Genomic DNA, 131,428 nt, shown 5'->3' with positions numbered 1-131,428 from the left:
GTAGAGGAGTATACATTCTAGTGTTTCAGGTATGTCCTTTGGCAATGATAGGTGGGACAATGGGCAACAAAAGAGGCTATTTGGGCAATCACTTTAGGCCAAAAGAGATGTTAGGTGATAGCCAATGTGGTCTTGTCACGTCCAGCATGTGCAGCCAAGCCACCCGAATGAATATCATTCATTATGAACTCACGTAGAGATGTTTTAAGAATACACAATTGTTTACCTTTGAAGATATAGCCATCTAGAATGTGATAATCATCCATGTTGTGGTGTAGTTGGCATTGCTCCCATATAAAAGAAAAATCTTCATCTTTAGCATACAATTCCTTGAGGTGGCTGAAATCTTGTAGGTTGAATTTCAAAATGGTGAGGAGTAAATATCTTTGGCTCAATGCATCAGCTGCAATGTTCCGATGTCTAGCTTTGTGGTTAAAGGTGTAATGAGATTTTTGAAGGAACTCAAGCCAATAAGCATGCAGGTCATTGAGTTTTTTTTTATGAATTGAGATATTTAAGGGGATGATGATCACTATAGAGAATGAAATCCTTTTGAATGAGGTAATGTTGCCAATGATCAAAAGCATGAATGATAGCATAGAGCTCTTGTTCATAGGTGGACCATTTCTGCCGTGCTGGACAAAGTTTTTCACTAAAGAACTCAATTGGTCAGCCTTCTTGAGTGAGGACAACTCTAATTCCCACCTTGGATGCATCGATGTCAACTTCAAACACTTTGTCAAAATTGAGCAACACTAGGACTAGTGTGTTGGTGAGTTTATTCTTCAAAAGTTCAAAGCTGTCTTGTTATGGTTATCCCAATTTAAAATCATCTTTCTTAAGACTTGCTGTTAATGGTGCAGCTATTTCACTAAATTCTTAATAAATCTCCGATAGAAAGTGGCAAGGCCATGAAAACTTTTTAATTCGGTGACATTCTTGGATGGAAGCCAATCAAGTATGGCTTGTATCTTCCTGGGATCAGTATGGAATCAAGTATGGCTTGTATCTTCCTGGGATCAGTATGTAATCAAGTATGGCTTGTATCTTCCTGGGATCAATATGGATTCCTTCCTTTCTGATAATGAAGCCAAGAAAGAGAAGTCGATCAGTGGTAAACTCACACTTGTGAATGCTAAGGTACAGCTTATTCTCCCTCAGCATTTGTAAAACCTTTCTTAGGTAAGTTAAGTGGTCTTCTTTGGATTTGCTAAATTCCAAAATGTTATCAAAATACCCCACTACAAATTGGCTAATAAAAGGATTGAGAATGTGGTTCATGAGTCTCATGAATGTACTTGGAGCATTGCAAAGGCCAAACGACATTACTTGCCACTCATATAAGCCTTCCCGGGTTTTGAATGCGTTCTTCCACTCATCTCCTGGTCGAATTCTAATCTGGTGGTAACCACTTTTAGGTCCAATCTGGAGAAGATGTTAGAGCCTTCAAGTTTGTCCAGCATATCTTCTAACCGTGGGATTGGGAACCTATATTTAATGGTGATTTTATTAATGGCTCGGTTGTCCATACACATACGCCATGTTTTATCTTTCTTTGGGACCAAGAGGGCTGGAACAGCACATAGAACTAAGGCTTGGACGTACTAAGTTCTTGGACAAGAGATCATCTACTATACCTTGCAAAATTGCATGTTCTTTGGGGCTCATTTGGTAATGGGGCAGAGTTGGAAGACTTGCACCAGGAAGTAAGTAAGTCAATATTGTCAGGATCCGTCCAAAATTCCTCACCGGAATCCTAGACAAGCCCTGATCCCAGGGAAATACCACCAAACCTTCCAACGGAAAATTCGGCAGTACCTTCCCTAAGGGTAGGACTAACTAAAAATTTCCTACACTGAAAACACACTTCTATAACATCCCCTTATTCCTCCACGTTACTACAATATAATTCCACAAATTTACAGCACTCCAAATAAATAACAGTAAATCAATGCATAAATAATAACTACACGTCCAATACAGTATACAGAGCATTATATAATAAATGTGGAATTAATACAATGACAGATAAGGAAGCAATACAATATGAAAAGGAAAAAGGGAAGAAATACTTCTTAGACTTTCGGCAACGAACTGAGATGTCGGGCTCGTCCCGGACGATTAACATCTCCCAACCTGGACCTAGGGGAACGGAATTTAAAAACGTGATATGCTAATCATCTCAGTGAGTAACCTTATCTACTGAACACTTAATATTAATAATATAACAAATAAATGAATTTAATTAATACCAACAATTAGATAAATAAATAATAATAACAATTGAAGTAATATTTTCTCTCAAAACCCTCACTATTCACTCCGTTGGAAATGTTTCCCTTTTAAAACATTTTCACAAAACCCGATATTCGTACCTCCCGAAAACCAAGGGATCAATTAATTTAATAAACAATAGATAAATACCCCAAATATAAATAAAATGTAATAAAATATGATAAATAATTTTGAACACTTTGGGGTTTGAAATTTCTATCCGAAAAATTTGTACGTGACGCACCACACCATATACCAGTAATGTCCTCCGATACACAGCGTCCCGAACATCGACTGGCGGGAGATTAAAGAGAGAAACTTGCATACGGCACTTCGGCGTCCCGACAGTACCGCTGCTGAAACCGTCATCCCGACGAAGGAAGGGGGCGGCTATGTGCACTATATAAAACTTGCCTGCCCTCGGTCCAATGGCAATTCACGGGAGACATAATAACTTGCGCGCTAACCACATATACACCGGAACACCGATACTGTATGAGTGCATCTAAAATAATTATTAATTTAATTATTACCGTACCGATTTTCCAAAAATTACCGTGGGAAATATACCAGTTTTCAATTTTACCATCCCACATTTTCTTTTAACATTTTCGATACGAAACCATTGATAACAATATACAAATAATTTTTCTCGTAACACGAGGTTCAACAAATAATATTCCATGGGCATAATTATCAAATTTGAAGTCACCAATTTAAACAAATAATTTCCTTAAAAATATTTAAACCAATTATGCCCAAAAAATAATATAAAAACCACACACAATTAATTAATAAAAATACCTTGCTCATGCGTAATAAATACAATTAAATCATATTAAAATAATAATCGGGAATTTCTTAATGACCCAAAATTCCGTTTAGCATCAATGGGTAAATATATATATATATATATATATAAAATAATATTTTTTCCGATTATATATAAATTCCACCACATGAGCATAATTTCCAGATATCAATTTAACACCACATAAATATAATTAATTGCCCAAAATAGTTTTCAAGGTGGGTCACTCACCTGGAACACGCAATTAACCTAAGATCCTCGATAGGATCGATTCCACAACGTACACGTGCTCCTAGAACAACTATTCACACACAATCAAATAAATTAATATTTTATTCGGGTAATTAATACCCGGTACCTGGGGGGTCTAACACAAATGTTAACCAAAATTGACAAATTATATGTCTATAGAAAGCTTGTGAGATGAGGATCACATTACCGACCTCCATTGAGCTCAATTCAACCGGCGGTGGTCGAAATTTGGCCAAAAAGCTTCGGTCGGTCTTGATCTCCTTGTATCTTGCAAATCGATGGGAGTTAAGTTAATTGGAGCTCAGAATGGAAATCATAGGGTCCAAATTAGTAGGAAAGGACCAGTTGCACGACCGGTGGCTGCCGAAAAATCGGCAAACCAGCGACACACCGGCCGTCGGCGTTGGAGGCCGATCCGGGCGCTTCCACTGGCCATTCGGCCGGAGATTTGGCCGCCTGTGTCGCCCAGCCGCAGGCTTTCACGTCGGCCGGCGCTTGGATCCTTCCGGTGGCCAATGAGAACAAAAACAGTGAGGCCGAGAAGGAGGAAGGAAAGGAAAAGAAGAAGAAAGAAGAAGAAGGAAGAAGAAGAAGAAGAAGAAGAAGAAGGAGAAGGAGAAGGGCCCGTGCCCTTTTTTCCCACGTGGGGGAAAAGAAAAAAAAAAGAAAAAAAAAGAAAAAGAAAGAAAATGAATTAAAAATAATTAAATAATATTATTATATAAAATAACAATAATAAAATAATATGGTATTAAGCATGGTTGACATGTGGCATCTCACCATGGTGACACATGGTCACATTTATTAAGTCACATGTGGCACATCGTTACACGTTTAAAAATAATATTTAAATAATACAGTATTTGAAAAACTCTACAGGTCCATAACTTTCAAACCACATGTCCAAATCGGACGTGCCGCTAGTCTACAGACTCGTATCGACGAGTACTTCACAACCATGCATGAGTCAAAGCTCGACTTTGCATGAATAAAAAGTCAACTCCGGCATCTCTTGGACAGTTTGGACCTCAACTTGTTTTGCTCATATCTTTCAAACCGTAGCTCTGTTTTCAACGTGCTACTAGTTTACGAACTCGTGCCAACGTGTACTTCGTAACGGTACCTCAGTCAACCTAAAATTCCATCCAAGTCAAAAAGTCAACTTTTGACCCCTTCGGTCAACGGTCAATGGTCAACCTCGATCAAAGTTGGAAAACTTCCGTTGTACTTTGGGGCGGGGTGTTACAATATTATGTTGTAGATCACGGAGAGGAGGTAAGTCATTTGGAAATGCAGATGGTGAGAGGTCATTATATTCTTCAAGGAGTCGTTGGATGGCTATTGGTATAGTAATGTTACTCTCTGTCATCTCCACATCCTTGAGAATTAATGCAATAAAAGCATTGAAGTGGTTGTAATGTGAGGAATCTTGTATAGCACTTGGAGTGCCAAGTTGGCTCAACAAATTTTGGTGTAGGTGTCTCAGCTTATCTCTGGAAGTTTTATGTGGACCAGTTCTTGGTGGGGTTGGTGGGAAGAGGACAATTTTCTTATTATGCCAAATGAATGAGTATGTGTTTTGCCTCCCATTGTGCTGCACATTTCGATCAAAAAGCCATGGTCTTCCCAATAGTATGTGGCAAGCATCCGTCCGAATTATGTCACACTTAATAGTATCAATATAGTTGCTGCCAATAGAAAATGTGACATTGCTTATTTCAATTACCTGGATTTCTGAGTCTTGCTTAACCCAACCAATCTTGTAAGGTTCAAGGTGAGGCTTAGTGGGCAATTGTAAAGCATCAACTAATGCTTTTGAAATAACATTCTAGGTGTTGCCTCCATCTATGATTACTTCAGACACTTTACCATTGATGGTGCAATTGGTTTTGAAGAGTGCATGTCGTTGGGTAGATGTGAGCTTCTTGACTGAAGAGAGCATTTTCTGCAATATGCATATCATAGACTCTCCCTTAATGTCATCCCCACTAACCTCATCAATTACTTCTACAAATTTAGCACCCATTTCATCCCCTTCGTCACTAATTTCTTCCAATTCCTCATGCATATGCATCAATTTCCGTTGAGGACACTCATTGGACCTATGTCCCAATTGATTGCATTTAAAACATTTGATTGGGTATGGCCGTGCATAAGGATTGGCATTTGTGGGGTGATTGGATGGTCTTGGAGGTTGGTTGTAATCGGGTTGGAATAATGGTGCTTTCCCTACAGCTTTGGTGTTCTGTTCATGTGGTTGTTTGGAGTTGGTATGGGCAGGATATGAAGTGGAATTGGTTGATTTATGGTGCTGTTGATATGGTCTTGGTTTATCAGAGTAGAATTCTGAGAGAGGTTTCCATTTATGGGGAGGTCGGGTAGCTAAATCCAAGACTGACAGTTGCCTTTCTATTTTGTTCGCTAAATCCACTGCTGCATTAAGGTTAGCAATGGGGCTTAAATAGAGCTTCTCTCTAATTGGTTTTTGAAGCCCATGGATATATCAAGCCACTTATTGACGTTCTGTTTCTTGCAAGTTATTACGGGATCTCAAATGAAAGAATTCAGTAGTGTAGTCATTCACGGTTCGAGTGGTGGCAACTATTGTACTGTTCATATAGCAATTGGTCATAATCCTTTAGTAAGAACCATGCCTTGAGCAATTGCTTCATTCAATGCCAAGATCTAACAGGTTTCTTTCCTTCTTTCCTTCTATTGGATTGCAATTGCTCCCACCAAGCAGAAGCACCTCCCTTGAGCTCATAAGCAACCAATTTGACCGCACCTCCCTTGAGCTCATAAGCAACCAATTTGACCTGTTGTTCTTCGGTGATATTCATAGAGTCTAAGAATGACTCAACATTTTGAATCCAACCTAGGAAGCTTTCGATATCAATTTGGCCATCAAACATAGGCAGATCAATTTTTATTTTATAATATGAATTTCGATGTTGATTGTACGTAGGTGGAGCTCCTGGCTATCCAAAATGGTGGTCAGGGAAGGGATCTCCAAGTCTACGTCGTGGTTGGTCAAAAAGAGTTGCCTCAAGGTCATCATCTAATTTGGTGTTTGGCAATAGAAGCTGGTTGGGGTAAAAATTTTGTAAAGAGTGAGGTGGTGGTGGTGGATTTGTTGCCAAGGGAAACTTTGATCGTGGCTGGGTGTTTTGGGTCCCAATTGGTTCTGATGGGTGGCGAGCTAGCTCTCGCTCTCTCGATCCCGCAACCAATGGTATTAAAGGTGGTGGTGAGGTTTGTTGAAGCAAGGATTGTTGGATGACTAAGGCAAGATTCTCGATCTGCTGCTCCACACCTCGGATGGCTACCAAAATGGCCTTCGTACCCTGGTCTTCTCCATTGGTACGGTTGCTCTCTTCATTGGAATTGGCCATAATAGGATTTCTAACGATCTCCAAGCTCTGATACCAATTTGATGTAGGAGCTTTCAATTAAACAAGTAAAATGAATTTACCATACACAAACAACCAGCAAAGGAAGCTGCTAGAAACTCAGCTTGGTCACCAAGCTACTTCATATGTTGAAGAAGATAAAAATTGTCTATCCCGAAAGGTGGCAAATTGTTACATATATAAACCTAAAATAAAAATGGTACATTTTGAACAATTATTCTAGAAATATCAAAATGGTTTGTTTTTTGTTTAGGTCACATAAGCCTTGGCATATGCAAGCTAACAGCCATAAGATTTAAATTAGGTTTCATTTGTCTAGTACTGTAGCACTTTGTTCTCCCCTATTTTAACATCTGTTACTGTTCATGATAAAACTGCTACTGCTTTGAGCTTTTTGTTGGTGTTGCTGGTGCTGCTGTGTTGTTCCTGGTGCTCTGTTGCTGCTTTGAGCTTGTTGTTGCTGCTGCTGGTGCTGCCGAGCTTGCTGTTGCTGCTGCTAAGCTTGTTGTGTTGTTGCTGAGCTACTACTGCCGAGCTACTGTGTTGCTGCCGAGCTGCTGTGTTGCTGAGCTATGTTGCTGTGTTGCTGCCGAGCTACTGTGTTGCCGAGCTATGTTGTTGTGTTACTACTCCTCCGTCACATAGCCTTGAAAGAGTTGTTTTAGGCGTGTAAAACTAAATCGTAGAATATTCTAATGTCCACCACCCTAAAAGAACACTAACAGATTTTTTCTTTCTGACTTGTTGTAGATATTATTGTATGATTATAAATGTTATGCAAAATGTCTTATTTGTGAGAAAAGTTTTAGTTTCTTATCTACATGTCAATATTTGGATTCATCAATTTATCTGTTAAATTTTGGATACTTAAAATTATGTGACATAGTCCATTTCTAATAATGAGATTTTAGATAATATGAGTTGGTATCTAAAAGTTCATAAGTTGGGATTTGTACAATTGTCCAAATGTCCAAAATCCATTTCTCTTTCATTCCTTATCAATATGCTACGCCTAGGTAGGTTAGAATTATATCTATGTGAATAGGTTAGAATTATAGCTGCTTAGGTGTTTTTTTTTTTTTTAATATTGTGCTTACTATAAGGGTTGTTTTGGTCAAAGCAATTGTGGGTCTTTCGCGTTCTTCTCCAGCTTATTCAGCCCTCAACTCATTAAACATCCTTATTGATTGTAGCACCGCTAATCTAGCCACCTCCCTTGGCTAAAAAGGCTTCAAAACCCAGCCACAAGGCTTTCTCAGTTCATACAAACCTAGATGATTAGAGAGCCTTCATCCCACTTGCTGATTTTTATATTTACCAAGTTTTGGTCACCATAGCTAGATGAGAGACTGAACTTCCCACGAAGTATTCTAAAGAGATTCATTTCTATTTCAGTCTAGGTTTTTCTTGAGTTCTTTAGAATATTTTAGTATTTTTTATTTTTATTTTTCATGAAGAGTGTAGAACCTTAAGCCTCAAGGATTCCACTCCTTTGTAATTAGAGGAGATTGAGAAAAAAAAAATCATCTAGAAAGATGACGGATGTCACATATATGTGCTATCTTTTGGATGGCTTCTCTCTTGACCTCCAAGCAAGGTAATTGTGATTTACTTGTTTGTTCTGCCCTTTGAGTTATATGATTTCAACTCTTTCATTTCTGGATTTTTGGACAGATTATCGCAATTCTTTTTTTCTATAAAAAAAAGGTATTTCCCCGTACAAAATGTGTTTCTCTTGCTTTCTAAGTTGTGTGCTCCTAGATTTTGGCATAGCAATTTCTACTTTTTCATCTTTATTAGCTTCTTGAATTTTTTGGTATTTATTTCTTTGCGTTTTGTCCTGAATGTAAAATCTTTGTATTTTGATAATTTCTTTGATTTTTGTCAATAAGCATGGAGTAGGGGAAGGCAGAGAAGGATCCTGGAAGGTTTGATGTTTAACTTATTAAAAGTAAGCACAGTTTTATTAAATAGTTAATTGAGGAACAGAAAATGTTCTTACTATACAAGAAGAGTTGACAAATATTAGGTGGTTGACTATAATGCTTATGATGCAGATTTGAAAACTTTTCTTATACATGTGGTGGCATTGTAAGGGAAGCCAGAACCTTTAATCCAATTATGAGATGGAATGTTTAATTTTGATGGATTTGAAAGTTTTGTATAAAATATCGTTTGAGTGGTTTTAATATGATAAAAAATTTATAGAGAAAAACTGTGAAAAATAACTATTTACAATTGTTAAATTATAAAAATCATGTAGATCCGATGGTTGTACATATTGTCTCTTATAGTTCTTTTCCATATCATTTCTGACTATCATATGTTAATATTTATTGCTTATAAGTTTTAATTAGATTAATTTATTATTATCTTAATAATAGTCAATTGGACTTCAGTATATCTTAAATAATGGAGCATATTGCAGAGATGTCAAAAGTCAATTAGACTTCAGTTTTAATTTTATTGGACCAATATACCCCTTTTGAATGGCCTACATAAAAATAGATAGAACTGAAATAACTCAACACTTTTGTCTCCGCCGTGTTTTATTATTGGATCGCTATATTTGCATTTCTCGGTTCTGAAATATTTAAAGGAAATTGCTAAAAATTTTATATTTGAAGTGCTTATAAAATTTTCAAAATAATATGGAAAGTGATATAAATTGTGTTTTCTATATCAAATATATTGCACAGACTAATTCGAGTGTCCGATCGAATTACTAAAGCTTAAATTGGGGTGGAAAAATCAGTATCAACATAGTGGTTAAAAACAATATAAAAATATTGAAAAAAAAAAAAAAAAGGGAGAAAGAGAGACCTTGTGCCCCTTTTGACGGAATCAAGAAATGCTCAATACCTTACTTTTCATCTTTCATGATTCTTTAATATTTCAATTTTGGAAGGTTTAGCTTACAGATACACCTAGTAATGTGTCGAGTTTGTATGTGATATATTGTATCGTATTAATGTCAAAATTTATTGCAAACATAATTTGTTAAGCTTTTGTAACAAAATATAAAAACTAAACTTATTCTTAACTAATCATATAACCTGTTAAAATCCTGTGTAAACTGTTAATAATCCATTTAACTTGTTAAATTCAATTATAAAATTTTATTTTTCAAATAAGATAAAAAAATAATTATATACAATATTAAAACGAGAATAATCAATACATAATTATATTTAATTTGATGGTTAATAGAATAAAAATAATTATATTTATAACATTAAATATTAAATAGACAAATTAAAATATCACATATAAAAAATATTTAATATTGAATAATATCATCAAATATAAATATAAAAAAAAAATTTAATGTGTTAAATAGATTGTTATCATGTTTTAGTCAACAAATGAATCTTAATCTACTGGTAGTGGTTATCAAATCCAAATACTAATTATATCGGATTCATCTCATGTTTTCTTGTTGTGCAAAAATTTTAAAGGTTATGAGAAAAGTATCTGTGGTTGCACATTGCGGATGTTGGCTTTGGGCCCAAATTTGATGAAACATTTTATTGTATTTTATTTTTTTGAGACAAGAATAAAGTTTGTGGGCCTCAAGGTTCAAGCTAAGGCCAAGAGTAAGAATGGTGGGGCCTAATGTAGCCAGCTGTCGCCAATCAGATTTCTTCTTTTTAGAATGCAAGAAAACTTTTTCCTGTAGGATTCTCTCAGGCTTTTTCCATTTGCTTCGACTATCAGATTTTACCTTTGATTTTAGCGGTTGGGCAAAGAGGGTATATGTTGGGCCAATTTTGTTTCATGCTCTTGGAAATTCTTAAATAAAGGACGAAACGCAGAACCAGCTACAAATCGTTTTTATTTATTTACTTATTATTATTATTATTATTTTACGAATACAAATCGCCAATTATTTGCTTCTAATCGTTAGCTCACTGGAAGCTTTCCAAGTTAAGTCTGTAGGGGGAAATGGCTTTTGCCACTCCATCTATCCATTAGAGACATCCTTTTTGTTATTCGACAATTAGAATATGAAATCAGTAATGCATGCTTTTTTTTTTTTTTTTTTTTTGGCCTTCTTTTCTTTTCTTTGTTTGCTAAAATTAGATACCAACTATGTTGACTACAATAGGAATAATTAGGACTTCTTTAAGGTTTTTTCTCTTTTTTTCCTCTGTCTCTCTCTTTATATACAATATATTTCTTTTGCCCTAAAATAGAAATATCAAGTAAATTTACCAAGATATATATATCAATTGTCTATGTTAATATTTAATATACATTAATTTGGTGATTAATTTGATATGCCTAGAATAATCCATCATATATAGAGAATTGTCATTCTCCAAACTACCTCCAAAATTTATAATTTGTGATATGTAAGGTAGCAAGTCATATGATTGAGACTTCAAATAATGATTTAAATTAACTATATCGTTGAGGATATGACAACCTTAGTATGTGTTGCATTATATATTTCTTATTGGAGAATAATTTTCCATAAATACAAAAATAAATACATATATATATATACACACACACACACATGATTTTTAGAATTTTGATAATCATCTACATTGTGCTAAATTATTTCCACCCCCCCCCCCCCCAAAAAAAAAAAAAAAAAGGAAAGAAAAAATTGTAGAAAGAAGAGCGGTGAGCCATGAATGATGATGTGATAGGTAGACTGAGACACAACGTATCATGTGAGTATCAAAGCAAAGCACATTTGGGTAAAAATTACCTTGCTTGCTGAGAGAGGTTCCGGAAGTTCTGCAACAACACCATGGAGAAGGCAATTGATATGTACCCTAAAAATCCTTTTCCTTTTTCAGTAAACACATCATAATAATAATAATACTAATAATAATAATAATAATAATAATAATAATAAATGAAGCTGATCCATCGTTAATGGCAAATGGATATATGATATTATTTTTACTTTATTGAAGGGTGCTAAATTAAGTTTAAAGACGAGTGGGTTAAGATAAAGAAGGACTATAATTGACAACTGATAATTAATGAATAGTGATATTATTTGATTGATTCATATATAACATATATATCTTCTTTATTGTGAGTCACAAAACATATTCCTAAATGCGTGGATTTTTTTTTTTTTAAGATTTAATTTGGGACCAAATAAAATAGATTAAGTTGATAAGTAAATAAATGAATAAAAACTATAATCAAAGTTAATTAATGATCAATCAAATCCCAATGAAATAAAACCTAAGATGGTTAAAAAGCAAATAGATATCATGAAAACGTGGGTCACGAGAGGAGTTTCTTTGTTTTTTGTTTTTTTTTTAAATGGCGAATTAAGTGTATGGTCTAAGCTTTAGTAAAAGCAAATATAATATTATTATTATTTTGATTAAGAAGGGAAAGAACGAAAAAGTAAAATAATTATTACAGGACAAAGAATAAAAGCAAACTCAATATCCAAAAGATTTAAAGATTTTATTTTACTTTATGTCCAAAACCCAAATGGAAGCAAGGTATAGCCAAAGCATGCATATGCATGCATGCATTCATGCAGTTATTGTACCAATGTCAGTCCCTTTATTCCCAATCTCCATCAAACTCCACTATATAAACCACTCATAACCAAACCAAAATGCAAACCAACACACTCTCCAATCTCTCTCTCTCTCTCTCTCTCTCTCTCTCTCTCTCTCTTTCTAGTTTCCTCATTTCTCTCTATCTGTCCCCGCAAAACCCCTAATCCAAGATATGGCCATTGTACCTCAGAAGGCGGCACAGCAATTCAGAGGAGACAACGTGGCTCCTCGCAGTGGTATCGTCGGTGACAACGTCGCTTCTTATGGTCTCACTGACAACCCGATGGCTCCTCGTGTTCTCGGAGGAGACAGCCGAGTCAGCGGTCGGCCATATGGGACCACCGACGACAGTTTTGCTGCTCGTGTGCTTGGCGACACCCGCCACGGTGGCCAGCAACAGAGTCGTTTCCCCGACAACACCTTGGCTGCTCGTGTACGCGGAACAGGAGGAGACAGACGTGGACTGCAACAGGGTCGTTCATATGGAGCTTCAGATGAGAACGTGTTGACAAACCAGATTCTCGAAACTCACGACACCGACAGTCGCTTGTTCGCTGTGAAACCTGTTCTGAATATCATTGAGGTCATTTTCCACCGCGCCACTGCTGATGTCCCCGGAAGCAACACTCAGGTATTGAAAAAAAAGAAAACAAAAACAAAAACTAATTAATTATTAGATTATTCAGAATTTTATTAAATAGTTATTGTTGAGGAATTAATAATAATGAATGAATATGAATTAATTTTGATTGATGGTATGTATAACAGATATCCCTGTTAACTGTGGATCCTGCGGATGAGAAGGCACTCCATGCTGGCCTTCAAGATATGCTCGAACTTCCAACCAGAATCATCAGTGCTATTGGCTGCGAAGTAACTAATTATAATTTATTTTCCATTTTCATTTCTATTACGTCTGCTACAAATTAATTTATAGCTTTTTGAAAACAATGGTTTGTGTTTTAACATTATTAATTAACAATTTTAATTATAATTACCTACCTCGTTGATGTTTTTGAATTTATTTTATTTTATTTTAATTAATACAGGTATTTTGCAAGTCAATGGAATCTGGAGACGTTCACAACTCAACAATGGATATACTCCGACTGGTGAGGCACTACAATTGGGATGCCAAAGCAGTGCTAGCGGTTGCAGCTTTCGCCGTGAGCTACGGTGAATTCCGGCTCGTTGCTAACCTTTACCCTACCAACCCACTGGCCAAAGCAGTTGCACTCCTTAAGCAGTTGCCAGAGATTTTGGAGCTTACGTCGGGAAGTTTGCAACCAAAACTTGAGGCACTTTTCACTCTGGTCAGGGCCAAGGTGGACGTCACAAAAATTATCGTCGAGTTCTTCGAGATCCAACACGATCAGTACTTTTCCCCTGAAGCACCTGAAACTATTGGCTTCCTTACTCTTATCCCTACTGCTGTTTACTGGGTTATTAGGAGCACTGTGGTTTCAGCTTCACAAATTCTTGGTCTCACTGGCTTGGGACATGAGTATGTTTAATTGCATCCCTTCAATATTATAAATCCTTAATTCCTTGTAATTAACATCTTTCCATATTTTTGTTTTTGAATATTAATTCGGATTTTGTTGTCTGCTTGAGCAGGTACATATCGGAGGCTTGGGAACTATCATCATTGGCTCATAAGCTAAAAACCATTCATAACCACCTTTTGGAACAACTTAACAGCTGCTACAGATCCATCGGTGAGTCCTAGATAGCGACGATCAATTCATATTATATATGTTGAGTCTATGCCTAATTGCATGTAATTCATGAGATATTTTAAGCGACAATAAACAGCAGTGGATGAAAACTACTGATCATTATAAGTGTGATCGATGTGTATTCAATGCAGAGAAGAAGAGAGATGAAGACGCATTCAAGGCAATTTCAGCCATTTTGGAATCATCCCACCTGGACAACTCTAAGCCACTGAGGGTTTTATTTTATGCCAAGGATGATCAGCCAGCTCTATTTGATGGCCACATCAAGAGAAGGGTTTGCCAAATAAATATATATACATATATATATATATAAATTAATCACATTAATTTTTGGTTTTTTTTTTTTTTTTAAAAAAAAGTAATATATTAATATTAATAGTGAATAATATGCTCGATTAACGGATCTAACAGGTGGGCATTGAAGAACTAAGAAGGAAAGTTGTGGTTCTGTTCATTACTGGTCTAGACATACCCCAAGAAGACTACACTATCATGCAACAGATGTACCAAGAAAAGAGGGCGTTCCCATTGAAGAACGAATCTCAGTTCGAGATGGTTTGGGTCCCAATTGAGGAAAGCTGGACCCAACACATGTTGGACCGGTTTGAGAGGTTGAAAGAAGAAATGGACTGGTTCTCTGTGTACCACCCAAGCGTGGTGTCTCCGGTGGTTGCCAGATACATCAGGCACCCAGAGAAATGGAGGTTCAGCAAGAAACCCATCTTCGTTGTGTTGGACACCCAGGGTAAAGTGGTCCACAAGAATGCCATGCACATGATGTGTATCTGGGGAAGCGTAGCTTATCCATTCTCTGAAACTAAGGAGAAATTGCTCTGGGAAGAAGAAACCTGGAGGATGGACCTCCTCGCTGATGCCATTGACCCACGCCTGACCGGCTGGGTATGTTTAATTCCTTTTTTTTTTTTTTTTCCTTTCTCTCTATCTCTCTCTCTCTATATATATATATATATATGTTTATATTATTTATACAAATATGCCATGATGGATAAAAATTAATTGCGCACTTCTTATGTCTAATTCTAAAACACCTGCTATAACTAGAATAGACGTCCTTATACATCGTAGCAAATATATATATATATGGATTTATATGATAATTTTCTACTGCATGTGTTATGTTTCACGTATTAATTACCAATGTGTGCATGCAATATATATATATATATATAAATATTTGAAATTGAAAATCTTGGTACGTATGTACGCTTTCTTAGATCCAAGGTGGAAGATATGTATGCCTGTTCGGAGGAGAAGATATAGAGTGGATCCGCAAGTTCACAAGGTCAATAAGAGAGGCAGCAAGGGAATCCAACATTCAACTGGAGCTGCTTTACGTGGGGAAGACCAAACCAAAGGAAAGGATCATAAACGACATCAACGCCGTCATCGAAGCCGAGAAGCTGGCAACCACCATGGAATGGAGCTACATCTGGTACTTCTGGCTGAGGATCGAAAGCATGTGGTACTCAAAGGGACAACTTCTAGCAGGGAAAAACGAGGTTGCCAAGAACGACCCCATAATGCTGGGAATAATTGGTCTGCTGAGCTTTGGTTCGGGGACACAAGGATGGGCCTTGATCAGCAGAGGCTCGCTGGAAATGACAAAGGGTACTGGAGAGCACATGCACACCGCGATGGTGGAGCATGGAAAATGGAAGCCGAGAGAGAATGAGATTGGTTTCGTTCCAGCACTGGATGAGCACCTCAAAGATCTTCATATCCGAGTCCCACACCACTGCACCAGTCTCATATTGCCTGCCGTCGGAGCTATGCCGGAAACTGTTGCTTGCGCCGAATGCGGTCGCCTGATGGAGAGGTTCACCATGTTCCGCTGCTGCGCCGATTGAGATCTTTAAAGCAGTCTATAAACTACATATATGCATATGCATATGGGGAATTCTATATATGATAAGGGAATGAGATCTTTGGTGTTTTTTATGAAAAAATTCCTACTACTACGTCTTACTTTTATCATCTATGTTAAAAACAGTTGATTTTAATAAATGTTCAACAGTTGTTTTTTGGTCATATATATATATATATATATTCCTATTTCTGTCCGTAAGTATTATATACGTGTGAATTATATACATTTTTTCTTTTTTTTTCTTTTTTTTTAATGAAGGCGTGTCCAGGCCATGAATATGCACACCTCAATTAGTCTCTCCGTGGATATTTTAAAGGTGCACTCCGCATATCGAACTATGGTTGATAAAGAAAGGGAGCACCTTAATTCTGTTGCCAACTGGACTAACTCTTGTTAGTACCATATACGTATTTTTAACAAATTGGAGGTCTTTCACCTTTCTTCTTTAAGATGGCGAGAACAAATCCCCCACTCATAATCAAAGTGGTCTTGTGCAATCTCATGCGTCTGTCTCGTATTAAATTTTAACTATGGCATTTCATACATTAAAACTAAAACTGGCCAAAAAAAAAAAAAAATATTTGGTAAATATGACAAAAATCAATTGGACTTCAGTTTTGATTGTATTGGACCAAATTACCCTTTTCGAGTGCCATATGCCAAATAAAAATAGATAAGTCGAAATTACTATGCCTCTGCCGTACGTGTTATATTGTAGAGTCGTTATATTTGCATTTCTCGATTCTCCAAAGACAAGTATCACATATTTCAAGATTTTTAAATTTGAAGTTCTTATAAAATTTTCAAAATAACATACTAACTTTCCAACAATATAAGGCGTGCCACTTTAGACCTAAAAATATGCGTCAAAGCGTGCAACTTTATACCTCCACTTAAAACAAATCTGTAACAGTTCAAAAAAAAACAAAAAAAAAAATATGTAAGAAAAAATATGCTCCTGATTTCACCATAGCGGCTTGCTCGAAACCATAATAACCTATTTTTATTCAATCGTCGATATTAAAGGAAACAATTCAATGCAATATACTTTAGGAAACATTAAAATTATTAAAAACTTTTTGAAAATTTCAAAATTAAGGATTTGAACGTGTATCATTTTCAACACGAATCCTAATTGAAAAAAAATATGTTCCAATTGAAGCAAATTAATCAAACTGTATTAATTATTAGAAAACAAAATAATCAACAAGGTCCAATCAACAAAGTTTAATTACCTTAATGATTAAAGGATTTTTAAAAATAAAATTTCAACTAAAAACAATAAATTTAAAAAAGTAAATTCTAATGAGAATAAACTAATTAGTCTATATTCTTGTAATTATATGTTGAGAGATGTGCGTGTTCAATGAGCAAATAAAGTTTTAATATATAGACAATGAGCTTTTCCATAATGTGGGACTTTTCACTTTGCCTTTATTTTTGTGATTTTTCAAAGCTTTTTACTTCTAAACCATGTGGGACTATGCATTTTTCTCAAATATCTAACCATTTTTTATCCAAAAATTAAAATAATATTTGAATAAACAAATATTAAATTAAAAAATTCCAAATTAAATAATGGTCAAACACATACTAAATGATATCAATTGTTTTTCTAAAATACTGCTATTCTACCAAATTTTTTACACATACTAATTTGAGTGTCCAGTCCTATTATGAAAGCTTAAATTGAGGTGGAGAAATCAGTATCAACATAAACAATATCACAAAATATTTATTTAAAAAAATGAAAAGAGAGAAAGAGAGAAAAAGACCTTTGGCCACTTTTGACGCAATCATGAAATGTTCAATGCCTTAGTTTTCATTCGTTGGAAAATTTTAAATTTAAATTAATGAATTGTTCATTTTTGAATGGAAATTGTAAAAGTGCTTTTCCACAAGTTAGAAGTTGCATTGTTTAATAGATTGTTACCTTTAGAATATATCTATTCACAATTAGTGTTACCTTTTGGAAATGTATCATTTTATTATTTAAAAGTACTTTTATATTTAATAAGGTATCTTTGTATAAGTAAATATATCTTTTCATTGTATATCTTTTTAAACTCTATAAATAAATTTCTATTTAGTTGTAATTCAATCCAATGTATACATCCACAACATTAGAGAATATAATTGTTGCATATATTATGAGAGAGTTCAAGTCAAATTTGGTTAAAGCATTTCCAAATATAATATTCATTAGTTCTGTCTTTTTAAAAAACTTTTACCATATCAGATAGATAGATATATAGTCTTTTAAAAAAATATTCTCTAATAATGATGTGCAAAAGATTTAAGGTGACAACAAAAAACAATAAATGCTGTCTAACAGACATTCTACTTGTAGAAGATCTGTTAGATTGAATGAGTCATATATTCAACATATTCTCTCTCCTCTCTTCTCTCTCCTCATCAATTCATAATTTTTTTCTCTCTTCATATACAAATTCATTCTATTTTAAATTTTAAATAAGATGTTACTTAAGTTTTAACACCTTCCAAATCTCTTGACACATAAGTTCCAATGGAGAAAATCATTGGAGATGCTTTTAGCTGATTGATAAACTCACATCCATATCAGCTTCCGTATCAACATATAGCAGCAGTTGCACATCAGAGTGATCGTGTGTCCTATTGTGATAAGGATCCTAAACATATATCAACACACTTATCTTTAGTGGTTGTAGATAATAGGACTTCTTATGATACTCAACATATCAGCTATACTAAAGATAAAATTTGTAGTGATAACTGTTAGTTAGATAAAATTAGTAGTGATAACGGTTAGTTGCTTTTGTGCTTCTCTAATATATCAGATATAGATGTTTCCTGTGTATCAAATTCACATAAATAGTGTCTGTAAAGTGTGTAAATGTACAGAACATTGTTTTGCCAATCTTAACGTTTGCACTCTTGTTGAACCTACACTATCCATTCAATATTTTCATCAAAGAGTTATTTCTCTCAAACTAGATTCTTTTAATTATCTAATTTAAATATCGGTGAAGAAGAGGAGAAGATGAAACAAATAAAAAGTAGATCATATAGAATACCTTTCTCCTGTTCTTTTCTCTTTCTTTTTATTTTTTCTTTTCTTTTCCTTTCTTTTCTTTTCTTTTTTTCCCCTTTTCTCTGGTTTCTTCTTTTTCTTTCTCTCGGGTTTGCAAGTTCCTTTCTTTTTCTTTTTGTTTCTCTCCTTTTTTTTAATAATAAAAGAATTTTCTTTTGAAAAGGATTTTACATACTAAATAAAATTTATCTAGATTTATCCGGATACAACGATAACCGCCTCACGACTTCTCATAGCTTCAAACGTGGGGAAGGTAATTTACAACCACATCACCACCTTTTTTTTATTATTATTATTATTATTTTTTCTTTTAGCCCAACTTGAATAAAATTTAGTCATTCAGTGTTTATAAATTATTTGATATAATTTGGTTGACACAAACTAATTTTCCTGACATCATCTTTCTTGATTCTTTAAATATTTTGAGTTTGGAGGGCATGGCCTAAGGGGAAAAGTAATCGTGGTCAGATATTGAGGGTTTTTTTTTTTTTTTTTCTGTTTTTATGAAAATTGAGGATGTTGATTTTGGGCTCAATTATACTGAAACTTTTTTTTTTTTTTTTTGGTGGGGCAAGAGTAAAGTTCGTGGGCCAAAAGAAATGTGGGGCCTAACGTAGGCAGCTGTGGCGAATAAGATTTCTTCAACAGTACAAGAAAACTTTTTTCCTGTAGGATTCTCTCAGGCTTTTTCCTTTTGCTTCCTCTATCGGATTTTACCCTTTTTTTTTTTTTTCTTTGGTAATATATTAGATTTTACCTCTGTTCATTGGCTGGCCAAAGAGCGTATATGTTGGGTCATTTTGTTTTATCCTTTCGGAATTTTTTAATAAAAGCCAAAAAGCAGGACTATCTTTTAATCATTAGCTCATTCGAAGGTTGAGATTCAACAAAAATGAAAGTTTTCCTAGTTAGGTCTATAGGGGAAAATGGCTCCACTAGAGTAGAGACACTTTTTGTTATTCGACAATTAGAATATGACAGTAGCAATTTATGCTCTATTTTTTTCTTCCTTTGCTACAATTAGATACCAAGTACTTGTATGTTGACTAGAATGGAAATGATTAAGACTTCTTTTAAGTTTTATATTTACATATATACATATATATATATATATATATATTATAGAGCACTTTTTGTTATTCGACAATTAGAATATGACAGTAGCAATTTATGCTCTATTTTTTTCTTCCTTTGCTACAATTAGATACCAAGTACTTGTATGTTGACTAGAATGGAAATGATTAAGACTTCTTTTAAGTTTTATATTTACATATATACATATATATATATATATATTATAGAGTTTTTTAACGATGAGGACGCACCTAAAACCAATGCTTTTTGGATAAAAATGTCAATTCCGCACTATAGAATATTCTATATTTATATATATAATACTTCTATTCTACTAAATATTTTCATATATGATTAATATTAAAAGTACCTAATAAATCTACGAATATATGTATAAAGTATCATGTTTCAATATTTTATTGGTTAATATATTCATATAACTTACTTATGGATAAGTAAATCTTTAAAAAAATAAATGTAACTAAACATAAACCTATCGAATATTAATGCATCTTGTAAATTATATACAATTTGCTTATTTTAATATATTTAATTGTGTGTGTTAGTGGTAATTAGAATTTGTTAGAAATATCAATTAATTACAAATGTAAAAGAAAAGAAAAAAAAACAAAGCAATTTTTCTTATATTAATAGTAAATAGATATGCATATCCAATATCAACTAATATTAACAAACTATTAAAAACAAAAAAACTAATACAATTTAAAATAAAAAAACAGACATTGAATAAAAACTGAATACATTAATAAATGCCACCTTAGTATACATTTTGGTAGATTTATTTAGTACCTTTAACATTATTCTTCATATATAAAGAATTGTTATTATACAATCTATCTTCCAAATTTATAATTGGTAAGAGTGATGTGGCAAATTGTGTAACTGATATTTCAAGTAATAATTTACAACAAATAAAATGGTTCAGAAAATAATAATAACATTTGTCCTATTATATATTTCGTATTATAAGTTGGGAATAATTTTCCACAATACAAGTATGTATATACACAAATATGACTTTTAGAATTTTGATAATCATCAACATTGTGCTAAATAATTTTTCCTAGAAAAAAGTAAAGAAAAAACTTCAGAAACAAGAGGTGAGCCAGGAATAATAATGTTATAGACTGTGACATAGCGGAGTATCAAAGCAAAACACATTCAGGAAAGAAAGCATCCAAAGGGGAGACATTTTACTTTGCTTGCTGAGAGAGGTTCAGGAAGTTCTGCCAACACCATGGAGAAGGCAATGGATATATCCCATAGAATCCTTCTCCTTTACGCAGTAAACAAATAATAATAATAATAAGAATAAAGTAATTAATGGTAAATGGATATAAGTTATTATTTAGACTCTATTGGAGGGTGCTAAATTAAGTTTAAATATGAGTGGATTAAGATAAAGAAGGACTATAGTTAACAACTGATAATTAATGATATTATTTAATTATTGATGCATGCCATATCTTATTTATTGTGAATTTCCAGAACATATGCATGGATTTATTATTATTTTTTTTTCCTTAGGTTTAATTTGAGACCAAACAAAATAGATTAAGTTGAAAATAAATGAAAACAACAACCAAAATTAATTAATGATCAATCAAATCCCACTGCCATAAAACCTAAGATGGTTAAAAGCAATTAATAGAGATATATCTTTTAAACGTGGGTCACGAGAGGATCTAATTTGTTATTTTCAAATGACTAATTAAGTGTACGGAATAAGCTTTAGTAAAAGCAAAGTGAGATAATTATTACAGGACAAAGATTTTGTTTTACTTTCTGTCCAACACCCAACTGGAAGCAAGGTATAGCCAAAGCATGGATGTGCATGCATGCATGCATGCAGTTATTGTACCAGTGTCACCCTCTTTATTCCCATTCTCCACCTAACTCTCCTATATAAACCGCTCATAACCAAACCAAAATGCAAACCAACACACTCTCCAATCTCTCTTTCCTTCTAATTTCCTCATTTCTCTCTATCTGTCCCTGCAAAAACCCCTAATCCAAGATATGGCCGTTGTACCACAGAAGGTGGCACAGCAATACAGAGACAATGTGACTCCTCGCAGTGGTATCGTCGGTGACAACGTTGCTTCTTATGGTCTCACTGACAACCCGAAGGCTTCTCGTAGCCTCGCCGGAGACAACCCAGGCAGCGGTCGGCCATATGGGAGCACGGACGACAGTTTGGCGGCTCGTGTGCTTGGCGACATCCGCCACGGCGGCTCCCAACAGAGTCGTTTCCCCGACAACACCTTGGCTGCTCGTGTACTCGGAGACAGCCGTGCACTTCAACAGACTCGTTCGTATGGAGCTTCCGATGAGAACATGTTGAGGAACCAGATTCTCGAAACTCACGACACCGACAGTCGCTCGTTCGCTGTGAGACCTGTTCTTCACATCATTGAGGTCATTTTCCACCGAGCCACTGCTGATGTCCCCGGAAGCAACACTCAGGTATTAAAAAATAATAATAATAATAATTTATTAATTAGATCGTTCTGATTTCAATTGAATTGTTATTGTTGAGGAATTAATAATAATGAATGAATATGTGTTAATTTTGATTAATGGTATGTATAACAGATATCCCTATTAACTGTGGATCCTGTGGATGAGAAGGCACTCCATGCTGGCCTTCAAGATATGCTTGAACTTCCTACCAGAATCATCAGTGCAATTGCCTGCGAAGTAATTAATTAATTATAATTTGCAATCAATATTATTTATTTTCCATTTTCATTTCTAGCTAGTACATCTCTTGCAAATTAATTCCGAGCTTTTTAAAAACAATGGTTTTGTGTTTTAACATTATTAACAAATCTCATTATAATTACCTGCCTCATTTATGTTTTTTGAATTAATTTTATTTATTTTTATTAATACAGGTATTTTGCAAGTCAGTGGCTTCTGGAGACGTTCACAACACAACAATGGATATACTCCGACTGGTGAGACACTACAATTGGGATGCCAAGGCAGTGTTAGCTGTTGCAGCTTTTGCCGTGAGCTACGGTGAATTCCGGCTCGTTGCTAACCTTTACCCTACCAACCCATTGGCCAAAGCAGTTGCACTCCTTAAGCAGTTGCCAGAGATTTTGGAGCTTACGTCGGGAAGTTTGAAACCAAAGCTTGAGGCACTTTTTACTCTGGTAAGGGCCAAGGTGGATGTCACAAATGTTATCGTCGAGTTCTTCGACATCCAACGCGATCAGTACTTTTCCGCTGATTCACCTGAAACTGTTGCCTTCCTCACGCTTATCCCTACTGCTGTTTACTGGGTTATTAGAAGCACTGTGGTTTCTGCTTCACAAATTCTTGGTCTCACTGGCATGGGACATGAGTATGTGTTTGTTTACTGGCTTATAAGTTAAAAATCCTTAATTTTTTGTTTTTGGATATTAATTCTGATTTTGTTGTCTGCTTGAGCAGGTACATATCCGAGGCATGGGAACTATCATCATTGGCTCATAAGCTCAAAACCATTCATAGCCACCTTTCGGGTCAACTCGACCGCTGTTATAGATACATCGGTGAGTCCTGGTGACCCCGGCCAGCTTATGTTACATTAGGTGCCTGTGTCTAATTACGAGTAATTCATGAGATATGTTAACGATATTACAGACTGATCCTTATAAGTGTGATCGATGTGTAACTAATGCAGAGAAGAAGAAAGACGAGGAAGCATTCAAGGCGATTTCAACCATTTTGGAATCATCACACCTCGACAACTCTAAGCCACTGAGGGTTTTATTTTATGCCAAGGATGATCAGCCACCTCTCTATGATGGCCACAGCAAGAGAAGGGTTTGCCAAATATATATATATATATATATATATTAATCTCACAAATTTTGGGTTTTAAAAAAAAAATTTAATATATTAATATTAATTGTGAATAATATGCTCCATTAATGGATCTAACAGGTGGGCATTGAAGAGCTAAGAAGGAAAGTTGTGGTGCTATTCATTACTGGTCTAGAAATACCACAAGAAGACTACACTATCATCCATCAGATGTACCAAGAAAAGAGGACATATCCATTGAAGAACGAGTCTCAGTACGAGATGGTTTGGGTCCCACTTGAGGAAAGCTGGACCCAACTGATGTTGGACCGGTTTGAGAGGTCGAAAGAAGAAATGGACTGGTTATCTGTGTACCACCCAAGCGTGGTGTCTCCGGTGGTTGCCAGGTACATCAGGCACCCAGAGAAATGGAGGTTCAACAAGAAACCCATCTTTGTTGTGTTGGACACCCAGGGTAGAGTGGTCCACAAGAATGCCATGCACATGATGTGTATCTGGGGAAGCGTGGCTTATCCATTCTCTGAAACTAAGGAGAAATTGCTCTGGGAAGAAGAAACCTGGAAGATGGACCTCCTCGCTGATGCCATTGACCCACGCCTGACCAGCTGGGTATTTTTCGCTTTTTTATCTCTCTCTCTCTTCAACCCCCAGAACACCCCCCCCCCCCCCACCACAAACAAACATATATATATGCTATGATGGATGAAACACTTCTTATGTCCAATTCTAAAACACCTGCTATAACTAGAATGGACATTTAATTTTATCCTTCGTAGCAAAATTATATATGTAGATTTATATGATAATTTTCTACTGCATGTGTTATATTTCACACATTAATTAGCAATGTGTGCATGCAATATATATATATATATATATATTTGAAATTGAAAATCTTGGTACGTATATACGTTTTTTGTTAGATCCAAAGTGGAAAATATATATGCCTGTTTGGAGGAGAAGATATAGAGTGGATCCGCAAGTTTACAAGGTCAATAAGAGAGACAGCAAGGGAATCCAACATTCCACTGGAGCTGCTTTACGTTGGGAAGACCAAACCAAAGGAAAGGATCATAAACGACATCAACGCCGTCATCGAAGCAGAGAAGCTGGCAACCACCATGGAATGGAGCTACATCTGGTACTTCTGGCTGAGGATAGAAAGCATGTGGTACTCAAAGGGACAACTTCTAGCAGGGAAAAACGAGCTTGCCAAGAACGACCCCATAATGCTGGGAATAATTGCTCTGCTGAGCTTCGGTTCGGGGACACAAGGATGGGCCTTGATCAGCAGAGGTTCGCTGGAAATGACAAAGGGTACTGGAGAGCACATGCACACCGCGATGGTGGAGCATGGAAAATGGAAACTGAAAGAGAATGAGATTGGTTTCGTTCCAGCACTGGATGAGCACCTCAGAGATCTTCGTAACAAAACACCACACCACTGCACCAGTCTCATATTGCCTGCCGTCGGAGCTATGCCGGAAACTGTTGCTTGCGCCGAATGCGGTCGCCTAATGGAGAGGTTCACCATGTTCCGCTGCTGCGCCGACTAAGATTTTTAATATACTTATATGCATATGGGGAAGTCTATGATGAGAGAATGAGATCTTTTGCTGTTTTTTTATGATATAATCTCTACTACTATAAATTACTAGAGTTTGCTATTTTGATGATAATAATTGCAAGAGTCTCTTCTCTCATGTATTGGCCCCTATGAGGCTTATTGTGTGACGTTATATAATATGATGTACTATTTCATATCAATAAAAGTTCAAGTCTTTGTTTTTTTGGCAACAAGAGCTCTACTATACATGTTAGTTTGCTGATTTTAGCTATTTTCTGCTTTCTTTCTTTCTTTTTTTTTTTTCATTTTTCCCTTTATTTCTTCTAATAACAGTTCAACTAATCTATGACTTCATAGAATTTAAATTAACTAATTGATCTAGATTAAGAAAAAGTTCTCACTATATTAGTATTATTAAAAAAAATTACAAATACTCTTTTATTTTTCAGGTTGTCATCTATATGGCTATATTCACTCATGCAAACAATTTTATTTTATTTATTTGTTTTTTTTTTTAAACTTCTTTTATGGTTTCCTTAAAATCCTTTTGAGAAAGGTTTATTAATCAAACAAAGGTTCATCAAGTAATTAATTAATTCATCTCTTGTCATCAATCTTTCTCAACATTTTTTTTTTAAAATTTCCAGATATTATTTCTTTCTCTTTCAACTCCTGCAATAATGTTTGAGATGTCCATATATATTATAATAGTTCACAGAAATAAATAAATAATAATAATAATAATAATAATAAAATTAATAAAAAAATAAAAAGAATGAACTCCAGAAAAAGAAAAGGGCGCAAGTGAAAAGCAAATATAGATTGGTTGTTTATGTTTCTGTTAAAAAGTAAAAAACCTAACATGCCCCCATGCAGGATCGAACTACAGACCTTCAGTTTACAAGACTGACGCTCTACCACTGAGCTATAGGGGCAAGTTGAAAGCAGGAGGCACATATTACACAGTTATCCACAACATGGCGGCGTAAATTGTAGTCATCACATAGAGAAATTCGGATGCGGTCTGGGAAAGTCTGGATCTATAACTTGGATGATTTCACTTGCAGAGTTACAAGAAATTAATGTATATATGTTATGTCAAAAAGCAAAATTGAGCCTTATTCTTCTAAATTTTCCTTTTTCAATCAACCAATTAAGGGAAGGGAGGACCGAATATTACTTATAAGATTTATAAAAACAGCTAAATAGCAAGCAAATCGGGACCCATATTGATAACAGCATGAAAATATCATCAACAAGCTATATATTTCTTATATCTTAATTTTCTTCTGCAGCACTTTTAAATAAAAAATAAAAAATAAAAAATAAAAATAAAAATAAAAAAACCTCAATAAGTAATATATATATATATATATATATATAGTCGAGCTTTTTAGTTACATTTTGCAACCCAAATTATACATTATTTTCCATTTTGTTCCCAAACTTTTAAAACTCACATATTACACCTCAAATTATCATTTTTCCTTTTCGATTACATTGGTACAATTAATTATTAACACCATCCAAAATATATATGGATTAAATATTATATTCATGTGTGTAAGTCACATGCCTTTTAATAAAGGAACATATATATATAGAGACTGTTAATTACTTTGTTGCTTGCAGTGTTAATCCCTGAGAAAATTAGGAGTACAACAACTAGTGCTTGCCTTGAGAACATGCCTATATGAGGATGGGTATGGATATATGTACATAAAAATTTGATTTTTGAAAGCCATCTTCCAATATAGAATGATAGATGCAACATATGACAAGTGCTACACAAAAGTTATTATATTTTCAATTACAGTTTTAATTTAAAATCATTATTAAAGTCAATATCCTATGCACAATCTACCACGTTATCATATGTCCATTATAAATTGAAAAGGTCCATATAATTCTTATGAGAACATTATAGATACATAGCAGGGACACAGAGATATGGTAGAATGGACTCAGCCACTCATGACCGGCACTGAATCATATATATATATATATATACCGGAGCACTGTCCAAGCCTCGCTTCCTCTTAATTACTTTCCGCAAAATAAAAATATGACAATGAAATTATTCCATGTGCATGTATATAGTATTATTATATTGTATTATATATATATATATATATATGTATATAAAAGAACCTCGAAAGTTCCTTTCGCGGATAGATAATAGATATATGCGAGAGTGTTACAGATGAGCATGAACAAGTTGACAAGTTGAGTTTGGAAGTAGCAATTTGCAATTTTGCATGTGGAGGGGTTGGTCGGTGGTTGTGGGGACTCGGTGTATTTAGGTGTATATAAATATAAATGTTGGGTTGAGACCAACTTTTCTACAATTGACTAATTAAACAAAATTGTTCAAGGGGTTTTGAAGACTTAATCATATTAGTCTTTAAATGCTATATATATTGATCCCCCTCCCATAACAAAAATGTTAATGACAAAGGATCAATAGTCTATACATTTATTTTATTTTTCTCACACATAAAATTGAAAAGGAACAATTCATATAACGGCATATATATCTCAACATTAACATTTATTATCACATTGAAATCTTAATGCCATTGGAACGTAATTTGCAATCTTTAATTTGTTTGAAAGTTTGATATGACTATGTATATTCACTATTTTATCATGACATAATTTACTAGATATTTTATCAGAATTTTCATTATCAACTTTTAAATTTTTTCATGTTAATGGACTGAAATTTAAAGATAGATATGAAAGTTTAAATGAGTTCAGAAATAATTTATTTTACTTTTTTAATATTTCATTATATTTATATAAAAATGCAAATATCTTTAAATCTTAACTATTAAAAAAATTTACAAACTAATAAACAACATTCTAATAAAAAACTGATTATAAATGTATGTATTTTCAATTTTTTCCTTTTTTTTATTTTTTTTATTTTTACTGAAATATATGTATGTACATTTGTGCTATCATTTTTAAGAATGAATATCATTGGTAGTATTAACTTGATCGGCATGGATAGGCTTTTCCCCCAATCTTGTATATATGTCAAATCGCTTTATTAACATTGTCCTTTTAATTTTGATAAGATTGGAAATATTATATACCATCTCTTGTTTTGGCTCATGAAAATGCTTGTCTTATTTCATTTATTAAAAATTATATATGTTCAATCTCCGTCTACATTTCCCCTAGAGTAATGAGAGACTAGCGTTTAGATCGCTCTTTGGTTTATACTTTTACTAAAGACAATTGCAAGGATACCATTTCATATGTACCCCAAATATAATAAAACCATTAAGGGTTTTTTTTTTTTTTTTTTTTTTTGGGTGGCCACTATCGATTTTAACAGGATTTAAAGTCAACAACAGAAAATCAAATTATAAATTAATTTCTCTAGGTAGTATCTAATTGGCTTAATTAAAGTCAAGCAAAGTTCTACCGATCCTAAATCAGAATTAATTGAGAATTCCAAACATTAATTAAACAAATGACTAGATGGATGGCTGAAGCCAAACCTAAGCATTGCGTGTATAATGAGACTATGATTAACTTTTTAATTATATTTAAATCTTGAATCATGCAAATAATACTATATATATATATATATATATATATATATATATATCTTAATCGATTTATGTTAAGCAATTGACTATAACGAGGTTCGAGAAGATTCAGTTATGATTTAATTAGAAAAGGGTGACATTGTATCCATGCATTTGCATATGCTTTGAGATTAAACAAGCCAATTTTTTGTAACATTATCCCTAATCTAAATAGCCTATGTTTTGAGTTGTAACTGTATTATACATATTTTATTTTAAATAATAGTGTCAAATTTCATTGAGAGCGAAGATCCATCGCAATGAAACGTGCATTTAATTAATTAATTTTTTTCTACCCAATTGTTGATGAGCAAATATTCTTTTAATACAAATAAATGTATAATTATATATAACCTAAATCATATTAGCTAGCTAGCCGATCATTAAATCTCAAGCTCTTCTTTTTTTGGTTTCCTTATCCATATATAGCCATATAAAATCCAACTTGCCAACTTGCGTGCCTATCAGATCGGCCCCAGCTGCTTCTTGTATGGATGAGGAGAGGGAGAAGCCACGAAATACCTCTCTATATATTATAAGTAGATTGAATGTCAGCTATTTTTTATATATATATTTATATAACTCGTCTATAATTAGGCGAAGGCGCTCGTTGACTGATGAGCATCTTTCTTTTCCATAACAATTATATATCATATATGGATCTTTTCCTTTTCCAACCACAAAAAACTTGAGCTATGTATTTCTTTATAAATCTCTCACCAACAACGCCAGCAATCCCTTTGCACTTGTCGACACTTTATATATAAATATATTATATATTTTGTTTGGGCAGAATAATGTGAAAAAAACAAATGGAAGTAAACAAAAAATATGTGGGAATGGCCCTGGCAAGTGCCAATATTGGTGCATATTGACCTTGAAACTTTTCCGCTAGCAGCTGTCTTCAACAACGTCTAGCTAGCTTTTGTTAAATATATATATATATATATATATGTAAACAAGTAGTCTTTGTTGTTAATTTAGAAAAAAACCTGTTTCAGTGCTTCTTCAGCGATATTATTGATTAGAATTCATGGAGTGGATTTTACTACGAAACTTCTCCATTAACAGATAGTTAATTTTACAAACTGCCATTATGATTAATATATAATTAAACTAAAGGAGTGAGAGTCTATATAAGACAAAAATTTAACAATATATATTTGTTAAAGTGCTTCAAAGAATATATTATGCTTATGCAATTATATATATATATATATATATATATATGTATTGAAATATCTATATATATATATATATATATGTATGTATGTGCGCCAGCAATGGAAAAATTATACTAATATTGCTCGAACATTTTACATGAATCTACAATGGCCTTCAAATATGAAGTAATGACTAATGAGGATGAAGGTGTCTGATTAATCAAAATAACACTTGTGGTAAGATTAATCAACTAAATTCTGAAATATCACAACCATTTGATTTTAATTTTATTGGCTTGTACGTAAAAATTAAGAGGTTGCACACAAAACCATAGACGGGGGGTCCTACTGTCCTGGAATTTAATAGCTAGAAAGTTATGGAAGTGTGTATAAAATTAATATTGCAATATAGTTTATGGGGTTTGAAGAAGGTAATCATAGATGGGTGCACAAAGTTAACCATCTAGTTACTTTAATTAAATATTAATTAACTAGGTAATGGTATCTTAATAGTCTATACAAATTAATTAAAGCTATTATGATATCTAGGAAAGCACATGAGAGACCGTAAAATGGTATCTTTGTCTTCATTCTCACCAACACACTTCTTCTACACTCTTATCCAAATGGACCCAATTATCTATTCCATCGATGCATCAATTTCCGCGTTTTGATTCTTTGAAACTGAATTTGCAGTCAATATAGCTTTTATTAATCTTTGACAAAATACAATAAAGTCTTTGTCCACTATATATTTAAATATATATGTACATCTCTGGGAACTCCTATTTGTCTTCACTAACATTATTCTAAAGACACGTTGTAATTTGTATATATAGTGGTAATGGATATTGGTATGGAGGTCTCCGATCTTTATTCAGCCTCAATGAATTTTTTTTTATTTTTTTATTTTTTTATTTTTTATTTTCTGAAGAAAACTAGAAAAGCCTGTAAAAATTAATTTCTAGGAAAACGAATATAAATGAAGTGAATAATTAAATCATACCCATGTTTATTGTTATCCCAAATTAACCAATTAGAATGCAAACCTTAAAATCTTATTGTGTCATGGCCAAGAATTGGTTTATATATTACTTTAACAAGTTTTGAGCATATATATTAAAAAAGAAAAAATTAACACATGACATATGTATAACATCAAAACCAAGATTAAAATACATAAATCTTTAATTCTCACACCTAGCATCTCAAAAATCATATCAAAATATTATACATAAATATTTCCTTTTTTTCAATTAATTTGTTTTCATAAGATATTGGGACACCGGACTGTTACAATTTGAAACTGTGACCTGCCACACCTTAGCCTCCCCATCCAAGCTTCCACTAAACACCGTAACGACGCCGTTCGAAGCACCATCCATAACAGCCGCCAACGACTTCACCGGCTTCACGTGCCCTTCCAGAACAACCAAACAGCCGTACATCCCATCATGTCCACGTCGCCAGATCCTGACCGTCCGATCCGCTGACCCACTCAACAGCAATGCGGAGACGTTGAACAAAGACAGTATAGCCTTTCCGTGGCCCCTCAACGCCCCCGTCACGGCCATGTGATTCGCGCTGTCTTCTCTCTCCCAAACCAAGATCGAACGGTCACAAGCCCCTGAAAACAGCACCGATCCGTCGTCGTTTAGAGCCAGAGCATTCACCGCCGATTTGTGTTTCTCCAAGGTAGCTATCAGCGCGTGCCGTTTCTCACCAAACGGTTTGGCCCAAACCCTAATCCGACAATCCGCCGACCCGGTGTAAATAGTTCCATCATTTGAGACAGTAACGGCGTTAACTGCGTCGTCGTGAGCTTTGACGGACTCAACACAACGGAGATCGGAGGAACGCCATATCTTCAAGCTCTTATCCCAAGAAACCGAGTAGATCAAACCGTTGTTAACGGCAAGGCCTGTAACGGCGTCAGCATGTGCAATCCAGAGCTTTTTCTTGTGACGACGGACATTGACGTAGTTCTTGGGAAGAATGGAACGGCGCAAACGGTCGTTAACGGTTGGTAGGGAAGTTAAGAGCTTGTGCCGTTTACTTGACGCCGTTAACCAGACACGGATCTTACAGTCTTGGTGTGCCGTGAAAACCTTTCCGTCAGAGAAAGCAACGGCTTTGATTGAACCGGAGGAGCAATCTTTCCCGTTGAGCGCATCGAGATGCGTGAAGCTGGTGGTTCGATCGTAGACGTTGATTTCATGAGATGAAGCGGTGTAGAGAAGAGTATCGTGGACAGCGACGCAGGTTAGAGGGAGTGGTAGTCGGGGTCTGAGAGAGGCTATGCTGACATGGGAAATGGAGAGGTTAAGGGATTCGGGAGAGAGTTTTTGGAGGGAGGGGACAGATGGCAGGGTTTGGAGGGAGAGGTTGCTATAGAGGCTGGTACTGCATGTATCACTGGTGGAGTTCGACGACGATGTTGATGACGTGGCGCTACTTGGTGTATCGGAGGAGCTACTTGTGTCAAAAACGAACCTTTTTTGAGACGGTGGAGAGGTTTTTGTCAAGGGGATGGTGGACTCGTTGGCCGCGGTTGTGCATGAAGAGGAGCTGCAGGTGGCTAGCCATGACCGAACCTTCATTGCCGGCTTAGAGAGAGAGATTAAAGAGAGAGAGTATAAACTAGAAAGAGAAAAGTGAATGGAACAGTGAGCGAGGTGATATATAGGAAAAGAAATTTGAAGCCTACTGGTGACACGTGGAGAGATGGAAGGTACGATTGGTCCGAGGTTTTACGAAACGACGTTGGGGAGACAGAGGGAATGAGGGTTATTTTGGTAAATGGAGATTGGGGTCCACTTTGGTGTAGAGGCCTTTTACAGAAACAGAGAGCACGGGGTGGCCATTTGGCAAAACACGGTGATGGACAGAAGAGATATGAAAAGCAGGACCTCATTGTGGGCCTTTTCTGAGTTGGACTCAATTCCAAACGGTGGGCCCGAAGGATCCGAAGCCGGAGAGGCGCCGACCGGTCCACCTCACTCTCGGTTCTCTCGCCCCGCCTTTATGTAATAATTGAAAGTTATTGGAAAAACACAGAGACATGGAAATGAACTGAGGGAGTTTAATATACACACAACACGCCATCTCTAATGATATATAATCTTAATTTGATGCTTTTCTTTTTATATATTCAATTTTGTTATATTTTCAGATTTTTTTTTGGTTAATAGAAAAAGATTTTTACTACAAATAATTAGGGAAAAAGTGAAGGATAAAGAATTGGATTGGAGTATCGGAGATGTCACCATCTGTGATGGCAAATTGGAATTAAAATACAAGATCCAACTTGGTATTATTTTATTATTTGGTGAAAAAATATCATTCTTCTAAAAATTCTCGCAACAATATTATTTAATATGCTAGTTGGAAAAGTAATGGTATTTAAATGCCAATTATTTTTGTTGTTAAGCTAATGGAGGTCTCTCATAGTATGACGGCAGATATTATAAAATATCAATATTGATATTCAGCGGATATATAAAAACATTGTTTACCTTTTTAATGGGTTTACATTTTGGGCCTCTAGCTTGTTTAGTGAAAGCTCAGTTTTCTCCACAAATTACTTTTCAACAAGGAAAATTTTACTTATAAAATTAAAAATCACCAATCATATTTGTGTATATATATATATATATTGCTTTCTTCACAATTGCTCATCGCCACCTATCTTGGAAATTAATGTGAATCATGGACTTATACGTATATGGACATGTATATATATATAAATTATCTGGTAATTAACAGCGTATAATAGAGTATGGTAGCTATATATTCACCCTTTTGTAGCAATTTTGAGATTCCATGTTTTCGGCCCGGAGACATTTTTAGCCGTAAAACGACAAGTTTTATGCTAAAACAAGAATATATATATATATATATATATATATATATTTATGTTGTTAGGATGGGGTTACAAAAGATAAACAATTATTTATGGAATACCCTTTTCGGAGACATAGTGATGGCTTGGGGTAAAAGCCAAGGATTTGAAGAATTTGTTTTTTCTTTTTATCCACCACAAAGTTGCAATTAACTAAGCCTTAAATAGTCCCATCATTTATTGCAGCATTGTTATAGGCATAGTTTGCTACTTACTAAGGGGAAAAGAGTATAATTTGTGTTTATTGAAGAGTATAATTTGTGTTTATTGGAACTTTATAATAAAAATAAAATAAATTAAGTTGGGAAGGATAAGTAAGATACATAAACAAGCTTATCAATTGCTTCTTCTTCTTCTGTTTTTTTTTCTTTTTTTTTTTTTAAATCACTAGCTTCTTTTTGCACTTTGCACATGCATGTAGTTCAATTAAAATTAAATATGCTACATTATCATCATATTTACAGAAAACCTCTCATGAAAAATAAAGATGCTAATACAATTTTTAAAGAACTTTGTTCCCAAAAGAAAAAATTGAAAACTTAAAAATGAATATAAAAGATTTTAACTTAGTCTTCGAACAAATTTTTATATATATTATTTTAATATACTCTGAATTAGTGTACGAGTTTAAAGAAGGAAGGTGTCCAAGCAGAAATAAAAATTAAAACTGCAAGGCTATGGTTGGTGGGCCTACTGGATCATTAAACTCGTTAAATCAAACCCAGTGAAATTGGATCTTCGATCAACTCTGTCCTACTACGTCCAATGTCTCCATCTTCCATCAAGCCCTTGAAGTCTTACCCATTTGGTCAAGCAAGAAGTAGTAGAATAAATTCAATAGGACAGCATTTTGAATTCTAAAGTTCTATTTGGGATTTGGTGGCTGTTATGGGACAAATAAAAATGAGCACAGATCATATTTCCAATTTTCTAAAGCTAATTACACATTATGAGCGTTGAGTTTCTCAAGAGCTGGCGCCAAGTAGAGACCATTGCTTAACTTGATTATGCAGAGAATTTATTTCAGTCTAAATTTCCTTTTTATGCATGTTTTTGTGTAAATTTTGTTGCAGTTCAAATGCTAAATCTTCACCTAGATCTCATTGGTTTTGTTTATTTTAGCTTAAAGGAATCTGCCAATCTACTACATTCTAAATTTCTAATGGTAGAAACTACAAAACAGAACTTGAAAATCAGCAAAAGGAAGAGAGAGGGTCACTAGTAAGTAGAGTGATTGCTTTGAAGATTGATGAGAGAGTAATATGCCCCATTGGCTCCAATGGCAAGTAGATCATGGTGGTTTCCTTGTTCCACAACCTGTCCATTCTTGATCACAGCTATGGTGTCTGCCTTTTGTATGGTGGAAAGCCTATGAGCTACAGCTACGCATGTACTGCCTAACATCATCTTATCAAGAGCTTCTTGGACTAGAGCCTCAGATACACTGTCAAGGGCACTGGTTGCTTCGTCCAATAGAAGAATTGGTGGGTTTTTCAGTATTGCTCGAGCAAGTACTATCCTCTGCTTCTGGCCCCCAGATAGCAGGACTCCTCTTTCTCCACAGTATGTTTCATATCCATCTTTCATTGAACTGCAAATTATAAATGTTTCTTTATATTTTTCTAGCAAAGAGTGAAAGTATAGTATGTGCTAATTCAATACAATAAGGAAAACGAAACGTATAAGTTTGAGTACCTTATAAATTCATGAGCATTGGCAAGAGCTGCAGCTTTCCTCACTTCAGCTTCTGTAGCATCTTCTTTACCCCAAAGGATGTTTTCGTGAATTGTTCCTGCGAAAAGCGTGGGCTCCTGATTCACTAATGCAATATGGGACCTCAGTTGTCTCAAGTTGTAGTTTTTAATATCTCTTTTATCTATAAGTATTGATCCCTTGAGTGGGTCATAGAATCTTTCAATTAACCCAATGATTGTTGATTTGCCTGAACCACTTTGTCCCACTAGTGCCATGGTTCTTCTAGCTTCGATATTGAGGCTAAGACCCTTGAAGATCATTTGGTCAGGTCTTGCTGGGTAAGAGAAAAACACGTTCTTCAATTCTATATGGCCTTGGAGAGTCTTTTTAATCTCAATGCCTTCAGGGTCTTCAGGCTCAATCTCACTTTGTCTGTCTAGGATGGTAAATATTGATCTTATGGCACTAGCACCTTTGGCTAAGTCAGATGTCATGCTTCCTGCATCGGCAATGGTTTTACCAGTGCTCATCAAGACGAAGAAAGTTTGAAATATCTGCTTTGATGTTACTAATTCTTTATTCATTAGCCTTCCTCCATACCAGAAGGTGAAAGTTATGCCAGCTGTTGTCATAAATTGGGAACTAAATAGGCCAAACACTGAAATCCATGACTGTCTTATACTCTCCTTTTTGGGTCTTTCCATTGTAGCTTTGAAGAGTCTTATTATCCTTTTTTGAGAGGAAAATGCAGTGATAGTTCTGTGATTGATGGTTGCTTCACTTGCTAATTGACTACCCTCTCTCTGTGCTTTTTGGGCCTTTTTGGACATGCTTTTCATCAGGACACTCCTTGAATAGAAGCTCCCAATTACGAAAGGCTGTATGGAAATTACCACAATGGCTAACCTCCATGCAGTTACCAATCCAAGCACATAAGCCAAGGCTGCACTAAAGAAAACCTGAACCAGCAACGATATTCGTTCAGCAATAAAGGACCTGAACATATTGGCTTCAGTGGCCAGCCGTGCGCAGATGGCTGAACTTGTATTCTCATCTTGATCAAACCACCCTATTTCAAAGGTAAGAATCTTTCCAAGCAGTTTTTCCCTCACTCTTTTTGTTAAACACTCTCCCATAACTGAAAAATTATATTGTTGAAGGATCTTAGTAATAAAGGTTCCAACTGCTGTACTCGCAAAGATGAGACAGTAGAGTCTGGCTTGTGATTTCAGGGTGGCAATGTCACTTATGAAGTAAATTGAGAGAATTGTTCCCATGCAAAAGGATTGCATTGCCTGAATAGCTCCAACGACAGCAGCACCTATGCACCCTAGCAATGCTTGCTTCCATTCAGGTGCATTCATTTGTAGTAAACGCCATAGGGAAAGAGGAGGATAAGGTATGTTGCTTGAACTTTCATCGGTGTCACTATTGAAAGGATGTATATGGGAAGACGGTGTAATGCTAATGGAATACACTGGGCTGAATTGGTACTCTGGGCTGCTATACCAGCTTGATCTCATGCTACGAGTTCTCTGAGGAGTCCAGCTAGCCAAAATCTCATGGCATTTTCTATATTCTGTTGAATGATCAGAAGCATTGGAAGCTTCATTTTGCATGGTTGATAGCTGCAACTGCACCATTTTCTTGTATGCTCCTCCTTCTCCATTGTTCATATGAATCAGTTCCTCATGAGAACCAGACTCAACCACTCTTCCTGATTGAAGAACTACAATTAAATCAGCCCTATAGATTGTGCTAAGGCGATGGGCAATAATAATTGTTGTCCTTCCTATTGAAGCCTGGTCCAAGGCTTCCTGTACTATTCTTTCAGACTGTGAATCCAAAGCGCTGGTAGCTTCATCAAGTAAAAAAATTCTTGGATCTCTGATTAAAGCTCTGGCTATGGCAATTCTTTGCTTTTGCCCTCCAGATAATTGAACTCCAAATTGCCCTACCTGGGGTATAAATGAAACTTTTCCAAGTCAAACATAATAATAAAAACTCGGGGTTTAAGCAAAAAACAACAGTGGCAGAAGATTATGGCTTACTTGAGTCTCATATCCTTCTGGCAATTTTACAATGAAGTCATGAGCATTAGCAGTCTTAGCTGCATTTATAACAAGCTCCATCGGTGAATCTTCCCTTCCCATAAGAATGTTTTCTTTAATGGTCGTTGCAAAGAGAACTGGTTCTTGATTAACGAGTCCCATTTGAGATCTTAACCATTTAAGATGAAATCTCATTATATCATGTCCATCAAGAAGAATGTTCCCTTTGAGAGGGTCATAAAATCTTTCTAGCAAAGAAACAATAGTAGACTTTCCAGAGCCACTGCCTCCAACAAGGCCTACTGTCTTACCAGCTCGTATAGTAAGATTAAATTCTTGAAGAACTGAGGTATCAGGTCTGGATGGATAACTAAAGTGCACATCTTTAAATTCTATTTTTCCTCTGACATGTGCTAGAATTTTTCCTTTTATATTGCAAAAATCTATAAGTGGAATTCGGTCAGTCATCTGAAATATCCTACTTGCAGCTGCTGTTGCCTCTAAGATGTAAGAGAAGTTTGGGAGTGCACTCATGATGGACCTAAAGATATAAGAAACATTTTACAAGTTATAATGAATTCAAACATCACGAAAGACACCTACCAATTTGTTATAACAATCTTTTGTTTACAAAATCTGTTTTCTTTACTATGTGACCTTCTCCAATCACTAGTATATATATGCTCAAGTAAACTCAGTTTGAAATTAGTTCTTCAAAAATAAAAAATTAAATAAAGTTCCATAACAAACTTATATTCTTTGTTTCCTATTCATTGTGTTTCTGATATTTAATATGACAATTAATTCTCCACTGCAGAAATCATCCTTGCATACTTGAAAGCAGAAAAGAAGGAAAGAGAAAGAAAATCATCACGGAGATAGAAAAAACTCACACTGCTCCCCAGATGACACAGATTTCAGAAAGAAAAACACGGCTACCTTTTTCTCCTTTTTCAATAACAAGTATACTACCAACCCAACTTTGACATGCCCAAGCAATATACATCATCATTCCCACACTCCCAAATAGCAATCCTTTTATGAAACCTTGCTTTATGCCAAGCTCCATACTCTTCGAAAGGGCACTGCTGAACCTATCTACTGTTTGATGCTCCCCGACATATGAATAAACAGTCCGGATTGATGAGAGTGCTTGTTCTGCGATCCCACCGGCAACCCCATAAGCATTGTTCATCTTACTTCCTAAGTCCTTCAATACATTTCCAAATACAACTGCTGGAATGACAAACATGACCGAGAATGGAAGTGCGGCCATTGCAAGTCTCCAAGAAAGCACAAAAGCAATTGGGATGCTGATGAAAAAGGATGAGAGATGAGCCAGGGTGTTTGGTATCTACAAGAAAGGACATAGAGATGATATATGTTAACACAAATAAGTTGTTCAGAAACTGTAGAAGAGAGACAAACACCTTAAATTATTAGAAACCTTCTCAGCTATAGTGTCTTGGATTGCATGTGCATCAGAAGTGATGGTAGAAATGACTTGGAAGGTAGTGGAAGAAGCATCTTGCTTGTCAAAGTAACCAACTTCTTGCTTGAGCACTGATTTTAGGTATTCCATTCTCATTCGAGATGTCTGTCTCTCTGCAGTTCTTGTCCAACAAATTCCTTCTGCAGAATATGAATGCATTTTGGCATAGAAATGAAACTTAAATGAATATGGTCATTCAATTTGTGTGCTCTACTATTTCAAAATTTATTATTTCGATAACCAAATATGATTTTCAACTTGGAAAAAAAATGCCAAATTCTAGAATTCATCCTATTTTATTCTTGCACATGAAGAAAAATTTCAGGCTAGTGAAAAACAAAATGAGTTAACCAAGGAATGGAACAGAATTACTGTGGATTTGACATTAAATTTAAACCTCCATATCATGTAGATATACTTTGCTTACAGAGTACACCTTGTTTGTAGAGAATGAAGCCACACAACTAAATTAGTCTTACATACCTATAAATGCAGATAAACCAACCACAATGCCAAGAATGGCCAGCCTGAGCGAGTACTGCATGAAGGATTTTTATTTTAGAAAAATAGAAAATGAGCTTGAGCCTTATGCATGAAAACTCGTTGGACATGCCACAAGTAACAAAAAATCAAGACAATTACAAAAACAACAATCATAACGAGATTCTAATAAATTGACTCATCCTCATAATAGAACTTTGTTAAGACTTTTGCAGAAGATATGCGCTTTGAGTTTGTGACTGACATTTCTATTACAGGTTTAACGTGGTGTAAGCATTTATTTGTTGATTAACATGCGCCAATACCATGATAAACTAGTGCAGACAACTCGACAAAAGGACTAATTTTCCAAGATGAAATTCATCAATATGCATTACCTTGTCTACTGTATAATTGGAGGGAGCAGAAATAGAAGTTCCGTAATCATTTATCAAATCAGAAAGAAGCAACATGGTGAGTGGGGTCATCATTCCATCTCCAATGCTACCCAAAGTTCCAAACAGCATTAGGAAATTGTCTATCCTATCAGCATACCTGAAAATGCTACCGCTTTTCCCCATTTTACCCTCCTTTGAACTCAACTCTCATAAACTACCAACACATAGTTCTACTTCCATTCTTTTTAACTGATCAACCTTGTAAACAAAGCTAAAGGTTTTGCTTTGTGCTTTGTTTTTTTCCGTGTTTAGCGTTGTGTTTTGGAAACATCACAAATTCTACATATATGAGCTAAAACGACTTGTTCCTTTCCTTTAAGAATATCACATCTTAACCACGTAATCATGTAGAGAGAAGGCATCTAAGATATCCAAGTTCTTAGGCACAAAAGCCAAAACTTGTTTGAACAGCGTATGAAACAACTGGTTTGGCATTTTAAACAGTTTTTACCATTGTACTTGTAAAAACTCTTTGCAAACACATTTTTTTTTTTTTTTTTTTTGGGTGAATCCCTTTGCAAACACAGTTAAGTCAGTGGGATAAACCATTTGGCATAAAGCTATGACACTTATTTCTTTTTCTTTTTCTTTTTCTATTGTAGTTTTTTTCTATTCTCTTGATCTCACACACGAACAGGTCAAGAGAATTTATATTTAAAATATGATATTTCACAAAAACGGGCAATGTATATATATATATATATATAGAATTAGTGGACTCTAAAAGCATTGGTTCATGATGGATTTGGATGAGGTCTGCAAGACAGCTATTTCGTTCAAAACAATACCAAATTTATAGTTTAGGTCCTTTAGGATTGATCGATAAAGAATTTAGAATTTAAAGGGTATTGTTTTCAAGTACACGTCAGCAGGTCTATAACTAAACTTTTTTTTTTTTTTTTTTTGGGTCCCATTAGATAGAGAAAAGTAATGTTGATATTTCACAATGTATTGGTATATAAAAATATAACTCTTTTTTCTTCAAACCAAATTTAGAAATATAAAAAGCTAAGTTTATTATGCTTAGAAAGGCTTATAAAACTGCAAAATTGGGACAAATGCAGAGAAAAGGGTATTTCTCAATTTCTTTTTAACCATTTTGGCCTAATTGAAGACAGCCACATTTTGTACTTCTCCTTTTAGGCCTTGACACGTATCGTTGTAAATTAGATTGATATTTAAGCAATTTTGAAACTTGGCACAAACTTTGCAAGAGAATCAAATCTGTAATGTATATCATCTAGATTTTTAAAATATATATATATATATATTTTGAAAGACTTCTCTTTCAGACAAGAATTTTACTCATTGTCATTCATTCCATCCCATATTAATCAATTGTGATTTTCTTGGCATGTTGTGCTTTATTTTTTTGCCATGTAACATTCATGAAAACCCAAAGGCCGGCCAAGACGGACAGAAGGAAAAATAAACATAAATAAATAAATAAATAAAGACTAATGAACACTTATTCAAGGGAGATATTCTATATATATATTTTTTTTTATGTAATTTGGTGGAAGAATGGGCCTTACTGTCTGATGGTGAGTCTTGTGGGGGCCCAAAAACTTGAAATATGGGCCAGATGTTGAGTTACTTTCAAAATGGGCTGACAGATCTGTAATCCAGGTGCAGGGAAGACAGGTAGGGTGCATATCAGACGACAGGGTAAACGGATGCACAGAATAATTTCAGGAGGAACACTCTCTCTTCGTCTCGTTGCCGATTATTTTCATTCCACCGAAACAACTCCAAGAAAGACCCAGAAAATTTCAGAAAGAAGAAGAAGAAGATGGTGAAAGTAGGGACGTACTTCGCGATGACACTGGGAGCATTCATTTTCTGGCAGTCCATGGACAAGCTCCATGTTTGGATCGCTCTCCATCAAGACGAAAAGGTCGCGCTTTTTCTCTCTCTCTTTCTCTCTTTTTTAAATTTTTTTTTTTTCCCAGTTTCTATGGGAAAATTCAAAAATACAAAATAAAAAATAAAAAATTGGTAGTCAATCTTTACCTGTGCTATTATATTATTAATCAATGCTGAAATTAGATGCAATTTGATGGAATTCCTAGGTCACTTTGTTCCATAAATTAAAACCCTAGAACAATGTTTGTTTGCCCATTTAGATTTAGTTAGATCTACAGGGAAACTTGGTTGATGCTATCTCTTACATCTAGAACTACCATCCATGTTCTTTTACTAAACACCAAGCTAATTCTGTGAGCGAACATTCATATATAGCTTTGAAATTTCTGTTAAAAAAAAAATAAAAAATTCCTTCTTTGGTTTTTTTGAGTTTATCATTATTATTATTAATAATATGGTTCCGGGTATAAATCAAAGCGCTGATTGAAAGACGTCAATCATAAAGCCTTTTCACTTTTTATGGAGTTTGGTACATTTAGCATGCAGCTCTGCTAATTGTAATTATAGGGTATTTATGATATGATAAATTTATATTGATAATCTGGCAGTATAAGACTTAAAGCTTACCCATTTTTGTTATTGCAGAATGAGAGACTAGAGAAGGAAGCTGAGATCAGGAGAGTCAGGGAAGAACTACTTCGGCAGCAAGCCAATCAGAGAGATTCTCTTGCATAACCTTTCATGTTCGCGTTACCGGTGGTGGCCTTTTCTTTGAACTTCCTGTTGTTTTCATTTTTCTCTTTTTGAATTGTTATGTTCGGAAGCAATAGAGTTTTCATAAAGCATAATGTCCACTCGAAGCTGATGACCATGATTGTCAAGGATGTATCATTACATTCTTCTCTTATATAAACTCCTTCCATGTTGGAATTTGCACTCAAATTTTTCCCTTTTCAATATGACTGACTGGTGTATTGCGTATGAGTTCTGTGATTATGGTGATCTAAAGCAGTGCATACTCTTACCCCACTTGTCTTTAAGACCTGATATGAGAATTCGGAACCTAATAATTTTTAAGTTTTTGAATCTCTCCTAGGTTATTTTGAACTTGCATTTTCTTTGATTATTAGCAAGGATTTTAGCCTATTTCTAAATTGTTTCTAATTTTGTCATTTTGTGTTATGACTACCTCAAAGTGAGTAGGATAAATGTTAAACCTTGTTTAAACTATTTTGGTTACATTCTCTCTATTGTATATGATACTGTCTCACTAGGCTGACTTTACATTGTAGCTAGAAAGATGTTTTTGATTATGCTAAGTAGGGGTATATGCTTTAAAACTTGATGTTATGTCTATCTGGTTTTTTTTCATTCTTTTGCCTCCTCATTCCAATAAACTAGTAGTATGTTTTTCCCCTCGTCTTTCTTCTATTGACATGTAAATCAATGGAATTCTTTCACTCTGTACTTATTCACCCTGTAACATTGTCTATTACATGTGATGAGGAAAAAGCTAGGTTTTTCTTTCATTCCTTGTAAACCAGTCTCCATGCTGGTGCATAAGGTAACTGTATTGGATGCTAGTTAAATTTTGGCACAAAGCCAAGCAAACATTTTGAAACTAGGGATTTGGGAAGCTTTTTTCTCACTTGTGATCCTGGGTTGAGTGTTTTCTGCTTTTAGTTTCCTGAGCAGAATCACTTGGTACTGCAGAAATTCGTAGTTATAGTCCTAGGTACTCTGAAATGTATGAAGGAGTCACTTGCTCGCAACAAGTTTTCTAGCCACACTTTCATAAGCTCTATGACAAAATATGGATCGGACTCTTAGGCTTCATTCTTTGCAACACACATGAAGCTCTTTATTGATAAAGTTGGCCATCCATGAAGTTCTGTGCATATAAAATGTCCAAGAATAAAAAGAAAATAAAGTTTGTTTCACCAACCAGAGCAAAACTGAGTTACTTAATGTGCTCTTCTTTCTTTATGCAAATGTTAAAAGAGAAAATATACACAACTGGGTCAGGTCAATCATAGTTTAAAGATTGAGTCGTGTAGAGTCTTAAATCATATTAATTTCTGGACGAGATTTTGGTTTCTAGTATGAACTAGCTAGGTGAAACCGATTGGATACATTTTAAGATGTAGATATTTGTACTTATTTGTGTCCAAATAAACACAATTATCCAAAGCAATTTGTCTGTGTACGGCTACATACGCAGGGTAGGTTAAAGGAATATCCCAATTGATTCTCTAAACTAAACAGAGAATCACGGACAAATCACTCTGCTAGCAACCTCTAGAAAAGTTGTTCGATTTTGAGCCAAGGACAGGAAAGTTTCAAGCACTTTCTCTTCGGGCATGCAAGAAATCGTGTTCTTGATGCTTTTAGCAACATAACCCGTTTGTCATCTTCTCTGCACCAGTTAAATGGATAACGTGGTTAGCATGTAAGGTTGTACAGATGATTCACAACTATACAAAATCATACCTCTTAAAATAAAGAAGTTTATCTTCTAAAAAAAGAAAACTTACTTTTTCCCATATTTTCTGGTGAAAGCTACAAAACTTAGGAGCCTATATGTGATATATGTGAACATGAAGCTACTTATCTAAAACCACCACCACCGAATTTGTATAAAAAGGCCTGCATTCGCATGACAAAATCCAAACAGCTCGGTCTCTCATATTTCTCAAAACTCATTAACTTTCTTCCATATATGTGCCCACAACGAGACTTTTGCAATTTTTCCTTCGTTTAGAGAATCCTACAACAATGGATATGAGGAAGTTTTTCCTGGTTGCTTTTTCACTGGCTCTGGTTCTGGGGCTGGCTGAGAGCATTGATATCCATGACAAAGATTTGGCTTCTGAAGAGACTCTTTGGGACTTGTACGAGAGGTGGAGGAGCCAACATACAGTTTCCAAAGACCTCAAAGAGAAGCATACTCGTTTCAATGTGTTCAAGATGAATGCAAAGCATATCCACAAGGTTAACCGGATGAACAAGCCTTACAAGCTGAAGCTGAACAAGTTTGCTGACATGACTAACCATGAGTTCGTAAGCTCCTATGCCGGTTCCAAGGTTAGCCACTACAGGATGTTACATGGTGATCGAAAAGCTACATGCTTCAGGCATGAAGAGACCAATAATCTTCCACCATCTGTCGATTGGAGGAAGAAAGGTGCAGTCACTGGGGTGAAAGACCAAGGCAGATGTGGTAAGTATCTTAATAGAAACACTGCTAATCGGTTCAAGAAATGAAATTCAACTGTTGCAGATGTGGTAATATTAAGGGCTTTAACCCATGAATAATTTCCATATGAACGTTGATCTCTAATGGATAAATTCTTGTACCACTTTCAAATCACAAATATGGGATTAAAATTGACTCCAATTTTGATCTTTGTTGATGTTGCAGGTAGTTGCTGGGCGTTTTCAACTGTAGTTGCAGTAGAGGGTATCAATCAAATCGAAACAAAGGAGCTGGTTTCCTTATCTGAACAAGAATTGGTAGACTGTAACAAAGACAACCAAGGTTGTAATGGAGGATTGATGGAAACTGCTTTCGAGTTCATAAAGCAAAACGGTGGCATAACAACAGAGAATAGCTATCCCTACACTGCCAAAGATGGTTCTTGTGACTCGTCCAGGGTGCCTAAAAGAATAATCACCAAAAACCACCATCAAATACTGAATGAATTTATCATGATCTGTCCTAACAAAATATTTTTCTCCTGGTTTTGCAGATAACGAATTCTCCTTTGGTTATCATCGATGGACACGAAATGGTACCTGAAAACGATGAGAATGCTCTGATGAAAGCTGTTGCAAACCAACCAGTATCTGTTGCTCTCGATGCTGGTGGTAAGGACTTTCAGTTCTACTCAGAGGTAAGTTCCAAGGCCAATGTCAGCTCATAATGGACGACATGGTGATGTGGTCAATTAACTTGATTGTTGTTGTTTTTGCAGGGAGTATTTACAGGAGACTGTGGAACAGAACTGAATCATGGGGTGGCAATTGTGGGTTATGGGGCAACTTTAGATGGGACAAAATACTGGATAGTAAAGAACTCTTGGGGAGCTGAATGGGGAGAGAAAGGTTATATAAGGATTCAACGTGGAATCGATGCAGAAGAAGGGTTGTGTGGAATTGCAATGGAGGCCTCATACCCCATTAAATCATCCCCTAACAACACCAAAAGAACCTCTTTCAAGGATGAACTCTAATACTATGCATCTAGTTTTGTCAAATTTTCCGTTCCAGTTTAGTTCATTATGGTACGAAGATTTAAGCTTTTGTTTTTGTCTATGTAGAAGCATGAATCTTACTCTCTCTCGCACTAGGTGTTTACGAAGAGTTTGGAATAATTTTATAAACGTTTTTGTTTGATTTGATGTCTCAAAAGCATAATAATAAAGAAGTTTGAATTTCCATGATGCATGTCTCTGTGAGTAATTGATGAAGGGGTTTGGGTATTTGTACGGGCCACAATGTTTGAATGTGGGTTAGGCCCAAGTTGAATGGGCTAGGCTCCATAAAATAGACAGGCTCGTGCTGGACGTTAATTAGAAATAAAGATCTGTATACACCCACGCGTTGTTGGGTCCTCATTGCCAAAATAATGAAAGGAGGTGGTTCATCATCCCCCTTTTTTTTTTTTTTTGGGTGAATGGCTGATCATCATATTTCAATTGGCATATGCTAATTCTCTTTTCATAAAATTTCTTCATTTTAAAGTGTATTTGGTAACATTCACTTCAAAGTTTATTGTTGAACCAAAAAAGAGGTTTAGTATTCTTCCTAGTCTGTTTATTATTCTTTACTCATCCTAATATTAAAAATAATATTAGAAATATCAAAAATTCTATCAATATATATGAATTACTAAAATATTAAATATATTTTTTGTTCTTTTGGACAATAAAACAATAAATAACTATAAAGGGTGGCATTTTAAAATAAAAACATAAGAAATTAAAAAGTCTATTAGGGATGCTTTATTCAGAACTTATTTTATTTTATATTACATTGTATTGAATTGGATAAAAGTATTTCAAATTCGGTCCAATAAAAATTTAAAATGATTCAATCTAATCTAGTACATTTTAGCATCTTCAATAAATTCTTTAAAAAACTCAATTTCTTTATTTAAAATACCCCACCTATTATTGGATAGTTCTAATAGGCTCTTCAAATTCAAAACTTGAAATACAAAATAGGATATGGCTCTCCAAATATAGAAAACCAAACTCACTCTCTTATTAACTTCTAATACATTTATTTATTACATCTACAATTTTCATTGCACAATTAAAAATTTTGTTTAATTTCACATTTATTTTTTTGTATTTATATAAATAATACTTTGATATAATTGGATGTTATGATAATAAATAATAATTATTTATTGAAAAATGATAAAGAATGTTGTTCTAGTTAGATAAAAATTTCCATCCTTTATTTTATTAGATTCTTCAGGATGCTTTTCATTTTAAAGATTATAATCTTTAAAATCAAGAGCACAATTAGAGATGCTCTTAAAAATGGATTTCAATGGATTTTTTTTTTTAATTTTTAATATGAAAAATTGATTTGGCTTTATAGAGAATCAAATTTATTTTTTATGCCGATATTGTATTATTTTATTTAATGCGGCATAAGTTTTCATATTATTATTATAATAGTTGAGAAGATATAAGTAGATAAATACATATTTATACAAAAAATAAAATTAAAAGTGTTAATGGATGACAATTTAAAATTTCATTCTTTATTTAAAAAATGCTTTTTATCATGAAGCATATACTTTTTATGTTATTTTATTTTAAATAATTTTAAAATAAAGAGCATTTGAAAGAATTTTAAAAAATAAGGAGTGAAAATTTTTATTCGACTTCAACAATACTTTCTGTAATTACATTTTTATTTTGCATTTTTTTTTATAAATAATTATAATTTACATTTTATTTTTCTCTTCCCTAAATCAAAGTAGTATTTAAAAGAAATTGAAATATGAAATTATAATTAATAAGTTTAATTATAAATGTTCATATAAAATTGTAAAGTAATAAACGAATCTATTAAAAACCTTATATTGTTTATATAACATAGATAAATTTGACGCTTTACATTTGAAAAACCAAATTTCATTTTTTTATTTTAAGATTTTAACTTAAAGGGGTTATTGTAATTGTAGGTGTGGTATTTTAAAACAAAGAAAGACAAAGACCCGTTGTAATGCTCTAATGGTAATAGTTGAAGTCCCAAAGGCACCATGTTTCTAATATTATATTTAATTAAATTCTATCTATGTATATGTAAATAAATAAATAAATAAATAAAAATAGTCCCTTGCTTTGCTTTTGTTGTCAAAATATGAAAAGTGTAGATGGTTGGAGAATGTAGAAGGGTTTTTTTTTTTTAACTAGTTAATTATTTTATAATGAAAGATATTAGAAAAGTTAAAAAGGGTATTAAAATAGAAAGACAGGTTAAAAGAAGACAAGCAGCCGTACAAAAGTGATTTTTCCAAAGTTATCTCGTATCCATGTATGTAATCTATAAATTAAATCTACTCTTTTTTGGTTTCCACACATAAAGCGTAATTAAAATTAAGAAAATGGGTCCAAGTGGCCAACCGTGTGGCCTTGATCAGCACAAAAGGGCCCCACGGCCACCCACGCCATGCTTACTGCATTTTTCCATGCCTGCCCTTACCCAATACCCACCAAATCTTTGACCACTTATCCACATCTCCCTGTTCCCAGTCAACCCAATTGGTTAAAAAAACACCCTATATTTTCTACAAGAGCAAAAACCCAAATTGGCTTTGTTAATTATTAAATACATAAATTGTGTGACAACCATATATTAAATGGCTAGTTTAATAGATTTTTAATCTAGGAGTTACACAATGAATGAAATTGATTTTATGACGGTCCAATTAAATTGCTTAATTTAATTACTTATTTAATTCCCTGCTGTTTAACCCTCCAGTTTTGGTATGGAAAAAGTGCAGGAATGAGACAGAGTATAGGGAGAGTAAGAGAATGTATCATTCTAAAATTGTTTTTACGTTTGTTTAAGATTTTTCAGTATGGCAGACAAAGATAATTTCGAGAAAAGTTTAAAGGGGTTTGAAGATTTTTTATATTAATATATTTATTTTTTTATTATTAGTTTTTCAGAATTATTTTTTATAAGCTTTCATATATATATATATATATGTGTATATATATAGAGCTTGTTTATTTTTGTAATTTATTATATTCTTTCCTTTCAAGCTTTAAAAATTATGTATTATCCTTATGCTTATCATCTTTGCCACTGTTTTATATTTTTATTATAACTTTCTAATATATTCTTTATAATAAAAATTTTGTATTGAAAAAATAGCAAGTAAAAGGGCTACGATAATATTTATCCTATTAATAAATAATATTATCGAATTATAAATATTATTAAAATGATGGAACTCAATTTTATTAATTAAAAATTAAATTTATAATAATTTAAGTATTAAACGTCGATGGCCCACTCAATTTTATTTTTATCAATTAAAAAGCATATTAATAAAATGATGTGGGCCTGACAAGTTTTATTTTGGTGGGAGTCCCAATTGGCAAAATTTATCAATGTCATTTTTATGTTAAATTTGGTATCAAATTGGCAATTGATAAAATTTAGTAGATTTTATTATAATAAAGTTTGTGAAACCTATCATTATTTAATAATATTTTATAATTTAAAAATGTCAATTTTTAGGATGTTTTATTTAAGGGATGTGTAATAGTCTATAAAATATGTAATATAATCTATAAATGAATAATATTAAATGATAAAATAAATAATATTTTAAAATTTAAAATGTTACTTATTTTATAATTAAAAATTACAAATTATATTATATATTTTATGCATTATTATTATTATTATTATGATTATTAATTTTTATCATAAAATCAAGTTTACCGTAAAAATTTCTTTATTCGAGAGTTGATGTTAAAACTTAACATTGATATGTACTTATCCCAGTACAAAAAAATTGATTTGGCAACCTCATGATGTCAATGCAGTTTTTGTTTATTATTATTCAAGCATAGTAGTAGTTATTTAGAAAAAATAATAATAATAATAATCTTTTTCATTTTAGCTTTGATGCATAGTAGTAGTTATGGGTACAAGTTTGGTGGTTGTCAGATGATCGGTTAAGAAAGCAAATTCAATTGTGATTGTGGATATGGTTGGGTGATGATGATAAATATTATACAAAGGAATTAAGAACAGTAAGGTGGTGTTTTTGTCTTGGTATGATTTATGAATAATAATTATAATAATAATAGTAATAACATTGGTCAAACACAAGGAGAAAGTGTCAGCAAAAGTTTGACACCAACAATACGAGGTTGAGTTTAAAAAAAAAAAGAAGCAAAAGAAACAAAGGAGGAGTACGTGGGAGAGATCAGGTGGTCCAGGTGTCAAAACCCCAGATGATCACACAGAAAAGCAGCAAAAAGAGATGCAGGGAGTCCCTGCTGACTGACAAGAAGAGGAGCTGAGATGAGCTGGGAGGGGCTACAGGAACAGCCATTAAATGGGTCCAGTCCAGCACTGTCATAAATTTGTACAGAGACTACAGACTACGGAGTAGTGGCTTAGTGGAGGAAGAGAGAGAGAGAGAGAGATGCAGATGATTTGCAGATGGGATGGCTCTCATCTCATCCCCATGGATCAAAAATGGGGAGTTGATAATGGAGAGACTAGTCCTGCTATCCTGCACTCTCTCTACTAGTAGCCCCCACCTACTGCTAGTGGTACCATCAAGGTCAAACCCCCTCTCTCTCTCTCTCTCTCTCTCTCTCTCTCTATCCATCCACATCTTCTGCCACATCATCTACTTTGTCCTACGTGGCGTGAGATTCTTACTATGTCAGCATAGTCACGTGCTTTGTTTCTCTGTACGTAGTGTGTGTATATATATATATATGTTACTGTACAAACAATCTATATATAATCAATATTAAAATTAATATTTTTTTAAAAAATTTCGGTTTTGTTTTTACACGTATATAGGAAAAATCGATATTCTTTTTTTTTTTTTTAAAACGTAGAGTTTAATACTGGTTCACATATAAACTGTCTAATCACTTCCTACATATATATATATATATATATTATTTTGGTAATATCTCTCTTTCTATATATAAATATATATTTTTTATGCTCTTTTCTTTTCCTACTGGTTCCTTTTACTGACTCCCCAAAGCAACGGAATATTATAAATGGAAATATTAAAGGATTAGGCTTTTTTTTATTGAATAACCATTTCAACAGAAGGCTTTAACCATTAAAAACGTGAACCATCATATATTTTATATTACTATATTCTCATTTATATATATATATATATTCTTCTTTTTGGACTAATTTTTTGGATATTGATTTATTTTTTCAAATTTTTTGACGAAGTTGTTTAGGTTTGAATATAAAAAATCATTAACTAAGGATGGTATGGCTTTCATATCAGATTGAATTTTTATTTTTTCAAAAGTTTTATTTTATCACTTTTAACATTTTCTTCATGTTGGTCATGCTCTAAGAAAAATGGAATATTAATTTATTTATTGCTTTTCAGGCTTTTTAGCTAGGTTAATGGGGTCAAAAAGAAAATTATTTCTCAGGGGCCTACTTTATAGGACTGATGATGATGTGTACAAATATATGTATGAATCATAAGAAAAGCTTGAGTTGAGAATAATGTATTAGCAAAATAAAAATAAAATAAAAAAGGTTAGAGAATTATTGAAGGCACAGAGGATCATCAGAGTATATAACATGAATCATGACACACCAAAGAAGGTAAATTATTTAATAGCAACTTCTTGTTCGTGATTTCAACAGTAAATTGACAAAGTTAAAGCGACTCCACCTGAAATAAAAAAACAAACAAACACGATATGCCATATATAATATTTTATATCTATCTTCTTATTAATTGGCATTGGTACGTGCGCCTGTCCCCTCGTGAGAACTCTTCTGATATTATATCATTAAACTCTTTTTCTTTTTCTTTTTTTATAATTTTCTCAATTAGTTTTCAATTTTTGATAAATTAGTCACATAAAAAGAAAAATGTATTTTATTTGTTTATTTTCTTTGAATAAATAACAGTTCAAGATAAAAATTAATTTCATATTACAGTTATTCATACAAAAATATATAGCAACTAAAAGTGATGTTATATATTTGGCTTTATCATGATGTTATCATAACCTATTAATAACCAAACGTGCATGCGTCCTAAAGAATGCAATGTCTTCGTGGCAAAATAAATGCAAAACCGGTTCTATGACAAGTACAAACCAAGTTTACCTCCTTATTGTACATTTATGATTGATTAAAACTGGCTTAAATGTTTTTATATTTTATCATACATTTTTTTATAGTAACACTTTAATTAATTTCAGTAATTTTCATAAATTATAACAAATTTATCATGATCAACTATCATAATTAAGTAAATATATTGAGAATTCTATCTTAAAGCTCTATACTAGTTTTGACTTGTAATTATCTACTATTACCAAAGGAAAAAAAAAACTCGTAATTATTTGCTTCCCACTAATAATATTATGAGAAGAAATTAAAATCATTTTAAATAAAAACCTTGATAAGACCAATATAATTAGTTTAATGATTAGCAAACATTTCAATTTTATTATAATTACATTTAAAATTAAAAAAATCTTCATTAATTTCTTTATATATTAAAATACCAATTAATTTTAATAGTTAAAAGATCAAAAAATAAAAATCAATATTTTTTTAATTTAATATCATTGTAAAAAAAAATTTCAATCATAACCTTAACGACTAAAAATTAACAGGGAAAAAAAGTTTTTTTCCAATGGTTTTTACAAAACATTAAATTTAAATATAGTTAAGTCAAATGTAAAAAGTCTCATGAAAATTATCTTATTTTATTAGCAAAATGAAAAACACAAAAGCACCTCAAAAGTGGATTGGCACCTCCAAACAAATGAGAGAGGACATATAGGGTGGTGACGTAGACAGAATTAGGTTAGGACAACGCAAAATTGGCCTATAAGAGCAAACAGATAAGAGAAAGAGCAAACTAGCTTAGGCTTAGGGCTATTTACCCAAAAAAAGCTGAGGCTTAGGGTTTAGAGGGCTGTGAGAAAATGACAACCAAAGTATTGACAATAGTAGAAACGACAATGACGTACATTTGCTACACTGTGCTCCTTGCCAGCAACCCCTCCCTCCTCCCTTTACCCACTGGTCTCTCTCTTCTCTCTCTGTGCATTTCCTTTTGAACTTTCAAATACATGTTAATACAATTTATCAAAATCTGCCATTTTCTCTATCTCCACAAAATTAAGATAATCCAATGTACGAATATGACTTCTACTCCTTTTATTTTGGAAAAAATAAAATAGAATAAAAGGCAACCCCATTATCAAATTCGCCATCAATTTTACCAAAAATTAAAATCCTCCCATAAATCAATAGTAATAGTAATAGTAATAGTAATAATTAAACTCAAACTTATAATATATAAAAAATTAACATGCAAAGATAAAAAGAAAAAGGAAAATATACACTACAAACATTTTTTTTTTTCTTCCTAAAATACAACAAACATATCAGGAACAATGGATTTTTTTTTTTTTGGGTTTCTGTTTTTTTTTTTTTTTTTTTTTTTTTTTGGTTGAGAAAAATAACAATGAAATTTAATAATAAACAACAGCAAAAGAGAGAGAAAGAGAGGGTTAAGTGGGCAAGTGATGGCCGGTGGTCAGGTCAGGTAAGCTGAGATAGGAGGACACAGAAGAGAGAGATAGAGAGCCTTAGGCCATTGGGAGAATGGGGATTTTGGTTAAAACATATATAATTATACATATATATATATATATAGAGAGAGAGAGAGAGAGGGAGCTAAAGAAGGCTCGGAGCTCAACGATAACACCATTGGGTTGGGTGTAGTTTGCAGGTTTAGCAGGCAGAGAGAGAATTTTGATAAGAGAAATAGATCAAATGAGATTTGATGTCCTAATATTCTGGTTGGTTGGGTTTGGTTTGGTTTCAGGGTGTCGGGTTCATCACCATCATCATTATCTCCCCTTCAATTTTCCAGCAGCCAGCTACCTTAGCTGTCTTCTTCAAGGTCGCAGCAGCAATCAACACCAACGCCGCCGTTTAGACTGCTGCTGCTACAGCCGGTGCCACTGTCACCCATCAGTAATAGCAGCTGCCCTTGCTCACTTTCCGACGATTCTTCTGACTCATCGCCCACATCATGTCCATCATCATCTTCTTCTTCTTCGTCATCGTCATCGCCGTCTTCTTCTACACTATCATGACCGTCCATCTCACCGCCATCACCATCATGATGCTGATCATCATCGGCGCCAATGGGGATTACGAGGTGGTGCTTGTTTTGGTGGCCGACGATGGGAAGCGGCTCCGTCTGTTGCCTTCCGTCTCGAGGTGGTGAAAACACCACTGGCAAGTAGTGGTCCATCTCGCATGGGAACTTCGAGTTCTTGAAATGCTCTTTCAACGCCTCCAAACCCTGAACATACCATTATTTTATATTAAAATAATAATAATAATAATAATAATAAATATAAATATAGCATGTGAACAAAATTTTACTTGAACTCTAGCGTATGTGACTTCGCAGATTTTCCTAGAGTTGAAAACTTCCCAATGCTGATGATGGAACGCCTTGTAGAGCCTCCATGTCGCCTGAGGAGTCGTCATGTTCACAAACCCATACCCCACATTGCACTTGTTGCTGTTTCAATTTGACACCCAAAAAAAAAAAAAAATAAATAAATCAAATAATTCACATAAAAAAGGTATATTTTATTTTTTACGCAATTGACCAAAAATGCATATAAATATAAAAGAGGCAAGGGAAGTCTAAGAAAATCACTTGAAATCAATGGGAAGGTAAACAAAATCATAGCAAGACAAAGGCTGGTCATGGCCTTCATCGGCAATCTGTTCGTTGCAGTGAATACAGTGATTGTCCAGCATGTTCAGTAGCAGCTTCTGACTGCAAAAAAAAAAATTATATATATATATATTGTCTCAAACTATAAAAACTCCCACACAAATTACTACCCATACCTAAAATTTTTCTTTTTTCTAAAAAAGAGATTTTTGAAAATTATAAAATAATAAGGAAAAAATATGGTAAAAATTTGTTGATGAGCCAGAGGGGAGGAAATGAAAAGAAAGGGAATGGGAAAGCAGTAAGACCAAACCTGTACTTGTTAGGGATGTTTTTGATCATGACAGTGGTTCTGGAATCTCTGCAATTCGATTCCGTCAAGGCATCTTCGTTTATTAGGAAACGGGAATCAAACTTCTTTGCTTGTCTGCCCTTTCTCGGCCTAGTCCTAGGTTGTTGATGTTGCTGTTGTTGTTGCTGCTGCTTTAGAACTGTTACAGTTGTTGGCTGATTGCTGTGGCTTCTTTTTGTCAACCTTTTGGGATTATTATTGTTATTATTATGCCCATTTGAATCTCCTTTATCTTCAATCCCATCGCAAACTGCACCACCACCACCCAAATTCAAAGCATTCATTTTATATTCCACACCACCAAGAGAACTTGCAACATTATTGGAGCTGGTAGTATTCTTGTTCACATTCCCATTAACGATTCCTTTCCCAAAATTCGATTTCTTGGAGAAGAATTGTGGCTGAGAAGAGGCAAAAGAAGGGGGTGGTGTATGGTCGACACCGGTCAGAGCGGATCGACCGGAGAATTTTCGAGGCAAATAAGGTGGAGGGGCCGCAGGGTGGTACTTTTGAATTCTTGGGTAAAAATTGTTGATGGAATTAATGGAGGAAATGGTTGCTGCTGCTGCTGAGATTGAAAGATTATTATTATTATGGGCTGCCATTGCATTCATGAACTTCCTGCTATGCCCTCCCGGGCGACTAAATTCGATCACGATGGGTTTGCCGTGAATTTCTTTTCCGTTCATCTCTTTCAGTGCTTTAGCTGCGTCTCTTACATCGTAAAACTCCACGAACTTCTGGTGCTTCTTAGATGGTGTTTCTCTTAGTTCCTTTACTGGACCTGGAATGAAAGAATGAATAAAATAAAAAAGCAAATAATCATATAAAATCAGAAGAAACAAAAAGAAAAACATGTAGAAAAACCAACCACAAAAATGGGTATAAGAAAGTTTGGAAAAAGACCTATTAGAGATTTGTATGAAAGAGAAACTATTCCCCAACCCCACAATTTCTCCACCAAAAGTCCCCCGACATATAAATTACAAAAGACTTACAAAATAACAACACTTGCCATTTTTTTTTTAAAAGAAAAAAAATCTCTTTCTTTCAACTCTCTTCTCCAAAAGTCTCAGATCTCATATATACAAAACTTTGCTGGGAATTCAGATGAGCTGAAAACAAAGAGAACACAAAGCTAAATAGAAATGGGAATGAGTTGGGTTACCAAAAGCCTGGAAGATATCTTTAAGAGAAGAGGCGGTTACTTCGGAGTCCAGATTGAAAATGACGATGGTACCCTGGTTATGACCATCGGGAACGGCGTTACTAGCCGGAATAACAAACTGAGCCCACACGGCGCAACCGGCTATAAGGCCACGCGCCGGTGGAGGCATTGGCAATGAGACAGCAGTGAAATTGTGGTCGTCGGAGGGGGAATTGTGCATAAACAAAGCAGCGTAGTGGTTGCGAAGCCTGGTCTGCTGCTGCATGTGCTGGTCTCGAATCTCCCTCAACGCAATCTCTGCATGCCTCAGGTCGTAGAAATGGACGGTCGCCATTCCATCGCACACTTTCTCCATCTGAACCCCTCTCACCTCCCCAAAACATTCCAATTCCTTCCTAATCATCGTCTCGCTCAACTCCCTCGGCACCGAACTCAGCAGCAGCGCCCGAGTCGCTACCGCCGATGCCGGTGGAGGAGGTACAGCCGGGCGTACCGAAGCCACAGCCGCGGGACTCAGACTAACGTACGCCGTGGGTGATGAAAAACCCGGGTACCCCCCTACGCCACCGCCATCGCAGAACGGCAACACTTGCACTTCGCTTATTGGTGGATACGGCGAACCGTACGGATAGTAAACCTGAGGTGGTGGAGGTGGCGGTGGCGCTGGTGGTGGAGTGGTGGTGTAGAGGGTCAACTGGTTTGAACCGCTAGGGTTTCTCGGCCTGAACTCTTCGGCTCTGGGGTCTAGGCTTCCAGGAAACCGGACAATACCGGTTTCATCCATGGCGGTTCAAAGCTTCGGAAACCAGAACGACAAAGCCAAAAAAAAAAAAGAGTGGTATTCAGGCGAACTAACGGCTAGCAAAGGAGCCCGCCGGGTAAGTAATTGGTTTCCCGGCGCCAGTCAAAATTCCATGGATTTTTGCTTCCCAACTAAATAGCACGCTCTTTTGACTCTCTCTCTCTCTCTAACTCTGAGTGTCTCTGGGTAGTTTCTTTATCTCTCTCTCTCTCTCTCTCTCTATTTCTCTGTTCTGTGTCTCTTGGGGAGCCTAGAGACTGTACCAAAACAAAGCACACAAATGGCTCACTGCTTTCCTTTTACTCCACTTTTCTTTTCGAGCAAAGTTGCTAAAAATGTCCTTTGCCAATCTAATAGACCCCCCCCCCCCCCCCCTCTCTCTCTCTCTCCCCCCAAAATTGAAATTACAATTACACCCCTTTTGTTTTTTGTTTTTTTTTTTTTTTTTCCTTGAAAATTGTATTAATATGATGATGCATCGTCATCCTCTTTCCTTTTCCTTGGAGAAAGGAGGAGGGAGATAGAGAGAGTGGGGTATGAATGGTGGGGTCAATCAGGTTAAACAGGGTCCACATAACGAGGAATGTGAACCGTACACGTGGAGTGGGAAGAAGAAAAAGTAAGTGGTGGGTGGTGAAGATTTATAAGGGTAAAATGGAAAAATAAGAAAATAAAAATGGAAAACCGGACGATAATAATTGCTCTGTAAGTCTGGTGCTATGGTACTACTTTTTCATGTGGGTATTTTGACCACTCGCACAATGCTCTATTTCCGTATGTGTGTGAACCCCTCCATTAATTTCTTTTGTCCCACCCTTCGGTGTTTCTTCTTCAAATTTTAACGAATAATATAACAATTTTTATTTTATTTTTTATTTTTGGTAGCAGAAAAATTGACTATAAATTTTGTAAGTGGAAAATGTGAAAAATACTATGTTCTTTTATTGTTTTATAATATAAATGTTAATATTAATGAAGTGCATGGCATACATTGGTAATTGGATATATACATGATAACATATATAGTATGGTTCTTCTTTCAAGGTTTGAAAATCAAAGACTAAATTTTTATGTATATGGAATTTCATTTTTTATTTTATTTTTCTCTTTTATGAGGATCCGAGGTGTTTTTTTGTTTGCTTTATATGATGTCAATTGAGGGCTAGCTGGTCATCTTTCAGTCCACCGAGATCATACTTGTTAATCGTGTCAAATATAAAATATATCTCATTTTCTACCTTCTTGTTTTGACATATATATATATATATATAAAATAACTTTTTGAAATTATCCAAACCCTTAAAATGTCCACTAATCCAATATATTGAACATTTAGCTTGCTATCAATTTTGTTGAAAGACACAATGAATGATGAACAAAATGTTTACAGTTAATCTTTTTGGCTAATCCTAATAAGGACTTTTTTTTCAAAAAAAGAAAAACAGTTTAGCAAAAAGAAAAAGAAAAAGAAAAAGAAAATGAAAGGTCAGGAACACGTGCGGTGAAAATTGCTGTCCGGGGTCCAATGCCGTCACTACATAGTTCAAAATCAAATTAAAAAGTGTATGGTTTTTTTTTTTTTTTTTTTTTTATAAATATTATTATTTTAGTATGTAGTCTTCGATAATTTGCATGTTTCTGTCTCCACTCCACGTCTTTCTTTCTCTATTTTATTCTCACTTCGTTATCTTCCTAAATGAGCCACTCCTCCACTAACACAGAACTCCACAGTATCTTCTACAGAAAATGTAAACATGCTCTGAGCCTGAGTAAAAGCTACTAAATGGTATATAGATGATGATGGGATGGATGGGTCTTAAATAAGCTGGGTTACAGCTGTAGGGATATGTTTGGAATTACATAGTTATTCCACTTTTCATGCTTTACGTATTCTTTCTTGGCAAATTTTCCATATTATTAATAGATAGATACAAGACATTTTAAACAAGAAAGTATATTTTCAATGATAAATAATAAAACAGCATCGTTTTAGAATAAATAGTGAAATTTCAATAATATTCTTTATTTATTTATATATATATTTTATTTATAAACATTCTACTTATATTTTCTTTTTTTTTATATATAAATTATTTTTTAAATATTATAGTGGTATGAAAATTTATGTTAGGTTGAATCAAATTAATATAAAATTAACATAATTAAAAAAGTTTACATGACAAATCTAATGAAAAACTCTTTTTAAGTATTAGCTTTTTAAAATAAAAAATAAGAGATAAAAAAAAAAATCCTTAGGGATGCTTACACATTTATTTTGAAGAGCAAAATTTTCCAAATAAAAAAGAAATTTTCAAAAATAAAAGAAATTTTTTTTATTTAACTTCAATATCACTTGTTCTTTTCTTTTTTTAAATGAAATATAAAATTATGATTAATACATTTAATTACTGTTGTACACGTAGAAATTGTATTGCAATAAATGAATTTATTAAAAAAATTTCGTTTGTACATTTAAAAAGAGATAGCTCTTTCTAACAAATAACATAATGTTTTTAAAGAACATATTAAAAGGGTCTAAAACATCTATTTTTGGAAATATCTTATAAAGTTATAATTTTTTTTGTCATGTTATTTGAGAATATTACCAAATTAGTAGTAAAAAGGCTGTTAAAAACCGGATAAAGCCACAATTATTGCTTGTTTAACTACATCTTAAATTTTAGTTTTTTGATTAAAGCATTTAGGATGCTTTTGGTATTCGTATATATGGTTCAGGTTTACAACATAAACTACGATATTGAATATATAAATATATGAATATAGATGTAGTAGACTAAGTAGCATATGTTGTCATGCTCCCCATTTGCCTCACATGAATTTATGGACCACTGCTTGGTGTGTCTGAAAGACCCACTTTTCATAAATTATGCCCACAAAAAGTAAGTGAAAGTGATGTTTCCTTTTAAACCCCGCCCACCCTATATCAAGGAGCTTACCATGTTAGAGTCCAAGCATTAGGAGACATTCCTTATGTTTCACATTCAATCCTACCCTACTTTTCTCTTCCATTTTTCTAAGCTTTTATTGGAACACATAATATTCCTATTACTACATATCAACATTTATGCACAAAATGTTACCAGCTTTTCCAATATAATATGCTTGCTTGAGTGGTATGTCATCTAAAAGGACATGCATAATTCCTTGGTTTGAGCTTTCTATACAAATGAACCAGAATCGCTATGCTAAGAAATACAAATTTTGAACTTTCATGATCATCCTTTTCTAATGTCAAAATTATCTAATGTGAATACACAAAATATAATTGAGTAGGGATTTAGTTGAACAATGTTTTAGATGTGTGAGGGACAAGGAGTCAAAGGGGACCATGCACACATGTTCATCCCTTAGTACCAGGAATGTTGCCTGTTTCGCTCTCTGTGGAGTTTGTGGTTTTGGTTTGACACCACCATGTTGTGTAGGGTTTGAAGTGCTTTTAATATTTTTTGCCACATTAATAAATAAATGGTGTTGAGAAAGAGGAAAAAGAAAACAAGGACATCCTTATAATATAAGATAATCCAAATACAATATCGGGGAGTGTGTGCGCATTACGGACAATGTCGTGTCCTGTCACTGTGGCGAATCGATTTTAGCAAGTGCCAAACACATGTTTTTTGGGACAAAACCCAGAGGAGTTTTCCCCTAAGCCCATTCTCTTGTTTGGGAATATAAGTTTTTCATTTGACAATTATATCCCACGCCCGCAGACCATAGAGAAAACATCGATGAAGTAACCATAATCTGCTATTTGGGGAACACTAAAATAGCAATATATACATCACCTTTTGTCTACCCAATTACCCATATGTACTTCCTGAACCACCACGTTTATAGTTTAGAACAATAGTGATTGTACACCATAGATGTACCCTGTCAGATCAAAATAAGTAAACAATGAAGCACTGTGCATAGTGATACCAGATTCTGTGCTATTATTCTTTCCACTCATTTCAAGGAATAGAATAGCAGGTAACCAGGACACCATGAGTTCCCAAGTTACAATTCTTACCAAAAAGCCAAACACCATTTGGTATTACTTCAATAAAAGAAGAAAAAACCAGTGGAAGCTTTAAAAACGACAACTAACAATGTGTAAGATAGTATCTTTATGGTGTGGAATATTTTGGGCGTAATTGGGATAGGTCCCCCTTTCCCCTCCATTATATGTTAAGAGCAGGATGGCTGCTCCTGATAAGAGAAGCTCCAACATTTTGAGGACATTTCCTTGACAAAAATTTGGATTCTTTATCTTAGCTTTTACTTTAAGTCAGATTCTACATAAGAGGCTCGTTTGGAGTGTGCAGAATATGATGCTTCGTTTTACAATGAACAATAAATATGGTTTCTGTCATATCAGAACTCTCTTTTGTTCTACTGATAATTTATGAACATTTTTTCTAGCTGGAAACTTCGTCTTTAAGTTTACAAAAGTAGGAACTGTACCTCTGAGCTAATCCAAACATGCCCAGAGTGCCTCCAGTGTGAAGCATCACCACTGTTGGATCCTCTTTAGCTTCCTTCTCACTAAAGATTGTTGCCATCTCCCAGGCGGCAAGAGTATACATTGGATCCAATAAAACACCGGTATTCTGAGCAATTCTTTGGCATGTCTCTACTTCCCCTTCCAAAACATTGCCAAACCTGTATGTGTGATTTAGAGAATCAATCTTCTATTCCAAAAGAGAGAGAGAGAGAGAAGAAAAGAAGAAGAAAAAAGACAGATATGGAAAACATTAACATAATCCCTCCGCAAGTCCATTGACTTAGAAAATTAAGTGAACGTAATTTTGACAAATAGTTTGTGCTCTGTAAACGACAGAGCCAAAAAACATGAACATAAGTTTGACAAATAGTTTGTGCTTTGTAAACGACAGAGCAAAAAAACAAATGCACATACTTTATGACAGCAATAAATGTAATTAATAGATTTATTGTTAGTGAAATGGCTTCAATTTTTGTTCCGTAGATTATTATCATTCCCAAAGTGCTTCCTTTGATAGTTAAGAATTGATTCTTCCATTACAAAATTTATAATCCTAACTTCTATTATTCCTCCATTGTCAAATATATTCAACCATATGTTTTCTTAAAAACAAATAAAAAAGCACTGGAATATTTTCCATCCAAATTTCTCAATTGTCAATGATTCACCATATACATTTTTGTTTGGTCCAAATGTGATTTACAATATTATGTCTTACACAAAATGTGTTAATCAAATTCCACCTTGATTAACAGTCATAAATAGCAAAGTTATTCATTGAAGTTATAGGCAATATAAATTTTTGTAGAATTGCTAAACTTTTAAATGAACTTGTTGACTATTATCATGCAGAGGGTGAGAAGCTACTCACTTTCTTGGGCGGCAACGTTCTACCCAGTGCACAATCCCATCATCTATTTCATTTAAGGGACTGTCAACAAAACGAAAACCAAAGTGCCTTTTGAAATTGGATATTAACCGTTTCTCCTGCTGTCTGTACCCATCAACTGTATGAGCTAGCATCACTGCAGAGACCTCCCACGGGAGCCTGAAAGGAAGCACAAGAAGCAGTTATTCTGCTGCCATATGTGCCTAACAAGCTCATTTCGAAAAGTAATCATGAACACTTTGTAGCCTCAACTTTGAAAGGAATACAAGTCAAAGTGGAACACACCTTAAGCAGATGGCTCCAATTCCTAAACCAACAGCTGTTGTCCCAGTACCAGCATCCAAAACAAATTTCAAGGACCTCTCTCTTCCAAGTAAGTGATCCTGGGATAAGTACTGTGCTAGACGAATCGCACCTATGGGAAAGGAATTGCATTGAAGTAATTCTAGCATTGCAATCAACTTAATTCGCAACCAAACCAGGTTACAGGAATCAACTGGTCCAAAATAAATCACAATAACTTTAAACCAGGCCAAAAGAATGAATAGACAGGCACACTTGATTGAAGAACATGTATCACATCTGCAAGAAGATGAATAAATAGAAGCTGGATTTCTCTGAAACTACATGCTTATGCATAAAGTTGTGTCCATCTAAAAAAAACCACATCCTAGCATATATCTTGATCTTCCATCAATGGATGTTAACAGCAATGACATTAATAGTTGAGCTTAAAATAAGGAAACTTACTTTCATTTACACCGTCAAATGAGTCGGTCAAAGAAAGAACAGAAATTAACATATGGATTCATTCTTTACAGGAATGAGGGAACTAGAAACTAAAGTAAGACCAAATTCTGCAGAATTGCATGTATCAAAATGATGCTGCATCTTTCTAAACCTTGTGGAATGATCACTGACTTACATTAATCCAATTGAAAAGAAAGAACGCAAAAAGAAGAAAAAGTAAATCCTAGAAAAGCTGAAAATATATACAAATATAAACAGAAAGCTACTTTATACCAAAAACACTTCCAGTTACCTAGTAATGCTACAACATCCCCTGCGCCTTCATTGACAATTACAACATTTCTTGAAAAGTAACGTCCATTAGCATCCTTTTGCATAAAATTCAAACTGTCACTTTTTTGAGTCAAAGAAGCCTCCAAAATATCATCTAACCATATGACATTACCACTACTGCCTGCCACACGATCAGCATGGCTCTTTAGCATCTTTTCCCTGCTGGCATAAATAGACCTTGGAACATATGTAACATTTCCATACATTGTTGAAATCAAGTTATACCCTGTCTGAATTTGAGGCTGCTCTCCTCGTAGAAGCAAATGCGATTTTATTCTTCTCTCTGCGCATGAAACAGCTGGAAAAACACCCATAAATTATCACTTAGGAGCGAGGCCTCACATGGCCAAATAAAGTGAAATTTTTTGCACTTTGGCAGTGGAACCTAGAATTTGCAGCAAGGAATTACCCACCAACAGCTGCTGCATGTGCACTTTGACAACCTCCACATGTCACCTAGACAAGATTTGACAGATAATGTTATTTGGTCTAGAGATTCCCAAAAATTGGAAAGGCATCATTTGAAAGTAAATGTTGAATGAATACGGCAAAAAATATATATTTATCTGCTACATGTGGAAGCCATTAACAAACTACCAAAACACGAAGACCAAATAAAGGACTTAATTCCAGTTTAGGAACAAGTATTTTTGACTGGCACTTTTCATTTTACGTTAAAAAGAAAAGTTTAAAAACTCACCACATCTGTCACTGAATGATCTTCAATAAGAGGAAAAAGTGCATCCAGTTTTCTCGACTTATTACCATTTACTAATGGATGCAACAAATCATCCCTCACAATATAGAAAGATGGTTCTTGATTGTCTTCCACTGTGTTAGCACCCAGAGATGGATTAGTATTATTCCATGGGAAAATATTACTGAATGGCTGACCTCCATCGGTTACTTCTCCAGCAGAAAGCATTATTTGGTGAATTTTAGTGTCAGGGGTGGGCAATGTCCATCTTCTATCAAGCAATTTCAACATGAACTCTTCATCAGTCAATTTGACTTTGGGAATACCCTGAACAAGGGGGGTAAATTCATTAGATATCAATCGAAACCCAGTAAAACCATTCTTGGAAAGGAAGAGAAAACATATTCATAACCATCGAGAATGAATTCTGTAAGGTAGGTATTCGCATTCACCATGATTATCTACACATATCTCTAAAATAAGCCGAATGGTATAGACCCAGAAAATTAAGAATTAAATTTTACACGTTGAATAGCCAACTAGGAAATCTTAGCTCAACGGCTTGCAGAGCCATATCTTGATTTGACAGCCCAATTGTCAAACCAAGCCACCACCGACTTAACATTATCATAGTTGGAACTGTGTACTGGCAGCATTTGACTTGGAAGCCCTATGTAACAGAATTATGCCTTGACATCCATTAAAGGAGTTTTTACGGGTACAAAACTACCCGCTAACTCGTGCCAGCCAAAGTTCATTATGGCATTTTAACAAAAACCTCATCTTCAGTCCTTTCTTATTAAGGAAAAAACAACAATTTCTAATGCCAATGATCAGAGTTCTCAATGCAATAGTTTATAGAATCATGAACGAATGAAAACCCATCAGAGGTAACAAGAAGTTCAACGTTTCCAATGGAACAAATAGGGGTAAGAGCCAATTATGTGCGAGAGAGAGAAAGAGATGATCACCTGAAGGCTTTGAACTGGTTGGGGGGAATGAAAGGCATGTTTGGTGGCTGAAATGGCGGATTTAGTAGGAAAACGTTGAAGTTTCATTCTCATAGACAGTGTCCTCCCAAGTCTACTATACAACCATAAGTTAATTGCAGCTCTGACTCTGAACAGAGTGTCTGAAAAGTTTGGATTGAAAACGCCAATAAGAATGACAATGGGGTTGTATTCAACCGGAGAGACTGTGAGGATGTGAAAATGGGTTTGATTCAAAAATACAATTTTCCCAGGAAAAACTGACGCTTTAGGACGCCATTTGTCAGACCCATGTTAGAGCTCCATGTTCTCCAAGATAAAAGGGACAAATTTGTGACGTTCATGAAGTATAATTGGATTTAGATATTTAACACAATTTTAAAAACATATATTATTTATTATCGTTTAGATTTAAAATTGAAACCCAAATTCATATGGTTAATTAAAAAATATTTTTTATAAATTGAATTTTACCAAACTATTATACACAAATACTCTCAGGGAATTAAAAAATAAATTACATTTAATACAAGAAAATTAAAATAAAAATAATTTTGAAATATTATTCTATTGCATATATTATAAATTAAATTTATTAAAACAAATATATTTGCCAATAGACAAATACAATATATTTATTTAAAAATTGTTACAAAATCAAAAATACTTATAGAAGCAAAAAAATAAAAATAAAAATCAATTTTGTAAGAAATTAATTATTTCAAATAAATTAAAAATCAATAATATTGTCTAGGGTTTTACATGATAAGAGAACCAACATTCCTAAACCCTTTGAGGTTCGGTGACCGCCAAACGGTAGGGTTTATATACTGAAATCCTATCATTCATTTGGGACAAGAAGACGTCTAAAAGCCCTTAGCCCATATCGATGACCTCTCACGTAAACACTGGTCTCTCGCCGGAGCCGTTATCGGCTTCCGGACGGACCTCGGAGAAGCTGAGTCTGCCGGCGCTGCAATCGAAGATGAAGTGTGATCCGGAAGGCTACGAATCGGAGCTGGTACTGGTTTACAACCAATTCAAAACGTCTATGGAGCTTTTCGAGCAGCAATCGGCTCTCAATTTCACCTCCATAAGCGGCATTGGTAACGATCCAACTGTAGCCAAGGAACTCGGCGAAAGGGCCATGTTTTTAGCTCATGTCACTCCGTTTTACCCTCACCATCTCGCCGATTTCCCAAAGCAGCTCGCTGATTTTCTCCGATCGTCTGCGCAATCTCTTCCCTCTGGTCTTCGTTGTCATGTCGCTCAGGCTCTTATTCTTCTGATTAATAGGAAGGTAAAAATGTTATTGCGATTCTTGGAAATTTTTGTTTTTGTTTTTGTTTTTTTTTTTTTTTTTTTTTTTTTTTTTTTTTTTGGTGCTGAGTAAATTTGTGATTAATTGTCCGAAGATTAAAGCTTTTTTTTTTTCCCTAGAATTTTCAAAACTGATGAGAATTTGTCTTTGTCAGAGCGTGGATATTGGAGAAACTCTTGCTTTATTCATGGAGTTGCAGACTCTAGGAGATAGGGTGATAAGAAAATTGGCATTTTCTCATGTTGTTCATAGCATTAGGAAAATGAATAAGAAGCACAAGAATGAAGCTAAGAATCGAGCTCTTCAGAATATATTATTTGCTATGCTTCAGGTTTGTAGTAACTTTTCATCCTCCTATCTCAGGGCATAGTTGACTAATGATTGAATTTGGGGAATTTTATTATTATTTTTTTTTAATAGCAAGAGGATGAAGCCAAAGCCAAGAGATCACTTATCACATTGTGTGAGCTTCACAGGAGGAAGGTGTGGTTTGATGAAAGAACAGCAAATGCAATTTGCACTGCATGTTTTCATTCATCATCAAGGTATGCCTTGTTCTTCGCAGTCCGCTTTTCCATGTCTAATATTGAGTTCAAGTGATCAAGTTTTTGATTATGTATGACACAGGATCATGATTGCTTCCCTATCATTTCTACTTGATTACGACAAGATTGAAGATGATGAAGACAGTGACGCTTCTAGCAGTGATGATGAATCGACTCCTCAATCATATCAGCTTGCCCTTAGTAGGGAAGCTGTTTATAAGGTCAACTTGCTTATAACCTCGTGAGCTTTGACTATCCCGAGATATTGGTGGTGATAAATAACAATTTGACAAATTTCCATAAAGTTGAATGTGGCATGCTATAGGGACACTTAAGACATTTATGGCATATATGACTAAAGAAGTTAGTGCAATTTTAATTTTTATGATGATTTTTAAAATTTTTAAAAAAAAAAAAATCTTAACTATAATAACTGATTTTTTAGGTTCACACTTTTTTTTTTTTTTTTAACATTTTGTATGTTTGAAGCACTCAGTGGTTATGATTTATGTGCTGAATTCCTGAAAATTTTTGAACAGTTTGCTGTAACTTAATTATTGGAATTGATGTTTAATTTTGAATTTTAGGCACACCATAAAGGTACAAGTTCTAGCAAGAAGAAAAAGAAAGCCAAACTTCAGCGTGCTATTCGTAGCATGAAAAAGCAGCAGCGCTTGTCATCAGAAAGAAGCGATTCAAATTACTATTCACCACTTAATCATTTGAAAGATCCACAAGTTTGTTGCTTCTATTTTTACCATCTTCAGTGTAGTTCATATATATATATATATATATATTGTTAAAAAAAAAAAAAATTGGAATAATTTGAGATTTAAGGATTTTTTTTTTTTTTTTTTTTTTTGTCCTCCTGCAGGGATTTGTAGAGAAGCTGTTTTCCCGCCTTCAAGCTTGCAATGAGCGATTTGAGGTTGATACTCTAAAATATTTTGAGACAAATTTTTACTTCTTGAAATTCTAATTGTATTTCTTCCTCCTTTTTTCCTGTCAAATTTTATTACATATTTCAGCTTAATTTTCTTCATCTATGGGCTTCTTAAAACAGATTTTTTTTATAATAAATTTGAAGACAAGTGACAGAGTGGAGGATTTATTTCTTTATTTATCTTCAAACCATTGTTTCTTTGTTTCCACTTCTATGTTAATTGTATACCAATTTGCTATCATCGTTTGGATAGAGTCTTCTAGGTCATCTGAATTTGCTTGGCCCAATGAGATAGTTGTGGTTGACTTATCAATAACATTCAGAGCTTGTTTTAATAAGGAACAAAATTTTAACATTTAGAATCAAAGTGTTTCTTATTATGTAAAAATGGAAAATTTAAGACTTTGTTTCCATTTTGTTAACTCTCTTGCTTATAAGCTGTATAGAAGCTTTTATTTATTTTATTTATTTATTTTTGTGTGTGTGTGTGTGTGATTTTCTTTGATCCTTTAACTCTGTAAAATTCAGGTCAAGATGATGATTTTGAAAGTAATTGCCCGAACAGTTGGGCTTCACCGCTTAATTTTATTGAGCTTCTACCCTTATCTTCAGAAATATGCTCAGGTATGTTAAATGAATGCTGTCTCAAAGTTGTTATCTACTTTATAATTGATTGTGACTGTACTGGTAATGATATACACAGCCTCATCAACGTGAAGTTACAAATTTACTTGCTGCAGCAGTTCAGGCCTGCCATGATATGGTACTGTTGGGTTCTCTGTCTTTCATGTTTCCATTAATTTCTCATCCTGCTCTGCAAAACTTATTTACCCATGCTTTACTGTTAAGTGCAGGTGCCTCCTGATGCAGTTGAACCATTATTCAAACAAATAGTCAACCAGTTTGTGCATGACCGTTCACGTCCAGAGGTGTGGATAAAAATCTACTTTATATTTTGTTCTTTTTAGACTTTCTATGATTTTAACTTCTTATTTTTTTTACAGTCCATTGCTGTTGGGCTCAATGTAATAAGGGAAATATGTTTGCGAATGCCTTTGGTAAACCACCTTTATTCTGATCTCTCTGCTATTGAGTTTGTCAATTCAAGCTGTCCAAATACTGTTTTATAAATGTTTCAGCTCATCATCTTTCACTGTATTCTTTTTAATTTAAAAATTTGTGTATTTTGAGTGATGCAAGTGTGCTTATCAATTGGGTTATACTTAAAAATCTTTTGTTCCTTCAACTAGCTGATGACAGAGGATTTGCTGCAAGATCTTGCATTATATAAGAAATCACATGAGAAGGCAGTTTCAATAGCAGCCCGTTCACTTATAGGATTATTTAGAGAGGTCTCTTTCTCTCTCTCTCTCTCTCTCTCTGTTTGTTTGTTGCCATGTGGGTATACTCAGGATCATGGCCATGATCTGTTCGGGAAAATTATTTACATTCTTGATGTAACAGGTTTGCCCTTCACTGCTGGTTAAGAAGGATCGCGGGCGCCTTACCGACTCAAAAGCAAGGCCAAAGGCATATGGAGAGGCCAATGCACTCAGCAATGTTCCTGGTGTTGAATTGTTAGATAATGATGAGGAGGATGGTCATGATGTTGATGATGCCACATCGAGTGGCTCTGATGATGAACTTGATAATGATAAGATGGTTGCTTCTAGTGATGATGAAGGCATTCAGGAATCTGCTTATGATAGTGGAAGTGAAGATGATGATGAAATAGAAGAAATGGTTTCAGAAGATGATGATGATGGTCACAATAGTTTAGATGATGATGAGGATGAGGATGATGATATTGATGAGGAGGAAGAAGCTGAGTCTGAGGATGAGTTAGAAGAGGATGAGAATGAGGACGAGATGAAGGAAGAAGCCATTGATAATGATAACATGGATAATGAATGTCGAGTGAAGGAATCTAAGTGCAAAAAGAGAAAATTGTCAAATTTTGATAAACAAGTTATTGCTGCTGATACAAGTCTTCGGGCTTTGAAAAGATTAGCAGGAACAACATTAGTGACTACGTCATCTGACTCACCGGATGGTATTCTTTCTAATGAAGACTTCAAAAGGATCAAGGAATTAAAGGTATTTAATTTCTTCATATAGGTATACACTCGAGTTGATGGCAAAGGTGAAAACTTGCTATAGCATTGGGAATGAAAATGCTATGCTTTAATTGTTTTTGAATTATTTTATTAATATTGGTATGCCTAAAACATATATTGATTGTCCGATGCTTCATTACCAGGCAAAGCAAGAAGCAAAAATTGCCTTGACACAGCACGGGTTGTTAAGAAAGGGCTCAGATGCTAAGTCAAATGCAGTTAAAATTCCCAGTTCTGATCAACTGAGTGTCAAGCGAGTGGATCCAGCGAAGCTTGAAGTAAGTTTTTGAGCTTGTTAATTGCCATTTGTATTTTCACCCTGGGTAAAATAATGAATGTTTGTTTTCTTTGAAAATTTGCTATTTTAAACCTTCTAAAATCAGACTGATTCAGAATTTTCCACTAAAAAGTCTCTAGTAGTGAAATTGTATTTTTTACCCAATTGGCTGTGCACTAGGCTCACATACGGAGAAAGCTAAGCAAGGAAGAAAGATTGGAACTGGTGAGGAAAGGAAGAGAGGATAGAGGAAAGTACCAGGCTCGAGCTGCTGTTAAACAGAAGAAGGTACAACCTTTGCATTCTATTGGATAGCGGCTCACCAAAGTCAATAGTTTTGGATGCTCTTATCAAATCAATGTTTCCCTTTTTCTCGATCATTTTTCATGATTTGTACATTGCATCACTGCATGGGACAGCATTTGCATTTTAGTGTTGGGTCTGAATCCTCAAGTACATGGCGTCTATTTCCTCTTGCTTCGTCGTTACATGTTTTCTCCTTTCTATTTATATATGATGCTGTCTTTTCAAGCTTCCTTGTTTTTCCAGAGAAGTCAAACCCTTTTTTTTTTTTTTTTCCCTTAAAAAAAAATTGTGGGTCTTACTGTTGAAATAGATAAGAAAAACCTTATTGGGGCTTCATTAAGGTCATGTACCATTGATCGTGTTTATTATTGTTCTCAAGTTTCTTTGTCATGAATTGACAGACGGGAGGTCTGAGCAATCGGCAGAAGGAACACAAGAAGGCTATGCCTCTCGCTGCAAAGAGATCAAAGGTGGCGAGAACCCGAATGGAGAAAAATAAAAAACATAACCGCTCTGGCAAACAGTTCCGAGGGAAAAAGGCCTGGAAATGATCAAGAGCTTCCATTCTATTTGTTAAGGTAATTATGAAACTGATAAGGGTTAAATCCAGGTCAGCTAAAGGGGCAGGTTATCAAAGGATTTCATCTACCCTATCTCAAATATCTCTCTTAACAAAAATAGAATCGACAACTCTCAATTCTTGGATTTGATCTGGGACCGTTTAGGAAACAGTCACTGGGCAACGCATGTGGGGAGGGCTAGCACCTTTAAGCAGCAACTTCCAGCTGGTGGACCATCACCAATCTATTCACTGTTGAGCAACTAGTGATGTGAAATGAAGTTCTTTGTTTTCTGTTTTTCTTATCCCTTTTGTTTGTATTATTTATCTGAAAAAGTTGACTCTCCTCGGTTTCCCAATTATCAAAAACAGTGGTTACCACTGAATCAAATATCTCGCTAGATCAGACTGGCAGCAAGCATCCTATAGTCCCAAGCCAAAAAAAAAAAAAAAAAAAAAAAGGGTGGGGGAACCAGAGCACGCCCAATCTGCTCCACTTGTCTCTGTAAACTGCGGATTGCTTTTCCTGTTATGGTCAAACATCAGTCTCCCGCTTCCTCTTTTTTTTAACCTTTGAAACAGAAAAGTTGTTGCCGGTACAATTACTGTTCAAGTTCAATAGAATAACAGAATTTGATTACCAACTTGTGACGACATTGTGTTTCGATGGATGATATGTCACCTCGAAGAAGTATTTTTAACTTTTGTCTTTTTGGGTGAAACGTGGAAGGGAAATCTACAATTCGATACCCACAGAATCACCAATGGAACTTTTAGTTTCCAAGAAATTGGGTGCGAAAAGATAATACTTTACCGAAGTTCATCATCAGGCTCATCCATCATTGCTATTTTGCTATTTTCCAATGTACATAGATATGTTTTTAAATTATTAGACTTGATTTTTTTCACCTAAAGGCAATTTTGGAGGTTAAAAGGTGCATGCATGCGTAAATACTTGTATGTATATATATATATATATATATATTCTTCCTTCGGAAAATGAATGTACCAAAATAATAAGAGAACGAATACTAGCAAAGGAATACTAGCCAGCAAGCAGCTACATGGATGAAATAGATGACAAAACCCTAAAGGGAACTAAGCATTACAACTTGGAGGAGTTCCTTTTTATAAGTTGGCCTACTCTACAACACTTGCATTCGCGGTGGAAAAAGAAAAGCAGGAAAATGGATAAGAAACCAAAGGGAAAACAATATATTTAGCTAGACCAAAGGCAACCCTTGTTCTTCTCCTGAACATGAAGGCAAATCGCTAGTTTGTCCAAAAATATCAGGAATCCCATCCCAGTTCTTTTTCTCCCTTGCTTCCCAGTAACCACCCATGTAACGGTAACAACCATCCTCATCTTTCTGAAACCATCTTGGCTGCCATCCTCTCTCCTGCAACTTTCTTGCCTGTATCATATAGTAATCAAACGTTTCTTATCAAGTTTGTCGTGTGATAAAAGGGGGAAAAAAAATAATAATAATAAAACATATATATTGTGAGTAATTTGCATTCAAACTCCTTTCATAATGTATCAAAGTTATCTAGTAACAAATCGTTATATATAAGTACGCCGAAAATTCTATTTTGGTTTGCCTCATGCAGTTTTTGAGGATCTACTAGTTTGAGAATTCATTATTAATATACACTGGAAGGATTATATATTAATACCTGTCTTTGTAACTGTTCAAGTCTTAGCTTCTCTGCATTGGCCGACTCATATTCTCCATTTTCTAGATGTCTTTGATCTGGTCTCAGCCTTGAATCAGTGGGGGGCAATTTCTCCAATAAGCCAGGTGTCAGCTCATTCAATGATATTGCAAATGGTGAAAGATTGTATCTTGTCTTGGTAACATATTTATCTCTTTCCCACAGCAGTACAGCTTCTGTCATTGGATCGTACCCCTTTGGCTTTGTAGTAGGATCCCCCAGCACATAGTACATTGCCTCATCCCATTTGCCCACCAACATTGCAATCTTCTCTCCAGTTCTATTGTCTTGCACAAATCCATGAACCTGATAGAACACAAGAGGAAACAATGAAGGTGATCCATCAACAATAATGTCTGAGAGGGCACCTTATATTCTGCCCTGTTCTTCCTACACTCAAACACTTATTAAACTAACCTGATGAGGATTTCTGTCTATGATAGACTGCTCCTTAAACTTGAGTTTGCATGAGTAATTGCCACTTCCCTTGATGCGCATGGTACCATAGTGATCACAATAAATTTTTCCTAGGATTATGTTGTATATAGAAGTGGTAACCTTGCTCCACTGAAAAGTCTCACCATCCTCAAACTGCAGCGTAAGGACACCCACTGGATCTAGCTGAATAGAACGTCCCCAAAACTTACCTTTGAGGTTAGAATCTGCCCAGAATTTCCAGCCTCTTCCTTCACAGTGACATGCAACAACCATTGGGTGGTGACTCACCTGAATACAAGCCGCTTGTTAGATCATATTCAGTGGTTCAATGAAAATATTATGATTATCTAAATACTTCAAGCCCAATAAGTCAAAAAGAGTAGGCAACAAAGAAATGTGTTTACTTCTACCTAGCATCATTTTAACAGCAATCAGCAGGAATCATATTAGAAGAATGCAATCAAAGCTTGAAAAATATTTTCAGTGGAAGAGAAGGTACCTTTTCAGAGAAGAAATGAAGTCCTTTATCTGGATAGTCAGCCTCATATGTTTCTCCAAGGAGAGGATTAAAGGGTTTGCACTGCCGTCCTTCAGTTGATGCATAGCCAGATACAGCAAAAGCTGCAACGTTTAGAATTCTCATTAAGTCATTTCCCTGCACAACGTGAAATACTTAAATTCAGACAATTTGAACATTTTCTCCCTATGATTATCTCTTTCTCTCTGTCACTAGCTTGTGAACCATTTGATGGATAATATCAACCCTTTTATTAACATCTGATAATCCTAATACAGATAATTAAGGAAAAACTCAATAAATCAACCTAAATGACCCAAAGAAAACAATATAATAAGGCTGTATTGAATATCATCATTCTTTTATATTTTTGGACTTTTATTTTTATCTATTACTTAACATTGTCTATTAAATAATAAATCACATGTAAGAGGTCAGGCTAATTGCCGTCCAGAAAAATAATTAATTGAAGATATTCACGAGTTACGAAACATCATACAAATTTGGAAAGAATATCAGCCCACAGCATCCCACAGTCCTATAGAGAAGTAAATGGAGGGAAGGTGATAGTTACAGTACAAAAAATGCAATGCAGTGCAACACTTCAAAAGTCAGGTGCATCATGTGCTTATCCTATGCAACCGTCTACATTCCTCAACCACTTCAAAGTTCTGGGATTAGAATTTAGATGAAGCACAAGCAGCCCTGAACTCCATAAAGAAACAAGACAATATAAAAATCATAATGACTTGGTCAAGGAGCAAGAATAGCCACACATTGGATACAACCCCTTTGGCCAGTGTTACCTACTGCCTCTTCCCAGAATGAAGAAGTGTAAGTCCAAGAGACCCACAGCAGTAATCAAGAGGTGAGGAAGAACGTGAAATATGGAAAGGGAATATGTTTAGAAACTACAGCCATTCCCACCAAGAAACAATTTAAGAATAAAAGGAAAAAGCTAACGGAAAAAATTATCATCTATATAAGACGCTGAACACATCAGTTGATACCAATAATGCAAACAGTAAAGGGAACAAATTAATATTATCATCTACATAAGACGCTGAACACATCAGTTGATACCAATAACACAAACAGCAAAGGAGGCAAATTAATTAATAAAGTAAAAAACATTGCATATCTTTTTCCAATATACGATGCACAAATCTGCATGTGAGATAAATAATTAGTGGTGTCCACCTCTAACCTTTGGGCCTGAATATGAACTAACTGTTTTAACCTGATGGTAGTAGATATGCTTCTAAAACTGCTTTTCAACAAAAGAAAGAACAGCCAAGGACCTTACCTGCTTTTTCCATTCCCATGCTCGATCAACCAAATATGAATATTCCAGATCTTCAAAGCACTTCTGCAATGAGGAGAGTGGTTCATTAAAATAAACAGGAAGGCAAACTCCAGATAAGTCCTTTCCGATATTGTCCTTGATAATTGACCATAATCCAACAGGCTTCTCTTTTTCCTTCGGTTCTGGCAAATTATCCCTTCTTTTAACATATGGATACTGAACCATCCTAATCTCCTTCTCAACTCCACGCAAATGATCAGAAAAAAAAGAATCCTTATCATATATACAACCATTTCCCACAGTATCCCTACTCCTATAAGAAGCACTTCTTAATGCATCTAAAGAAAAAAAATCGTTTGTGTCAAAATATGTTCCGTCATCTTCATCTGTTTCAACATCAGCTCCATCTTGACTTTCATTATCTGCATCAGAATCAGTTCCACTGCCCTCTGACATGACTGAATAGAAATCTGCGACAAGAAGAAAAACAGTAGATTGTCAATGCTCAAAGATATACAGCAAAATATTAATAGATGCAATAGGAACTTTTAAAGCAATATCACTGGCTTTCACTGAAGCCCCAAAATTACAAATTTAGAAGACCATTTGAGAGACATAAAGGTACAATATCATCGATAAAACTACACCAGAAATATATTCACTAACTTTTAGATGTATGGATTGGCCCTTACGTTGCATATGAAAACATTTGTTGCGTAAAGTTTCGTCAGAAATTTTTTTTTAACTTTTGTTGGTTTAAGTAGTTTTGTCAAGTCAAGTACCTGTAGGGAATCATATCTAAGGACAAATAGTTTATCAAAGGCATTTCAAAGCAGAACACCACTTGCACAAATGAATATAGGTTAAACAAATGATTGAACTGACGGATCTGTAAAGAATAACCAACCACTAAATCTTCTATTCCCTTGTCCACAATACGACTCCCTTTCCTTTGTTTCATCCACTACGGTAGTTTCCAGCTCTATTTTCTCAGTCTGCAAGATAAATTCAAACAAAAGAGAGATTATTTTTCAAAAAACCAGTGATCTTCTCCCTGCTTCACCGGATATCTCATTTTCACATCAAACAACTAAAAACGAAAAGCCATCTAAATCTGCTTAAGTATGACTGCAACAAAAAAAAAAAAAGGAAAAAAAAACCAATAATATCCACTAGGAATTGAGACGTCTCAAGCCAAAAGACGAAATAAAAAAATAATTATAAAAATATAAAGTTTGATTAAAAAAATAAAAAATAAAAATGCCAGAGATCTCTAAACTCCGTTTTGACAAGTTCAAATTCATTTATCAGAGTAAAATTTTACATGGGTCTGGTCGAGAAATACCTCCAATTGTCTCAATGTGTCCAACAACAAGACGTGTTTCCGTTGAAGAGTTCTCAACTGGTTTTGAAGCTCAGAAATCTCTAAAAGCATAATTGATTCACAGTCATTGACGACTGAGTCGCCGATGCCCTCTTGCAGTAATCTTGATCTTAGCTTCTCCGTCGAAACAACCACATCCTCCGAAGGCCCAAAATCACTGCTCGACAACAATCGAGGGAAACGATCTTTAGCCGCAAGCAGGCCTTCAACCCACGCATCTCTGTCCTCTCTGGTTGCGCAACGCAAGTGAAGAGTTTTCGTTCCGGTGAATACGGACAGCCTCTTATCATCGGATTTGCTAGCACGTATAGAAGAAACCTGTAAAAAACCAACACAAACCCACAATTTTATTTTTATTTTTTTTTTATTTTTTGGTTATTCAGATTCAGAGACCAATGAAAATCAAACAAGAAAATGAAACCGAAAAGGAGAAAAGCAAACCTTCAAGTGCACTTCGCCGAAAGGTTTGCAGGGCTTTGCCGGAACTCGGAGGCGATTGCTAGTACTGTTCCAGTTAGCTTTCCTCATATACCTCATTGAATCTTCTCCGATCACTCTCAATCCCTTATCTCTCGCCGGACTCATCAAAATCTTGTCCGGTCCATGAACTTTGTAATACGAAAGCACACCATCTTCAAGTAAAAACCACCTCGACCTCCATCCTTTACCGTAATTCACCCATTTGTACAGAATCCCAGCCACACTCCCACTAACACCGCCATTTCCGGCGAAAACCTTCGAATCTCTCGGCTCACTGATCGTATCTTCAACCTCATGGCTCACCGTCACCGATACTCTTTCCGATTCGGTTACGGTTCCAACCGACGAGACCTGAGCTGAGAAACTCGGTTTGGAACCGCAGCTCACGTTCCTGATCGAAGAATCAAGCCCTAACTGACACTGACCCGACGATTTCGGCACCACCGGGTTTGTCCGGTCCCGGTCGATCGAAACCGGAGCAATGCAGCAAAGCGGGTTCATCCTACAAGCTCAAGCCAACAACAACATCGATCGCATAAATGTTAAGAGCTCCAAAAAAACGCCGATCGAGCAGGTTTCGGAGCCGTAACGCGGGGTCAGACTCTGGACCGTAATGCACGACCCGGTCGGAGAACGACAGAAGAAAAGCGAAACGCAACGTTTCGGGTAATGACATAAAGATCGGGACAGTACGAAGCTAAAGCTTATAGATCTCAGAAATTAAAAATAATAATAATAACAATAATAATAATAAAATACTAAGAAGCGGAAGGGAAGGAGACTGTTATGGCTGGTTATAAAGACAAAGAAAGCGAGCCTCCGGTCGCACACTGATCCATTTAAGACACTCTCTGCTCTCTCAGTGGCTTAAGTTTAAGACCAAGCGTAGGTTAAGCTGTAAAATAACTAATTTATTTTCCTTCTCTTTTTTATTATTATTTATTATTAAAAATATTAAAATTAATAAATGCATGGAGGTTTGGTTTTTGGGTTTTTGGGGCATCATTGTTGTTTTGGAAGGGAGACAGCTAACGTGCGCATTTTTGAGCACAGGTAGTGATTGGGTGGGGAACCACGTGTCCCCTGTGTGAGCAAATAAAGAAAAATAAAAAAACAAGAAACCCCCAGCGAAATGACGTTTTTGGACTTAGTGATTTATATTGTAGGTCGAGGAAGATAAGCAGAAGCGAGTAAGGGTGTTTAGGTAAATTTGGAAACTCACCGACGGACCGGTATGTCTCCGTGAAATGACACGTACCATTACCACCGATGAATTGCTGTTGATGATGGAGAGAAGGAGAAGAGTGGGGAAGGGTTTAGATTGAGTGTGTGTGAGATGTATTGTGAAATTTGAGGGCATTGAATGTGGTGGCCAGTGATTGGTTAACATCAATAGGGGGAGGCTTTTGATTTAGGCTGACTCAGATTTGTTGTGTCTGCAAAATTCTGAACTGGAAAAACCAATACTGACGGTGATTGCGTTTTTCTAAGTAAACAGCCACCCATATGTAGCAGATTACGTGGATCTCGTTTATTTGATTCGGGTATCACAATTTTTTTTATTTTTGTTTTCTAAAATCATACAAGAAAAAAACAAAACTCAAAAGGAACAGACAGATGACGGTTGATTGAAATAAATTCCACAAAACGACCAGATTTTTTTTATTTATTTATACGTATTTTTTTGGATTTGAAATAGATTTTGGACTATTTATGTTTTTTTAAATAGTTTTTTTCTTTTTTTCCTTAAGTCAATAATAGTATTTTTTGATATATTCAGTGGAATTTTATATATGGAATATGATAATTATAGATCTTAATGTTCTTACTGTCTAAAATAGTTAACCGCATTTACAATTTAAATGGATTTTATTAAAAGAAATATTTTTATACTTGTTAAGACATTTGATAAATAAATAAATAAAATCTCTAACCAGCGATATAATGTCTATTTGTTACAAAATTTTTAGCAAAAAGATCATTAATGGAAGCAGGAAAAAAATGATAACAGATTCTCATTCATTTTCATTTTCATTTCAGAGTCCTTTTATTTTTATTTTTATTTTTTTGGTGAATGTCCATTTTTAAAATCTTTAGTACATAAAAGTGATGTCAATGTTAAAATAAACAGTAAATTTTGATTATCTAACTCTATTTATTTAAAGTTATTAATACATTTATTTATTGCCTTACTCTGACTCTCCCACTCCAGTTGTTGCTTTTCTTTCTGTTACTTTGAAAGTAGCTGCTTCAGCTTCAGCCACTCGAATTTTCGATATTCCTTTTATTTCTCATCAAACGAATGACATCTTCTTCTGAAAATCCTAGCTATTCTTAGCATGCCCTATATTTTCAATAAACAATTATAATTATATTTAAGGGAAACCATAAAGGAAATAAAGTAAAAAGTGAATCTTAATTATTTATTAGGAATTGAAAAATAGAAAATAATGATAAAAAAAAAAGCATTCAAATTTGATCAAAAAATTGATAATTTATTTTATAAAATTCTTCAAAGATGATTTTTACCTAGACCATTATATTTTTTGGAAAGAAAAAGAGCACTGATGAAGTGCTATTTGCTAGTTCAAAAGCATCAAAGACACCATGCAACATCAACTACTCAATGAAGAAAATTCAATGTGAATTGTGAAGGTTCTAATATCAATTTCGACTTCCTATTACTGAAAATGTTCCTACCTACATTTCGAAGATAGTGCCGTGATTACCAAAGCCGAGGCGCTTGTTATGTTGAAGGCCCTTCTCGAATTGGCCATCCAAGAGAGATGGTCTTTTTATTATTGGTGAGTCTTGTTCAAAGGAGGTAATTTGATATTCTTTGAAATCCAAGTTTTAGGTGTTTTTGGAGATGTTAAAATATCATTTTAAAAGTAACAGCTTTTGCTTTGAGTTTTGTATCTTGTATTTATATTTTCTTCTAGGGTTTTTAGATAATATAGCAGGCTTCTTTATATTATTTCTCTTTTATTATTTTTATTATTATTTGAAATTTAGAGGGGAAAATTCAAATTTATAACTTTTTCTTGCTTGAGTCAAATAGATATTAGCACTATGTTGTTTCAAAAAAAATGTTGATTGATTTATTTAATATTACTTAAAATGTCAAGTTAGTTCGACTAAGGAAGGTTGCATATTGTATTTATGTGTTATTTGTCATTCTATGATCTTTTTTACGAGAATTGGTATAGTAAGTAATATTTCAATGATAAATGTATATTACTGTCTATGTAATATAAAAATTAATATTATTAAATCTAGATAATATAAATAATGTATAATCAATTTTAAAATTGATCTTCAATGATAATGTGTATAAAATTATTTATAATTATTAATTAGTGACATATACATATATTTTTTAAATTTAAAATTTTGATTTTTTTTTTTAAATTTGATAAAACTTCATAACTTATCATAGAGCTTTCAGAAATAGTGAATTACTTTATTATTATTTTTTAATCATATCAATTTAATATGGTGTTCAAACATATCTTTAAAAAATTTTATTTTGAATAACTATCTATTTTTTTAATGTGGTAAAAAAAAATTAATAATAAACGAAGCTATCAAAAATGCCCAGCCTTCATTATAACGCTTGAATTGGCAGTAATTTTGAGAAAAATCTATTAAGATTTTTTATTGTGTAAATTTATTTAATATTTTTAGCGGTAAATAATTTGTAAATCGACGAGTTCAATTTTACTCATATATTAGATAAGTGGATACTCTATAAGGTATAGTTTTGGATAATAATAAGATTGAGCTATGTATGTTTCTACATAGACAAACAGCAGCAAAATTATGTCCTTTCTTACAATAGTTTAGAATCCTTTACATCCCTAATGTTAAATAAAAAATAATAATGTCATAGAAAACCTAATGTAGTGTAAGGCCTTAAGTCATGTTGTACGAACATTGGTTTGATGGGCTCTCTTTGTTCGAACTGAGCCGAAACTGGGTCTCTTATGGGCCCTTTTTTATTTTTTTATTATTATGAATTTTTGTGTTAAAAAATATATAAAAATTTATTATAAATTTCAAAGGCTGATCCCCAATGATATGCTATTATTTTGTCTTTTCCATTACAGGATACGTTACTATAAAATTTGACAATGAATTTGCTATAGTCAAATTTTCTAAATTGTGGCCTCTATAATGGAAAACGAGAATAAAAATGATATTTTTTTTTTATAAATATTAAAAAAATATATCCAATTTAAAATTTAAAAAATATATAAAAATTATAAATTTTAACGGAATTTATAAATAGTTATAAATTTTTATAGAGTCTGATATATTTTGTAGAAATTAAGTAAATTTATTTAAATCGCTGTATATACATGATGGATTTCAAATAAACTTTTTTATTCATCATATATATATATATATTTTAAATTTTATAAAAATTATTAAAATCTATTAATTTTCAAAATCCTTCAAAATTAATATTTATTTTTTTGGGCCAAGGAAGGGCTTAGTTGATATGCAAAAAGACACCTCCACTCGTTCAGATTAAAAATTATCATAATGATAAAAAAAACAACTTTTTAAATACTTTTAAATATTTGTATAGATGTCAATAAAATCCTTACATTGAATACTTTTAAATATTAATAAATTTTTATTGAATCCGTGAATTAAGTACGTTGAATTTTTATAATTTTTATAGAGTTAATTAGAATCTCTCTTTAATTTTAACTATTTTAAAATCCATCAATTTGTTAATCTAGTATTGATATTTTTTATTGAAATATTAATGACGTTAATATTAACCTTTTATATTGAAGAATTCATACCAACATTAAATTTTTATATATGACTATATAAAAGTAGCATCTATCCTTAGAGATGGTACAAGAGAGGACGAGACATTTGCAACTCAGAATTCTCCTCGTTCACACAACACCAAAAACAAAAGCAAAAAAAAAAAAAAAAATTAGAATTCTTCTCCGAAGAGTAGGAGGACCCACCTAAGACGTTCAATGCGACGTGTAGAATCAATCTGATTGGCTGTCACTACTTATTTCTTTAATGGACTCAGGACCGTTGGATTCTCACTCACCCATTTGCATTTTGAATTTGACCGCTTCGTTTCATTATCATGGTATCGGTATCAACCCGCAACGCTAATCCCACTACCGTCCGATTTTAAATTTATGTGGGTCCCATAAAAAGGACTAAAAGCGAACCGTAGATATGCCCTTTCTGGTTACTAAATCCAACGGTCGAGAACACCGGTGATATATAAAACAAATTGACAAAAATCACATAGCAGAAAAAGAAAGCCAAGAGAAAAGGGGGGGTCAGACGGTCGGTGCGTCGTTGTTTGATTTCCAAGAAAAGTATCGGGAAAGAGAGAGAAAAAAGAACGAAGAGAGGAAAAAAAAAAAAAATAAAATAAAAAAAGAGGAAAAAAATAAAAAAACAATGATGATGAAGGTGATGAGAGCTGGTGGAATCAGTTTATGTGATCGTCGTTGTTGAAATGGGTGGAGGAGCAGCTATCACCAACTCCAAGCTACCGGGCTGTGCGTTGAGTCGCTGCTTTCGCTTCGGTACCAAGTCTCAGTCGCAATCACTCTCACTACCACCACCTTCGTGCTCTCCTTTGTTTTCGCTTCCCTCTAAGCGTCCTTCACGACCATGATCCTGTCCCTTATACAGTATAAAGGATCTCAGTCGCAGATCCACTTCCACCATCAATACCAATTTCGGAACCAATACAGTCTTCTATCGTTTTCTTATGGACCCTGCCGCCAATCGACCCGCTGTTGTGATCGACAATGGCACCGGGTATTTATATTGGGCTTCCCATTTCTTTTGGGTGAAATTTTTTTGATTGGGTTTTTTTGATTGCTTCATGCGAATTTGCACACCACCTGTTTGATAAAATAGCCTAATTAATTGCGTTTTGATTGATTGGATTTTTGATGGGTTCATATTCAATTGCAGGTATACTAAGATGGGTTACGCTGGCAATGTTGAGCCGTGCTTTATTGTTCCTACAGTAGTTGCAGTAAACGAATCGTTCTTAAACCAATCGAGAAGCTCCTCAAAGGCCAATTGGTTAGCTCAGCACAATGCAGGCGTTATGGCCGACCTAGATTTCTTTATTGGGGATGAGGCGCTTGCAAGATCTCGATCTAGTAGCACTTATAATCTTACCTATCCGATTAGACATGGTCAAGTAGATAATTGGGATGCAATGGAGCGGTTCTGGCAGCATTGTATATTTAACTATTTGCGTTGTGATCCGGAGGACCATTATTTTCTTTTGACTGAGAGTCCACTTACTGCACCGGAGAGTCGTGAGTATACCGGTGAAATTATGTTTGAGACGTTCAATGTTCCCGGACTTTATATTGCAGTGAATTCTGTGCTCGCCCTTGCTGCTGGATATACGGCATCTAAGGTTGGTTCTGATATTCAATATCTGTCTCTGCATCTTTATGTTTTAATTTACATGCTTTATGGGGTTGTTATATTTCCCGTCATTATGAATTTCCTGTTAGATTGACCCACAGTTTCTTAGTGTGAGATGACAGGGGTTGTAGTAGATGTGGGAGATGGAGCTACTCATGTTGTACCGGTTGCTGATGGTTATGTGATTGGGAGCAGCATCAAGTCAGTTCCCATTACCGGGAAAGATGTCACACTCTTCATACAGCAGCTTATGCGGGTATGTTATTATCGCGTTTATTTACAATCATTATAATTTAAATTGTGTTTACCACTTTTTGGAAGCTCATTCCGGAACTGCATGTTTATCCGTTGCCTAAGGTGCCCATGTCAACTTATATAGGAAGAGTGTCTTTTGAACAAATTTCTCTGTGTTATATGTCTCAATGGCTAGAAACAGAACAAACATGCAATGGTTGTAAAATTATACAAGATTTGAGTATTGAAGAATAATTAGAATGATAGTCCAGATGTAATTTTTGGTGATCGTATTCCAATTTATTGCTATCCTTACACTTTTCATTCCATTGTGGTGGTGCCAATTCTTGTAATTATGAATAAGATTCATGAATAGATGGAATTTATTCTAGCAATTCAGATTTATGGACTTTAACATCAACTTTGTCTCATGCAGGAGAGAGGAGAGAATATACCTCCAGAAGACTCCTTTGAAGTAGCTCGTAAAGTGAAGGAAACATATTGCTATACTTGTTCTGACATCGTCAAGGTTGTTCTTATTTCTATTTTGAATTTACTCAACATGGTTTTGATGGAGATGGATGCAATTTACTTTCATATTTGCTGAGCATGAACAATTAAATCTTGTCCAAGTTTACTCATGTTGCTTTTGCCATAGAAATTTGTGGAGTTCAATTGTCAACCTGGATAATATCTGATGATAACTGTCATTTCTATGATGATTCCAGGAGTTCAATAAGCATGATAAAGAACCATCCAAGTATATCAAGCAATGGAGAGGCATTAAACCAAAGACTGGGGCACCCTACTCTTGTGATATTGGCTATGAACGATTTCTTGGCCCAGAGGTTAGCTTTTTGATTCACGTTATCAGTACTTTCTTAATCTCAATTATCTTTGTCCTTGACGCTGTTAACTTGAAAAGAACTTATTGTGGAGAATAATTATAAACCTTACCCAGAGACGTTTAGGAGATTGAAATATTTGTTACTCTAGTCTTTTCACAGAGTCCATATTTCTGGCCTATGGTTCTGATGAATTTATCCTGTTTTAAACAGGTGTTCTTTAATCCTGAGATATATAGCAGTGATTTTACTACTCCGTTACCATCTGTAATCGACAAATGTATTCAGTCTGCACCAATTGACACAAGGAGGGCTTTGTACAAGGTAAATTAGGTTTTCAAATAGTGATGGAAAAGTTTTCTAGGTAAAATGTTTACAATCTACACATGATGTGGGCTTGTATTGGTTTACATAAAATTTCACATAAAGCCTTAACAATCGCTCTTTCTATAATTTTGTTTATGATGAGTGATTTTTGGATTGATTGCTGTTCAACATTTAGTGTTTGTTTTTCTCCTTTGGTTTGATCAGTTTGTGTGCCAGGGTCCATATTTTAACTCATTTGAATCAGTATTTAGTTTAATCTCTTAAATATTATTGTTTTATGCTGTAGTGTTTTTAGGAGTTTCCAGAGGTTCATCTGTCTAGAAAGAAACTTTTTCAGTCAATTGATTGGATTTATTTTATTTACTTTTCCTAAATCTTCAGAATATTGTTTTGTCTGGAGGATCAACCATGTTCAAAGACTTCCATAGGAGGTTGCAACGGGATATCAAAAAGATCGTTGATGCCAGGGTTCTCGCATCTGAAGCTCGACTTGGTGGGGAAATAAAGGTAAGCATTTATAATCTTTCAAAACAAACAAAGAACGGTGGTTTTGAGGGGTTGTTTTATCTTATAATTTTTTTTGGGGTCTTCAGTCACACCCAGTGGAAGTCAATGTGGTCAGCCATCCCATCCAGAGATTTGCAGTTTGGTTTGGAGGTTCTGTACTTGCATCAACACCCGAATTCTTTGCGGTATGAATTTATCCTTCTAATCTGAAACTATTACGGTCAATGCACAGGCTTCATTTCTTTCTTCATTTGGAAGGTTATATTGCAATCTTGTCGTAAGGATTCCACCCCCTCTATTTATTTTGTGTTTAAAACATCGAGTTTTCAAATTACCAGCATCAAATTCAAAGAAATTCAAAATAGAATCAGGCATTTATTTATATTGTAAAATAAGAATTTCTACATGTATGGTTATACACACACATGGTAGAGAAAAGAAATGTCTTCCAGTATATCATTTAATGCTGATTTTTCATTCTCTACAATGCTGTATTCCTATTTCCTGGGTTTTGTTATTTCTCTGCCAAGTTTTTAATTACTGTGAAGTTTCTACTATTGTACAGGCATGCCATACAAAAGCAGAATATGAGGAATATGGTGCAAGCATATGTCGCACAAATCCTGTTTTCAAGGGGATGTATTGATGCAAAATCCCTATTGGTTGACTGGAAACTTAGCATGACACTGTTTGAGGGGATACGTCGTCACTTCCACCCTCTTTACAAACTTTTTAGTCACAACTTGATCTTTTCTTGGTGGCTTGTGTATGCAAATGCTGTGGGAAGTGGTGTAAAATATAGGTAAATCGATTTCATTTTGTACGAAAAATGGGTTGTATTCATTATTTGCTTAGGGAGGGTCAATAATTTTGCTAGCATGTTCAGGTGGCCCTAAAGGATCAGATGAGAATCATTATCACAGTAAATTTTGACTGGGCTGAAATGCAATTTTGTTGTTCAGCTTAGTTAGAGTTTGAAAAAGATTATTATTGAAATTTTTTTTGTTAGCTCTGGTAATTTCTCCCAAGTACCTTCAGGTAGGAAATTCAATTCATTTGGATTGGAATTTACTGGTATATTTTCTTAGTTTTGAGTTAGAAATGTGGTTTATCTAGAGACATTCTGTCCTTTCTGGTACAGTTTCTGTAGAACTTCTGTATAACGAATAGCCTATTTGTATTGTGGATAAGAAATTTTTTTTTTTTTTGTTTTTTTTTTTTTTGGGTGAAATTGTGGATAAGAAAGCTTGTAGAGTCTTGTGGGTGGCAAAGCCTATTTGGTCTCAGTAGCATTGAGAACAATTTGCTAGCTCCAAATTTTAGCTATAGCGTGGCCTGTAGTGGGGCTTAAATTGTCACATGGTAGCCGAGAAATGCCAGTACGAAGCCTTAAATTATAGGGCTTTGTACATATGAGATTCCTATGTCAATAATTTTCAGCTTTTATGTGATAACACTGCCAAAAAGGTCATGGACAGGCGATTTGGTCAGTTAGTTGATTATATATATATATATATATATATTAAAAAAAAACTATTATATATAAATTACTCGAAGCAAATTTTTCGGCAATGTAGGAAATCTTAATTATGAATTTCAGTCCTTTCATTTTTGAGAAAGTCATATATATAAGCATAAAAAGGATGGCTCGTACTATCAACACAATATGAAACGGATGCCATTTACCCCAAAAAAAAAAAAAGAAAAAAAAGAAAAAAAAGAAAAAAAAAATGATGGTGCTAGCCAAAAGGACACATGATAAAATCTGTGAAGTAGTATTTTTTTTTTTTAAAATTAACTCCTGGAAAAAGAAAAAAGATATTCTAAGCTTTGATGCAGAATGGGGAATGAAAATTTTCGCATTGTATACACATCACTCTCCTTTTACCAAAACAAAAAGAAAGAGATGAGAAAAAGGGTTAAAATATGCTTTACCATCATTGCAATTATAACACAATCACTAGAAAATCTCCCTTTTTGTGTTTTTATAGAGGTAAGGGAATGCTTGTGAACAAAGGGAATGCTTCTAAACTCTACTTTCTCACACCCAACTGCACGCTTTAAGATATTAAATGCTTTAAGAGTATCAAAATTTAGCATCATAATTTTTTTTCAATGTAGTTTAATTACTCGTTATTTCATCAAAAAGCAAGAGAAAATATAAAACTTGAAAAAAAAAAAAAAAAAAGGAGCATGAGTAGGAAACACATATTGTTGTTGTTTTATTTTGTTTTGTCTTTTTTGGGTTAACGCGAATCGTGTGGCGAGCACAAAAAAAATTCCTAGGGCTAGAGGGCATCGCTAAAATGGTCAAGCTTGACTATTAAAGGGGAGGGGTCAATTTATTAGCGGCTGATAAATGAAAGATTATCTGATTAATTATTGTTATTATCCCAACCCTAAGCACAGGGGGCAATAAACACAGTCGGATTTGATCCACATGGTATCGCTGTACAAAGACCTTTTTTTTTCTTTGGTGAATTATCACTGTACAAAGACTAGCAAGTAGCGTAAAGAGGAATATAAATTACAGCAAGACAATAATTAAAAAAATAAAAGGAAAAAAAAAAAAACAAAAAAAAAAACAAAAACAAAAGGAAGAAAAACATAGTTGATATTGACGAGAAAATAGGGAAGTTCCTGCGAGTTTTTTTTGTCTGATCCTTTCGGTAGAAAAGTGTTGCCTAGGACAAAGCAGAAGAACAGTAATACAACTTATGTTCAATCTATACTTTTAATTTGATATTATTATTGTTTTTGTTTTTATTTTCATTGTGTTCTGTTGTTTAGTTTTCATGATTTCAACAATGCTACGATGTTTTTCTCTTTTGGGTCTCTGTAATTTCTTTTGTTCCGAGAGATGAGCAAAGTGGGTTTTATCTACTACCTGCTGCTTTTTTTCCGATTCTGCAAATTGGATGCCCGCGATTTCCTATAATTCTTGCGATTTTAACGATGCGGGTCTTAATAAATTTTATGTTTTTCGTCATTTTATGATATGGGTTTTTGTATGTGCTGATGTGAGAATGATATCTGCTTTTCGTATTTTATTATTATTTTATTTTTTGAAATTCGGTCTTGATTTCTGTTATTTTACGAAGTGGGTGTTGAGGATTTATGGGATTTCAGCAATATCATTCCCAAATTAAAAAAAAAAAAAAAAAAGAAGAAGAAGGGAAAACTGCAATATCATGAAAGGGTAACTAATGTTTGTTATTATTCTCATGACCTTGCTCGATGGAATGTAAATTTTTCCTTTTCTGTTTGTCGTTATGGGTTTAGGAAGCTTTTTAGTTTTTACTTTGTGCTTTAATAGGATGTAGAAAGATCTGTATTTCTCCACTGTGCTGGAATCAGATCTTGCTAGTACTTTTGGTTTAATTTTACTGTTAATACCCCTTCTCCTATTTGTTCCTGGTTTGTTTTAATTTTAATCTTCGTTATGAGTGTATTATTTACTTTTTCATCATTTTTATTTGTGCTAAAACAGTTCAGAGTTCTCTTTCTTACTCTCTGCATTTGAATGTTTATAAAATCCTCTGTTTTGCGTATGATCTTGTGCTTTATGAGATGGGTTTAAGAACGGTTCTTTTATTTATTCTGTATCATATAGGTGGAGATAGAGAACTTTCATCTTTATTTTGTTATATCTTTGTCCACATAAATGGATCCAATGGCTGAAGAGCAAATAGACTATGATGATGAGGAATATGGAGGGGCTCAGAAGCTCCAGTATCAAGGAAGTGGAACTATACCTGCTCTTGCAGATGAAGAACTCATGGGAGAAGATGATGAGTATGATGATCTTTATAATGATGTTAATGTTGGAGAGGGTTTCCTGCAGTTGCACCGATCTGAGGCACCACAGCCACCTACTGGAGTTGGCAATGGAGGACACCAAGCTCAGAAAATTGATGGTCCTGAACCAAGGGAGGAAGTCGGGGGCTCACAAGAACTGAACATTCCTGGAGTTTCTGTACAAGGAAAGTATGCTGGTATTGGAGCCCAGTTTCCTGAGCAGAAGGAGGGGCCAGTGGTAGATAAGGGATCAGAAGCAAGATCAATGGGATATCCAGATGGTGCTTCAACACAAAAGGGAAGGGTTATGGAGGTGAATCATGATACTCAAGTCAGACATATGGGGTTTCAAGGGTCAACATCCATTACCCCTAGTATTGGAGTTGACTCATCTAATATTACTGGAAAAACTGTTAGTGAACCTGTCCCAACTCTAAATTCTGGCAGTGCTGGTCCTCGAGGTGGCCCACAGATGCCGGCTAATCAAATGAATGCAAATGTAAATATTCATCGTCCAATGGTTAATGAAAACCAGATTCGGCCACCGATAGAGAATGGTGCAACCATGCTGTTTGTGGGAGAACTTCATTGGTGGACAACTGATGCTGAGCTTGAAAGTGTTTTATCTCAATATGGGAGAGTCAAGGAGATAAAGTTTTTTGACGAGAGAGCCAGTGGTAAATCCAAAGGGTATTGTCAAGTTGAATTTTATGATTCATCTGCTGCTGCTGCTTGCAAGGAGGGAATGAATGGTCATGTTTTCAATGGGCGAGCTTGTGTTGTGGCTTTTGCATCTCCACAAACGCTTAAGCAGATGGGTGCTTCTTATGTGAATAAAAACCAAGCCCAGAATCAGTCTCAGCCTCAGGGAAGGAGGCCTATGAATGATGGTGGTGGAAGAGGAGGAAACATGAATTATCAAAGTGGAGAGTCAGGAAGGAATTTTGGAAGGGGTGGATGGGGACGGGGTGGACAAGGAATACTCAACAGAGGTCCTGGGGGTGGAGGACCAATGAGGGGAAGAGGAGGGGCCATGGGTGCAAAGAACATGGTTGGGAACACTGCTGGAGTTGGGGGAAATGCTGGTGGTGGAGGCTATGGACAGGGTCTTCCAGGGCCAGGATTCGGAGGTCCAGCTGGTGGTATGATGAATCCACAGGGCATGATGGGTTCTGGCTTTGATCCAACATATATGGGTAGAGGAGGTGGTTATGGAGGATTTCCAGGTCCTGCTTTCCATGGAATGCTTCCTTCATTTCCAGCAGTTAATACCATGGGACTTGCTGGCGTGGCTCCTCATGTCAATCCAGCCTTCTTTGGTAGGGGAATGGCATCTAATGGGATGGGAATGATGGGTTCTTCTTTAATGGATGGCCATCATGCAGGGATGTGGACTGACCCAAGCATGGGTGGATGGAGTGGTGAAGAACATGGTCGAAGAATGAGGGAATCTAGCTATGGTGGTGATGACGGTGCTTCTGAATATGGGTATGGAGAGGCAGATCAAGAAAAAGGAGTAAGGTCAAGTGCTGCCTCCAGAGAAAGAGAACGGGGATCTGAGCGTGACTGGTCAGGAAACTCAGAGAGGAGGCATCGTGATGAAAGGGATCAGGACTGGGACAGGTCTGAAAAGGAGCATAGGGAGCATCGGTACAGGGAAGAAAAAGATGGGCATCGAGATCATCGGCAGAGAGAGCGTGACTTGGATTATGAGGATGACTGGGATAGGGGGCAGCCTTCGTCAAGACCTCGGAGTAGGTCTAGGGTGATGCCAGAAGAAGATCATCACCGGTCTCGTTCGAGGGATTTGGATTATGGAAAGAGAAGACGCTTGCCATCTGAGTAACATGATAAAATCATTTGTTCTTAGCAGGTGTTATAAGACTGCAGAGTTTATGGTCTCAAACCTTGTCTATCCTTGGATCACTAAGATGCATCTATGTCATTCTCTTTGTCTTGGTGGCTGCATATGCAATATCTGGCATCTGGAGGGAAGAAGTAAGTTCCACTTGTGTCGCTAGAAGGGAAGGATTGATTTCCAATTGCTTTACTGCTTTCTACAGAACATATTAGCTGCAATAATCTACGTTTGTGTGCTAAAATAATATTAGAAACTTTAATGGCATACCAATGGGAATAAGTTTGATGTGTTTGGCTCTTAGTATCCAGAAGCTGGCTATCCCATTGGTTTGATAATTGCCTTATAGTATCCTCTCTTCAAGAAATCTTCTTTATTGGACTTGTGATATTGGTACGTTAAGAAGACTTCTAATGGTTAATGCGATTGTGGGTTAATACTCTATGTATCTTATGAATTTCATTTGAATTCTCCAACTTGGGTGGCTTTAAGCCATCACCTGATGCATATTGTTTCTCTTTTACAATAGTTTGAAATGACTGTGCCGTCTTCCTTTTTTCACCATCTTCTGTTGCTGATCGAATTTACATTAATGTTCAGTCCTTCCTATCTGATTATGTTTAAAGTTTTTGTTACAATGCTTGGTCTCACAGCATTGGTTGGAAGATCATTTAGCTTTCCATTGTTCTTTCCGCTTCTGATTTCTTTTTCTTGGATACGTAGAGCTAATTAGTTCCTGTTAAATATTAAAACTATTTTCAAATTGTAGAGTTCGGAAATCCGTTTCTAAAAGATATGATTTCTGTTTTAGTTTTGATTTCAGTTTTAGTTATTACCCTTTTGTAATTATTCCCCATGAGAAATTCCTCTATATGCTTTTGCTAGGATTTGAAGACTTGTTTTTCTTTGTCCTCTTGTAACCGTGGCTAGCAAGAATTTTGGATTGAATGTTAGGCTGGATATCCTTGTTTCAACAAACTCCAAAGTAATTGGAGTTGATTTTTGTCCTCTTGTGATGTCTGTATTTGTGCATGCTTATAGGTTTTGGTAATGAATGAATGCTTTGAGATATTCAAGTTTGTTTTTCTTGTAAATCTTGTTCTGTTGCACTTCTTATTATGCTGTGAATGAGTGCCAGTGATAGATTATGAGGTGGTGACTTGGTGGATTACTTTATCTAATTTCCTTTTGATCGTCATATCCAGGGAATAGAGTGGGCAACTCTTTCTTTTCATGATTGATGATTGAATCAGCCTTTGCTGGTTACATGGTGGAAGATTTGTTACATGGGATGCCTTTATTGGATTCCTCTGGTGATGGCTTTGGTCTGCCAAGTTGTGTGCAAAAGAAGCCTTTGAATGTTTTGATTTTGACCTTTGTTTCCTCTAGCACCACCTAAAATATGAAATTCTTCTCTGCAACAAAAATCTAGAAAAGAATGTCTATGAACTTGTTCAAACATTAACTTGGAGATCTGTCAGTTTGCATAGCATACATAGTCTTGTGTAAAAAAGTTTTTCTATTAGCTCCACATGTAATGGCCTCTCTGCTGTTGTAATTTTTGTTTTTCTTCTTGTTGTTTTTTGTTGTTTTCTTCGCTAATTTGATTGTAAATAGACATAGCAGAGAGTTTGTAAAAGTCTTGTATTGCGGCTCATAGAAGTTGTATTTTGTGTTATTAAAATGACAATGTTTGTTTTTGCATTAGGCAATCAGTGTTGATTCATTACTATGTAATAAGAGGCCATATGCAAATTGTAGTGGTTGTAGTGATACATGTACAGAACGGTTTACCTTGAGATAATGTACTCCGCTGAATTAAGGATTTGAGAATTACACTTTTGTGTATGTATTATATCATGATTTGTACTTGAGTTTAGAATTCATGGGTTGTGATCAAAGTTTAGTTGTAAAGAAGATGTAACTGAAATGTTGTTTAGGATTGTTTCCTTTTTGATGAAGACCTGGTGCCTTCAATTCTGTACTTTTTTCCATTCTACTATTCCGGGGAGCAGTTTTGTATCATGAGTAAAATGATAAGTATCTTGTCTTCCGTTGTATTTACTAAGATTTTGATGTAAAGTTTCTCAACAATGTATATTAGATTTTCTGTTGTATATTCATATATGCAATTTTAGTGTATGAGGAGCTGCATCATAAATCATTCTTGATGAGGTTCACATTCAAAGCTACCTGCCTCACCATGTTCTTTTGATGGGTTCAACTCAGCTTGATATGAAGGAGCCAAAAATGGATTTTGTCTGGAAGAACCGGTTTTAGAGGTGTATGCTGTTCCACTCGCTTTTTGCAATTTGTAATTATTTACTAGTTCTTTACTTCTATTTCTTGCTGCATCTGAGCTGCTGTTTGATCTGCCATGTGAATTTTGGCATTTGAGGCAACAAAATCATAAACAAATGGAAGATGTATATGATTTTTCTGAATCAATAATTTATCACATGCATATTATAGTTAGATAAACTCATTATGTTAGCTAATTCTTTGTACAGTGATGAAACTGATCATGTTATTTAGTTTTTCATCGAATTTGTTTAGTTTTTGGATTTCCTAACTTATTGCTTGACATACTTTACAAAAACTAAAAGTTACTTTTGATTCTGCGGGCATGGTAGTATTTTCCCATTTGGTTAATGCTTAATGCTTCTTGCTTTTTAACTGGTGATGGGTCATGCTTTTTACCTTGAAGGGTAAACACAATGATTATCCAGGCACAGCATTTACTGGAGCATTTTTTTTTCTTTTTTTTCCCCTCCATTAGTCCTGGTGATCGGTAATTTTTTGATTTCTTTGTTTTGCATCTGTCCTAATGGAATCCTACTGCCAAGTTATTGATACTGTTGCATCTTCCTTTCTGATTTTGTTTTGTACTTATCATTATTAAAAGATTGGTTTTGGTTTGTAACTCAACAACAATACAATAGTCTGTAAAATCATTAGAGGAATAATTCTCTTAGTTAAGGCTTGGAATGTGTTCTAGTTGCTTTGTTTTATGATTTTAAGTCTGCTATCCGATTGGCACATTATGAGGACGGATTATGCATTGTGTTTGTCATAGTCTGGTTAATGTTTTGGCTTTTGATCAGTATATTTGAATCCCCTTGGTTGTTTATTTTACTTGATTTGCTTATCAAGCAAAAGATTAAGCCATGTTATTCTTGTTCTGCCCTCGCCTTTTTCGGTTCTCATGGGGTTTTAGATTTGTGGTTTCCATAATCAGGTTCTCATGCAGTCCCTGTAAACTACAAAAGGAAAATTGAAGTATTTGTTTGGCTTTGGATTTTGCTTGTTTATGGATATTTAGATTTAACAGTAATTAAGGTATATTTGTCCCTGAGATGGCCTATTGGTGTTGGAAGGATTTTACTAGTTTATTTATTTATTTTTCATGCATGCATGGTTTACTATGCATTTTCCCCGAGGAAGAACAAAGAAGAATGAACATTGAAGAAAAAATCCTTTTCATTTTCTCTTCAAATGAAGAGGAAAAGAGCAACAAGAATTGAGGTGGCTTTGATGTAGTGAAGATGATTGGTTTATTGGGAATGTTTGATGTATGGAAACTGGTTGTTCTGTTCCGAATTATTTGGAATGGAACATTAAACAATTATTTTGTACCATTTATACGTTTCATTTTAATGTTTAACGCAACTATAAATTTTTTTTTGGTTTAAGCAAAAAAAAAAAAAAAAAAAAAAAAAAAAACTATAAATTTTTGGTTTACGTTGTACACGATAATTGGATATAACACAGGATCATTACACCATAATGTGTAAATACCTTCTCTTTTTGTAATACATTTCTTAATTAAAATTAATTGGCAAAATTAAGAAGTATTAGTTCTTAATATAAAGTTGTAATGCAGATTGAAAACTTTGCCTTGCCAACTTTCAACTTTCATAATGGTATGTTTGCATATATAATTATAAACAGATTCGATTTTTTTGTTTTTGGGGTTAAAAGTACAGAACGGATTCGCACATAATGAGCAACATAGGGTAAAATCCATAGATTATGCAGGAGTCTAGTAAAAATATAAGATATATATATATATATAAAATACCTTTATATTTTTGAATTTCATGTTTTGCCCCCGTTTAATAATATGCTGTCTGTGCTGGTTAAAATAAATTTACCAACATTGCTTAATAAATTAAAATTACTTGGCTGCAAAAAAAACTTACAAGTCCATTCGAGAACATTTTTATAGAAAATGTGAAGTCTTACCAAAGCAATTTTTTTATTTTTTTAAAGGGAAAAAAAATACTAAGTGATTACATATATATATATATATATATATAAAACTAACTGAAAAATTATTTTTAATCAAACACTATATATACACTAATAAAAAAAAAAGTTTTCTGATTAAATAATAACTTATATCAAATATGTTGTATTACATTGAATGTTGAATACAGAAAATAATTCAAAACACAACTTTTCTAAAAACAGATTTCCTTCCCCTTGTTGGAGGAGCGCGATCCAAGGGTTGACGGCAATCAACGCAAATGATTTCTATAGCTTTCAAATATTTAGTATTAATTAAAATTTCTTTTTCTTTTTGTTTGCAATAGAATAAACTACAATTTAAATATAAAAAAAAAAGATAACAATCTTTTCTTCCATATATAATGTTAAAAAAAATCAGAATTACAAAAAAGAAAAAAGAAAAAAGGAAGAAGAGTACATTACGTGCATGGAAACGATGCATTAAAAGGGAAAAAAAAAAAAAAAAAGCTTATTTTTTGTTGCAGTACAATATGCAGGGATGGATCAAGAACTCAACAAATTTATTAATAAAAAAAATAAAAGAAATTCACTGAACAACGTACATATTTCTGTGTATGTGTTTTTTCTTCTTCTTTATTCGGTATTAACTCAATAAATTTAATGAAAGAATACAAACTGACATGGAAGATTCAGAGAAAAGACACAGAGAGAGAGAGATTATTTTGAAGATAAAATATTTTTCAATAAAATACCTCTCTGTTTTTTTTTTTGGGTTAAAAAAATAATAAAATTGTTTTTTAATGAATTTATATATATAGTATATACATCTTCAGCAGCAGCAAAACACTTTAAAAGAAGTATCCGGCAGCGACGGCGAGTCCGGCAAAGGCAGAGAGCTGAAGGGAAGAAGCAGAAGATTCAGAATGAGAAGCACCTGGAGTCAAGGAATCTAAACCAGCTCCACCAATGGGTCCCTCTACGACGTCGTTGGAGGATGGTCCATTTGCTGCTGCTGCAGTATTGTTATCACCGTCGTCATCGTTTCCGATATGGTCGTCGGAACTCGGTGCCATCGAAGGGATTGCGTTGGCGGCCGGGTTCTCATCGCCGTCAGGTACCGGAGCTTTGGCCGTCTCGGCACAAGCGTAGCTGAAGATGGCGAAGAAAACAAGAGCGACAACCAACACCTGACGTGCCATTATTCTTGTTTTTTGTTTTATGAGAGTGTTTTTATTTTTTTATTTTTTGGTTTAATATGCAGTGGGTTTTCTCTAAAGCAGATCGATAGAGAAACACTGCAGGGATAATATCAATGGAGGTGGAAATGGAGTCGACGAGATTGGGTTTATATAGAAGAAGAAAGAAGATTGTGGACCGTACGTGGTCTCCGTTGCGAATGATGAGGAAAAGCCATTAATTTGAAAGTTAGTTATATGCTAATTTCAGTGACTTGCTAATTTTACTTTTTAATGACAGAAAGAATAATTAAAAAAAAAAAAGTTACTTTCCAAATTTGATTAATAACTAATTATATTTAATGGTTTATTTTTGAAAATTTTAATGATCAATTTTATACCTGTTACATTAAATATTTTTTTTCAGTGTAAAAGTGAAAAGTGTTATCATTAGATCAATTGATAAATTATTTAGATTTATAATGAAAAGGTAATAAAATTAAGATGATGGAAAAATTATTGTAAATTAAAAAAAAAATAGTGAGAAGTGTACTTTTATTAAATTAGAAATAATGAAAATTATGAATTTATTTATTTATTTTTTTATTTTTACAAAAGCAACTAAAAATGAATGAAATTAAAGCATTTAATATAAAAAACCATGTATAAACAAATAATAAAGTAGAATAATTAGTATTGTGGATATTTTGTGTTCTTTTGTCCCAAAGGAATTTTTTTTCCCAAAATATCCTTTATGAGAACCACATGTGGCTTTCCCTTTATTAGAAATCCATGTGGCTTTCTCTATTCAATTTTGGATGCCGTTAACAATTGCATTAAAACAGGAGTAAAATAATAATTTAAAATGCAAAGTTAGTTTTCAAGAGTTGGAGTGCAAAGTGAAAAACACTAGATAGTTTAGAGCGGTGCAAATGGTATTTAATTTAAAAACAAAAAAAAATAAATCCGAAGGAAGAAGGAGAAAATAAGATAACGATCACCACCATATATAATATCAATTTATTTTCAATGTGACAAAGTGAAACGGTGAAGAAATGGAAGAAATTAAAAATTAGAAGACTTTTTGCTGCTAGAAATAGTACCAGTTAAATTAAAGCCGTGTGGTCCATCAGAAAGTCAAACCAACCAATAGAACACAATGTCCACCTACCCTTCCATGTGCCAAATCCATGTGAGCTGCAAGTCCGTGGAAATAAACAAGCAAGTGGAGAGAAGACTTACAAGTCAATCAAGTCTTCTCCCATTCCCAGTATCAAATCTAAGTTTTAGCTGGTGCTTCTCCCCATTTACTATCAGCTATCTTTATAGTGCTTCTCAATTTCTAAACTTCGTGCTGTGCAAATTCTGAAGAAAACATGGCTGCAGAATTGGTGGGTGGAGCTTTTCTGTCTTCTATGTTTCAGGCGGCGTTTGATAGGCTGGTTTCTCCTGAGGTGGTGGACTACTTGCGAGGAAACAACATTAGTGATGATCTGATCCACGAATTAAAGATTGTAATATTAGCTGTTAATGCAGTGCTTGATGATGCAGAGGGGAAACAAATCACCAACATGAATGTCAAGACATGGCTGGATGAGCTAGAAGCTGCTTCCTATGAGGCAGACGATCTCCTGGATGAGATTGCTACTGATTCTCTGCAATGCGACTTGGAAGCTTCTGGTTCGAGAAATCTTGGAAAACGTACGTTTTCCGACTTCATTTCTAGTTTCTCTTCTCGCAGATCATATAATCAAGATATGAAAAAAAAAGATGGAGGAGATTCTTGGAAGGTTTAAAGTTTTTGAAAAAAGCATAAATATCCTTGGTCTCATTAATAAGAGTGTTGACGAGAAACCATCACCAAGACAACCGACCACATCATTGATTGAAGAATCTGAGGTCTTTGGTAGAGATGGGGATAAGGAGGCCATAGTCAATTTGTTGCTTGCAGATGATCATGAGGGTAGGAATAAGGTGTCTGTGATTCCAATAATAGGCATGGGTGGCATTGGCAAAACCACCCTTGCTCAATTAGCATACAATGATCACGCAGTTGAGAAGCACTTTAACCTCAAATCATGGGTTTGTGTTTCTGAGGAGTTTGATATTATTAAGGTAACAAAAACGGTCCTCTGTGCAGTAACCAAGTCTAATTCTCATTCTTATGATGACACAAACCTAGATTTGCTTCAAAACAAGTTGAAAGAGGAGCTAACGAGGAAAAAATTCTTAATTGTTTTAGATGATGTGTGGAACGAGGATTATAATGATTGGCAGAAAATGAGAACACCTTTTCAATTTGGGGCTCATGGAAGTAAGATCATTGTAACAGCACGCAATAAAGAAGTTGCAGACATCATGGGCACTACTCCAACTCATTTTCAGCTTGAGCAGTTGAAAGAGGAAGATTGCTGGCAAATATTTCAAAAGCATGCATTTGACAAAATTAGAGATTCTAGTGTAAGTCAAGTCCTAGAGAAAATTGGTAGAGGAATTGTCAAGAAATGCAAGGGCTTGCCTATAGCTGCAAAAACACTTGGAGGTCTCTTGCGTTCTAAAGAAGATGTTAGCGAATGGGAAAGAGTATTAAAGAGTGAGATTTGGGATTTCTCACATAAAAAGAGCAAAATTCTACCAGCTTTGTTGCTAAGTTACAACTACCTTCCGTCACATTTAAAGCGATGCTTTGCTTTTTGTTCAACATTCCCGAAGGACTATGGATTCCAGAAGAATGAACTCGTTTTATTGTGGATGGCAGAAAATCTTTTGCAGCAAGCAAACATAAATAAAAGAGTGGAAGATGTAGGGAATGAATATTTTAATGAGTTAGTGTCTAGGTCATTTTTTCAAAGAACAAGTATTGGAGAAGAATCTTGGTTTGTCATGCATGATCTTGCTCATGATGTGGCCAGATTTGTATCAAGGGGATATTGTTTTTCATTTGAAAGTGGCAACGCAGATGGAAATATGATGAAAGTACGTCATCTAGCTGTTGCACCAGGTGTTTCCTCACAGAGATTTGGAGCTATTTCTGAAGCAATTCATTTGCGCTCCCTTTTATCGTTGGATCGATATGAATTCCGAAGCTTATCTAATCAAGTGGTGAATAATGTAATTTTGAAGTTGAGGTGTTTGAGAATATTGTCGTTGTCTCATTGTCGAAATTTGGAGCAATTAAGTGATTCAATTGGTGAGCTTAAGCATCTTCGTTTCCTTGACCTCTCTTGGACTTCAATCAAAAGATTGCCAAACTCTGTGAGTAGGTTGTACAATTTACAAACATTAAAGTTATCAGGGTGCAATAAACTCATTGAGTTGCCTGAAGATATATACCATCTCATCAACTTACGACACCTTGACATCACTGACTGTTGTTATTTAAATAAGATGCCGAGACAAATAGGTGATTTAAAAAGCCTACAAACATTGAGTACTTTCATCGTGGGAGAAGATAATGGGGCGAAAATAGAAGAGTTGAGGGGGCTTTCAGATCTGCATGGACACCTTTGTCTTCGGAAGTTACAGAATGTTGCAAGTGCCGCGGATGCATCGGAAGCCAGGCTGATGGACAAGAAATATCTTCAATGGGTGCATTTGTTTTGGAATGTCAAAGCAACTGATGGTACAGCACAGAGAGCCCATGCAAACGTTATGATACATCACAGAGAAGTACTTGAAAAGCTATTGCCTCACAGGAACTTGAAAAGGCTTTCCATTTATGGATATGGAGGTACTTCATTTCCATATTGGTTAGGGGATCATTCATTCTGTAACATAGTTTCTATAAAACTTGGAAATTGTAGATGTTGCAACAGTTTGCCACCGCTAGGACAGCTACCCTCCCTCAAAACTCTGGAAATTGAGGGACTTAGTGGAGTGGTGACTGTTGGTGCTGAGTTTAAAGGGAATATTGGTGGTTCTTCCATAACAAAGCCATTTGCATCACTCGAATTCTTAAGTTTCAGAGGCATGTCAGCCTGGAAAGAGTGGTCTTCAATTGGAGTTGAAGATGGTGAGGTTTTTACTAAGCTCAAAAAACTCCATATATATGAATGTGAAAAGCTACGTTTTGTTGATTGGCCAGACAGCCTTCCATGTTTAACAGAGCTTGAAATTGAAGATTATGGAAGTGAGTTGGCTCTTGAATCGTCACTGCCAAGGACTCCGGCTCTTCATAAATTGAGGTTAGGCGTGTATGAAAAACTACGACTAGAGGAACTGCTACAGACAGTGGGATCAATTCATATCGGAGGAAATAATGGTGTAGAGTCATTAATTGAGGCATTTAACAAAGGCCAAACCTCTTTTCTTCAGAAAATGCATATTCGAAATTGTCGTTTAGCAATTACACTCATTCCTGAATGCCTGCCCGCTACCTTGACAGAACTAAAAATCATGGATTGTAAGAAATTAGAATTCCCAATGCAATGCTCACTCAAGAACTCATCCATTCGAAGAGTTAAAATCTGGCGTTCTTGTGATTCACTTAGATTCTTCCCTCTGGATTTCGCTCCCAACCTCATCAGCCTCAGCATTTGGAATTGTAAAAATCTCGAATCTCTAGGAGTCTCCTCAGATGGGGATGGGATGCTAACATCTCTATCTGAGATTTATATTGGTGGTTGCCCCAACTTTGTATCTTTCCCTAAAGGCGGATTGCGTGCCCCCAACCTGACTACACTTAGAGTTGAAGATTGCAAGAAATTAAAGAAGCTACCTGAGCAAATGAGGAACCTCCTCCCATTTTTGAACATCTTGGGGATCAATAATTGTCCAAAGTTGGAGTCATTACCTGAAGGCGGTCTACCCTCTAATCTGGATACACTTGAGGTTCAGAACTGTCCGAAACTCATAGCACAGCGAATGAAGTGGAATTTGCATGCACTCCAAGCTCTTAAGAAATTTACAATTGGTGGTGAATGTGAAGGAGGAGGTGTGGAATTGTTTCCGGAGGAGGGTTTGCTGCCCTCCACTCTTTTCTCTCTCTCTATCGGAAATTTTCCACATCTTAAAAGGCTGGACATAAAGGGAATTCAACAATTCACGTCTCTCGAAGTTCTACGGATCTATTGGTGCCCTCAATTGGAAAAGCTGCCACAACAAGGTTTGCCTACCTCTCTTAAACGTTTAGAAATTAGTGGATGTCCACTCCTCAAAGAAAGGTGCCAAAGGGAGAAAGGGGAAGACTGGAACACCATTTCTCACATCCCCTCCATTCGAATCGACGGGCACCAAATTCAATGCATTGATTAGCATCACACTCCACGCATGCCTCGTAGGTACGTCATATATTTTCGTATATTTCAACCTTTTTTTTTTTTAAAACTATTGTAAACATTCTTTCCTATTGTTTATACTTATTTATCGAATATGTTAAGCACTGGTTTTTAGTATATTTTCTCTGCATTCTTTATTCCCTCTCCAATTCCAAAAACAAAGAAGCGGCCACTGCTACTTCTGTGTCACCTACTCTGCTTTAACCTTTTCCGTTCCTTTTTGTTTTAATTATATTTTACTGCTTTTTTGTTTACTTTTGTCTTGTAATCTAAATTGGGATTTCTTCCCTGTATTTTCCCGAATTTTCTCTTCATTTTTTTTTTTTTTATGTTAAAAAATTGTACACTTGTTGCTCCAATTGCTTGCTTGTTGAATTTTTTATCGCATTAGCCCCAATAAACTACATCACAATATTGTTATTGATATATTTAGCCATCTTTTGAACTGTTGAATTACTTCATTCTCAATCTTATCAGCATCTTAGATTCTCAAGTTTCAAAAGTTCTATCATTCCATTCCTGTTGGTTGAATGCATTCTCAACTTGGTTGGCAAAGTAACTTTTTCTCTTAATATCATTGAGGTTTTTACCATATTATCCATGATAGGCTTAACTTTCTTAAAATTTTTTGAATTTGTGTAACATCACAAGTGATAGTAATAACAAGTCTATTTTTGATGATGTCGGGTTATGTGCCAAGTTATTTGCCAATACAAATCGTTTTGCTGACCAAGTGTCTGCCGATTGATCAATGGACTACTTGCCAGCACTTTGAAGCACTAAATGCTAAACATGTTTATGAGTTCAAACTACATATCCAGTTATCTACACCCTTTTGAATTTTTTAGCTTTTAGATCAATTTTTTTAGCTGATATTGATGTAGAATACTTCACATATTGCTCTTTCTTGCTGCTTCTCAACTTATACCTCCCTGGAAATTATTCACAACTCCCACTTTTTTTTTTTTTAATTACCATATTGTTCATTCTACTAAGCATGTAGTAGGTTCGGTATGTTCTGTTTCTTTTTACTTTATGTTTTGGAAAGTTTTCTGGCTGTTCAAGTTTATTGCAGTATATGTGGTTGTCAATTTACATTTTGGTAAACTGTAATATTAATGTTGATCATCTCTATTGTTTTGACCACTGATCTTTTGCTCTGTTTTCTGAAATGATTGTTTGGTTCCACATTTTCTTCTGAATTACAACTGTTCACATGGTGCATTTTGTTATGCCAAATTCTTTACCTTAGAGGATTGTTAGCATTTTTCTTTTCTTTTCTTGTTTCAATCTCAATGTTGCACTTTTCTGTTTTTGCCATCCAGGATGCTTGTTTGTTTATATGAATGGATTGTTTGTATTTATATTCAAGTATGCTTGTTGATCCTCTTTCTAATTTTATGTATTGCAGAATTGGAGAAATTGCGCCCTGTTTTCTAAATCAAGGGTGAAATAAATCAATGGAGTGACTTCTGTTACGGTTCCACATTTTTCTTTCTAATTTCTTTTCTGTTCCCTGATCTTTTCTACATGTTGAAGTGTAAACTTTCAAGCATAAGAGGTTGTGAACATATTTTCAAAGTATTTGTTTGTATGGATTTACTGAGCCACCTATATAGACTATGAGTCTATAACAAGGATCACGTTATTTGTAGCTGCTAATGGATTTTTATTCATTTAATAGATTTTAAGATAGAAAAGCTGACCCCCTCCAATGCTCAAGTTAGAAGAGGTTATTGGACTTTTTGTAGAAAACAGAGAAAAAGAAAAGAAATAGTAATAAGCATCTAAAACCTATTCCTTCCTACCTTGTATGACAGCTTTAAGGCCTTTATATAGGCTTTTAATTAGGATTTAGTAGGAAATAAAATAATTAAACTAAAATATTATTTAGCTCAATCTATTTAGAGTTAGATAATTCAAATAAATTGAATCATTTTCTATATGGATATTTAGGAACTATAAAATCCTAATTATTTTTGAGAGTTTAAATATACCTTCATTTTTTGTACTGATATTTAGACAGGGGTCGGTAAAACCACAAATGCTTAATCAGTATACCACGATGACAAAGTTGTGGAGCAATTCGAGATGAAAGCATTTTGTGCTGCTGAGGAGTCTGACATTTGTAAAGTAACGAAAACAGTCCTATGTGCAGTAACAAAGTCTCATTCTCATGATAACAGAAACTTGAATTTCATTTCAAATTAGGTTACAAGAGTTTTTAACAGGAAAAAAAAAAAAAAAAAAAAGAAGTTCTTTATCATTTCTGACGGTGTATAGAACAAGAATAATGCTAATTATGAGAACATGAGTAAACCTTTTAAGCTTGGGGCAAAAGGAAGAGACTCGTTATCATGAACACTTGGAGATAGTTGGCAACTATTTGCAAAGCATGCACATGAAAATGAAGATTTTAGTGCACATCCAATCTTGGAAACAATAGGTAGAAAAATTGTCAAGAAGTGTGAGGGCCCTTGGCTGCCAAAACACTTGGAGGTCTTTTGCGCTCTAGAATAGTTGTTGGGGAATTGGGAAAGAATATCGGAGAGTGAGATTTGGGATTTCTCGGGTAAAAAGAGCAATATTCTACATGCTTTGAGATTAAACTATCATTATCTTCCCTCACCCCTAAAGCGATGCTTTCCTTTTTGTTCAAATATTCGCCAAGGACCATGAAATTGAAAAGCATCAGCTGGTCTTATTGTGGTGGCATAAAAATCTCTTACGGCAATGAAAAAGAAATAAGAGAATATTTATTTGGAAATGATTAAAGCATCCATATTCTAGGCTTATCCTAGTACCCCTCCATATGGTAGGCTTATCCTATCGTGATATGTAAGTATGGGTAACATAATAGTTATTTGAAAATGATTTTAAAATGATCAAAATCACTTTTAAGACTATTAAAGCATTTTGCATATTGTTTGACATCGAAATTGAAATTATTTTCCAGTAATTTTATTCTTAGAAAATCATCTATAAGGTGTTTAAAAAAAAAAAATACCAATTAAATGATTTTTGAAAACTTATCTTTTTTTTTTCCCCCTCTATATAAAAAGGCAAATAGACACAGTATAAATAAAATGAAAAAAAAATCTTGTTTATTTTTATTTCATTTTCCCTCTCTCATCTTCTTCCTAACATCCATTGTCTATGTCCGTTCTCTTCCATTCCTCTCCGTCTATTTTCTTCACCAACATAGAGTTTGGAAAATACAAGGGAAGAATGCTAGGGACACTTCCTTCAAGCTACCTCAAATGGGTCTCCAAGATTCTCAGAGCGCGTGACTTTGAAGATTGGGCAAAGCTAGCTGGCCATGTCCTCCAAGACCCTGTTTACTAAATTTTATATATATATATATGCATTTGGGATCTTTTTGAATGTTGTCCTTTATTCTTTTGAATAAATTGAATGGGATTTTAGTTATTTTTGATATATGCTTAAATATGCTTGTTGATCCTCACCCCCCCCCCCCCCCCCCCCACACACACACACACACACATATATATATATATTATATCTTTTCGGTAATGCAGAGTTGCAGTATTGGTAATTTCTTTTTTTGCCATGCATGTTGATGTGTATACTTTCAAGCATATGAAGATATAAACATGGTTTGAAACTATCGCTTAAGCTCATACTTTAGGGGGGATTTCTTACATCCCGGCTAAATTGTTCTATCAAATCCCAAAATAATAGTCTGTTTCCTAATTTTGTTGAACGATTATGCTTGAATTAAAGCAATCCTCTGTATTGATTTCTATATCCATATATATATAGTTATCATCCACTTATGCATACAATTATATGAGTAAATAAATTCTGCGTTAGTAGTACATTAAAATGGTAGGTTAGTTAGCACAGCAACAGTTTTTACTTAGAGTCCTAAAAGCGTTTAGAAATCCAAGCACACATGTGCAAAATGCATAAATCAAAAACAGATATTATATAAATATGGAAAGTATAAAGGCTTCCAAAATAACATTCTCAAATAGAAGTGCCAAACTCCATGCCGTTCGAAGTCTGCTATGCACGCTTCCATCAAAGCTACAATCTGGTAGACACTACTTGGTATGCATTTGAAGTAGAAAGAAGATTCACCTGAATATTATTGCATTTCTCTTTCAATGACCATATCGATGCACGGTAAGGAGATAATCTGAGTTTATTACAGATGTCACCATCAATTCCCTACCTAATAATTCTTCAAATTGACAATCATAAACAAGTTGCAACAGCAACACTGAGAGAGAAACAGAGCATGGTAATGATCACTTGCCAAAAATGTCTAAAAGCCATATATATATATATATATATGTATATATATCCATCATAACAAGTTTCTCAAAACCATTTGCATAGTAATTTATAATTGAAAGGTCATTTATAAGACATCATATAAAAAATTATTGTAAATCTTAAAAAAAAAAAAAAAAATAGTGAGAAGTGTTAAGAGACAGCTAGTAACCTCAACTGACATTTCACACTCATTGTCACTCATTTATGTATCCAGCTTTCGACTTACATTTACATCAATATAAAATTCCCATGGTGAAAATAGAAAAGCTAAAGAGGAAATCTCATGCCTCCACTTGTCAAGATTAATCGGCTTTTCAAAACTCCTTAAATGATAATCATCCAGGTTAGCCCATTTTAGAAAGTTCATGTTCAGCAAATGATTTAGTCAATGATAAACTTGAAAATAAAGGAGCTAATTAAAAAAGTGAAACTACATATCAATCGCATGATTATTGATTAAAAAGACAAAAATGGGCTTTGAATTATTAATAACATGTGTAAAAAATTTAAAAAAAAAAAAAATTGCGTTGCATTTTAGATGGAGCGATTATTGATAAAAGAGTAAAGGAAAAAAATGATAATATTCTTTAATGTTTAACAAATTAGAATTATCGCCCCTTTTGGTGACATGCAACAATTAGGATTTTCTTTTTCAATATTTTTTGTAGTGTATTAAGAATTTTATTATCAAGCCCAAATTCGAATAAGGCCCAAAAAAGATGGATCATAAGAGGAAGCCCAAATATGTAATAACCAGATCCACAAACCCTAATAAAAATGTAAAAAAAAATGGTATAACCAGAGAGAGGAGAGAGAGAGAGAGTGAGAAGCTCCTAAAACCCTTATTTTCCATCCCAGTATCGAACTTGGAACACATTCTGGGAAAGCTTCTACACAGTTCGAAAAGCTACACACACACAAACCCCCAATCGCTGAGGGATAGTGGTTGGGGAAGAAATGGCGTTGGCGTCCGATGAGTTCGGAAGTGTGAAGTCCAGCCGCACCACCACTGCACCGACAGTGTGAAGATTGCACAGCCATCATGTTTGACACCACTGCACCGACAGCCACCATTTTTGACAATGGCCATTGCTGCACCGAAAATGGATTGTTCAACAATTGTGGGCTCTGCAGAGGCTGTTGAAGATTGTGGCCATGCAACCGAACTTGTAAGCCTATAAATAGGCTCCATCCCGTTGTATGCAAGCCAAGCCAAGAGAGCAAGCTCAATATTATCCCAAGTGAGGAATATTGAGAGAAAACTCCGAGAGAGAGAGTGTTTAAGTTCCAGAGAGAGCTTGAGAGAAGAGTGAGCAATTCCAGAGAGAATTTGAGAGTGTAGAGAGAGGTTCCACGTGAGAATCCAAGAGAGAAGTTTTTGTATTTTTGTATTTTATTTCCAAGAGAGCAATAGAATTCTTTTTATTTTTCTTCTCATATTTCTTCTCTAAAGTGGTCGGAGAACCACAACAAGTGGTATCAGAGCTCCAGGTCGAGAGCTTGGGTTCAAAATTTGAAGAAACAGAGCTACTGTTCTTCAAGTTGGTGTTTCGAAAAGTTGCTCAAATAATTAATTTGACAATACTAGGTGAAAGTAGTCGACGAGACGAGAACACACAAGTTTTTCGGAGAGAAAGACACCGTCTCACGCGCCCGCACGCGCCGCCTGAAGTTTTCTGCAACAAGTCACGCGCCTCACGCGTCGCACGCGCCGTCTGGAGGTTGAAGACGACCACGTCAGCAGACACGTTAGCGCACCCTGCCACGCCAGCCGACACGTCATCTGCCACGTGTTGACACGTCAGCACAATCTGCCACGTCATCAATATTTTCTGAAATTACAGAACAGCCCCTGAATTATTGGAAATTACAGATTGACCCCTGTAGTTTCTGAAATTACAGAACAGCCCCTGAATTATTGGAAATTACAGATTGACCCTGTAGTTTCTGTATTTGCAGGTTGACCCAGAAATTTTATGAAATTACATTTTTGCCCCAAAATTTCTGGTAATTATATTTTGACCCCGGAAGAGTCAAGTTCACCATTTTCGGCCGTTCCGGACGCAACGGTTAACTCCGTTTTGCCAAATTTAGCTCCATTTTTGGTCAAGCCATAATGTCAATGGAAGAATCATCTTCGGGAGCTATGGTTAAGCTCACTGCCACAAATTATACACTTTGGAGATCTCGGATGGAAGATCTCCTCAATTGTAAGGATCTATTTGATCCTATAGAAGCTAAAGGAGAAAACCCCGATCCCAGCAAAGTAGCAGAATGGAAGAAATTAAACAAGAAAACGATCGGTCAAATCAGGCAATGGATCGATCACAGTGTCTTCCATCATGTAGCGAAGGAAACGGATGCATATGCCCTCTGGACAAAATTGGAGGACATGTACCAGGCCAAGACTGCTCGGAACAAAGCCCTGTTGCTTAAGCGATTAGTAAATCTAAAATTACAGAGTGGAACTTCTGTAGCCGAGCATACCAGTGAGTTCCAGAGCTTGGTAAATCAACTATCTGCTGTGGATTACCAACTAGGGGATGAGGATCAGGCCCTCCTACTTCTAAGCTCTCTTCCAGACAGTTGGGAGACATTGGTAGTCTCTTTCAGCAATTCGGCCCCGAATGGCAAACTTACTATGTCTATGGTTAAGGATGCCCTATTTAATGAAGAGGCCAGGAGAAAGGACATTGGCATGGATCAGTCACATGCCCTCGTCACAGAAAGAGGAAGACAGCAAAGAGGTGGTCGTGATAGGGGGAGAGGCAGGAGCAAGAGCAGAGGCAGATCTACAGACGGTAGAAAATCATCATATAAGTGCTATCATTGTGGCCTGGAGGGTCACATGAAGAAGAACTGCAGAAAGTTGTTGAGAGAGCAGAGACTCCAAGGTAATCAGCCGAAGAAGGATGGAGAGACACTAGTCACTGTTACAGGAGAAGTGGCGCTTTGCTCCACCGAAGAAGAGACATGCCTTCATATATCAACCCAAGATGTTGAGTGGGTAGTCGATACTGCAGCATCCTACCATGTCACTCCACACAGAGATTTCTTCAAAACGTACAAAGCAGGAGACTTTGGTACGGTAAAGATGGGAAATTCCAGTTTTGCAAAGATTATAGGAACTGGTGATATTCAGGTAAAAACGAATGTTGGTTGTACAATCACTTTGAAGGATGTCCGTCATGTTCCAGATCTTCGGCTTAATCTACTTTCGGGAGCAGCCTTAGACAAGCAAGGCTATGACAACTACTTCAGTAAAGGCACATGGAAAATGACGAAAGGTGCCATAGTTGTCGCCCGAGGACATATTTGTGGAACGCTGTACAAGACTCATGTGAAGATATGTGCAGATAGCCTCAATATTGCAGAAGGAGAGGCATCTTAAAATCTGTGGCACTAGAGACTTGGTCACATGAGTGAAAAAGGATTGTCCACTTTGGCAAGGAAGAAGCTTATCACTGTTTGCAAGGATGCTGCGCTAGATCCTTGTAATCACTGCTTGTTTGGTAAGCAACATAGAGTCTCCTTCAGTTCCTCTGCATCGAGAAGATCAGAGTTGCTTAGTCTGGTGCACTCTGATGTTTGTGGTCCCATGAAGGTGGAATCATTAGGTGGCAACAAATATTTCCTAACCTTCATTGATGATACTTCTCGGAAGGTGTGGGTATATTTCTTGAAGACAAAGGATCAGGTATTGGATTACTTCAAACTGTTTCATACCATGGTAGAGCGTGAAACAGGAAAGAAGCTGAAATGCCTCCGCTCAGATAATGGAGGCGAGTATACTTCCAAGGAGTTCGATGCCTACTGCAGAAGACACGGCATTCGACATGAGAAGACGGTCCCTCGCACCCCACAACATAATGGAATAGCCGAAAGAATGAACCGAACCATTATGGAAAAGGTCAGAAGTATGATCAGTATGGCTAAGCTGCCAAAGCCATTCTGGGGAGAAGCTGTTCGTGCCGCCTGCTATTTAATCAACAGATCACCATCAGTACCGTTGAATTTTGAAATTCCGGAGAAAATGTGGTCGGGTAAGATTCCCTCCTACTCTCATTTAAGAGTGTTTGGTTGTTTAGCTTATGTACATGTATCCAAGGAGCTCAGACAGAAGCTCGATGCAAGATCTACTCCATGCATCTTTATAGGATATGGAGATGAAGAATTCGGATACAGGTTATGGGACCCGAAAACAAAGAAGGTTATTAGAAGCAGGGATGTAGTATTCCATGAAAACCAGAAAATGGAAGACATTGAAAAGCCCAGAATGTCTCCTAATTGTAGTTCTAGTGCCGAGAATTTTTGTCCTAATCCAGCACCAGCACAAATAGCCACAGAAGATAATGAGGTGCATGAAGATATACCAGAAGCAGACCAGGAGGAAGAAGGGGATATTGAGCAGGGGGAGACTCAATCCTCTCAAGCAGCTGCAGGGCCATCACAGCGGTTAGATGATGGTACACCTCCTGAAACCAGTGGTTTACAAGTTCGGAGATCTGAGCGAGGCCGAATTCCATCAAAGAGATTTCCAGAATCTGAGTATATTCTGCTTACTGAAGAGGGGGAGCCAGAGAGTTTCCAGGAAGCTATTTCTCATCAAGAGAAGGAAAAGTGGCTGCAAGCTATGCAAGATGAGATGGAATCCTTGCAGAAAAACCATACTTATGAGTTGGTTGAGCTTCCAACAGGAAAAAAGGCACTAAAGAATAAATGGGTGTTCAAGCTCAAGAAAGATGGCAGCGGAAAGGTGGTGAAACACAAAGCCCGATTGGTGGTCAAAGGATTTCTTCAGAAGAAAGGAATTGACTTTGATGAGATTTTTTCACTAGTGGTAAAAATGACTTCAATTCGAGTCATTTTTGGTTTAGTAGCAAGTCTAAACCTAGAGCTTGAACAGATGGATGTGAAGACAACATTTCTTCACGGTGATTTACATGAAGAAATCTACATGGAGCAGCCAGAAGGATTTGAGGTTTCAGGGAAAGAAAACCTCGTATGCAAGCTAAAGAAGAGCTTGTATGGCCTCAAGCAAGCACCAAGACAATGGTATAAGAAGTTTGACTCGTTTATGGTGAGTCAAGGCTATAAAAGGACTGCAGCAGACCAGTGTGTTTATATTCAAAAATTTCCAGGTGAAAACTTCATTGCACTTTTGCTATATGTGGACGACATGTTGATCGTTGGACAAGATGCAATGAAGATTAGTCAGCTGAAGAAAGAATTGTCTAAGTCCTTTGATATGAAAGACTTAGGACCAGCTCAACAAATTTTGGGAATGCAAATAATCCGAGACAAGAAGAATAAAAGGTTATGGCTATCTCAAGAGAAGTATGTTGAACGGGTGATAAAGAGATTCAACATGGATAAAGCCAAACCGGTCAGCATTCCACTTGCAAATCATTTCAAGTTGAGTAAGAGATTGTGCCCCTCATCCAAAGAAGAGATAGAGGAGATGGCTTCAGTACCATATTCTTCAGCGGTAGGAAGTCTGATGTATGCAATGGTGTGTACCAGACCAGACATTGCTCATGCAGTAGGTGTTGTGAGCAGATTTCTTTCAAATCCTGGAAAGAAACACTGGGAAGCAGTCAAATGGATTCTCAGGTATCTTAAAGGTACATCGAAGCTGTGCTTGTGCTATGGGGGAGGTGACCCAATCTTAGAAGGCTATACAGATGCAGATATGGCCGGAGACCCTGATAATAGAAAGTCTACATCAGGTTATCTCTACACTTTTGCAGGGGGAGCTGTGTCATGGCAGTCAAGATTGCAGAAGTGTGTTGCTTTATCCACTACTGAAGCAGAGTACATTGCCGCAGCGGAAGCGGGTAAGGAAATATTGTGGTTAAATCGTTTTCTCATAGAATTGGGCATCAAGCAAGAAGACTACAAGATACATTATGATAACCAAAGTGCCATGGATTTGAGCAAAAACTCAATGTATCATTCCCGTACAAAGCACATTGACATCCGCTATCATTGGATACGCGAAGTAATAGATCAACAGTTGTTGAAACTGATGAAGATCCACACAAAAGAGAATCCAGCAGATATGCTAACAAAAGTTGTTGCTCAAGAGAAGCTGAAGCTATGCAGAGACATAGCTGGAATAGATGGCAGATGACCATCAGTTTTAAATGCGGCTGGAGGGGGAGAATTGTGAAGTCCAGCCGCACCACCACTGCACCGACAGTGTGAAAATTGCACAGCCATCATGTTTGACACCACTGCACCGACAGCCACCATTTTTGACAATGGCCATTGCTGCACCGAAAATGGATTGTTCAACAATTGTGGGCTCTGCAGAGGCTGTTGAAGATTGTGGCCATGCAACCGACCTTGTAAGCCTATAAATAGGCTCCATCCCGTTGTATGCAAGCCAAGCCAAGAGAGCAAGCTCAATATTATCCCAAGTGAGGAATATTGAGAGAAAACTCCGAGAGAGAGAGTGTTTAAGTTCCAGAGAGAGCTTGAGAGAAGAGTGAGCAATTCCAGAGAGAATTTGAGAGTGTAGAGAGAGGTTCCACGTGAGAATCCAAGAGAGAAGTTTTTGTATTTTTGTATTCTATTTCCAAGAGAGTAATAGAATTCTTTTTATTTTTCTTCTCATATTTCTTCTCTAAAGTGGTCGGAGAACCACAACAGGAAGGCCCTTTATCATCTTGAAGGAGCAGGAGCAGAAGACCAGATTGAGAGGCCTCGATGCTCATAAAGCCAACATTTCTGCTGGTAAAGCCGTTGCTCGCATCCTCAAGACATCCCTTGGCCCAAAAGGCATGTACAAGATGCTCTCCAGCCCCGACGGCGACGTCACCATCAGTCTGTCTCTTTTCTCATTTCAAACTTTTTTCTTTTTCTTTCTTTTTTTTTTTAAATGATATTTCATCATTTTGTTGATCTGGGTTGTTGTTGTTGAAGTTATCTAGTTTGTTGGTTGGTTTGCGGTTTTTTGATTGCTTCTGTTAATTTTCTTTTGTGGATCTATGTGCGATGATGGCGAAGTTGATAAGTAAACTAGTGGGTGTGAACTAATCGCTCTGAATTTTGAATTTTAGATTAGTGTCGGGACGTACAATGTTATAGATTTTGAGCAAGTAGAACTGGATAGAGTTTGGTTTGCTGTTTTAGGTTTGAGTAGAGCCGCTCAGCCTTTTAGATTTGAAGTTTGTGCAGTACCAATTATTTAGTGAATTTATGATTCCGTGTTTATCTACTTAGCTAATATTTTTGTTGCTGTCCCAGGCATACTTATGTTCATGGTGGACAGTTAAGCTCTGGTTGGTTTTCCAGTTTTAATACTTAGTATAAGCTAAATTTTTGGACCTTCATTCCGAGTTTCGACATATTTATTTCATTAACTACTATTTTGTTACATTCTTCCAAAAACTACTTACCTTCCCTCCTCCCCCTTCCCCTGTAACAAACTTCAAATTTGTTCGTCATGCATACGCTCAGAACCTAGGCTTTCAAGTTCTCTGATGCTCTGAAATGTATTTAAAAAATGGGCATCCTTTATCTTTGTGAGAGAGTTTCTTTTTAATGCATCGATGAATCTATTGATTTCTTTCATTTATTTCTTTTTACATATTATGATATGCATAGATAAAAATTGATATTGTTCATGAATTCCAGTGTTTCATTCTTTAGTTTTGAGGTTTCCTTTCCTTTTTGATGTTTGTTCTCAGCAAATGATGGTGCAACAATTTTGGATGTTGACAATCAAATCGCAAAATTGATGGTCGACTTATCCCGAAGTCAGGATTATGAAATTGGTGATGGGACAACCGGAGTTGTTGTGATGGCAGGTTCATTTCTAGAGCAGGCTGAGCGACTATTAGAACATGGTATTCATCCAATACGGATTGCAGAGGGCTTTGAAATGGCCTCTAGAATAGCTGTTGAGCACTTGGAGCGTATCGCTCAGAAGTTTGAATTTGGTCCAGCAAATTTAGAGCCTTTGATTCAAACTTGCATGACAACTTTATCATCAAAGATGTATGTCCACCCTCTCTCTTCATTGTCACTTTTGTGCATTATAGCGGCTTTGTATAACTATATAAGCCCACTAGTTATAAAAAAAATGCTAAAAATAAAAAAAATGCTAAATATGCATTCAGTGGAAGTAACAATGTATAGGTGCAGCACTTATAATTGAAGCAGCTAAATAGCTCTGGTAGGTCTTCCTACGGTATATTGTGGGAGCCTTTATAATCATATATACTGTGGGAGCCTTTATAATTAAATGCAATGTAAAGTACTGAGAGTGCTGATTATGATTTTATATTTTTATTGCAACTTTGTTGAATGATATATCTATGTTATATGTGGTGGGTCTGAGCCTTTCTTCATTGTATATCAATGGAGGTGGAAATGGAGTCGACGAGATTGGGTTTATATAGGAAGAAGAAAGAAGATTGTGGACCGTGGTCTCCGTTGCGAATGATGAGGAAAAGCCATTAATTTGGAAATTAGTTATATGGTAATTTTACTGTAAATTAAAAAAAAAAATAGTGAGAAGTGTACTTTTATTAAATTAGAAATAATGAAAATTATGAATTTATTTATTTATTTTTTTATTTTTACAAAAGCAACTAAAAATAAATGAAATTAAAGCATTTAATATAAAAAACCATGTATAAACAAATAATAAAGTAGAATAATTAGTATTGTGGATATTTTGTGTTCTTTTGTCCCAAAGGAATTTTTTTTTTCCCAAAATATCCTTTATGAGAACCACATGTGGCTTTCCCTTTATTAGAAATCCATGTGGCTTTCTCTAATCAATTTTGGATGCCGTTAACAATTGCATTAAAACAGGAGTAAAATAATAATTTAAAATGCAAAGTTAGTTTTCAAGAGTTGGAGTGCAAAGTGAAAAACACTAGATAGTTTAGAGCGGTGCAAATGGTATTTAATTTAAAAACAAAAAAAAATAAATCCGAAGGAAGAAGGAGAAAATAAGATAACGATCACCACCATATATAATATCAATTTATTTTCAATGTGACAAAGTGAAACGGTGAAGAAATGGAAGAAATTAAAAATTAGAAGACTTTTTGCTGCTAGAAATAGTACCAGTTAAATTAAAGCCGTGTGGTCCATCAGAAAGTCAAACCAACCAATAGAACACAATGTCCACCTACCCTTCCATGTGCCAAATCCATGTGAGCTGCAAGTCCGTGGAAATAAACAAGCAAGTGGAGAGAAGACTTACAAGTCAATCAAGTCTTCTCCCATTCCCAGTATCAAATCTAAGTTTTAGCTGGTGCTTCTCCCCATTTACTATCAGCTATCTTTATAGTGCTTCTCAATTTCTAAACTTCGTGCTGTGCAAATTCTGAAGAAAACATGGCTGCAGAATTGGTGGGTGGAGCTTTTCTGTCTTCTATGTTTCAGGCGGCGTTTGATAGGCTGGTTTCTCCTGAGGTGGTGGACTACTTGCGAGGAAACAACATTAGTGATGATCTGATCCACGAATTAAAGATTGTAATATTAGCTGTTAATGCAGTGCTTGATGATGCAGAGGGGAAACAAATCACCAACATGAATGTCAAGACATGGCTGGATGAGCTAGAAGCTGCTTCCTATGAGGCAGACGATCTCCTGGATGAGATTGCTACTGATTCTCTGCAATGCGACTTGGAAGCTTCTGGTTCGAGAAATCTTGGAAAACGTACGTTTTCCGACTTCATTTCTAGTTTCTCTTCTCGCAGATCATATAATCAAGATATGAAAAAAAAAGATGGAGGAGATTCTTGGAAGGTTTAAAGTTTTTGAAAAAAGCATAAATATCCTTGGTCTCATTAATAAGAGTGTTGACGAGAAACCATCACCAAGACAACCGACCACATCATTGATTGAAGAATCTGAGGTCTTTGGTAGAGATGGGGATAAGGAGGCCATAGTCAATTTGTTGCTTGCAGATGATCATGAGGGTAGGAATAAGGTGTCTGTGATTCCAATAATAGGCATGGGTGGCATTGGCAAAACCACCCTTGCTCAATTAGCATACAATGATCACGCAGTTGAGAAGCACTTTAACCTCAAATCATGGGTTTGTGTTTCTGAGGAGTTTGATATTATTAAGGTAACAAAAACGGTCCTCTGTGCAGTAACCAAGTCTAATTCTCATTCTTATGATGACACAAACCTAGATTTGCTTCAAAACAAGTTGAAAGAGGAGCTAACGAGGAAAAAATTCTTAATTGTTTTAGATGATGTGTGGAACGAGGATTATAATGATTGGCAGAAAATGAGAACACCTTTTCAATTTGGGGCTCATGGAAGTAAGATCATTGTAACAGCACGCAATAAAGAAGTTGCAGACATCATGGGCACTACTCCAACTCATTTTCAGCTTGAGCAGTTGAAAGAGGAAGATTGCTGGCAAATATTTCAAAAGCATGCATTTGACAAAATTAGAGATTCTAGTGTAAGTCAAGTCCTAGAGAAAATTGGTAGAGGAATTGTCAAGAAATGCAAGGGCTTGCCTATAGCTGCAAAAACACTTGGAGGTCTCTTGCGTTCTAAAGAAGATGTTAGCGAATGGGAAAGAGTATTAAAGAGTGAGATTTGGGATTTCTCACATAAAAAGAGCAAAATTCTACCAGCTTTGTTGCTAAGTTACAACTACCTTCCGTCACATTTAAAGCGATGCTTTGCTTTTTGTTCAACATTCCCGAAGGACTATGGATTCCAGAAGAATGAACTCGTTTTATTGTGGATGGCAGAAAATCTTTTGCAGCAAGCAAACATAAATAAAAGAGTGGAAGATGTAGGGAATGAATATTTTAATGAGTTAGTGTCTAGGTCATTTTTTCAAAGAACAAGTATTGGAGAAGAATCTTGGTTTGTCATGCATGATCTTGCTCATGATGTGGCCAGATTTGTATCAAGGGGATATTGTTTTTCATTTGAAAGTGGCAACTCAGATGGAAATATGATGAAAGTACGTCATCTAGCTGCTGCACCAGGTGCTTCCTTACAAAGATATGGTGCTATTTCTGAAGCAATTCATTTGCGGTCCTTTTTACTGTTGTCTCAATATTCATACCCAAGCTTACCTAATCAAACGGTGAATAATGTAATTTTGAAGTTGAGGTGTTTGAGAATATTGTCGTTGTCTTGTTGTCGAAATTTGGAGCAATTAAGTGATTCAATTGGTGAGCTTAAGCATCTTCGTTTCCTTGACCTCTCTGGGACTTCAATCAAAAGATTGCCAAACTCTGTGAGTAGGTTGTACAATTTACAAACATTAAAGTTATCAGGGTGCGCTAAACTCATTGAGTTGCCTGAAGATATGTACCATCTCATCAACTTACGACACCTTGACATCACTTACTGTCGTAATTTAAAAGAGATGCCGAGACAAATAGGTGATTTAAAAAGCCTACAAACATTGAGTACTTTCATCGTGGGAGAAGATAATGGGGCGAAAATAGAAGAGTTGAGGGGGCTTTCAGATCTGCATGGAGAACTTCATCTTCAGAATTTACAGAATGTTGCAAGTGCCACGGATGCATCGGAAGCCAGGCTGATGGACCTGAAATATCTTCAAGGGGTGAGTTTGTTTTGGAAAGTCAATGCAATTCATGATACAGCACAGAGAGCCCATGCAAACGATATGATACATCACGGAGAAGTACTTGAAAAGCTATTGCCTCACACGAACTTGGAAAGGCTTTCCATTTATGGATATGGAGGTACTTCATTTCCCTATTGGTTAGGGAATCATTCATTCTGTAACATAGTTTCTATAAAACTTAAAAATTGTAGCTGTTGCAATAGTTTGCCACCGCTAGGACAGCTACCCTCCCTCAAAACTCTGGAAATTGAGGGACTGAGTGGAGTGGTGACTGTTGGTGCTGAGTTTAAAGGGAATATTGGTGGTTCTTCCATAACAAAGCCATTTGCATCACTCGAATTCTTAAGTTTCAGAGGCATGTCGGCGTGGGAAGAGTGGTCTTCAATTGGAGTTGAAGATGGTGAGGTTTTTCCTAAGCTCAAAAAACTCCATATAAATGAATGTAAAAAGCTACGTTATGTTGATTGGCCAGACAGCCTTCCATGTTTAACAGAGCTTGAAATTGAAGGTCATATAGATGTAATCGAAATTTATCTTGGTCATATAAATGAGGTGGCTCTTGAATCGTCACTCCCAAGGACTCCGGCTCTTCATAAATTGAGGTTAGGCATGTGTGAAAAACTACGACTAGAGGAACTGCCACAGACAGTGAAATCAATTCATATCGGAGGAAATAATGGTGTAGAGTCATTAATTGAGGCATTTAACAAAGGCCAAACCTCTTTTCTTAAGAAAATGTATATTCGAAATTGTCCTTTAGCAATTACACTCGTTCCTGAATTCCTGCCCGCTACCTTGACAGAACTAGAAATCATTGATTGTAAGAAATTAGAATTCCCAATGCAATGCTCACTCAAGAACTCATCCATTCGAAGAGTTGAAATCGGGCGTTCTTGTGATTCACTTAGATTCTTCCCTCTAGATTTCGCTCCCAACCTCATCAGACTCAGCATTTGGAATTGTGAAAATCTCGAATCTCTAGGAGTCTCCTCAGATGGGGATGGGATGCTAACATCTCTATCATTCTTTATACACTATTATTTGAATATATAAAAAATATGAAATAGCTTTGGATATTAAAATATTATATAAAACTATTTCATATTTTTAATACCTAAAATATCCATAATTTATAGAATTTTAACTATGCTAAAAAATATTTTTTTCATAAATCGCTTATAAATCAAATACCACCTTAGGAAAACTTTTCATAATCTTTTTGAACGAAAGTGATAGTTATGGAAATTTTATAAAATTTTCTTTTAAGTTATAATACTTTTAGACAATAAAAAGATATATTCATTGGAGTGCTCGATCTCAATATTATGAACGTATGTAAAGATGTTTAGCTGTATATTTCTGAACATTTGAGATGTTCAAACAATGTAATTTTAAAAATTAAATACAATATATTTTAAGTAAAAATAAATAAATATTTTCAAGCAATTTTGGCAGCAAGAAAAAAAATATAAAAAAATAAAAAAATTTAAATTTTGGTATTGCAATATGCTTTCATTATTTTCTCATAAAATTGGTATTTCTCTTCTAAAATCGTATTAATTGAAATGATCTTTTGTTTTTGGTAAATTAAAAAAAATACTTTTTAATTTTGATTTATTCCTCTATAATATTAGCAATGTAATTTTAAAAATTAAATGCAATATATTTCAAGCAAAAATAAATAAATATTTTGAAGCACTTTTGGCAGCAAGAATAAAAAATAAAAAAATAAAAAATAAAAAATAAAAAATATATTTTTGATGTTTTTTAAAAAATCGTTGCCAAAAAAAAAAATCTACACTTTTTAATAGAAGCGTTAGCTATTATAAACATTTTTAATGATACTTTAAAAAAAAAATTAGCTATTATAAACATTTTTAACGATATTTGAAAAAAAAATATTGCTAAAAATCTCTACATAATAGCTACGCTTTTACATAAAAACGCTGTTTTTTCCTTTTCAAAGACAAATTTCAAAAAACCATTACTAAAAATCTATTTTTTTACTTTTTTATTTTTTATTTTTAGTTTTGCTGACAAAACGAGAACAAGTTGGAAAATTTGAAAAGAGACAAAAGTCAGCAATGGGCAAATGAAAGAATGGAATATGATATGATTATTTCAAGATAAATTATCACATATATTTATTTACTTATTTTTATATCTATTTGCAAATATTATGGATTTTTATTAAAAATTATCTATTTTAAAAATAATAATTATAATAATTAGTATAAAACAATCTATGATTAATAACACTAACATTATTACACATGAATACACGTGCAAAGCACATGGGCAAAACGTAGTATATGTATAAAAAGGCAAATAGACAGAGTATAACTAAAATGAAAAAAATCTAGTTTATTTTTATTTCATTTTCCCTCAATCATCTTCTTCCTAACATCCATTGTCCATGTCCGTTCTCTTCCATTCCTCTCTGTCTATTTTCTTCACTAACATAGACTTTGGAAAATACAAGGGAAGAATGCTAGGGACACTTCCTTCAAGCTACCTCAAATGGGTCTCCAAGAATCTCAGAGCACGTGACTTTGAAGACTTTGAAGATTGGGCAAAGCTAGCTGGCCATGTCCTCCAAGACCCTGTTTACTAAATTATATATATATATATACACGCATTTGGGGTCTTTTTGAATGTTGTCCTTTATTCTTTTGAACAAATTGAATGGGATTTTAGTTATTTTTGATATATGCTGAAATATGCTTGTTGATCCTCCACACACACACACACACACATATATATTATATCTTTTCGGTACTGCGGAGTTAGTTGCAGTATTCGAGAATTTGTGACTGTTAGACTGAATCAAAGGGAAAAAGCAATGGGCGTGACATTTGCTTTCATTCCACATTCTTCTACTTTCTTTTTTCTTTGCCATGCATGTTGATGTGTATACATTCAAGCATATAAAGATATAAACATGGTTTGAAACTATCACTTAAGCTCATACTTTAGTGGGGATTTCTCACATCCCGGCTAAATTGTTCTATCAAACTCCAAAATAATAGTCTGTCTCCTAATTTTGCTGAACGATTAAGCTTGAATTAAAGCAATTCTCTGTATTGATTTCTCTATCCATATTTATAGTTATCATCCACTTATGCATACAATTATATGAGTAAATAAATTCTGCGTTAGTAGTACATTAAAATGGTAGGTTAGTTAGCACAGCAATAATATTTACTTGAGTCCTAAGAGCCTTTAGAAATCCAAGCACACATGTGCAAAATGCATAAATCAAAAACAGATATTATATAAATATGGAAAGTATAAAGGCTTCCAAAATAACATTCTCAAAAATCAGTATAAAACTCCATGCCGTTCAAAGTCTGCTTTGCACTCTTCCATCAAAGCTACAATCTAATAGACATTACATGGTATGCATTTGAAGTAGCAAGAAGATTCACCTGAATATTATTGCATTTCTCTTTCAATGACCATATCGAGGAACGGTAAGGAGATAATCTGAGTTCATTGCAGATGCCACCATCAATTCCCTGCCTGATAATTCTTCAAATGGACAATCATCAACAAGTTGCAACAGCAACACTGAGAGAGAGACAGAGCATGGTAAGTAACACTTGCCAAAAATGTCTAAAAGCCATTAATATTTAAAATATATATATATATATATATATATCCATCATAAAAAGTTTCTCAAAAAAATTTGCATACTAATTTATAATTGAAAGGTCATAAATTTAAGACATCGTATAAAAAATTATCGTAAATCCTTAAAAAAAAAAAAATTAGTGAGAAGTGTTACAGAGACAGCTAGTAACCTCAACTGACAATTCACACCCATTGTCACTCATTTATGTATCCAACTAACTAATTCCCATGGTGAAAATAGAAATGGTAAAGTGGAAATCTCATGCCTCAACTTGTCAAGATTAATCGTCTTTTCAAGAGTAATTAAATGATTATCATCCGGGTTAGCCCATTTTAGAAAGTTCATGTTCATCAAATGGTTTAGTCAATGATAAAATTGAAAATAAAGGAGTTAATTAAAAAGATGAAGCTATATATCAATCGCATAGTTATTGATGAAAAAGACAAAAATGGGACTCAAGTAAAAATAGTTGCTGTGCTAACCAAGTTTATAATTTAGTATTACAAACTTTCGATGTAAACTAATAATCTTTTTCTTTATTATTGTTTTTTATTATTATTTTTGGTTATATGACTTAGTCAAGGGGGAAGAAAGCAGAGAATGAAAGACAAAATAAGAGGGTAATGGGTCATCATCATGTATCGTCTTTTTTAAAGATTTTATAATCTTGGAAAGAGAAAATAATGAAAAAAACACAATTTTTAAATTTAGTTCTGCGATAATAGACAACAAACCAATAAAAATTCAAAGTCCACCTACTATTACTTGCAGAAGAAGTAAAAATCCAACAAAATCATTTGCTAATGGTTCTCTCCATCGCATACAACAAACCAATAAAAGTCAAAGTCCACCTATTATGGATGAAATAGACAAAAATGGGACTCTAAGTAAAAATAGTTGCTGTGCTAACCAAGTTTATAATTTAGTATTACAAACTTTCGATGTAAACTAATAATCTTTTTCTTTATTATTGTTTTTTATTATTATTTTTGGTTATATGACTTAGTCAAGGGGGAAGAAAGCAGAGAATGAAAGACAAAAAAAGAGGGTAATGGGTCATCATCATGTATCGTCTTTTTTAAAGATTTTATAATCTAGGAAAGAGAAAATAATTAAAAAAACACAATTTTTAAATTTAATTCTGCGATAATAGACAACAAACCAATAAAAATTCAAAGGTCCACCTACTATTACTTGCAGAAGAAGTAAAAATCCAACAAAATCATTTGCTAATGGTTCTCTCCATCGCATACAACAAACCAATAAAAGTCAAAGTCCACCTATTATTGATGAAAAAGACAAAAATGGGACTCAAGTAAAAATTGTTGCTGTGCTAACCAAGTTTATAATTTAGTATTACAAACTTTCGATGTAAACTAATAATCTTTTTCTTTATTATTGTTTTTTATTATTATTTTTGGTTATATGACTTAGTCAAGGGGGAAGAAAGCAGAGAATGAAAGACAAAATTAGAGGGTAATGGGTCATCATCATGTATCGTCTTTTTTAAAGATTTTATAATCTAGGAAAGAGAAAATAATGAAAAAAACACAATTTTTAAATTTAATTCTGCGATAATAGACAACAAACCAATAAAAATTCATAGTCCACCTTCTATTACTTGCAGAAGAAGTAAAAATCCAACAAAATCATTTGCCAATGGTTCTCTCCATCGCATACAACAAACCAATAAAAGTCAAAGTCCACCTATTATTGCTTGTATAAGAAGTAAAATTCCACAAAATCAATTGCTACTGGTTCTCATCGCATTGGTTTTCTGTTTTCAATCGATTCCTGCTATTCTATTTCATTCGGGAGAAGACATGGCTGTAGAATTGGTGGGTGGAGCTTTTCTGTCTTCTATGTTTCAGGCGGCGTTTGATAGGCTGGTTTCTTCGGAGGTGGTGGACTACTTGCGAGGAAACAACATTAGTGATGATCTGATCCACGAATTGAAGATTGTAATATTAGCTGTTAATGCAGTGCTTGATGATGCACAGCGGAAGCAAATCACCAACATACATGTCAAGAACTGGCTGGACGAGCTAGAAACTATTTCCTATGAGGCAGACGATCTCCTGGATGAGATTGCTACTGACGCTCGGCAATCCGACTTGGAAGCTTCTGGTTCGAGAAAGTCTAAAAAATGTAAGTTATCCAACTTCATTCTTAGTTTCTTTTTTCGCAGATCATATAATCAAGATATGAAAAAAAAGATGGAGGATATTCTTAGAAGGTTTAAAGTTTCTGAAGAAAAAATAACAACCCTTCGTCTCATTAATAAGACTCTTGGCGAGACACCATCACCAAGACAACCGACCACATCATTGATTGAAAAATCTGAGGTCTTTGGTAGAGATGGGGATAAGGAGGAAATAGTCAATTTGTTGCTTGCAGATGGGGGCAGCAATAAGGTGTCTGTGATTCCAATAACAGGCATGGGTGGCATTGGCAAAACCACCCTTGCTCAATTAGCATACAATGATCACGCAGTTGAGAAGCACTTTAACCTCAAATCATGGGTTTATGTTTCTGAGAAGTTTGATAGTATTGAGGTAACAAAAACAGTCCTCTGTGCAGTAACCGAGTCTAATTCTGATTCTTATGATGACAGAAACCTAGATGTGCTTCAAAATAAGTTGAAAGAGGGGCTAACGGGGAAAAAATTCTTAATTGTTTTAGATGATGTGTGGAACGAGTATTATATTGGTTGGCATGGCATGAGAACGCTTTTGCAATTTGGGGCTCATGGAAGTAAGATCATTGTAACAGCACGCAATAAAGATGTTGCAGACATCATGGGCACTACAACTCATTTTCAGCTTGAGCACCTGAAAGATGAAGATTGCTGGCAAATTTTTCAAAAGCATGCATTCGACAAAATTAGAGATTCTTCTAGTGTAAGTCAAGTCCTAGAGAAAATTGGTAGAGAAATTGTCAAGAAATGCAAGGGCTTACCTCTAGCTGCAAAAACACTTGGAGGTCTCTTGCGTTCGAAAGAAGATGTTAGCGAATGGGAAAGAGTATTAAAGAGTGAGATTTGGGATTTCTCACATGAAAAGAGCAAAATTCTACCAGCTTTGTTGCTAAGTTACAACTTCCTTCCGTCACATTTAAAGCCATGTTTCGCTTTTTGTTCAACATTCCCAAAGGACTATGAATTCCGGAAGAATGAACTCGTTTTATTGTGGATGGCAGAAAACCTTTTGCCGCAAGCAAGCATAAATAAAAGAGTGGAAGATGTAGGGAATGAATATTTTAATGAGTTAGTGTCTAGGTCATTTTTTCAAAGAACAAGTATTGGAGAAGAATCTAGGTTTGTCATGCATGATCTTGTTCATGATGTGGCCAGATTTGTATCAAGGGGATATTGTTTTTCATTCGAAAGTGGCAACTCAGATGGAAATATGATAAACGTACGTCATCTAGCTGTTGCATCAGATGTTTCCTTAGACAGATATGGTGCTATTTCTAAAGCAAGTCATTTGCGCTCCTTTTTATCGACGTATCGATATTCAGTCCAGACCTTATCTAATCAAGTGGTGAATAATGTAATTTTGAAGTTTAGGCGTTTGAGAATATTGTCGTTGCGTTGGTGTCAAAATTTGGAGCAATTAAGTGATTCAATTGGTGAGCTTAAGCATCTTCGTTTCCTTGACCTCTCTTGGACTTCAATCAAAAGATTGCCAAACTCTGTGAGTAGGTTGTACAATTTACAAACATTAAAGTTATCAGGGTGCGCTAAACTCATTGAGTTGCCTGAAGATATGTACCATCTCATCAACTTACGACACCTTGACATCACTTACTGTCGTAATTTAAAAGAGATGCCGAGACAAATAGGTGATTTAAAAAGCCTACAAACATTGAGTACTTTCATCGTGGGAGAAGATAATGGGGCGAAAATAGAAGAGTTGAGGGGGCTTTCAGATCTGCATGGAGAACTTCATCTTCAGAATTTACAGAATGTTGCAAGTGCCACGGATGCATCGGAAGCTAGGCTGATGGACAAGAATTATCTTCAATGGGTGCATTTGTTTTGGAATGTCAATGCAACTGATGATACAGCACAGAGAGCCCATGCAAACGTTATGATACATCACAGAGAAGTACTTGAAAAGCTATTGCCTCACACGAACTTGGAAAGGCTTTCCATTTATGGATATGGAGGTACTTCATTTCCCTATTGGTTAGGGGATCATTCATTCTGTAACATAGTTTCTATAAAACTTAAAAATTGTAGATGTTGCAACAGTTTGCCACCGCTAGGACAGCTACCCTCCCTCAAAACTCTGGAAATTGAGGGACTTAGTGGAGTGGTGACTGTTGGTGCTGAGTTTAAAGGGAATATTGGTGGTTCTTCCATAACAAAGCCATTTGCATCACTCGAATTCTTAAGTTTCAGAGGCATGTCAGCCTGGAAAGAGTGGTCTTCAATTGGAGTTGAAGATGGTGAGGTTTTTACTAAGCTCAAAAAACTCCATATAAATCAATGTAAAAAGCTACGTTTTGTTGATTGGCCAGACAGCCTTCCATGTTTAACAGAGCTTGAAATTGAAGATTATGGAAGTGAGTTGGCTCTTGAATCGTCACTCCCAAGGACTCCGGCTCTTGATAAATTGAGGTTAGGCGTGTGTGAAAAACTACGACTAGAGGAACTGCCACAGACAGTGGAATCAATTCATATCGGAGGAAATAATGGTTTAGAGTCACTAATTGAGGCATTTAACAAAGGCCAAACCTCTTTTCTTAAGAAATTGCATATTCGAAATTGTCGTTTAGCAATTACACTCATTCCTGAATGCCTGCCCGCTACCTTGACAGAACTAGAAATCATTGATTGTAAGAAATTAGAATTCCCAATGCAATGCTCACTCAAGAACTCATCCATTCGAAGAGTTCAAATCTGGCGTTCTTGTGATTCACTTAGATTCTTCCCTCTGGATTTCGCTCCCAACCTCATCAGCCTCAGCATTTGGAATTGTGAAAATCTCGAATCTCTAGGAGTCTCCTCAGATGGGGATGGGATGCTAACATCTCTATCTGAGATTTATATTGGTGGTTGCCCCAACTTTGTATCTTTCCCTAAAGGCGGATTGCGTGCCCCCAACCTGACTACACTTAGAGTTGAAGATTGCAAGAAATTAAAGAAGCTACCTGAGCAAATGAGGAACCTCCTCCCATTTTTGAACATCTTGGGGATCAATAATTGTCCAAAGTTGGAGTCATTACCTGAAGGCGGTCTACCCTCTAATCTGGATACACTTGAGGTTTGGAACTGTCCGAAACTCATAGCACAGCGAATGAAGTGGAATTTGCATGCACACCAAGCTCTTAAGAAATTTACAATTGGTGGTGAATGTGAAGGAGGAGGTGTGGAATTGTTTCCGGAGGAGGGTTTGCTGCCCTCCACTCTTTCCTCTCTCTGTATCGGAAATTTTCCGCATCTTAAAAGGCTGGACATAAAGGGAATTCAACAATTCACGTCTCTCGAAGGTCTACAGATCTATGGGTGCCCTCAGTTGGAAAAGCTGCCACAACAAGGTTTGCCTACCTCTCTTAAAGTTTTAGAAATTGCTAAATGTCCACTCCTCGAACGGTGCCAAAGGGAAGACTGGAACACCATTTCTCACATCCCCTACATTACGATCGATGATCGGCGCATTCGGCAGTTATCAGCATCACACTCCGCGCATGACTCGTAGGTACGTCATATATTTTCGTATATTTCAACTTTTTTTTTATTTTTATTTTTTAAACTATTGTAAACATTCTTTCCTATTGTTTATATTTATTTATCCGAATATGTTAAGCACTAGTTTTGGTACATTTTCTCTGCATTCTTTATTCCCTCTCCAATTCCAAAAACAAAGAAGCGGCCACTGCTACTTCTGTGTCACCTACTTGCTTTAACCTTTTCCGTTCCTTTTTATTTTAATTATATTTTACTGCTTTTTTGTTTACTTTTGTCTTGTAATCTAAATTGGGATTTCGTCTTCTGTATTTTCCCGAATTTTCTCTTCATTTTTTTTTTTTTATGTTAAAAAATTGTACACTTGTTGCTCCAATTGCTTGCTTGTTAAATTTTTTATCGCATTAGCCCCAATAAACTACAGCAGAATATTCTTATTGATATATTTAGCCATATTTTGAACTGTTGAATTACTTCATTCTCAATCTTATCAGCATCTTAGACTCTCAAGTTTCAAAAGTTCTATCATTCCATTCCTGTTGGTTGAATGCATTCTCAACTTGGTTGGCAAAGTAACTTTTTCTCTAATATCATTGAGGTTTTTACCATATTATCCATGATAGGCTTAACTTTCTTAAAATTTTTTGAATTTGTGTAACATCACAAGTGATAGTAATAACAAGTCTATTTTTGACGATGTCGGGTTATGTACCAAGTTATTTGCCAATACAAATCGTTTTGCTGACCAAGTGTCTGCCGATTGATTAATGGACTACTTGCCAGCACTTTGAGCTCTAAATGCTAAACATGTTTATGAGTTCAAACTACTTATCCAGTTATCTACACCCTTTTGAATTTTTTAGCTTTTAGATCAATTTTTTTAGCTGATATTGATGTAGAATACTTCACATATTGCTCTTTCTTGCTGCTTCTCATCTTATACCTCCCTGGAAATTATTCACAAGTCCCACTTTTTTTTTTTTTTTTTAATTACCATATTGTTCATTCTACTAAGCATGTAGTAGGTTCGGTATGTTCTGTTTCTTTTTACTTTATGTTTTGGAAAGTTTTCTGGCTGTAGTATATGTGGTTGTCAATTTACTTTTTGGTAAACTGTAATATTAATGTTGATCATCTCTATTGTTTTGACCACTCTTTTGCTCTGTTTTCTGAAATGATTGTTTGGTTCCACATTTTCTTCTGAATTACCAACTGTTCACATGGTGCATTTTGTTATGCCAAATTCTTTACCTTAGAGGATTGTTAGCATTTTTCTTTTCTTTTCTTGTTTCAATCTCAATGTTGCACTTTTCTGTTTTTGCCATCCAGGATGATTGTTTGTTTATATGAATGGATTGTTTGTATTTATATTCAAATATGCTTGTTGATCCTCTATCTAATTTTATGTATTGCAGAATTGGAGAAATTGCGCCTGTTTTCTGAAACAAGGGTGAAATAAATCAACGGAGTGACTTCTGTTACGGTTCCACATTTTTCTTTATAATTTCTTTTTCTGTTCCCTGATCTTTTTTACATGTTGAAGTGTAAACTTTCAAGCATAAGAGGCTGTGAACATATTTTGAAAGTATGTGTTTGTATGGATTTACTGAGCCACCTATATAGACTATGGGTCTATAACAAGGATCACGTTATTTGTAGCTGCTAATGGATTTTTATTCATTTAATAGATTTTAAGATAGAAAAGCTGACCCCCTCCAATGCTCAAGTTAGAAGAGGTTATTGGACTTTTTGTAGAAAACAGAGAAAAAGAAAAGAAATGGTAATAAGCATCTAAAACCTATTCCTTCCTGCCTTGTATTACAGCTTTAAGGCCTTTATATAGGCTTTGAATTAGGATTTAGTAGGAAATAAAATAATTAAACAAAAATATTATTTAGCTCAGTCTATTTAGAGTTAGATAATTCAAATAAATTGAATCATTTTCTATATGGATATTTAGGACCTATAGAATCCTAATTATTTTTGAGAGTTTAAATATACCTTCATTTTTTGTACTGATACTTAGACAGGGGTCGGTAAAACCACAAAAGCTTAATCAGTATACCACGATGACAAAGTTGTGGAGCAATTCGAGATGAAAGCATTTTGTGCTGCTGAGGAGTCTGACATTTGTAAAGTAACGAAAACAGTCCTATGTGCAGTAACAAAGTCTCATTCTCATGATAACACAAACTTGAATTCATTTCAAATTAGGTTACAAGAGTTTTTAACAGGAAAAAAAAAAAAAAATTCTTTATCATTTCTGACGGTGTATAGAACAAGAATAATGCTAATTATGAGAACATGAGTAAACCTTTTAAGCTTGGGGCAAAAGGAAGAGACTCATTATCATGAACACTTGAAGATAGCTGGCAACTATTTGCAAAGCATGCACATGAAAATGAAGATTTTAGCGCACATCCAATCTTGGAAACAATAGGTAGAAAAATTGTCAAGAAGTGTGAGGGCCCTTGGCTGCCAAAACACTTGGAGGTCTCTTGCGCTCTAGAGTAGTTGTTGGGGAATGGGAAAGAATATCGGAGAGTGAGATTTGGGATTTCGCAGGTAAAAAGAGCAATATTCTACTTGCTTTGAGATTAAACCATCATTATCTTCCCTCACCCCTAAAGCGATGCTTTCCTTTTTGTTCAAATATTCGCCAAGGACCATGAAATTGAAAAGCATCAGCTGGTCTTATTGTGGTGGCAGAAAATCTCTTACGGCAATGAAAAAGAAATAAGAAAATATTTATTTGGAAATGATTAAAGTATCCATATACTAGGCTTATCCTAGTACCCCTCCATATGGTAGGCTTATCCTATCGCGATATGTAAGTACGGGTAGCATAATAGTTATTTGAAAATGATTTTAAAATGATCAAAGACGATTAAAGCAATTTGTATATTGTTTGACATCGAAATTGAAATTATTTTCTAGTAATTCATTCTTAGAAAATCATCTATAAGGTGTTTAAAAAAAAAAAACCAATTAAATGATTTTTGAAAACTTATCTTAAAGAGAAGTTTTTATTTCAATTTTAAATTTTTTTATATAGTATCATTCTTTATACACTATTATTTGAATATATAAAAAATATGAAATAGCTTTGGATATTAAAAATATTATATAAAACTATTTCATATTTTTAATACCTAAAATATCCATAATTTATAGAATTTTAACTATGCTAAAAAATATTTTTTTCATAAATCGCTCATAAATCAAATACCACCTTAGGAAAACTTTTCATAATCGTCTGTAAAGATATATTCATTGGAAATTGATAGTTATGGAAATTTTATAAAATTTTCTTTTAAGTTATAATACTTTTAGACAATAAAAAGATATATTCATTGGAGTGTACAATCTCAATATTATGAACGTCTGTAAAGATGTTTAGCTGTATGTTTCTGAACATTTGAGATGTTCAAGCAATGTAATTTTAAAAATTAAATACAATATATTTTAAGTAAAAATAAATAAATATTTTCAAGCAATTTTGGCAGCAAGAAAAAAAATATAAAAAAATAAAAAAATTTAAATTTTGGTATTGCAATATGCTTTCATTATTTTCTCATAAAATTGATATTTCTCTTCTAAAATCGTATTAATTGAAATGATCTTTTGTTTTTGGTAAATTAAAAAAAATACTTTTTAATTTTGATTTATTCCTCTATAATATTAGCAATGTAATTTTAAAAATTAAATGCAATATATTTCAAGCAAAAAAAAATATATATATATTTTGAAGCACTTTTGGCAGCAAGAATAAAAAATAAAAAAATAAAAAATAAAAAAAACAAAATAGATTTTTGATGTTTTTTAAAAAATCGTTGCCAAAAAAAAAAATCTACACTTTTTAATAGAAGCGTTAGCTATTATAAACATTTTTAATGATATTTTAAAAAAAAAAAAACGTTAGCTATTATAAA

At 34.9% G+C, this 131,428-nt stretch overlaps 16 protein-coding genes and 1 non-coding gene across 20 annotated transcripts; 10 read left to right on the top strand and 7 right to left on the bottom strand.

Annotated features, from left to right (window-relative positions):
- The first annotated feature begins 12,356 nt into the window (after positions 1-12,356).
- Positions 12,357-16,078, top strand: LOC125418543 (protein SIEVE ELEMENT OCCLUSION B). The gene is made up of 7 exons (XM_048462121.2): positions 12,357-12,921; positions 13,059-13,163; positions 13,340-13,794; positions 13,908-14,008; positions 14,161-14,303; positions 14,441-14,929; positions 15,265-16,078. Exons 1-7 carry the CDS (start codon positions 12,463-12,465, stop codon positions 15,895-15,897), a joined length of 2,385 nt encoding a protein of 794 aa, XP_048318078.1. The 5' UTR covers positions 12,357-12,462; the 3' UTR covers positions 15,898-16,078.
- Positions 16,079-22,025: 5,947 nt separating this feature from the next.
- Positions 22,026-25,701, top strand: LOC107428521 (protein SIEVE ELEMENT OCCLUSION B). Its single transcript, XM_016039067.4, has 7 exons — positions 22,026-22,551; positions 22,681-22,785; positions 22,983-23,437; positions 23,527-23,627; positions 23,759-23,901; positions 24,022-24,510; positions 24,825-25,701. Exons 1-7 carry the CDS (start codon positions 22,105-22,107, stop codon positions 25,455-25,457), a joined length of 2,373 nt encoding a protein of 790 aa, XP_015894553.1. The 5' UTR covers positions 22,026-22,104; the 3' UTR covers positions 25,458-25,701.
- Positions 25,702-26,331: 630 nt separating this feature from the next.
- On the bottom strand, positions 26,332-26,403 carry TRNAT-UGU (transfer RNA threonine (anticodon UGU)). Its single transcript has one exon. It is a non-coding gene; the product is annotated as a tRNA-Thr (tRNA).
- Positions 26,404-31,401: 4,998 nt separating this feature from the next.
- LOC107428487 (protein JINGUBANG) lies at positions 31,402-33,304 on the bottom strand. Its single transcript, XM_016039024.4, has one exon. It carries the CDS (start codon positions 32,831-32,833, stop codon positions 31,490-31,492), a length of 1,344 nt encoding a protein of 447 aa, XP_015894510.3. The 5' UTR covers positions 32,834-33,304; the 3' UTR covers positions 31,402-31,489.
- Positions 33,305-34,568: 1,264 nt separating this feature from the next.
- Positions 34,569-40,840, bottom strand: LOC107428486 (putative multidrug resistance protein). Of its 2 annotated transcripts, XM_016039023.4 has the most exons (7): positions 40,251-40,840; positions 39,856-39,910; positions 39,328-39,512; positions 38,774-39,234; positions 37,881-38,421; positions 35,830-37,787; positions 34,569-35,725 (listed from the first exon to the last, which is right to left on the bottom strand). In XM_016039023.4, exons 1-7 carry the CDS (start codon positions 40,431-40,433, stop codon positions 35,353-35,355), a joined length of 3,756 nt encoding a protein of 1,251 aa, XP_015894509.3. In that variant the 5' UTR covers positions 40,434-40,840; the 3' UTR covers positions 34,569-35,352. The 2 variants fall into 2 exon arrangements, with proteins under 2 accessions (XP_015894509.3, XP_024933858.3); XM_025078090.3 differs by lacking the exon at positions 39,856-39,910 and having other exon boundaries at positions 34,583-35,725; positions 40,251-40,389.
- Positions 40,841-41,962: 1,122 nt separating this feature from the next.
- LOC107428475 (uncharacterized) lies at positions 41,963-43,118 on the top strand. The gene is made up of 2 exons (XM_025078124.3): positions 41,963-42,207; positions 42,822-43,118. Exons 1-2 carry the CDS (start codon positions 42,103-42,105, stop codon positions 42,909-42,911), a joined length of 195 nt encoding a protein of 64 aa, XP_024933892.1. The 5' UTR covers positions 41,963-42,102; the 3' UTR covers positions 42,912-43,118.
- A 1,696-nt stretch (positions 43,119-44,814) lies between these two features.
- Positions 44,815-46,618, top strand: LOC107428476 (vignain). Its single transcript, XM_016039013.4, has 4 exons — positions 44,815-45,396; positions 45,598-45,830; positions 45,926-46,069; positions 46,151-46,618. Exons 1-4 carry the CDS (start codon positions 44,952-44,954, stop codon positions 46,406-46,408), a joined length of 1,080 nt encoding a protein of 359 aa, XP_015894499.1. The 5' UTR covers positions 44,815-44,951; the 3' UTR covers positions 46,409-46,618.
- Positions 46,619-53,707: 7,089 nt separating this feature from the next.
- Positions 53,708-57,793, bottom strand: LOC107428470 (protein terminal ear1). The gene is made up of 5 exons (XM_016039004.4): positions 56,685-57,793; positions 55,478-56,300; positions 55,144-55,266; positions 54,861-55,002; positions 53,708-54,777 (listed from the first exon to the last, which is right to left on the bottom strand). The coding sequence occupies exons 1-5, from the start codon at positions 57,466-57,468 to the stop codon at positions 54,352-54,354; spliced, it is 2,298 nt and encodes a 765-aa protein (XP_015894490.3). The 5' UTR covers positions 57,469-57,793; the 3' UTR covers positions 53,708-54,351.
- A 4,014-nt stretch (positions 57,794-61,807) lies between these two features.
- On the bottom strand, positions 61,808-66,014 carry LOC107428480 (D-cysteine desulfhydrase 2, mitochondrial). The gene is made up of 7 exons (XM_016039016.4): positions 65,634-66,014; positions 64,666-64,989; positions 64,379-64,421; positions 63,925-64,263; positions 63,168-63,297; positions 62,865-63,041; positions 61,808-62,151 (listed from the first exon to the last, which is right to left on the bottom strand). Exons 1-7 carry the CDS (start codon positions 65,724-65,726, stop codon positions 61,908-61,910), a joined length of 1,350 nt encoding a protein of 449 aa, XP_015894502.1. The 5' UTR covers positions 65,727-66,014; the 3' UTR covers positions 61,808-61,907.
- Positions 66,015-66,406: 392 nt separating this feature from the next.
- LOC107428499 (uncharacterized) lies at positions 66,407-72,373 on the top strand. The gene is made up of 15 exons (XM_016039036.4): positions 66,407-66,951; positions 67,127-67,303; positions 67,393-67,517; positions 67,600-67,738; positions 68,105-68,254; positions 68,392-68,445; positions 68,989-69,084; positions 69,164-69,223; positions 69,315-69,389; positions 69,465-69,518; positions 69,711-69,812; positions 69,925-70,557; positions 70,721-70,855; positions 71,035-71,142; positions 71,562-72,373. The coding sequence occupies exons 1-15, from the start codon at positions 66,541-66,543 to the stop codon at positions 71,709-71,711; spliced, it is 2,469 nt and encodes an 822-aa protein (XP_015894522.3). The 5' UTR covers positions 66,407-66,540; the 3' UTR covers positions 71,712-72,373.
- A 290-nt stretch (positions 72,374-72,663) lies between these two features.
- LOC107428498 (oxysterol-binding protein-related protein 1D) lies at positions 72,664-78,526 on the bottom strand. The gene is made up of 8 exons (XM_016039035.4): positions 77,522-78,526; positions 77,042-77,398; positions 76,604-76,691; positions 75,697-76,166; positions 74,373-74,528; positions 73,853-74,161; positions 73,397-73,741; positions 72,664-73,134 (listed from the first exon to the last, which is right to left on the bottom strand). The coding sequence occupies exons 1-8, from the start codon at positions 78,059-78,061 to the stop codon at positions 72,943-72,945; spliced, it is 2,457 nt and encodes an 818-aa protein (XP_015894521.3). The 5' UTR covers positions 78,062-78,526; the 3' UTR covers positions 72,664-72,942.
- Positions 78,527-82,870: 4,344 nt separating this feature from the next.
- LOC107428515 (actin-related protein 3) lies at positions 82,871-87,124 on the top strand. Its single transcript, XM_016039061.4, has 9 exons — positions 82,871-83,374; positions 83,534-83,993; positions 84,114-84,260; positions 84,675-84,767; positions 84,967-85,086; positions 85,297-85,407; positions 85,792-85,917; positions 86,004-86,102; positions 86,483-87,124. Exons 1-9 carry the CDS (start codon positions 83,325-83,327, stop codon positions 86,561-86,563), a joined length of 1,287 nt encoding a protein of 428 aa, XP_015894547.1. The 5' UTR covers positions 82,871-83,324; the 3' UTR covers positions 86,564-87,124.
- A 1,293-nt stretch (positions 87,125-88,417) lies between these two features.
- Positions 88,418-93,409, top strand: LOC107428502 (uncharacterized). Of its 3 annotated transcripts, none has more exons than XR_001582363.4 (3): positions 88,418-88,622; positions 89,531-91,713; positions 92,779-93,409. XR_001582363.4 is itself a non-coding variant. In XM_060813588.1 (2 exons), exon 2 carries the CDS (start codon positions 89,582-89,584, stop codon positions 91,559-91,561), a length of 1,980 nt encoding a protein of 659 aa, XP_060669571.1. In that variant the 5' UTR covers positions 88,629-89,116; positions 89,531-89,581; the 3' UTR covers positions 91,562-92,134. The 3 variants fall into 3 exon arrangements, 1 of the variants encoding a protein (XP_060669571.1); XR_007237474.2 differs by having other exon boundaries at positions 89,531-91,966; XM_060813588.1 differs by lacking the exons at positions 88,418-88,622; positions 92,779-93,409 and adding an exon at positions 88,629-89,116 and having other exon boundaries at positions 89,531-92,134.
- A 3,263-nt stretch (positions 93,410-96,672) lies between these two features.
- LOC107428433 (uncharacterized) lies at positions 96,673-97,023 on the bottom strand. Its single transcript, XM_016038964.1, has one exon. It carries the CDS (start codon positions 97,021-97,023, stop codon positions 96,673-96,675), a length of 351 nt encoding a protein of 116 aa, XP_015894450.1.
- A 1,735-nt stretch (positions 97,024-98,758) lies between these two features.
- Positions 98,759-103,960, top strand: LOC107428432 (putative disease resistance protein At3g14460). The gene is made up of 2 exons (XM_060813553.1): positions 98,759-102,278; positions 103,687-103,960. Exon 1 carries the CDS (start codon positions 98,770-98,772, stop codon positions 102,250-102,252), a length of 3,483 nt encoding a protein of 1,160 aa, XP_060669536.1. The 5' UTR covers positions 98,759-98,769; the 3' UTR covers positions 102,253-102,278; positions 103,687-103,960.
- Positions 103,961-116,317: 12,357 nt separating this feature from the next.
- Positions 116,318-119,223, top strand: LOC132800124 (putative disease resistance RPP13-like protein 1). The gene has a single exon (XM_060813121.1). It carries the CDS (start codon positions 116,329-116,331, stop codon positions 119,221-119,223), a length of 2,895 nt encoding a protein of 964 aa, XP_060669104.1. The 5' UTR covers positions 116,318-116,328.
- Positions 119,224-123,488: 4,265 nt separating this feature from the next.
- Positions 123,489-129,081, top strand: LOC125418720 (putative disease resistance protein At3g14460). The gene is made up of 2 exons (XM_048462998.2): positions 123,489-127,509; positions 128,912-129,081. The coding sequence occupies exon 1, from the start codon at positions 123,628-123,630 to the stop codon at positions 127,507-127,509; it is 3,882 nt and encodes a 1,293-aa protein (XP_048318955.2). The 5' UTR covers positions 123,489-123,627; the 3' UTR covers positions 128,912-129,081.
- The last annotated feature ends 2,347 nt before the right edge of the window (positions 129,082-131,428 follow it).

The sequence above is a fragment of the Ziziphus jujuba genome, chromosome 12 (assembly GCF_031755915.1).
Source record: "Ziziphus jujuba cultivar Dongzao chromosome 12, ASM3175591v1".
In the NCBI taxonomy this organism is placed as follows: Eukaryota; Viridiplantae; Streptophyta; class Magnoliopsida; order Rosales; family Rhamnaceae; genus Ziziphus; species Ziziphus jujuba.
This window is presented reverse-complemented; position numbering and strand designations above follow the sequence as displayed.

Coding starts and splice junctions, on each gene's coding strand:
- LOC125418543 (XM_048462121.2), top strand. CDS start 12,463: ATGGCCATTGTACCTCAGAAGGCGGCACAGCAATTCAGAGGAGACAAC. Junction 13,795..13,907: donor CTCACTGGCTTGGGACATGA/GTATGTTTAATT, acceptor CTGCTTGAGCAG/GTACATATCGGAGGCTTGGG. Junction 14,304..14,440: donor ATGGCCACATCAAGAGAAGG/GTTTGCCAAATA, acceptor CGGATCTAACAG/GTGGGCATTGAAGAACTAAG.
- LOC107428521 (XM_016039067.4), top strand. CDS start 22,105: ATGGCCGTTGTACCACAGAAGGTGGCACAGCAATACAGAGACAATGTG. Junction 23,438..23,526: donor CTCACTGGCATGGGACATGA/GTATGTGTTTGT, acceptor CTGCTTGAGCAG/GTACATATCCGAGGCATGGG. Junction 23,902..24,021: donor ATGGCCACAGCAAGAGAAGG/GTTTGCCAAATA, acceptor TGGATCTAACAG/GTGGGCATTGAAGAGCTAAG.
- LOC107428487 (XM_016039024.4), bottom strand. CDS start 32,833: ATGAAGGTTCGGTCATGGCTAGCCACCTGCAGCTCCTCTTCATGCACA.
- LOC107428486 (XM_016039023.4), bottom strand. CDS start 40,433: ATGGGGAAAAGCGGTAGCATTTTCAGGTATGCTGATAGGATAGACAAT. Junction 39,513..39,855: donor TGGTTTATCTGCATTTATAG/GTATGTAAGACT, acceptor CATATTCTGCAG/AAGGAATTTGTTGGACAAGA. Junction 38,422..38,773: donor TGTGTCATCTGGGGAGCAGT/GTGAGTTTTTTC, acceptor TTATATCTTTAG/GTCCATCATGAGTGCACTCC.
- LOC107428475 (XM_025078124.3), top strand. CDS start 42,103: ATGGTGAAAGTAGGGACGTACTTCGCGATGACACTGGGAGCATTCATT. Junction 42,208..42,821: donor CTCTCCATCAAGACGAAAAG/GTCGCGCTTTTT, acceptor TTGTTATTGCAG/AATGAGAGACTAGAGAAGGA.
- LOC107428476 (XM_016039013.4), top strand. CDS start 44,952: ATGGATATGAGGAAGTTTTTCCTGGTTGCTTTTTCACTGGCTCTGGTT. Junction 45,397..45,597: donor GAAAGACCAAGGCAGATGTG/GTAAGTATCTTA, acceptor TTGATGTTGCAG/GTAGTTGCTGGGCGTTTTCA. Junction 45,831..45,925: donor GTTCTTGTGACTCGTCCAGG/GTGCCTAAAAGA, acceptor CTGGTTTTGCAG/ATAACGAATTCTCCTTTGGT.
- LOC107428470 (XM_016039004.4), bottom strand. CDS start 57,468: ATGGATGAAACCGGTATTGTCCGGTTTCCTGGAAGCCTAGACCCCAGA. Junction 55,003..55,143: donor TACCTTCCCATTGATTTCAA/GTGATTTTCTTA, acceptor AAATTGAAACAG/CAACAAGTGCAATGTGGGGT. Junction 54,778..54,860: donor TCACATACGCTAGAGTTCAA/GTAAAATTTTGT, acceptor TGGTATGTTCAG/GGTTTGGAGGCGTTGAAAGA.
- LOC107428480 (XM_016039016.4), bottom strand. CDS start 65,726: ATGAGAATGAAACTTCAACGTTTTCCTACTAAATCCGCCATTTCAGCC. Junction 64,264..64,378: donor TGCACATGCAGCAGCTGTTG/GTGGGTAATTCC, acceptor GTGTTTTTCCAG/CTGTTTCATGCGCAGAGAGA. Junction 62,152..62,864: donor GAACGTTGCCGCCCAAGAAA/GTGAGTAGCTTC, acceptor TCACACATACAG/GTTTGGCAATGTTTTGGAAG.
- LOC107428499 (XM_016039036.4), top strand. CDS start 66,541: ATGACCTCTCACGTAAACACTGGTCTCTCGCCGGAGCCGTTATCGGCT. Junction 70,856..71,034: donor TGGATCCAGCGAAGCTTGAA/GTAAGTTTTTGA, acceptor GCTGTGCACTAG/GCTCACATACGGAGAAAGCT. Junction 71,143..71,561: donor CTGCTGTTAAACAGAAGAAG/GTACAACCTTTG, acceptor ATGAATTGACAG/ACGGGAGGTCTGAGCAATCG.
- LOC107428498 (XM_016039035.4), bottom strand. CDS start 78,061: ATGAACCCGCTTTGCTGCATTGCTCCGGTTTCGATCGACCGGGACCGG. Junction 74,529..75,696: donor CATGGGAATGGAAAAAGCAG/GTAAGGTCCTTG, acceptor CACGTTGTGCAG/GGAAATGACTTAATGAGAAT. Junction 74,162..74,372: donor TTCATTTCTTCTCTGAAAAG/GTACCTTCTCTT, acceptor GCTTGTATTCAG/GTGAGTCACCACCCAATGGT.
- LOC107428515 (XM_016039061.4), top strand. CDS start 83,325: ATGGACCCTGCCGCCAATCGACCCGCTGTTGTGATCGACAATGGCACC. Junction 84,261..84,674: donor TCATACAGCAGCTTATGCGG/GTATGTTATTAT, acceptor TGTCTCATGCAG/GAGAGAGGAGAGAATATACC. Junction 86,103..86,482: donor CAACACCCGAATTCTTTGCG/GTATGAATTTAT, acceptor ACTATTGTACAG/GCATGCCATACAAAAGCAGA.
- LOC107428502 (XM_060813588.1), top strand. CDS start 89,582: ATGGATCCAATGGCTGAAGAGCAAATAGACTATGATGATGAGGAATAT.
- LOC107428433 (XM_016038964.1), bottom strand. CDS start 97,023: ATGGCACGTCAGGTGTTGGTTGTCGCTCTTGTTTTCTTCGCCATCTTC.
- LOC107428432 (XM_060813553.1), top strand. CDS start 98,770: ATGGAGGAGATTCTTGGAAGGTTTAAAGTTTTTGAAAAAAGCATAAAT.
- LOC132800124 (XM_060813121.1), top strand. CDS start 116,329: ATGGAGGAGATTCTTGGAAGGTTTAAAGTTTTTGAAAAAAGCATAAAT.
- LOC125418720 (XM_048462998.2), top strand. CDS start 123,628: ATGGCTGTAGAATTGGTGGGTGGAGCTTTTCTGTCTTCTATGTTTCAG.